This window comes from Oncorhynchus clarkii, chromosome 18 (genome assembly GCF_045791955.1).
Source record: "Oncorhynchus clarkii lewisi isolate Uvic-CL-2024 chromosome 18, UVic_Ocla_1.0, whole genome shotgun sequence".
Classification (NCBI taxonomy): domain Eukaryota; kingdom Metazoa; phylum Chordata; class Actinopteri; order Salmoniformes; family Salmonidae; genus Oncorhynchus; species Oncorhynchus clarkii.
Genome location: NC_092164.1, coordinates 63,643,145 through 63,787,323, shown reverse-complemented (window position 1 = coordinate 63,787,323; position 144,179 = coordinate 63,643,145). Strand labels below are relative to the sequence as shown.

Below are 144,179 nucleotides of genomic sequence, written 5' to 3'. Positions count from 1 at the left end.
AAGTTGTGTGAGGTGCATCACGTGTGCAAGGCTGAGATTTAAGTGGGAGGAGGAATCCTGACAGTTTGAAGCAAAGCACTTTGGGGCCAATCCCAACCCGAGTTAAAAGGGCATTGACGGAACGTAATTCCCTTTTTACGAACTTTTCTCTCTATGTGCATTCTGACCTTGAATTTAACCTCTACAGGATCGGTGCCCCCCACCACCCCCTCGCAGGACGGTTGAGCTAACATAGGCTAATGTGATTAGCATGAGGTTGTAAGTAACAATAACGTTTCCCAGGACATAGACATATCTGGTATTGGCAGAAAGCTTGAACTTGAAAATTATTAATAAACCAATTAGGCACATTTGGGCAGTCTTGATACAACATTTGAACATAAATGCAATGCGTCATTGGATCAGTCTAAAACTTTGCACATAGAGTGCTGTCATCTAGTGGCCAAAATTGAAATTGCGCCTAGATTGCTAAATCATATATTGGCCTTTCTCTTGCATTTCAAAGATGATGGAGAAAAAAATTAATGTTTTTTCTTTGTATTATCTCATACCAGATCTAATGTGTACTTAATTTTTTCAATAGAAATGACACCATCCTCCGCGCACTGTAATTTATACTGGATAAGAGCTATTGATAAAAGCTATTGATAGAGCTATTGATAAGAGCTATTGATAAGAGCTATTAATAAAAGCTATTGATAAGAGCTATTGTTAAGAGCTATTGATAAGAGCTATTGATAAGAGCTACTGATAAGAGCTATTGATAACAATTTTCTGAATGAATCAAACCACTGTTTTCTTAATTTGGTGCGTAAAGCCTCTCCAACCCTGTTTTTTAAATGATTCATAAATACTTTCCTAAACCTAAATAATTTACAAAATCATGTTATTTTTAAGTCTACCAATTGGTGCTGAAAAGTAGACAAATATGCATATATTTAGATGGCTATCTTTAACTGATCCCCAAAGTCTGAACCTGTGTCACGTTCTGACCTTTATTTCCTTTGTTGTGTATTTATTTAGTATGGTCAGGGTGTGAGTTGGGTGGGCAGTCTATGTTTGTTTTTCTATGATTTGGGTATTTCTATGTTTCGGCCTAGTATGGTTCTCAATCAGAGGCAGGTGTCATTAGTTGTCTCTGATTGAGAATCATACTTAGGTAGCCTGGGTTGCACTGTTTGTTTGTGGGTGATTGTCTATGTTAGTGGCTTGTGTCAGCACAGGTCTCATTTTGTAGCTTCACGGTCGAATTTGGTTTATTGTTTTTGTTACTCTTTTGTATAGTGTTCAGTCTTTCTTTATTAAAGATCTACCATGGACACTTACCACGCCGCATATTGGTCCTCTGATCCTTTTCGCCTCTCCTCTTCAGATGAAGAGGAGGACGACCGTGACAACCTGTTTAATCTATGTAGTCTAGTGAGTCTGTAGACAAAAATCTAATTTAACCTTTCTGATCTCCCCATCCCGGATCCGGGATCGTGAATACAGACTCAAGCTCATTACCATAACGCAACGTTAACTATTCATGAAAATCGCAAATGAAATGAAATAAATATGCTAGCTCTCAAGCTTAGCCTTTTGTTAACAACACTGTCATCTCAGATTTTCAAAATATGCTTCTCAACCATTGCAAAACAAGCATTTGTGTAACAGTATTGATGGCTAACGTAGCATTTAGCGTAGCATTTAGCATTAGCATTCAGCTGGCAACATTTACACAAAAAAACAGAAAAGCATTCAAATAAAATCATTTACCTTTGAAGAACTTCAGATGTTTTCAATGAGGAGACTCTCAGATAGCAAATGTTCAGTTTTTCCTGAAAGATTATTTGTTTAGGACAAATCGCTCCGTTTTCTGCGTCACGTTTAGCTATGAAAAAACCCCTGTATCCAGGATTGTGTAAATCTATCAGCAAGCTCATTAGCATAACACAACGTTAACTATTCATGAAAATTGCAAATGAAATGAAATAAATATGCCATCTCTCAAGCTTAGCCTTTTGTAAACAACACTGTCATCTCAGATTTTCAAAATATGCTTCTCAACCATAGGAAAACAATCATTTGTGTAAAAGTAGCTAGCTAGCGTAGCATTTAGCGTTAGCATTTAGCGTTAGCATTAGCGTTAGCATCCAGCACGCAACATTTCAACAAAAACATAAAAGCCTTCAAATAAAATAATTTACCTTTGAAGAACTTCAGATGTTTTCAATGAGGAGACTCTCAGTTAGATAGCAGATGCTTAGTTTTTCCAAAAAGATTCTTTGTGTATTAGAAATAGCTCCGTTTTGTACATCACATTTGTCTACCGAAAATTCAGTCCTCAAAACGCGAACTTTTTTCCAAATTAACTCCATAATATCGACTGAAAACATGGCAAACGTTGTTTAGAATCAATCCTCAAGGTGTTTTTCACATATCTCTTCGATGATATATCGTTCGTGGAAGCATGGTTTCCCCTCTCAATCAAATGGAAAAATAATTGCACATGGCTTTGCGCACCAGTTTCGACGCAGGACACCAGGCGGACACTTGGAAAATGTAGTCTCTTATGGTCAATCTTCCAATGATATGCCTACAAATACGTCACAATGCTGCCGACATCTTGGGGAAACGGCAGAAGGTCTAAGCTTATTCCTGTCGCATTCACAGCCATATAAGGAGACATTAGAAAACAGAGCTTCAGAAATTCTGCTCATTTCCTGTTTGACGTATCATCTTGGTTTCGCCTGTAGAATGAGTTCTGGGGCACTTACAGACAAAATCTTTGCATATTCTGAAACTTCAGAGTGTTTTCTTTCCAAAACTGTCAAGAATATGCATAGTCGAGCATCTTTTCGTGACAAAATATCGCGCTTAAAACGGGAACGTTTTTTATCCAAAAATGAAATAGCGCCCCTAGAGATGCAACTGGTTAAAGGTGCACCGTTTTTAAAGGAAGACTTAAGATAAATATACTGAAAACCCAATTGAATGAGAGCGTGCAAGGTAGCCACACCTGCAGAGCGTGTTATGCAACTGAATAAGGTACGTCTGAACACCAAATACTGAGAGAAGTGTGTAGGACAGGCGTGGGCAGGAGAGGCGTGGGTAGGACAGGCGTGCGTAGGACAGGTGTGGGTAGGACAGGCGTTGGTAGGACAGGCGTGGGTAGGACAGGTGAGCGGAGGACAGGCGTGGGTCGGACAGGCGTGGGTAGGACAAGCAAGCGGAGGACAGGCGTGGGTGGGACAGGCGTGTGTAGGACAGGCGTGCGTAGGACAGGCGTGGGTAGGTCAGGTGTGGGTAGGACAAGTGTGGATAGGACAGGTGTAGGTGGGACAGGTGTGGGTAGGACAAGGGTGGGTAGGACAGACGTGGGTAGGACAGGCGAGCAGAGGACAGGCGTGGGTGGGACAGGCAAGCGGAGGACAGGCGTGGGTGGGACAGGCGTGTGTAGGACAGGCATGGGTAGGACAGGTGTGGGTAGAACAAGCGTGGATAGGACAGGTGTAGGTAGGACAGGCGTGAGTAGGACAGGCGTGAGTAGGACAGGCGTGAGTAGGACAGGTGGGGGTAGGACAGGTAGGGGTAGGACAGGTGTGGGTAGGGCAGGCGTGAGTAGGACAGGTGTAGGTAGGACAAGCGTGGGTAGGTAAGCGTGGGTAGGACAGCTGTGGGTAGGCCAGGCGTGGGTAGGACAAGCGTGGGTAGGGTAAGCGTGGGTAGGAAAGGCGTGGGCAGGAGAGGCGTGGGTAGGACAGGCGTGGGTAGGACAGGCGTGGGTAGGCCAGGCGAGCGGAGGACAGGCGTGCATAGGTTAGGCGAGCGGAGGACAGGCGAGCGGAGGACAGGCGTGGGCAGGACAGGCGAGCGGAGGACAGGCGTGGGTAGGACAGGCGAGCGGAGGACAGGCATGGGTAGGAGAGGCGTGGGTAGGACAGGCGTGGGTAGGACAGGCGAGCTGAGGACAGGCGTGGGTAGGACAGGCGAGCGGAAGACAGGCGTGGGTAGGGCAGGCGTGGGTAGGACAGGTGAGCGGAGGACAGGCGTGGGTAGGCCAGGCGTGGGTAGGACAGGCGTGGGTAGGACAGGCGTGGGTAGGACAGGCGTGGGTAGGACAGATGTGGGTAGGACAGGCACGGGTAGGACAGGCGCACCATTTGCTAAGTCTGAATCGGCCCTTTTCATCACAGTAATCGCTGCTTTGCAAAAGAAGCAGAAAGCACCTGATTTGCTGAAAATGTCATCGAAGAGTTGTCCTTTTCTACACTCTAGGCTACGATAGGCTGGCATGTGGCATAACCTTCGCAGTTCTTCATGGCATAAAAACTACAGTAAGTGAGAAGCCATATAGCATGAACATAGTATTATTATTAAAGGAAGTATTACCCAATTAGCAAAGAAGTTTTGACATCTCAATAGACTGTGACAGGCTCTGTTGAACCCTGAGTGTATCACACGACACAGACCACACAGGTCAACGGCACGTATTATGTAGTGTTGTTGTAACTGACATATACCTTACATGTAACCCGACATAAGTTACCTAAAGAACAGACATTGCATTCAGTGTCTCTTCTCCTGTGCGGCTCTAGGCCTGCAGAAAGTGTATATTTACAGAGCTGTCCCCTGACTGTCAATCAGCCAGTGAAATATAACACAGAACGTAGAGAATTCAGTCCCAGGGACCACTAACACACTGGCCACCACCACTGCCCTTTTTGAGTTATACGGACCAAGAAGGATGAAAAGCTATTACCTACATAGTCCACTACTTTTGACCAGAGCCCATAGGCACCCGTAGGATGGGGAACGCAGCTGCACAGCTATTTTCAGGTCTTTCCAGAGATGTTGGATTGGGTTCAAGTCCAGGGTCTGGCTGGGCCACTCAAGGATACTCAGAGACTTCTCCCGAGGCCACTCCTGCGTTGTCTTGGCTGTGTGCTTTGGATTGTTGTCCTGTTGGAAGGTGAACCTTCGCCCCCTGAAAAACATCCCCACAGCATGATACTGACACCACCATGCTTCACTGTAGGGATGGTGCCAGGTTTCCTCCAGACGTGATGCTTGGCATTCAGGCCAAAGAGTTCAATCTTGGTTTCATCAGACCAGAGAATTGTTTAATTTTTTATTTATTTCACCTTTATTTAACAAGGTACGCTAGTTGAGAACAAGTTATAATTTGCAACTGCGACCTGGCCAAGATAAAGCATAGCATAAACTTGTTTCTCATGGTCTGAGAGTCTTTAGGTAACTTTTGGCAAACTCCAAGCATACTGTCATTTGTCCTTTACTGAGGAGTGGCTTCCCTCTGGCCACTCTACCATAAAGGCCGGATTGGTGGAGTGCTGCAGAGATGGTTGTCCTTCTGGAAGGTTCTCCCATCTCCACAGAGTAACTATGGAGCTCTGTCAGAGTGACCATGGGTCCTTGGTCACCTCCCTGTCTAAGGCCCTTCTAAAAATCTGTTGTTCTACCCCTCAACAAGGCAGTTAACCCACTGCTCCCTGGGTGCTGTGGATGTGGATTAAGGCAGTGGGTGGGTTAGATGCAGAAGACACATTTCAGTTGAATGCATTCAGTTGTACTACTGACTTCCAATCAATTGACTTTACCACAAGAGAGAGAAAGCACCGTTTGAGTATTCCTATATCTTGATCGAAATGGAGAGAAGAAAGCACGTCTGACTACCAGAAATGGAGAGAGGAAAGCACGTCTGACTACCAGAAATGGAGAGAGGAAAGCACGTCTGACTACCAGAAATGGAGAGAGGAAAGCACGTCTGACTACCAGAAATGGAGAGAGGAAGGCACGTCTGACTACCAGAAATTGAGAGAGGAAGGCACGTCTGACTACCAGAAATGGAGAGAGGAAGGCACGTCTGACTACCAGAAACGATGGAGTAAACTAAGCAACATGTAACTTTTGTCCCACTTTTCACACAAAAGATTCTGCCTTGCAGCTGTTTGACAAATGTACAGAGTTTGCATTTGTTTGACACAATGATGGAAGGTTGAGGATAACCTTATTATTCATATCACACGTTGGTATTCTTCCACACAATCCCTTTTTAGTCGACACCGCACTTTCTCATTATCTCAGGTCTACAAAAGTCTGACATGTGTCCCAAATGGCACAGTATTCCCTTTATAGTGGAAAGGGCGCTGGTCAAAAGTAGTGCACTATTTAGGGAGTAGGGTGCCATAGGGCCTCTGGTCTAAAGTAGTGCACTATATAGGGAATAGGGTGCCATAGGGCCTCTGGTCTAAAGTATTGCACTATATAGGGAATAGGGTGCCATTTGGGACGCACCCTGGGGCTCAAAGGACTTCTGTTCATTCCTGTTATTTATGGATCACATTATTCACTGGTGACTCGACGCAAGGTTGCATTTCAAATGGCACCCTATTCCCTATATAGTGCACTACTTTCGACCAAGGCCCTGTCAAAAGTAGTGCACTACATAGGGAATACGGTGGCATTTGGGATGCACACTTAGTCTTTAAAGACTGCATGTGGTTTGCATTTCCGGTGAAGAGGAGTTCATTTTAAAACAGGTTGGTGAAGATAGATCCCATTCCCACTGCTGCCGCTTCTCTATGTGTTCCTCCACGAGGTAAAAGGTCACCGATCTGAGATCAGTGGTTGTAAAGGATTATTCAGGAATCTAATTTGATTACAAACCACTTTGATCCATATCTACACAATATCTACAGCATATCTACAACATATCTACAACATATCTAAAGCATATCTACAACATATCTACAACATATCTACAACATATCTACAACATATCTACAACATATCTACAGCATATCTACAACATATCTACAACATATCTACAGCATATCTACAACATATCTACAGCATATCTACAACATATCTACAACATATCTACAGCATATCTACAACATATCTACAGCATATCTACAACATATCTACAACATATCTACAGCATATCTACAACATATCTACAACATATCTACAACATATCTACAGCATATCTACAACATATCTACAACATATCTACAGCATATCTACAACATATCTACAACATATCTACAACATATCTGCAACATTTCTACAACATATCTACAACATATCTACAACATATCTACAGCATATCTACAACATATCTACAACATATCTACAGCATATCTACAACATATCTACAACATATCTACAACATATCTACAGCATATCTACAACATATCTACAGCATATCTACAACATATCTACAACATATCTACAACATATTTAAACATATCTACAGCATATCTACAACATATCTACAACATTTCTACAACATATCTACAACATATCTACAACATATATACAGCATATCTACAACATATCTACAACATATCCACAACATATCTACAACATATCTACAACATATCTACAACATATCTACAACATATCTACAACATATCTACAACATATCTACAACATTTCTACAACATATCTACAACATATCTACAGCATATCTACAGCATATCTACAACATATCTACAACATATCTACAGCATATCTACAGCATATCTACAGCATATCTACAACATATCTACAACATATCTAAAGCATATCTACAACATATCTACAACATATCTACAGCATATCTACAACATATCTACAACATATCTAAAGCATATCTACAGCATATCTACAGCATATCTACAACATATCTACAACATATCTACAACATATCTAAAGCATATCTACAACATATCTACAACATATCTACAGCATATCTACAACATATCTACAACATATCTAAAGCATATCTACAACATATCTACAACATATCTAAAGCATATCTACAGCATATCTACAACCTATCTACAGCATATCTACAACATATCTACAGCTGCTGTTTAGATCACTCCATCCGTTAAAATTAGGATTTGTCAGCATTCTAAGGCTCTCCGTTGTGACATCATCACTTCCAACTGTCATTGTTGAGCTGAAACCGTTAAACTTCTGATGCAAATAATTCCACTTTGTTGTGTGCAAACAAATTGCCCTTCGGGGACAATGAAGATCTATCAATATGAATGAATTGAATTGAAGTGAGTTGAAATATAATGTTTGTGAGTGTGTAACAGACAGATAGGTAAAGTCATTTTAAATAAGTGTGACAATTTATTTCCCTAAGTTTTGCCAAAACTATCTTGGCGACAAAATTATTTCACAGAAATGACATACAACATATTATCATATCATGGGCCAATATGACTATAAATGAATGCAATAAATAAGACATAGGGACAGAACAATGTGCATTAAATATATAGTGATGAATTATTATACAATGTGTATAAATATATAATAATGAATTATTATACAATGTGTAATATATAGTGATTCATTATTATACAGTGTGTACTAAATATATAGTGATTCATTATTATACAATGTGTATTAAATATATAGTGATGAATTATTATACAATGTGTATAAATATATAATAATGAATTATTATACAATGTGTACTAAATATATAGTGATTCATTATTATACAATGTGTATTAAATATATAGTGATTCATTATTATACAATGTGTATAGAGAAATCTCAGACAAACAGAGACAGAAAACAATATTAGCAGAAAACTCCCAAGTTCTAATGAATCATTTGGAAAGGTTAGGTCTGTCAAAGGTGAGAAACCTCAGTCAAACTATGACAACACCTGGAATCAATCTGTTGAGTTACTTATGCCGGGCCATAGAGTCAATTCAATAAGTCTATGAGATTGTGATCTTCTTTGAATCCAACATGTTCTTGAAAAGAGCAGACACAAGAGCTTTGGACAGGCTAGCAGCAACAGGTGCTTCAGACGCCGTTGTGTGAAGTAGCCCGGTGTCTCAAACCCAGTGACAGTCAAAGGAATGTAGAGATTCAAGTTTCAGTCATTCAAGTCATCAGATATGATCTGAAGTTCTGTTTGACAGTACATGGGAGGACCATCAAGTGTCCATCCTTGTCTTTAGGATGTGGTGTCAGTAACGTTGACACCTGTTCCTCTGATTTCTCCTGCTTGTATCTCCGAACGTCTGCATCTCACTGATGAAGAGGGACACGTTCAGTGGAGATACTGGACGCGGCACCCACCAGCACAGTCATTCATCCCCTTTCATGACGCACACCATTGAGCCAACATGGGGGTCCAGTGGCAGGCTTCCTGTGGAGAATCCAATGCATCTCCAGGGACCACAGCATATGAGTCCCCAATGGCAGGTGGATAGAAAGAGATGGATGGATCTCTACCCTCTGTGAGTGTGACAGAGTATGTGGACATCTCCCACAAGGTGCGCCTGTGTATCCTCATCTCTCTCCTCATCTCTCTTCTCATCTCTCTTCTCTTGGCTTGTGTCGTTGTTTCACCGTCCACTTCTCCAGCAGCAGGCAAGCTTTCACTGTGGTCCTTAGAGCTGAGGGGCGAACTGCTTTGTGGTCTCTGTGTTTCACCCTGGAGAAAAAGAGGAGAGACCTGTTTACACACCAATGATCAGACTCAAACAACTTTATTTATCCTCTCAGGGGCTAATATTAATTATGACAGTGTAATTCAGGTAATGTTGATTGTGGTTTGCATTGACGTCAATCAGTTGTCAACATCCTAACTAACTAAAACCACAAGGTTGGCCTAACCTGTCATGGTGCAGTCAAACAGACATGCTCAGCAATTTACCTTATGTGTTTCCATGTTATTAATGTGTCTAACAGAGCAGACTGACAGAGGTTATGTTTCTAACAGAGCAGACTGACAGGGGTTATGTTTCTAACAGAGCAGACTGACAGGGGTTATGTTTCTAACAGAGCAGACTGACAGGGGTTATGTTTCAAAAATAGCAGACTGACAGAGGTTATGTGTCTAACAGAGCAGACTGACAGGGGTTATGTTTCTAACAGAGCAGACTGACAGGGGTTATGTTTCTAACATAGCAGACTGACAGGGGTTATGTTTCTAACAGAGCAGACTGACAGGGGTTATGTTTCTAACAGAGCAGACTGACAGGGGTTATGTTTCTAACAGTGCATACTGACAGGGGTTATGTTTCTAACAGAGCAGACTGACAGGGGTTATGTTTCTAACAGAGCAGACTGACAGGGGTTATGTTTCTAACAGAGCAGACTGACAGGGGTTATGTTTCTAACATAGCAGACTGACAGGGGTTATGTTTCTAACAGAGCAGACTGACAGGGGTTATGTTTCTAACAGAGCAGACTGACAGGGGCTATGTTTCTAACAGAGCAGACTGACAGGGGTTATGTTTCTATCAGAGCAGACTGACAGGGGTTATGTTTCTAACGTAGCAGACTGACAGGGGTTATGTGTCTAACAGAGCAGACTGACAGGGGTTATGTTTCTAACATAGCAGACTGACAGGGGTTATGTGTCTAACAGAGCAGACTGACAGGGGTTATGTTTCTAACAGAGCAGACTGACAGGGGTTATGTTTATAACAGAGCAGACTGACAGGGGTTATGTGTATAACAGAGCAGACTGACAGGGGTTATGTTTCTAACATAGCAGACTGACAGGGGTTATGTTTCTAAAAGAGCAGACTGGCAGGGGTTATCTTTCTAACAAAGCAGACTGACAGGGGTTATGTTTCTAACAGAGCAGACTGACAGGGGTTATGTGTCTAACAGAGCAGACTGACAGGGGTTATGTTTCTAACAGAGCAGACTGACAGGGGTTATGTTTCTAACATAGCAGACTGACAGGGGTTATGTTTCTAACAGAGCAGACTGACAGGGGCTATGTTTCTAACAGAGCAGACTGACAGGGGTTATGTTTCTATCAGAGCAGACTGACAGGGGTTATGTTTCTAACGTAGCAGACTGACAGGGGTTATGTGTCTAACAGAGCAGACTGACAGGGGTTATGTTTCTAACATAGCAGACTGACAGGGGTTATGTGTCTAACAGAGCAGACTGACAGGGGTTATGTTTCTAACAGAGCAGACTGACAGGGGTTATGTTTATAACAGAGCAGACTGACAGGGGTTATGTGTCTAACAGAGCAGACTGACAGGGGTTATGTTTCTAACATAGCAGACTGACAGGGGTTATGTTTCTAAAAGAGCAGACTGACAGGGGTTAGGTTTATAAGAGCAGACTGACAGTGGTTATGTTTCTAACAGAGCAGACTGACAGGGGTTAGGTTTATAAGAGCAGACTGACAGGGGTTATGTTTCTAACAGAGCAGACTGACAGGGGGTATGTTTCTAACAGAGCAGACTGACAGGGGTTATGTTTCTAACAGAGCAGACTGACAGGAGTTATGTTTCTAACAGAGCAGACTGACAGTGGTTATGTTTCTAACAGAGCAGACTGACAGGGGTTATGTTTCTAACAGAGCAGACTGACAGGGGTTATGTTTCTAACAGAGCAGACTGACAGGGGTTATGTTTCTAACAGAGCAGACTGACAGGGGTTATGTTTCTAACAGAGCAGACTGACAGTGGTTATGTTTCTAACAGAGCAGACTGACAGGGGTTATGTTTCTAACAGAGCAGACTGACAGTGGTTATGTTTCTAACAGAGCAGACTGACAGGGGTTATGTTTCTAACAGAGCAGACTGACAGGGGTTATGTTTCTAACAGAGCAGACTGACAGGGGTTATGTTTCTAACAGAGCAGACTGACAGGGGTTAGGTTTATAAGAGCAGACTGAGAGGGGTTATATGTGAAAGGAGATGTGACAGAGCAGTCTCTGAGAGCGGTTTATAGTGAAAGGAGATGTGACAGAGCAGTCTCTGAGAGCGGTTATACGTGAAAGGAGATGTGACAGAGCAGTCTCTGAGAGCGGATATACGTGAAAGGAGATGTGACAGAGCAGTCTCTGAGAGTGGTTAAACATGAAAGGAGATGTGACAGAGCAGTCTCTGAGAGAGTTAGGTTTCTAACAGAGCAGACTGACAGGGGTTAGGTTTATAAGAGCAGACTGACAGGGGTTATGTTTCTAACAGAGCAGACTGACAGGGGTTAGGTTTATAAGAGCAGACTGACAGTGGTTATGTTTCTAACAGAGCAGACTGACAGGGGTTAGGTTTATAAGAGCAGACTGACAGGGGTTATGTTTCTAACAGAGCAGACTGACAGGGGTTATGTTTCTAACAGAGCAGACTGACAGGGGTTATGTTTCTAACAGAGCAGACTGACAGGAGTTATGTTTCTAACAGAGCAGACTGACAGTGGTTATGTTTCTAACAGAGCAGACTGACAGGGGTTATGTTTCTAACAGAGCAGACTGACAGGGGTTATGTTTCTAACAGAGCAGACTGACAGGGGTTATGTTTCTAACAGAGCAGACTGACAGGGGTTATGTTTCTAACAGAGCAGACTGACAGTGGTTATGTTTCTAACAGAGCAGACTGACAGGGGTTATGTTTCTAACAGAGCAGACTGACAGTGGTTATGTTTCTAACAGAGCAGACTGACAGGGGTTATGTTTCTAACAGAGCAGACTGACAGGGGTTATGTTTCTAACAGAGCAGACTGACAGGGGTTATGTTTCTAACAGAGCAGACTGACAGGGGTTAGGTTTATAAGAGCAGACTGAGAGGGGTTATATGTGAAAGGAGATGTGACAGAGCAGTCTCTGAGAGCGGTTTATAGTGAAAGGAGATGTGACAGAGCAGTCTCTGAGAGCGGATATACGTGAAAGGAGATGTGACAGAGCAGTCTCTGAGAGTGGTTAAACATGAAAGGAGATGTGACAGAGCAGTCTCTGAGAGAGTTAGGTTTCTAAACACAATGATATCTGGGGCTGATACATGTCTTGGTAGTCTGAGTCTGGGTGTGTAAATTCCATATCACATCTCCCACATAAAGAAAAGATACTAAGGAGATGTTTGTTTCTTTGTTTATTTTCAGTCTAAGCAGAGTGGTTTCTCTTACCTTTGAATCCTAGACGTTTTGGCTGCCAGCTTGAGTTTGCACTGCCGCCTCCCAGCATACTCAGCAAGGGTGGGACGGATCACGGTGTCTGGCACGCGACGGATCACGGTGTCTGGCACGGGACGGATCACGGTGTCTGGCACGGGACGGATCACGGTGTCTGGCACGGGAGGGATCACGGTGTCTGGCACGCGACGGATCACGGTGTCTGGCACGGGACGGATCACGGTGTCTGGCACGGGACGGATCACGGTGTCTGACGCAGGACGGATCACTGCTGCTGTCCCGTATCTAAAGAAAGAAAGAGCGAACGTGTACAATACATGAGCATTGAGCCGACTTTCCATGAATCCTTATGGTTTCGCAACATTTAAGGGAGAAAATAACACGAAGACGTGTAAACGTGTTCACACAGGTTACGGTGATTTGCGTTGTTGGCAGCAGCTCAAATGAGAATCGAACTGAATAGATCACCAAGATAAATAGAGACGTATATTTGAAATAATGCTACCAAACACAAAATGTGATGTATTTATCGTAATGTGTACAGGCTACAATGTTCCAACATCCATGTTGCAGTAATGGAATGGAACAAGCGTAATTACCCCCAAATAGCAGGCTAATGCCATTATGCAAATAGGTTCTGACAAGTTAGAACTAAATAAAGTGGTGTGTTAATATTTTGCAACGTGTTATACCTGAGGTGATTTTCCAGCTGACAGAATCTTATACACGTGCCGTCATCTTCGCTGACGCACTGACATCGAGGGTCCTGTTGGGAGACCTCGGGATCCTTGATTGCGCGCTTCTTTCTAGATGCGTTGCCCAGTCCGTAGGAAACCACGCGCCTAAATACATGAACGAAATCATTAGCCAACTGTAACCAACCCAGCCAGTTACATTACATGGAATTAATAGAATAGAACCGATAGAATCGGTTGGAAAAGTGACGTACTCAGGCGTGTTGACCCATATGATGTCCAGATGACAGAAGTAAACGCACTCCTTGTCTAGGAACGTTGCGCAGGAGCATCGCTTGTTCCTGATGTGGCGCACTGGCACCGGGGGGGCTGGGGTGGCTACCGCTGTTTCTTTTCCCATAGGGGCAGATGTAACTGTGAAGGAGAAATTACCATGGCATGTTAATTATAACCAATATTGAATCTTTGACAGAAATTATCATATGTATCTAATGTTATGACGGGATACTTGGAATGTCAATGGCTTGCTGCAGTAACCTAGCCACCTGTTTGCACAGTCAAATGCCTAAAACGCAGTGCTTATAAGTTTAACAACCTAATCCTTTTCTTCATAATGTTCACACATATAATATTATAACAATATCACAACAATGAATAATCAAATAGGTTACTTATATGACTTCACATGGGATTAGAGTATTTAGGAGTATTATTTATTGTTATATTATTATATTGTTCATGATCTACTATTATCTTATTATACTTGCACTGATTTGACCGTTTATGTTGAAAGAAATACTGAAACACACATGTATAGCCTATTCAAGAGATAGGCTAACAAAACATGGGTCTCTTTGCAAGATCTTACCTGTTTGTACAATTCCAGAGTACACAATTGACAACACGGAGAAAAATATTCTTAAATCCATCTTGATATTTCTTCAGTCCAGAAAGAATAACCTTTTCACAAAATTGAATATTCCTTGGTCGAGGAAAAAGTTCCAAAAAAGCGACACAGTGGCAACTGCGTAAGTTTGGATACAAGTAACCTCTTTACGAAGGAGCGCAAAAGCATACCACTGGCACTGTTCTGTCAGTGGATCCACGTCTGCCTTCTGTACTTTATATACTAAGCACTCACCTCCCCCCCCCCCCTCTCCCCTTCAGTCGCGTGTAAACAAGTTGGTCCTTTGGCTTATTCGTAGACAATGCTGTTTGTTAATATTCACCGACAAGCAACGTGCAAACCAAGATAAGAACTTAGAAATTCCTCGATTCCGAGGGAGGGATGGAGACACCGGTTGGCGGGCGGCGGCGCAAGCCAAGTTCTGAATAGGGAACTGAAGAGGTAAATGCGCTGCTGGGACACTAGATGGAGATAAAGTATCGATAGATGAGCTTGACATCGACAGTCCTCGAGAGATCATCTACAATTATTTTAAATGTTAACCACAGACGTTAAGTTCTGCGTGACTTGACTATAATTAGTATATATATCATTCAATATACATATAATAGATATATTTATTTGTGATTAACCGAATAATTCGAACTAAAGTTTATCTTGAAGACATCCAACATCAAGGGAATATATGTCATTGCAACAAGAGCCAACTCGATGCAATTTATTTGAATTAGTCCTATGGTAGACTATTACGCAGGCATTGCGGACTACACTGGTGGTTATGGCACTCCAAATGTTACCTATGATAGATGCTTTAGCCAGAATGGCGCAGAGTGCATTTTCCCTCTGCCAAACTAAAGATGGTACCCTGTGTCTATAGAGACAGACAAGTTATCGTTACCCATTGTGTATTTATTCCTTGTGTTATTATGTTTATATTATGTATGTTTTATTCTCTCTGCATACAGAGAACAGTAAGCATTTCACTGTTGGTCTACACCAGTGGTGTAAAGTACTTAAACATACATTAAAACACTACTTAAGTAGTTTATTGGGTGGGTATCTGTACTTTACTATTTATATTTTTGACAACTTTTAGTTTCACTACACTACATTACATACACACTACATACTTTTTACTCCATACATTTTCCTTGACACCCAAAAGTTAAATTTTGAATGCTTAGCAGGACAGGAAAATGGTCTAATTCACACACTTGTCAAGAGAACATCCCTGGTCATCCCTACTGCCTCTGGTCTGGTGGACTCACTAAACAGAGAACATCCCTGGTCATCCCTACTGCCTCTGGTCTGGTGGACTCACTAAACAGAGAACATCCCTGGTCATCACTACTGCCTCTGGTCTGGTGGACTCACTAAACAGAGAACATCCCTGGTCATCACTACTGAATCTGGTCTGGTGGATTCACTAAACAGAGAACATCCCTGGTCATCCCTACTGCCTCTGGTCTGGTGGACTCACTAAACAGAGAACATTCCTGGTCATCACTATTGCCTCTGGTCTGGTGGACTCACTAAACAGAGAACATCCCTGGCCATCACTACTGCTTCTGGTCTGGTGGACTCACTAAACAGAGAACATCACTGGTCATCCCTACTGCCTCTGATCTGGAGGACTCACTAAACAGAGAACATCCCTGGTCATCACTACTGCTTCTGGTCTGGTGGATTCACTAAACAGAGAACATCCCTGGCTAACCCCCTGCCTCTGATCTGGAGGACTCACTAAACAGAGAACATCCCTGTTCATCCCTACTGCCTCTGATCTGGAGGACTCACTAAACAGAGAACATCCCTGGTCATCACTACTAGCCTCTGGTCTGGTGGACTCACTAAACAGAGAACATCCCTGGTCATCCCTACTAGCCTCTGGTCTGGTGGACTCACTAAACAGAGAACATCCCTGGCCATCCCTACTAGCCTCTGGTCTGGTGGACTCACTAAACAGAGAACATCCCTGGCCATCCCTACTAGCCTCTGGTCTGGTTGACTCACTAAACAGAGAACATCCCTGGTCATCCCTACTAGCCTCTGGTCTGGTGGACTCACTAAACAGAGAACATCCCTGGTCATCCCTACTAGCCTCTGGTCTGGTGGACTCACTAAACAGAGAACATCCCTGGCCATCCCTACTAGCCTCTGGTCTGGTGGACTCACTAAACAGAGAACATCCCTGGCCATCCCTACTAGCCTCTGGTCTGGTGGACTCACTAAACAGAGAACATCCCTGGTCATCCCTACTAGCCTCTGGTCTGGTGGACTCACTAAACAGAGAACATCCCTGGCCATCCCTACTAGCCTCTGGTCTGGTGGACTCACTAAACAGAGAACATCCCTGGCCATCCCTACTAGCCTCTGGTCTGGTGGACTCACTAAACAGAGAACATCCCTGGCCATCCCTACTAGCCTCTGGTCTGGTGGACTCACTAAACAGAGAACATCCCTGGTCATCCCTACTAGCCTCTGGTCTGGTGGACTCACTAAACAGAGAACATCCCTGGCCATCCCTACTAGCCTCTGGTCTGGTGGACTCACTAAACAGAGAACATCCCTGGCCATCCCTACTAGCCTCTGGTCTGGTGGACTCACTAAACAGAGAACATCCCTTTATTCATCATTTAAAAAAAAAAAGAACTTTTATTTTACTAGGCAAGTCATTTAAGAACAAAGTCTTATTTACAATGACTGCCTACCCCGGGCCAATCGTGCACAGCCCTATGGGACTCCCAATCACAGCCGAATGTGATGCAGCCTGGATTTGAACCAGGGACTTCGAACCAGGGACTACAGTGACGCCTTTTACACTGAGACCTTAGACCTCTGCGTCACTCGGGAGGTATACTGTCATAAAGGTTAGCATATTTGCAATGAACCAAACTGTTTTTGCAAGTTATTTTGAGGGTGACATTGAAGGGATAGTTCACCTAAATTACAAAATGATGAGTTGTTGGTTTGAAGACACAAGCCGAAAAGATGAAAAATCTGTCGATGTGTCCTTGAGAAAGGCATTTAACCCTAATCTGTAAACCATCTGTTGTCCAGGTAGGACAGCAACCCACTCTTTGGTTTTGTTTACCCACTCAACCCACTCTCTGGCTACTGTTTAAAATGTTAACTTTTTAACATTTGTGGCACAAATCCAATGCAAGTCAATTAGCATTTCCATGCTTCATGTCCACATCATCTATAAGTAACATCATTGAATACATTCTTCGATACTTTAGGATGAGTTGGACATGCTAATATGCTAATATACAGTGCATTCAGAAAATATTCAGACCCCTTGACATTTTCCACATTTTCCAGCCTTATTCTAAAATTGATTAAATTGTTTTCCCCCCTCATCAATCTACATACAATATACCATAATGACAAAGCAAAAACTGTTTTTATTTTTATTTTAGCAAATTTATAAAAAATGTAAACTGAAATATCACATTTACATAAGTATTCAGACCCTTTACTCAGTACTTTGTCGTAGCCCCCTTGACAGTGATTACAGCATCGAGTCTTCTTGAGTATGACACTACAAGCTTGGCACACCTGTATTTGGGGAGTTTCTCACATTCTTCTATGCAGATCCTCTCAAGCTCTGTCAGGTTGGATGGGGAGCGTCGCTGCACAGCTATTTTCAGGTATCTCCAGAGATGTTCGATCGAGTTCAAGACCGGGCTCTGGCTGGGCCACTCAAGGACATTCAGAGACTTGTCCTGAAGCCACTCCTGCGTTGTCTTGGCTGTGTGCTTACTGTTGTTGTCCTGATGGAAGGTGAACCTTCACCCCAGTCTGAGGTCCTGAGCGCTCTGGAGCATGTTTTCATCAAGAATCTCTCTGTACTTTGCTCCGTTCATCTTTCCCTCGATCCTGACTAGTCTCCCAATCCCTGTCACTGAAAAACATCCCCACAGCATGATGCTGCCACCACCATGCTTCACCATAGGGATGGTGCCAGGCTTCCTCCAGAAGAGAAGCTTGTAGAAACATCTTAAGGATGATCGATGGAAACAGGATGCACCTGAGCTCAATTTCGAGTCTCATAGCAAAGTTTATTTTTTATTTTTAATACATTTTCAAAAATTTCTAAAAACCTGTTTTCCCTTTCTCATTATTGGGTATTGTGTGTAGATTGATGAGGGGAAAAACATATTTAATACATATTAGAATAAGGCTGTAATGTAACAAAATGTGGAAAAAGTCAAGGGGTCTGAATACTTTCCAAATGCACTGTAGGTACCATTGACTTGCATTGGATTTGTGCCACAAATGTTAAAACGTTAGACTACAAATAGTGCTCTTGTAGGGGAGACCAGGGTAACACGTGTAACACGATTATATATATTTTTTGTCAATTTCTCAGAGATTGTTTGAGCTTCTACATTCAAAATGTGATAAGAACAACTTCTATTCTGTCTGCTATAACTGGGTATCGGTATTATCTCTTTACATCCAACAGACAAGGTGTGACTTTGTCTCAAATGTTACAATTTAAACCACCTCCTGGGTCAGTTGTAACAGGGCTTGGGGTGAAACATCACCCCACCTCCTGGGTCAGTTGTAACAGGGCTTGGGGTGAAACATCACCCCACCTCCTGGGTCAGTTGTAACAGGGCTTGGGGTGAAATGTTATTCCACCTCCTGGGTCAGTTGGAACAGGGCTTAGGGTGAAATGTTATTCCACCTCCTGGGTCAGTTGGAACAGGACTTGGGGTGAAATGTTATTCCACCTCCTGGGTCAGTTGTAACAGGACTTGGGGTGAAATGTTATTCCACCTCCTGGGTCAGTTGGAACAGGGCTTAGGGTGAAACATCACCCACCTCCTGGGTCAGTTGTAACAGGACTTGGGGTGAAATGTTATTCCACCTCCTGGGTCAGTTGGAACAGGGCTTAGGGTGAAATGTTATTCCACCTCCTGGGTCAGTTGGAACAGGGCTTGGGGTGTAATGTTATCCCACCTCCTGGGTCAGTTGTAACAGGGCTTGGGGTGTAATGTTATCCCACCTCCTGGGTCAGTTGTAACAGGGCTTGGGGTGTAATGTTATCCCAACTCCTGGGTCAGTTATAACAGGGCTTGGGGTGAAACTTACCCCACCTCCTGGGTCAGTTGTAACAGGGCTTGGGGTGTAATGTTACCCCACCTCCTGGGTCAGTTGTAACAGGGCTTGGGGTGTAATGTTACCCCACCTCCTGGGTCAGTTGTAACAGGGCTTGGGGTGTGATGTTACCCCACCTCCTGGGTCAGTTGTAACAGGGCTTGGGGTGTAATGTTGCCCCACCTCCTGGGTCAGTTGTAACAGGGCTTGGGGTGTAATGTTATCCCACCTCCTGGGTCAGTTGTAACAGGGCTTGGGGTGTAATGTTATCCCACCTCCTGGGTCAGTTGTAAGAGGGCTTGGGGTGAAACATCACCCCACCTCCTGGGTCAGTTGTAACAGGGCTTGGGGTGTAATGTTATCCCACCTCCTGGGTCAGTTGTAACAGGGCTTAGGGTGAAATGTTATTCCACCTCTTGGGTCAGTTGGAACAGGGCTTGGGGTGTAATGTTATCCCACCTCTTGGGTCAGTTGTAACAGGGCTTAGGGTGAAATGTTATCACACCTCCTGGGTCAGTTGTAACAGGGCTTGGGGTGTAATGTTATCCCAACTCATGGGTCAGTTATAACAGGGCTTGGGGTGAAACTTACCCCACCTCTTGGGTCAGTTGTAACAGGGCTTAGGGTGAAATGTTATCACACCTCCTGGGTCAGTTGTAACAGGTCTTGGGGTGTAATGTTATCCCAACTCATGGGTCAGTTATAACAGGGCTTGGGGGGAAACTTACCCCACCTCCTGGGTCAGTTGTAACAGGGCTTGGGGAGTAATGTTACCCCACCTCCTGGGTCAGTTGTAGGGCTTGGGGTGGCATGTAACCGTTTGAAAGAATGTTTCAATCATGACATGCAACTAGATATTGAAAGTCTTTATTGAGAACATTTTGTTCAGAAATAGTCATAAGTTTTGTGAATCTAATTACAAAGAAGGTGATGACATCACAAAAACATTACTTTCTTACCTCAAAATCTGATTTTTTGTCAATCAAACCTGCAGAGTCGATCACAGGGTTTTGTTTCTTCACATGAGGGTTGAGGACTAAACTGAGCATGTGCACAACGAGACATAATTTGAGGTTGTTCCTGATTGGCAGATATCGAGAGTGTTACAACTATCCCGTGTTATATCCATCCCCGGTCTTCCCTAGTCTATTTGGCCGGAGATCGAGATGCACATTGGCTTAATGATGGAGTCTCCCATGTGGTGGGAACTGGGGGGTACAAAGTGCTACAACCTCAAGTAAAACATCCTGAAACAGCTCTGACAGGCCTAATCAAGTGCTTGGTTTTACATTTTCCATTGGCCAGGAAACAGATGGGTTAAATTCCAAATGGCACCCTATTCCCTTTACGGTGCACTACGTTTGACCAGGGCCAATAGATGTACTATAAAGGGAATAGGATACCGTTTGGGACACGACGCCTTGTGCTCCTGGCTGCAGGACAACAGCCTGTGATGGAGGGACCAGAGCCTGTTCCCTATTCATCAGAGCCTTATGAAGCAGCGTCATAGCCGACAACCCTATAGTCATCACCTCAAAGAGCCTTGGCTGGAGCTAGCATAACACCACAAAGCATAACATCACAAAGCATAACACCACAAAGCATAACACCACAAAGCATAACACCACAAAGCATAACACCACAAAGCATAACACCACAAAGCATAACACCACAAAGCATAACACCACAAAGCTGCTTTGGTGTTGCACACCCCCCCACCCCTTTCTCTCTCATGTACTCTTCTCTGTCTGTCTCTCTTCTCTGTCTGTCTTTCTGTCCATCTGTCCCTTTCTGTCTGTCTCTCTTTCTGTCTCCTGCTGTCTCTCTCTCCCGCTCTGTCTGTCTCTCTGTCTCTCTATCTCTCTGTCTGTCTCTCTCACTCCCGCTCTGTCTGTCTGTCTCTCTCTCTCTGCCTCCGTCTGTCTGTCTCTGATTTGCTGGGTATTTTAGCTATAGCAACATCCTCTCACCTGCTGCACTATGCCCAGGACATCAGCATTGAGGGCGGTCATCCTCTAGGCGTCTCTGTTGCCTCACCCCAGGATCCTCTAGTCCCGAGACCCCAACAAAACTGAGTAACAGACAGAGCCAGGCTCCCTCTCTCTGGCCATGACAGGCTGATGATTCACTTCTGCATCCCAAATGACGCCCTATTCTCAATATAGTGCGCTACTGTTGACCAGAGCCCCAAAATAGTGCACTATGCAGGGAATAGGGTGCCATTTGGGATGCAACCAATCTACTGGGGTAATGAGGAGTTTTACTGTAATCCCATTGAGATGAGCACAAAGTTCCTTCCCTCTCTGGTCTGGTTTTGTATTTGTATTTATTATGGATCCCCATTAGCTGCTGCCAAGGCAGCGACTACTCTTCCTGGGGTCCGGGAAAATTAAGGCAGTTTATACAATTTTAAAAACATTACAATACATTCATTACAGAATTCACAACACACTAAGAGTGTGCCCTCAGGCCCATACTCCACTACCACGTATCTACAACGCAAAATCCATGTATACATGTGTATGTGTATGTTATCATGTGTGTGTATGAATGTGTCTGTGTTTGTGTTACTTCACAGTCCATGCTGTTCCATAAGGTGTATTTTTACCTACGTTTTAAAATCTGATTTCTACTGCTTGCATCAGTTATCTGATGTGGAATAGAGTTCCATGTAGTCATGGCTCTATGTAGTACTGTGCACCTCCCATAGTCTGTTCTGGACTTGGGGACTGTGAAGAGACGTCTGGTGGCATGTCTTGTGGGTATGCATGGGTGTCCGAGCAGTGTGCTAGTAATTTAAACAGACAGCTTGGTACCTTCAACTTGTCAACACCTCTTACAAAAACAAGTAATGAGGAAGTCAATCGCTCTTCCACTTTGAGCCATGAGAGATTGACATGCATGTCATTAATGTTATCTCACTGTGCCCTGTTCTGAGCCAACTACAATTTTCCCAAGTCCCTCTTTGTGGCACCTGACCACACTACTGAACAGTAGTCCAAGTGCGACAAAACCAGGGCCTTGTTGATAGTGTTGTTAAGAAGGCAGAGCAGCGCTTTATTATGGACAGACTTCTCCCCATCTTAGCTACTGTTGTTTCAATATGTTTTGACCATGACAGTTTACAACCCAGGGTTACTCCAAGCAGCTTAGTTACCTCAACTTGCTCAATTTCCACATTATTCATTACGAGATGTAGTTGAGGTTTAGGGTTTAGTGAATGATTTGTCCCAAATACAATGCTTTTAGTTTTGGAAATATTTAGGACTCATTTATTCCTTGCCACCCATTCTGAAACTAACTGAAGCTCTTTGTTGAGTGTTTCAGTCATTTCAGTCGCAGTAGTAGCTGACGTGTATAGTGTTGAGTCATCCGCATACATAGACATACTGGCCTTACTCAAAACCAGTGGCATGTCGTTAGTAAAGATTGAAAAAAGTAAGGGGCCTAAACAGCTGCCCTGGGGAATTCCTGCTTCTACCTGGATTATGTTTGAGAGGCTTCCATTGAAGAGACAACTTCTGTGTTCTGTTAGACAAGTAACTTTATCCACATTATAGCAGGGGGTGTAAAGCCATTACACATACGTTTTTCCAGCAGCACACTATGATCGATAATGTCAAAAGCTGCACTGAAGTCTAACAAGACAGCCCCCACAATCATTTTATCCTCTATTTCTCTCAGCCAATCATCAGTCATTTGTGTAAGTGCCGTGCTTGTTGAGTGTCCTTCCCTATATGCGTGCTGAAAGTCTGTGGTCAATTTGCTTTCTATGAAATAGCATTGCATCTGGTCAAGCACAGAGGTTTGATGCCCCCCCTCTCTGGTCTGGTTTAAGAGATCTGATGTCCCCCTCCGTCTCTGGTCTGGTTTAAGAGATCTGATGTCCCCCTCCCTCTCTGGTCTGGTTTAAGAGATCTGATGTCCCCCTCCCTGTCTGGTCCGTTCGACAGATGTTTGATTATGTCTGTTGGGTCAATGCCCACCGACATCCTCTCGTTCCTGATGAAAATGACTATTTTCCGTGAAATAAGAAAGCGCTGTTGAGAGCAAGTGCAACTATTAGGCTGACTGGAAGATGATGTAATACAGAACATTGTGTAACAGTGGATTTGAACACGTTAACATTGAACTGTTGAGTCTTTTATGTAACCTTTATTTAACTAGACAAGTCAGTTAAGAACAAATTCTTATTTACAATGGCGGCCTACGCCGGCCAAACCCAGACAACGCTGGGCTAATTGTGCACCGCCCCCTATGGGACTCGGCCGGTTTTGATATAGCCTGGAATTGAACCAGGGTCTGTAGTGACGCCTCTAACAGTGAGATGCAGTGCCTTAGACTGACGTGCCACTCAGGAGCCCAGGCTGTTACAGTACGATTGAGAGTTGAATTACACGTTGATTTTAACATCTTTATAAATGTCGACAATTTGTTTTCTTTCAGTGAAATACTTCAGAGAATGTAATGTACTGTATTTAAAGTCCTGTTCTCAGTGTGGTGTAGATTGAAGTCATGTAGATGGAAGGACTACAGGTCAATGCATAGTAAAAGAAAAATGCATTGAACTACTGTTTAATCATCTAAACATAATTAGATATTTTTCCCCAATTCAATTGTATTTTAATTTCGTTGTATTAAATTGTGGAAACATGATATTTGCATCGGAGACAAAAAAAAACCTGAATAAAAATGTATGTTTGTAAACAAAGTTTTACTGATACAGTTGATAATAATAGTGATACTGCAATGAAAAGCTACCATATTACACATACCTATGGACATGAACCATCATGGGCACTACATGGAATATACTGTAATAAATAGTTGAACACAACATCTGTACACAGAAACAATGCCCCAAATCCATAGAAATGTCCAAGTATAACACATTCATTTTTTTTTCTCATAAATTTACAATTGACATTAAAACTTTCCAAAATAAAACCGGTAAGGTACATTTTCTTCTATTTAGTTCCATTTCATTGAAATAAAACACAAGCAACTACTGAATTTGTAAGGTATTATTTACAGGTTCCTAAAACAAGCAACTACGAAAAAGGCACAATTGTCTATACAACATGTACAACAACAAAAAAATTGTCTGGAGCTGACAAAGATGTTAAAAGATCATTAACATAAGCATCTATTGATTGCACATAACAATATGAATGTCAGAAACTGTGCTTTGAATGGTGATTTGCAGAGAAACAAACCTACCCTGAAGTGTTTTCAGTCTTAGAAAGTGACAACCATTACAAAATAAGAACATTGATAAGTAGCCTGGGTAACCAGATTTAACGTTGCGATCACCATTGTAAACTCAGCATTCAGGCTGGTTTTAACTAGGCTATTCGGTTGGGGGTTTCAGGTGGCGATGACCAGTCTGTCCTCATCATCGCTGGATGCTGAGTCATCATTGTAGTTTTCCGTTTCCTGCTGTCGTGAGAGCATCGACTGCCTCCGAGGCGTGACAGGCTCACTGGCTCCCTCTGCTGGAGGATTATTATCCCCCTCCAGGCCCCTGTCAGGAGCTGGGGCTGGAGCTGGGGCTGGAGCGGAGCCTGGAGCTGGAGCTAGAGCTGTAGCTGTAGCTGGAGCTAGAGCTGGAGCTGGGGATGGAGCTGAGGCTGGGGCGGGCTGTTCTAGCGATGTTGTTACCCTCTCTTTCTTTTCTGAAGTCTGTGTGTCATCGGAGCCTCTGGAACCTCCGGAACCCCCGGAACCCCCCGGTCCTGATCTGCTGGATCTGCTGCATGATGATGCCAATTCCTGGGCGAGACTTCCCCTCAGGGTGGCGGGGGGAGGGGAAGCAGCAGACAGACAGCTGACTGAGGGTTCGGTTTCAGTCTGAAAGGAGGGCTGTGGGGTCCGTGGGGCTGCTGGGGCATCGGGGCTGCCCTGCCTCTCAAAGGGTCCGGCGAGGGGACTGAGGCCGGAGAGGGGGCTGAGGGAGGGGATGAGGGTGGGAACGGCGATTTTGAGGATCTGCAGGCCAGGGATGTGGGTGTGGTGGTGGGGGACTGTCCTGCTCTGGGAGGTGGAGGTGTGAGCCAGGACCTGCAGGCCCAAGGTGGCATTGAGCGACAGGCCATGTTGGGATAGCATCTGGGTGGAGGTCAGGCCTTCTGAGCTGGTCAGGGTCAGAGTCTCCAGACCCATGAACTGCAGCGTGTGGTGGGAGGCCCTGAGGGCCGGTAGACCAGCCACCTGCCCCAGCCCAGTCACCTGCCCCAGCCCAGTCACCTGCCCCAGCCCAGTCACCTGTCCCAGGCCAGTCACCTGCCCCAGCCCAGCCACCTGCCCCAGCCCAGTCACCTGCCCCAGCCCAGCCACCTGCCCCAGCCCAGTCACCTGCCCCAGCCCAGTCACCTGCCCCAGCCCAGCCACCTGCCCCAGCCCAGTCACCTTCCCCAGCCCAGCCACCTGCCCCAGCCCAGCCACCTGCCCCAGCCCAGTCACCTTCCCCAGCCCAGCCACCTGCCCAAGGGGGAAGCAGGGCATGATACTACTGATTGGCTCCTGGACCACCAGAGGCTGGTTGACGGGAGATGAGGGACTCACCATACCATCGGGCTCAGGGGAGTTAGAGGTGTTGGGGAATGGGAGGGGGCTGGTGTTCCGGTGGATGACGCTCAAGGCGGGGATGGTGAGCTGGACAGGGCCAGCCTGGATGGGCACGAAGGTGGAATAGGCTGCCAGGCTAGCGGGAACCAGCTGGATGCCCCTCACGGGGACCATGCTGTAGGGGGAGTGTGAGGGCTGCTGGGAGTGCAGAGGCAAGTGGCTGAAGAGGTGGGTGTTGGTCCCCTGTGTGGCCCCTGGTCCTTGGGTCGGGCGCTGGGAAGGAAAGTGCAAGGGGCTGTAGGAGGATGTCTGGAGGCTATAGGAGGAGGTCTGAGTGCTGACATCTGTCCCGACAGGGACACCTGGGTCACTCACTGACAGGGCCAAAGTGCCATCCTGGGAAAGAAGAAAATAAAAACGAGTAATTATGACCTTTACCTACTGCATGACTGATCTGGAAACAGGACCAACACTGAACATACTCCTCATGCCTTTTCACAGGAACAACTCATTGAAAAGACATGAGAAGACGATACATCACATGACCAAAAGTAAGTGGACACCTACTTGTCAAACATCTCATTCCAAAATCAAAAGCATTAATATGGAGTTGGTCCCCCCCTTTGCTGCTATAACAGTCTCCCCTTTTCAGGGAAGGCTTTCCAGTAGATGTTGGAACATTGCTGTGGGGATTTGCTTCTATTCAGCCACAAGAGCATTCGTGAGATTGGGCACTGATGTTGAGCGATTAGGACAGGCTCACATTCATCCCAAAGGTGTTAGATGGGGTTGAGGTCAAGGCTCTGTGCTGAGCAGTCAAGTTCTTCCATACTGATCACAACAAATCATTTCTGTATGGACCTCGCTTTGTGCATGGTGGGGATTGTAATGCTGAAACATTACAATGTTTCCGCCTTGGGTTGTGCCGTGGCGGAGATCTTTGTGGGCTATACTCTGCCTTGTCTCAGGATGGTAAGTTGGTGGTTGAGGATATCCCTCTAGTGGTGTGGGGGCTGTGCTTTGGCAAAGGGGGTGGGGTTATATCCTTCCTGTTTGGCCCTGTCCGGGGGTATCATCGGATGGGGCCACAGTGTCTCCTGACCTCTCCTGTCTCAGCCTCTAGTATTTATGCTGCAGTAGTTTATGTGTCGGGGGGCTAGGGTCAGTTTGTTATATCTGGAGTACTTCTCCTGTCTTATCCGGTGTCCTGTGTGAATTTAAGTATCCTCTCTTGAATTCTCTCTTTCTTTCTCTCTCTTGGAGGACCTGAGCCCTTGGACCATGCCTCAGGACTACCTGGCATGATGACTCCTTGCTGTCCCCAGTCCACCTGGCCATGCTGCTGCTCCAGTTTCAACTGTTCTGCCAGCGGCTATGGAATCCTGACCAGTTCACCGGACGTGCTACCTGTCCCAGACCTATTATTTGACCATGCTGGTCATTTATGAACATTTGAACATCTTGGCCATGTTCTGTTATAATCTCCACCCGGCACAGCCAGAAGAGGACTGGCCACCCCACATAGCCTGGTTCCTCTCTAGGTTTCTTCCTAGGTTTTGGCCTTTCTAGGGAGTTTTTCCTAGCCACCGTGCTTCTACACCTGCATTGCTTGCTGTTTGGGGTTTTAGGCTGGGTTTCTGTACAGCACTTTGAGATATCAGCTGATGTACGAAGGGCTATATAAATACATTTGATTTGAAACAGGAAAGGGCCTTCCCCAAACTGTTGCCACAAAGTTGGAATCACAGAATCGTCAAAAATGTTATTTTATGCAGTAGCGTTAAGATTTCCCTTCACTGGAACTAAGGGGCCTAGCCCAACCATGAAAAACAGACCCAAACCATTATTCCCCCTCCACCAAACTTTACAGTTGGCACTATATATTCGGGCAGACGTTCTCCTGGCATCCGCCAAACCCAGATTCGTCTGTAGGACTGCCAGATGGTGAAGCGTGATTCATCACTCCAGAGAACGCGTCTCCACTGCTCTGGACTCCAATGGCAGCAAGCTTTACACCAGTCCAGCCAACACTTGGCATTGTGCATGGTGATCTTAGGCTTGTGTGTGGAGGCTCGGCCATGGAAACCAGTTTCATGAAGCTCCTGACGAATATTTCTTGTGCTGTTGCTTCCAGAGCCAGTTTGGAACTCAGTAGTGAGTGTTGCAACCGAGGACAGAAAACTTTTACGCGCTGTGTGCTTCAGCACTTGGCGGTCCTGTTCTGTGAGCTTGTGTGGCCTTCCACTTTTTGGCTGAACCGTTGTTGCTCCTAGATGTTTCCACTTCACAATAACAGCACTTACAGTTGACCGGGGCAGCTCTAGCAGGGAAGACATTTGACAAACTGTCTTGTTGGAAAGGTGGCGTCCTATGACGGTGCCACGTTATAAGTAACTGGGCTCTTCACTAAGGCCATTCTACTGGCATTGTTTGTCTATGGAGATTGCATGGCGGTGTGCTCAATTTTATACAACTGTCTGCAACGAGTGTGGCTGAAATAGCCAAATAATTGAATTTCAAGGGGTGTCCACATACTTTTGTATATATAGTGTATGTGACTAGAAACGAGCCTTTCATCGAAAGCTGATAATCAGAAATACATTCACCTTTTCATTCAGAACAGATTTGCTGAAGTGCCTCGCATAAGGGATTCATAGCAAGGGTATGGAAGGGTATGGATATGAAAGGGTATGAAAGTGCAGAGTGATTGGGATGGAGGGAGGGATGGAGAGAGAGAGGATGGGGGGAGGAGGAGCACATGGTGGGGCTCACCTGGCCGAGCTTGGAGCAGCTCTTGCCCTGTGCGGGGGGACAAGGGGGCACGTCAAAGTCAGGGTAATCGATGGACATCTGCCTGCACGGCGAGACAGGGCTCATCATGGGCACCGACTCTGTGCCAGATGTGTGGGGGGGCGGGGAGTAGGGCAAGGGAATGGAGCAGCCTCCGGAGATGGACATATGACTGCACGGCGAGACAGGGCTCATCATGGGCACCGACTCTGTGCCAGATGTGTGGGGGGGCGGGGAGTAGGGCAAGGGGCTGGAGCAGCCTCCGGAGATTGACATCTGTTTGACCAGGGAGACGGGGCTCAGCATGGGCACGGATTCTGTATCTGAGGCATCGTGGGTGTGGCAGTCGGAGTAAGGGGGCTGGGGGAGTGACAGGGCAGCTGGGTGGTGGTGGATGGACAACTGGGCCAGAAGGGAGCTGGGAGGGAGCTCAGCTTGGAGGGAGGAGGGGATGTGCTGGGGGCTGGCTGAGACCGAGGGGTTGGTGGACAGGCCCGACTCAGCCTGGCTGTCATCCTCCTCTTCCTCATTATCATCTTCGTTGTCATCATCAGCACCTTCGGAGTCCTCTCCGTCTGAATCTGGGCGGTCTGTACTGCCCACCTGGCTACGGTCTCCTGGGGAAGAGAGATAGAGGGCTCTTAGTTACCAAGACAGAGAGATAGAGGGCTCTTAGTTACCAAGACATGGGCTAGAGGGCTCTTAGTTACCAAGACAGAGAGATAGAGGGCTATTAGTTACCAAGACAGCGGTATATACAGTGGGGCAAAAAAGTATTTAGTCAGCCACCAATTGTGCAAGTTCTCCTACTTAAAAAGATGAGAGAGGCCTGTAATTTTCATCATAGGTACACTTCAACTATGACAGACAAAATGAGAAAAAAAGATCCAGAATATCACATTGTAGGATTTTTAATGAATTTATTTGCAAATTATGGTGGAGAATAAGTATTTGGTCACCTACAAACAAGCAAGATTTCTGGCTCTCACAGACCTGTAACTTCTTCTTTAAGAGGCTCCTCTGTCCTCCACTCGTTACCTGTATTAATGGCACCTATTTGAACTTGTTATCAGTATAAAAGACACCTGTCCACAACCTCAAACAGTCACACTACAAAATGGCCAAGACCAAAGAGCTGTCAAAGGACACCAGAAACAAAATTGTAGACCTGCACCAGGCTGGGAAGACTGAATCTGCAATAGGTAAGCAGCTTGGTTTGAAGAAATCAACTGTGGGAGCAATTATTAGGAAATGGAAGACATACAAGACCACTGATAATCTCCCTCGATCTGGGGCTCCACGCAAGATCTCAACCCGTGGGGTCAAAATGATCACAAGAACGGTGAGCAAAAATCCCAGAACCACACGGGGGACCTAGTGAATGACCTGCAGAGAGCTGGGACCAAAGTAACAAAGCCTACCATCAGTAACACACTACGCCGCTAGGGACTCAAATCCTGCAGTGCCAGTACATGTCCAGGCCCGTCTGAAGTTTGCTAGAGAGCATTTGGATGATCCAGAAGAAGATTGGGAGAATGTCATATGGTCAGATGAAACCAAAATATAACTTTTTGGTAAAAACTCAACTCGTCGTGTTTGGAGGACAAAGAATGCTGAGTTGCATCCAAAGAACACCATACCTAACTGTGAAGCATGGGGGTGAGGCTGTTTTTCTGCAAAGGGACCAGGACGACTGATCCGTGTAAAGGAAAGAATGAATGGGGCCATGTATCGTGAGATTTTGAGTGAAAACCTCCTTCCATCAACAAGGGCCTTGAAGATGCCGTAACTCCGTGATGTCGTCATGGAGGAGTGGAAGAGGACTTCAGAGGCAACCTGTGAAGCTCTGGTGAACTCCATGCCCAATAAGGTTAAGGCAGTGCTGGAAAATGATGGTGGCCACACAAAACATTGACACTTTGGGTCCAATTTTGACATTTTCCCCTAGGGGTGTACTCACTTTTGTTGCCAGCGGTTTAGACATTAATGTCTGTGTGTTGAGTTATTTTGAGGGGACAGCAAATTTACACTGTTATACAAGCTGTACACTCCCTACTTTACATTGTAGCAAAGTGTCATTTATTCAGTGTTGTCACATGAAAAGATATACTTAAATATATACAAAAATGTGAGGGGTGTACTCACTTTTGAGATATACTGTATATACAGTTGTGGCCAAAAGTTTTGAGAATGACACAAATATTAATTTTCACAAAGTCTGCTGCCTCAGTTTGTATGACGGCAATTTGCATATTCTTCAGAATGTTATGAAGCGTGATCAGATGAATTGCAATTAATTGCAAAGTCCCTCTATGCCATGCAAATGAACTGAATCCCCCAAAAACATTTACACTGCATTTCAGCCCTGCCACAAAAGGACCAGCTGACATCATGTCAGTGATTCTCTCGTTAACACAGGTGTGAGTGAGGACAAGGCTGGAGATCACTCTGTCATGCTGATTGAGTTTGAATAACAGACAGGAAGAGCTTCAAAAGGAGGGTGGTGTTTGGAATCATTGTTCTTCCTCTGTCAACCATGGTTACCTGCAAGGAAACACGTGCCATCATCATTGCTTTGCACAAAAAGGGCTTCACAGGCAAGGATATTGCTGCCAGTAAGATTGCACCTAAATCAACCATTTATCGGATCATCAAGAAGTTCAAGGAGAGCGGCTCAATTGTTGTGAAGAAGGCTTCAGGGCACCCAAGAATGTCCAGCAAGCGCCAGGACCGTCTCCTAAAGTTGATTCAGCTGTGGGATCGGGGCACCACCAGTACAGAGCTTGCTCAGGAATGGCAGCAGGCAGGTGTGAGTGCATCTGCACGCACAGTGAGGCAAAGACTTTTGGAGGATGGCATGATGTCAAGAAGGGCAGCAAAGAAGCCATATGATATTCTGCAAAAGGTACAGGAATTGGACTGCTGAGGACTGGGGTAAAGTCATTTTCTCTGATGAATCCCCTTTCCGATTGTTTGGGGCATCCGGAAAAATGCTTGTCCGGAGAAGACAAGCTCTACCATCAATCCTGTGTCAGGCCAACAGTAAAGCATCCTGAGACAATTCATGTGTGGGGTTGCTTCTCAGCCAAGGGAGTGGGCTCACTCACAATTTTGCCTAAGAACACAGCCATGAATAAAGAATGGTACCAACACATCCTCCGAGAGCGACTTCTACCAACCATCCAGGAACAGTTTGGTGACGAACAATGCCTTTTCCCGCATGATGGAGCACCTTACCATAAGGCAAAAGTGATAACTAAGTGGCTCGGGGAACAAAACATAGATATTTTGGGTCCATGGCCAGGAAACTCCCCAGACCTTAATCGCATTGAAAACTTGTGTTCAGTCCTCAACAGGCGGGTAGACAAACAGAAACCCACAAATTCTGACAAACTCCAAGCATTGATTATGCAAGAATGGGCTGCCATCAGTCAGGATGTGGCCCAGAAGTTAATTGACAGCATGCCAGGGCAGATTGCAGAGGTTATGGAAAAGAAGGGTCAACACTACAAATATTGATTCTTAATTGTAATTGTCAATAAAAGCCTTTGACACTTATGAAATGCTTGTAATTATACTTCAGTATTCCATAGTAACATCTGACAAAAATATCTAAAGACACTGAAGCAGCCAACTTTGTGGAAATTAATATTTGTGTCATTCTCAAAACTTTTGGCCATGACTAGCCAACATTGATCTGAGACAGCGGTGTCAATATGTTCAGATATTAACCAACATTCACGTGGAGGCTTTGAAAATCAGATATCTGGTACAGACTATATCCATCCCCACAGTAATAAAGTCTGCCAAGGAATAGCATTAAGACTGGGTACATAATGAGTCTGTCCAAAATGGCACCCTATGTCCTATATAGTGCACTATGTAAGAAATAGGTTTCCATTTGGGATGCACATTAGCGTTGAAGGACTGGTGATTCACATTCACACCCTTACAGGTCACCACAGGCAGAAGGCTAAAAACAAATATCCTCTCAGTACCGGCCCGGGACCATAGAAAGCTTTTCAGCCTCACTGTCTCTCTCTCTCGTTCTCTCTCTCTCTCGTTCTCTCTATTGACGTCTTCCTGTCTCACGCTCTTCTCTCCTCCTTTCTACCTCGCTCCCTCTCTCTTCCTTTCTCTCTCCCGCTCTCCATTTGTGTAAAATTAGACACAGCAATTACCCCTCCCTAAATGCTGCCTGTGCATGCCGCCCACATGCCTCCCAGTAAAGAGGAGAACAAGCTGGATTTAGAATGTCTAACTAGGACCCTAGCAGTGACATCACAACGCAGACCGTGACAGTCGGCATTTCATAGTGGTGCATAGTCATTATCAGGACAACTATCAAAAGGAATGTGGAAGGGTGATTCTGTTACTAGAGGCATAGGAGAGAGAGAAGTGCTGGATTCGCCCTGATGATGATACATTGGGCTTCTGTCCGAGCGCGAATGTGTCTGTGTGAGGCGTTATCCAGTTACACACACTGTAGGAGTCTGAAACCCACAGCGTCTCTTGATTGAAATCAAAATGACAGGGAAGACATGGAGTGTAAACAGCCACCTCTTAAACAAAAGCGGTTTCATAAACCTTCCTAATCAAATTCACATTTTGTGTTATAAACAAAGGCTTTAACCGGAGTTAGCTAATCCCAGTTTAGCTAGGGGATCGGTGCGGATTAAGAGATCTGACACTGAAAGTGAAAAAAAATCTAAAATATTACTAGAAATCTGTAATAACCTTTTGACCTAAGAGGAATGTGTTTATTCCTGTTTGCTTTATGCTCTCAATGAGAGCGCTGATGAATGGGCTTCATAACAGTCACCCCAGCACATACGTCAGTACACCTGTGTGTTTTACAGACCCTGTGGTGAATTCCCATTATAAACAGGCAGAACAACTATGTACGTCTTCGCAGAACATATGCCCCTACGTCAGTATGCCTGTGTGTTTTACAGATCCTGTGGTGAATTCCCATTATAAACAGGCAGAACAACTATGTATGTCTTCCCAGAACATATGGCCCTACGTCAGTATGTTTTACAGACCCTGTGGTGAATTCCCATTATAAACAGGCAGAACAACTATGTATGTCTTCCCAGAACATATGGCCCTACGTCTGTGTGTATTACAGACCGTGTGGTGAATTCCCATTATAAACAGGCAGAACAACTATGTATGTCTTCCCAGAACATATGCCCCTATGTCAGTATGCCTGTGTATTTTACAGTACAGTGGGTGGATGCTGATATGTGAAGTACCAGAGTCTTCTGTATCCTGGTCCTCCACACCCATCTCCATACACTTCTTACTGTGTGCCTTGGACTTCATATGCTTGGTCAGATTCCCTGTGGGAAGAGATTCAGGTTTATTAAAAACATCAAAATAAAATAAAAATACAATTGTATTTGTCACATGGGCCGAATACAACTGGGGTAGACTTTAGCAGTGAAATGCTTGATTACTAGCAGAGTAAAATATATAATATTTTATTTGTAACATCAATGCCATAGCAACAATATAAAATGAGATGTTCTTTACAAGTTGAGGAGCACTCTGAAATGAAAACACAAAATCACATTACTTACCGATAAGGGGTTTATTTTAAAAACATTTTGGAAGGTTTGTTGAGGTGGGAGGGGCTTACACAGCACAGGAGGAGCTTACGTAAGACTGAGAACACTTTGTGTCCCAAATGGCACTCTATTCCCTTTAAAGTGCACTATTTTTGACTAGGGCCCATAGGACTCTGGTTAAAAGTAGTGCAATTTGTAGGGACTAGAGTGCCATATGAGACAAAGGCACGGTCTCTGGGCAGACAGCATGTAAATGGGTGAGTAAAGGGAACGTGGGATGTTGTGCTGACACTGAGTTATGTTACTGTTCTGCAGTGTTGCGTGTGTAGACGGAACGGTGAATCGTACCGTCTTTTATTAAGAGACGGAAAGAGACAAAGTCTTCAAAGCGACCTAGGTTTATAACAGGAAAAAGATTAGAGCGAAACTCGGCGGAAATTAAAAAGCGCCTTGAAATGTAGGAATTGAGTAATTAAAGTGGAATATATGCCCTCATTCTAAATGAACTATCCTATAGTGCAGTGCGTACATTGGGCTCACAATGCGTGTTTCCTTGTCCAACAAAATATCAACAGTGTTTTCAGTGCATACAGCCTGCTGCTGCCATCAGTTACTGGTAGACGATCAAACAAAAAGTATCTGTAGAGTTAAATGTTCACACTTTTTATTTTATTTTTTTAAACATTTTTTTTTACCTCTATTTAACTAGGCAAGCCAGTTAAAAACAAATTCTTATTTTCAATGACGGCATAGGAACAGTGATGCCTTGTTCAGGGGGAGAACGACAGATTGTTTTTAATTTATTTATTTTCTCCCCAATTTTGTGGTATCCAATAGGTTAGTAGTTACTGTCTTGTCTCATCGCTACAACTCCCGCAAGGACTCGGGAGAGGCGACGGTCGAGAGTCATGCTAGGCTACCTGCTGGTTACTGGCCCAATGCTCTAACCACTAGTCTACCTGCTGGTTACTGGCCCAATGCTCTAACCACTAGACTACCTGCTGGTTACTAGTCCAACGCTCTAACCACTAGGCTACCTGCTGGTTACTAGTCCAACGATCTAACCACTAGGCTACCTGCTGGTTACTAGTCCAACGCTCGAACCACTAGGCTACCTGCTGGTTACTAGTCCAACGCTCGAACCACTAGGCTACCTGCTGGATACTAGTTCAACACTCGAACCACTAGGCTACCTGCTGGTTACTAGTCCAACACTCAAACCACTAGGCTACCTGCTGGTTACTAGTCCAACACTCGAACCACTAGGCTACCTGCTGGTTACTAGTCCAACGCTCGAACCACTAGGCTACCTGCTGGTTACTAGTCCAACGCTCGAACCACTAGGCTACCTGCTGGTTACTAGTCCAACGCTCGAACCACTAGGCTACCTGCTGGTTACTAGTCCAACGCTCGAACCACTAGGCTACCTGCTGGTTACTAGTCCAACGCTCGAACCACTAGGCTACCTGCTGGTTACTAGTCCAACGCTCGAACCACTAGGCTACCAGCTGGTTACTAGTCCAACGCTCTAACCACTAGGCTACCTGCTGGTTACTAGTCCAACGCTCAAACTACTAGGCTACCTGCTAGTTACTAGTCCAACGCTCGAACCACTAGGCTACCTGCTGGTTACTAGTCCAACGCTCGAACCACTAGGCTACCTGCTGATTACTAGTCCAACGCTCGAACCACTAGGATACCTGCTGGTTACTAGTCCAACGCTCTAACCACTAGGCTACCTGCTGGTTACTAGTCCAACGCTCGAACCACTAGGCTACCTGCTGATTACTAGTCCAACACTTGAACCACTAGGCTACCTGCTGGTTACTAGTCCAACGCTCGAACCACTAGGCTACCTGCTGGTTACTAGTCCAACGCTCGAACCACTAGGCTACCTGCTGGTTACTAGTCCAACGCTCTAACCACTAGGCTACCTGCTGGTTACTAGTCCAACACTCGAACCACTAGGCTACCTGCTGGTTACTAGTCCAACACTCTAACCACTAGGCTACCTGCTGGTTACTAGTCCAACACTCTAACCACTAGGCTACCTGCTGGTTACTAGTCCAACGCTCTAACCACTAGGCTACCTGCTGGTTACTAGTCCAAAGCTCTAACCACTAGGCTACCAGCTGGTTACTAGTCCAACGATCTAACCACTAGGCTACCTGCTGGTTACTAGTCCAACGCTCTAACCACTAGGCTACCTGCTGGTTACTAGTCCAAAGCTCTAACCACTAGGCTACCAGCTGGTTACTAGTCCAACGATCTAACCACTAGGCTACCTGCTGGTTACTAGTCCAACGATCTAACCTCTAGGCTACCTGCTGGTTACTAGTCCAACACTCTAACCACTAGGCTACCTGCTGGTTACTAGTCCAACGCTCGAACCACTAGGCTACCTGCTGGTTACTAGTCCAACACTCTAACCACTAGGCTACCTGCTGGTTACTAGTCCAACGCTCTAACCACTAGGCTACCTGCTGGTTACTAGTCCAACACTCGAACCACTAGGCTACCTGCTGGTTACTAGTCCAACGATCTAACCACTAGGCTACCTGCTGGTTACTAGTCCAACGATCTAACCACTAGGCTACCTGCTGGTTACTAGTCCAACACTCGAACCACTAGGCTACCTGCTGGTTACTAGTCCAACGATCTAACCACTAGGCTACCTGCTGGTTACTAGTTCAACGCTCTAACCACTAGGCTACCTGCTGGTTACTAGTCCAACGCTCGAACCACTAGGCTACCTGCTAGTTACTAGTCCAACGCTCTAACCACTAGGCTACCTGCTGATTACTAGTCCAACGCTCTAACCACTAGGCTACCTGCTGGTTACTAGTCCAACGATCTAACCACTAGGCTACCTGCTGGTTACTAGTCCAACGCTCTAACCACTAGGCTACCTGCTGGTTACTAGTCCAACGCTCGAACCACTAGGCTACCTGCTAGTTACTAGTCCAACGCTCTAACCACTAGGCTACCTGCTGATTACTAGTCCAACGCTCTAACCACTAGGCTACCTGCTGGTTACTAGTCCAACGATCTAACCACTAGGCTACCTGCTGGTTACTAGTTCAACGCTCTAACCACTAGGCTACCTGCTGGTTACTAGTCCAACGCTCGAAACCACTAGGCTACCTGCTGGTTACTAGTCCAACACTCGAACCACTAGGCTACCTGCCGCCCACTTTACATTAACATATACAGTATATTATACCTTACATTTATAAAGGCTTATAAGTAGTTTATAATAATTTATTTTTAGATATTACTGATTTATAAATCTGTAATAGACAGCTTTAAGACATTAGTTATTGTAAACCAAACGGTGTAAAGTAAGGCGGCACGGTCCGGTACGGCGTCCCGGCAAAATTAATAGTAGTGGGTAAGCCGTCCTGATAGGCTCACGTTCTATCACAATTACAACATGCCAAAAAAAAAACGATACGTTATTACACTATTAACAGTACTGCATGTCAGACACATGAACAACTAGCTAATTGACTGGAAACCGTGTGGAATACGCTTCAAACTGCTTTGTGGTTTGAGGACAACACTTGGATTTTGTCACGGTGGAGATGATTGGCCGAGACCCGAGGTGCGCGTGGACAACAGTGGATGCATCAATTCATGCTACAGGTTTAGGCCTAATGACAATCGCAGAATATCATCACAATGTCTCTTTCCATTCATCAAATTGCGAGTGCACAGTGCCTTGTTGGGATTTGGATGCTGAAATTATTTTGTGAGTGGACGAATGAGCACGGGTAGCCTACAGGAGCGCTTTTGTCAAACAATCAGATGAAAACATCATGACTGGTTGTGTTTCTGCCACATTGAAAGGCAAAGGCAGCGGGTCTGTAAGGCCAGGGGAAGCTTTCCCTAAAGTAAATAGAATTAAATTGCCAAAAGCATATAGCCTAATTAGCTTACTCCTGTCTATGAAGAAAGAAATAAAACATTCAAAACAGGCTACTACCTCAGAAAGCATGATTTGGCCACAGAGGACCATTAGCTTCTTAAAAAAAGAAAAGTGGATCATTTTAAATCACATAGCCCAGTCAGAAGGGCCCGCAATTTGGGCAGAGCGCGCTGCAAAAGCAGACAGATGCAGCCAGGCGTATTGCAATATTTAAAAATACAAATCACGAAAAAACAGTTTGGAAAGCAAATGGCTATTGCTGTAAAGAGATGACAATGAAAAGCCTCCAATCTGTCTTTTAGTTATCAAAATTATCTAACTTAATTGAGCAAACAGTAGCCTGTCTTATTGGTGCCAGTGGAGAACATCGGCCATATCCTCGGTGAGTGTGCATAGTCACTGTCTTTATCAATGGATCAGTGCCACTTTTGTTCGTTTTTGGACAATCATTTCCTCCTCCAGTTGAGATGGACATCATATTGTATTTGTGTCTCGTCTTTCCGTAGGCCGATTATATGGATTAGACAAAATAATTTTTATTGATCTGTTTGTTTGTCAGTGTCAGCATAGTAGGCTACCCTGTAATTTTTGTAGTATAAAAATAAATGTGTGGGCACACTTGGGTGTCCTGTACCGGTAATAAATTGCATCTACTTTCTTTCACCATTGCATTAATGTATAATATAAACTGGGTGGTTAAAAATCGGAATGCTGATTGGCTGACAGCCGTGGTATATCAGACCGTATACCACCAGTATGAGAAAACATTTATTTGTACTGCTCTAATTACATTGGTAACCAGTTTATAATAGCAATAAGGCACCTCTGGGGTTTGCGTTGTGTCTAAGAACAGCCCTTAGTCATGATATATTGGCCACATACCACACCCCCTTGGGCCTTATTGCTTAAATACACCTTACATTTATAAAGGTGGGTTCATAATGAAGTTACAGTCAGATATAACCTATATAAATACAGTGGGGCAAAAAAGTATTTAGTCAGCCACCAATTGTGCAAGTTCTCCCACTTAAAAAGAGGAGAGAGGCCTGTAATTTTCATCATAGGTACACTTCAACTATGACAGACAAAATGAGAAAAAAAGATCCAGAAAATCACATTGTAGGATTTTTGATGAATTTATTTGCCAATTATGGTGGGAAATAAGTATTTGGTCACTTACAAACAAGCAAGATTTCTGGCTCTCACAGACCTGTAACTTCTTCTTTAAGAGGCTCCTCTGTCCTCCACTCGTTACCTGTATTAATAGCACCTGTTTGAACTTGTTATCAGTATAAAAGACACCTGTCCACAACCTCAAACAGTCACACTCCAAACTGCACTATGGCCAAAACCAAAGAGCTGTCAAAGGACACCTGAAACAAAATTGTAGACCTGCACCAGGCTGGGAAGACTGAATCTGCAATAGGTAAGCAGCTTGGTTTGAAGAAATCAACTGTGGGAGCAATTATTAGGAAATGGAAGACATACAAGACCACTGATAATCTCCCTCGATCTGGGGCTCCACGCAAGATCTCAACCCGTGGGGTCAAAATGATCACAAGAACGGTGAGCAAAAATCCCAGAACCACACGGGGGACCTAGTGAATGACCTGCAGAGAGCTGGGACCAAAGTAACAAAGCCTACCATCAGTAACACACTACGCCGCTAGGGACTCAAATCCTGCAGTGCCAGACGTGTCCCCCTGCTTAAGCCAGTACATGTCCAGGCCCGTCTGAAGTTTGCTAGAGAGCATTTGGATGATCCAGAAGAAGATTGGGAGAATGTCATATGGTCAGATGAAACCAAAATATAACTTTTTGGTAAAAACTCAACTTGTCGTGTTTGGAGGACAAAGAATGCTGAGTTGCATCCAAAGAACACCATACCTACTGTGAAGCATGGGGGTGGAAACATCATGCTTTGGGTCTGTTTTTCTGCAAAGGGACCAGGACGACTGATCCGAGTAAAGGAAAGAATGAATGGGGCCATGTATCGTGAGATTTTGAGTGAAAACCTCCTTCCATCAGCAAGGGCATTGAAGATGAAACGTGGCTGGGTCTTTCATGACAATGATCCCAAACACACCGCCCGGGCAATGAAGGAGTGGCTTCGTAAGAAGCATTTCAAGGTTCTGGAGTGGCCTAGCCAGTCTCCAGATCTCAACCCCATAGAAAATCTTTAGAGGGAGTTGAAAGTCTGTGGTGCCCACAACAGCCCCAAAACATCACTGCTCTAGAGGAGATCTGCATGGAGGAATGGGCCAAAATACCAGCAACAGTGTGTGAAAACCTTGTGAAGACTTACAGAAAACGTTTGACCTCTGTCATTGCCAACAAAGGGTATATAACAAAGTATTGAGATAAACTTTTGTTATTGACCAAATACTTATTTTCCACCATAATTTGCAAATAAATTCACAAAAAATCCTACAATGTGATTTTCTGGATCTTTTTTTCTCATTTTGTCTGTCATAGTTGAAGTGTACCTATGATGACAATTACAGGCCTCGCTCATCTTTTTAAGTGGGAGAACTTGCACAATTGGTGGCTGACTAAATACTTTTTTTGCCCCACTGTATACACAGAAGTACTACTAGTGGATTTGGCTAGGCCCCTTAGTTCCAGTGAAGGGAAATCTTAACACTACAGCATACAATGACATTATAGACAATTCTGTGCTTCCAACTTTGTGGTACCAGTTTGGGGAAGGCCCTTTCCTGTTTCAGCATGACAATGCCCCCGTTCACAAAGCGAGGTCCATACAGAAATAGTTGGTTGAGATCTTTGCGGAAGAACTTGACTGGCTTGCACAGAGACCTGACCTCAACCCCATCGAACACCTTTGGGATGAATTAGAACGCCGACTGCAAGCCAGGCCTAATCGCCCAACATCAGTACCTGACTTCACGAATGCTCTTGTGTCTGAATGGAAGCCAGTCCCCCGGCAGCAATGTTCCAACATCAAGTGGAAAGCCTTTCCCAGAAGAGTGGAGGCTGTTATAGCAGCAAAGAAGGGACCGACTCCATATTAATACCCATGATTTTAGAATGAGATGTCCACATACCTTTGGTCACGTAGTGTAACAGCTATTGATTAATTTATTATAAGCCAGAACACGCTACTGCTGCCGTCAGCACTGACCTTTAGTCTTGAAGGAGAAGTTGCAGTGGGTGCAGTGATAGGGCCGTACGTCAGAGTGGGTGCGGATGTGTTTACGGAGCATGCTGGGCTTCTTGCAGCGGATCCCACACTCCTCACAGATGTATTTACCTCGACCCCGCCCACGCACGTACACATACTCTTCGTTAGATTTGAATCTGCACGGTTGACAGAAGAGGTGAGAAATAATCAGTGTATTAACCAAACAACTAAAATCCTTAAATTATTTAATCAAATAAATGTGAAATATTTTGAATATGCCTGGGATTACATACCCTCCATCAAATATCTTGACTCTCCGTGGCTCTAGTTTGGATGCGGAAGAATCCTTGTCTGATTCACTGCTCACCTGAGTCTCAGGTTTCACTTTGCTGTTATTCTCAGTTGTTAGAGACTTCTGATGCTTTAGGACCTAGGGAGTAAGTTGATTTGAGAAAATAGCTAAGATAATGTGATAATGATAAATGATGGATAAAATTGATTGGATTAAGAATTAGAACATTGAACACTGATAATACAAATATAAATAAATGTGCAAAATGTCTGTAACCTTCGGCATGACGTCTTTCAGCTTGCTTGAATAGGCCAAGATGTCTGATTTCATACTTGTCGTTATGGCCTCTGTGTAGTGTATTTTCTTTGAGTTCTGCTTGGAGTTGAAGAGAGACATCACCACCTTGGTGGGCAGACCCAGTGGGTGGGGGTTGTTGGGGCTCACTGCCCAGGTGGAGTAGGCCGAGATCTTCTGGTCCATCTGGGGAACATGCAGAGGCTTCCTCTTCATCAGGTAACACCAGGTGAAGGTGGTGGTAGTTTTCAGGCTGGGGAAAGACAGGCGGTGGCTGTCTCGTGTGTTGACCACAGATACAGATGAGGCCAGTTTCACCTGTCCATGGAAAGTCGAGGATCTAATGGGAGACTTGGCAGGGGGCAATTTCTGTTCCTCGCTCTTGTCTTGAGGCTTCAGGCAGGCGTTCGCTGGCACGGAGGAGACGTGACTTCCTAGAGAGGTGGTTAATGCAAAGCTTGGCTGTAATTGAGCAACTACAGTAGATGGTTCATCCTGTCCGGCGCTTTCTGGTGTCATAGTCTCGCGGTTATTAGGAGTCTGGGCATTCTTTTCATCCTCTGGTTTCTCGTGTTGCAGTGGAGGAGCCACAGTTTCGATGGGACTGTCTGCTGATTCAGTGGCGCACACCTGCCGGACTAGCATTAGCTTCCGTTGCCTAGTCACCTCTGCCATGTTGGAGTTCAGGTAGTTGACGGACCTGCCGTCAGTGAGGCAGGCCGCACCATGTTCATCCTTTGCTCGCTTCTGATGTTTTTCCATGGCGATGTCCAAGCTATTGGCAGGGGAGAGCATTCTCTTGCTTGAGGCAATGGGCTCCTGTTGTGGACAGAGGGTCACAGCTGCCATTTTCTGGGTGCAGTGTAAGGAGCCCAGGGAGGGAGCTATTCGAGTTTCACCAAAATGGTTCTGGGTATTGGAAACTAAACTGTGTTTTACTTGAAGGCCAGCAGATGCTGGAGGCCTGTCCTTGTTCATATCTGGTACAGTCTTTGTGTCCGTATCTACAACATGAAGGTTGTAGAGGCTGCCTTTACTGGCCACAGAGGGGGAAGGGTGCATCAGCTCATGGGTTATCAGGATCTGTGGCAATTGGGGAGCACTTGGCTGGTTTTGAGAAGGTCGGATGTTTTGTAGGCCTAAAGGCAATACTATCGGCTGTGTCTTATTCCCTACAATCTGATGACACGGTTGTGCCACACAGACATTGTGGAGAACATCTGAAGACTTTGACACACTTTGCATCCGCTTGGCAATGGGTGTTGTTAAGACGGGCATGGTTGTCTGAGTGCCCTGTGTGGAAGAGTATGTTTTGCTTGATCTCAGAGCAGGACACCGCAGTTGGTACTTGGGTACAAAGCTTTTCTTGTCTTGACAGTCAGCAGACTTGCTCTGAGCATCTTCTTGGCTGATCATGACATTAACTGCAGATTGCTGGCGATTTTGGCATGTCTGAACCCTCGATGTTAGGTGCCAAGGGTGTGGAAGACCATGAACTTGAGGCAGTTGACTTTGGCTGCCCAGGTTAATGCTTTGCACCATTTCTTCATTGTGCTGCAGGAGAGTTTCTCCAGAATGCAAAATAAAAGGTTGGGCAATGGGAGGATTGTTGGCAGTCTGTTGCATCTGTTGAGGCCTCTGCTGAGATATAGAGATTACAGTGGGGAGCCTCTGGACAGCGATGGCATGATTCCCGACATGTTGCTGACTCTCCGGCCCAATCTTTAAAGACATCTGGCGAACCAGTGGCCCCCTTCGCCTTTCAATGAGAGGTACATGCGGAGACGAGGAGGTTTGAGCACTCTTTCGCAGTTCCATTGGTGACATTGACCTGTTGGGTGGCAGAGACCTGCTGGGAGACCCACTGCCACAGTCGAAGGACTTGCTGCGATAGTCACAAGATATCTCCACTGAGGGTTGAGTGCAACTGATCTGTTCTGAGGCAGCACGTCTCATCATGCCAGGGACCCCTAGGGTGTTGAAGGCTATTGGTAGCCCTTGAAGCTCACAGATTTTGTTGGCACATTCTCCTCTGGAGGGGCTCTCGGACCTGAATGGCTCGTCCCAGTCGAAGGAGGCTGATACGCTGGAACATCTTGACAGGCTACTGTCCCTGCTGAGGCTTCGAGACAGTGAGGACTCGAAGCTGGATTCTCCAGAGGAGTGCTCCATCTGAGCCAGACGGATTCTCTTCTTCTTGGGTGGAAGCTTCTCTGTGGGTAGCTTGGACAGGCTCTCGCTCCTCTGGGGCCAGTTGAATGTATCTGCAGCCTTCTCCCCTTGCTCAGTGCTATGACCGTCATGCTCCCGATCAGGTTCCTCTGTGACCAGGATTTCAGGAATGTTGTTTTGGCGAACCAGGCGAGACTGCTGGACAGCAGCGCAGCTCTCAGCCACTGCTGCTAATGTGCGGTCAACACGGTTTTCCATCACTCCCTGGTTGGCACATTTAGGTATGGACATCTTTTCATGATAGCTCTCTAATGAAAGATTGGCTGTAGCATCTGCCTTTGTTTTTCCTGTGCTATGGCCATCTTTGTCCAGGAAATCAACTGGAGAGGCTCTGTCAATAGATTCAGAGATCTCAAATGAATTGGGCCTGCTTAGAGAGTTGGTATGTCTGATAACTGATGTACCGCTGCCTTGCCTCTGTAGGTCACCTCTTTCTTTACCAGAGGTGTTAACCTGGGTTTCTCTGATCGGTGACAGTCTTGATTCTGTTGCATCTGTGACTCCTGCTATTAGCTGTATTTGAGGTATTTGCGGTGGGTTGCTTTTAGGCAGTAGATCAACCATGATAGATTGCTGAGAAAATGTCCGACCTGAACTGGCTGTTGATAGTTGGCAAGAATCAAAACTAACAGAGCATGGGGGATTGGTGTCAGTTGGTGATTGGTCATCATCGTCACCAACACTCTTCATTTTCCTTCTTTTTCTAATTGATTGCTGTTGGTCCATTATGCCAGAAATACCTGTTGTTCTGGGGACTAATGGCTGCTGCATGCCACGCTGAAAAACATCCAGCTCAGTCTCTCTGACAGACATCAGCTTGTTTTTCGGACCATGAAGTTCTGAACAATAGAATTTCTTGTGATTTTCAAAGTTTTCTAGTTTACGGTACCGGTTACGACAGGTCTCACACTCATACATTGTGCCTTTGCTCTGCTGAGGCTTTCGGTTTGGGTCTTGTGCATGCTCAAAAGACCTGCTCCTTTGCATTGTCACAGTGGAAACGCTAGAACCATGGTAACCTTCATCCATGGAACGGACTGAGGTAAGGACCTCACTTGTGGAGAAATGTTCCACTGCTACTTGCCGTACAAGGGTACGAGAATGTATTGCTGGATTTGGGTTAGAGGGAGCAGATGAAAACACATCATCGTTTAAGGAACTCATTTTTTCATCAAAAGACTGGCAGATCCGTAGTATGTGGGGTTGTTGGGTAACGTTTGGTGGGAGACCCGAGTGCCCTGGAGTTGTGGGCATAGAATTACTTCTTGTTATTGGTAAACAGTCCATCGGTGGATACTGATTAGGAACAGACAATAGCAATACTGGCTTAGAGTTTTCTGTAGGGGTGAATGGGGACTTGGGTATGTCTGAGCTGGAACTTGACCTTCTCGCCATTGGTTTAAGGTCAAACTGAAAAGAGTCTTTAAATATATAAGATTTGGGGGAGTCTATGCTACCTCTCCTGGAAAGAGAAGTCCTTCTTGGTTTGACACTGTCCAGCTGTTTGTCATCAACCACTGCCTCATTGTCTGATATTAACTTTGAGATCCGCTCTTCAAGAGAGAGTGCTTTTGTTACTAATGGTGGACGCATTTGTCCTTGCACAACATGTGGCTTCTCCACGGAAGCCACATTCATAACAGTGGCAACCACTGCAGGGAGATTAGGAAGTGCATTTTTGGTGACATCCATGTCTGTTGGTGGGGTTAGCTTTACAAAGGGACTCGGGGGACTCATGGCCTGGTCTGCGCTTTCAGAACGTGAGAAATACCCAGAGTCTGTGCTGCCTAAACTGCGGGGACTAAGCAGACACTTGCCCTGCTGCTGCTGAGAAAAGTCTGTGGCCTGCTGCCTTTGAAGCTGACCATGTCCGCCTCCTGGTGGGGACCTACACTGTTGATCCTCATCCTCACTTCTTGCATCCTTCAGGGGGATTGTGCAATCCACCTCTTTCACGGACGACAGGGCGGTGATGCTGGATCTTAGATGTGCCGTTTGGAAGTCCCTTTGCCTTTGGGCAGTAGCCTGCTCAGGGGTACAGTCTGCGACTCTTGGACTGTCCGCCCGCTGAGGCGAGACATTAACAGGATAGACGACTACTTTCGGGAGGCCAGCTGTCCCTTTGGACTCGTAGCTCCTCTGACTCGTCGTTGGTTTAAGCGTTTCGAAAACAGCCGATAGGTCCCCTGCATCCCCATGGTTGCCTTGTGTTGTGCCTGCACTCTGCAAACTGCTCTCAGAGAACGCTGCAACACTGCCTTGTGACGAGTCAGGGTCCAGGTCCGCTGTGCTACTTTCCTCGTCACTGTCCCCGCTTTCCTCTACATCTGAATGTGTTCCGGGTGCTTTGTCAGACTCCACGGAGAGGGACCCACTTCCAGAGTCGGAACGTGCCACAAGCCCCAGTTTTATTGCGTGAGCATGGGATTTCTTATGCTTGTACAGATTGCTCTTGGTCTTGAATGAGAAGCCACATGTAACACATGGGTAGGGACGTTCTCCTGTGTGGGACCTGATGTGCTTGAGGAGCACACTAGGCTTTGCACATGCCCGACTGCAGTATTCACACACATACTTCCCCTGCTTCTTAGGCTTCTGGTGCTTTGGGGAGATGCTACACATCTGTTCAAGACCAAAGTTTACAACTGTGGCCATATGGACTGGGTTATAACCAGGTGTAACAGGGACTTGAATGGTACTGGGGACACTGGCAGATAGGGACTGGCATGTGTGGACCACCGGTGGCTGGCTCTTGGGTAAGGAATTGGAGCCAGATGGAATAGGTGTATGAGTACGGGCAGCGGAGGGCCCAGTACTGAAGCTCATTTGTAGAACAGGCTTTTCCCGGTTGCTGAAATACTGTGTAGCATGCTGTGAATTCTGCAAGGCAGTAGCCTGGGTAGAGGCCTGCATGGTGGTGTAGCTCTCTTGTTTATTTACAAAGTAAGTTTGCATATGGCCAGGCTGAGTTTGGAGTCCAAAATGTACAGCTGGCATAGCATTCAATTCACTAATAAACTGGGCAGAAAGGGTTTGACTTGGTTTTCCAACAGATGTGACTGGAACACGTGTATTTCTTTCTGCCAAGGAGCTGAAATCTGATTCCATAGCCTTGAGCAAGACCTCAAGTGGAGCGCTGGTGTGGTAAGTAGCGTCACCTTCACATCCAGTTTCGCCACTCTTACGGTCCTTGAGCTGCTCAGATTCCCCAACACCAGAGGCAGACCCCTCTTTACCACTGACCGGATCAAGAGACTGTGGCTTTGAGGAAGACACTTCCCTCTGCTTCAGCCTATCACTGTCAATGGATGATGTCACTCCCTCAGAGGATTCAGCCACAGGCCGAAGGTACTCCGTATCTCTGTTCCGGCTTGGTGAGCTGGCAGGGTTTCGAGAGGGGCTGTCGGGATTGGAGCAGGAGTTCACAGCCTCCTTGGACGAGGTACCTTGGAGTGTTGCCACAGAGGTCTTGGACTGCAAGGGCTTCTTCACAGGAGATTTGGGTATTTTCTTCAGCTGGTTCTCTGTCACAACCTTTTTCCTCTTCAGTCCCTTTATGTTATCTGCACTTGTTCGACCACACTCATTGATCCCTGTGAAGGAAAACAAAAAAAGAAATTAACATTCATATTGAAATAATATTAAAACCTAAATCAATTAAAACCTAATAAATATTAAAATAAAGTTGATAGTTTCTGCAAAAATAAAAATATTCCCATATGCCATGAGGATCTTCATTGAGAATAGACATGATTCCCTGCTATGAGATTCACCAACCAGATAAAAATCTGGTTTTGGTCTGTGTTAGAAGAAATGACCCTGCCAACTGTGCTACCAAGCATCAGTTTCTTGATCAATTGGAAGTGAAGTTCATTACGTCCTCAATGTATGGAATTCCTCTCACATTTTTCTGACAGTCTCATCCAAATAATGTTGTGTTGCAGGCATATTCCTAATTTATTTTTTATCCTGCTCAAAAATATTCAGAACATGATAATCCATTTTTTAATTTTATTTTACCTTTATTTAACCAGGCAAGTCAGTTAAGAACAAATTCTTATTTTCAATGACGGCCTAGGAACAGTGGGTTAACTGCCTTTTCAGGGGCAGAACGACAGATTTGTACCTTGTCATCTCGGGGGTTTGAACTTGCAACCTTCCGGTTACTAGTCCAACGCTCTAACCACTAGGCTATTTCACAAAATAAAACGAATCATCATCACCACCATCACCACAGCAATGTTTACATAACCAGTTGCATTAAGTATCCGTCTTTCTACCAGAAAGATAAATGTCTGTACTCTACCTGTGTATCAGTGTTTTTAAGGCTTGCAGCAAATCACTGTCTGTGTCGGTCGGTCGTTCAGTAAAACCTCTTGTCCTCAACACCAACTCTAGCCAAGCTTTACCCGCTCGCTGCCTTTCGTTTCGAACAGCTCCACAGATGAGGCTTTGTGTTTTGGGCTCTGGAAGTTCTCCTATGTGTCTGTAGCCACTGAGACCCACACATCAATACAGTATGTTTAAAACCCACCCTTTCCTCCCACCCTCTGCCTTTCTTTCTCGCTCTCTCCTTCCCCTCTTCGTCTTTCCCACTCCTTTTTCAAAACATCCCTTACCATTTTCCCCTTTCATTATGATGCGGTGGTTTAGTTGAGGATAGATGAATAAAAGCATACTGATCTCCAATATTTACCTTTAATGCAATGGTAATGTAAACACATTTACATATGCATACATGGCCACGTACTGTTATAATCTCTACCCGGCAGAGCCAGAGCCTGGTTCCTCTCTAGGTTTCTTCCTGTTATAGTACACAGTCAGTAATGAAGTCAATCCCTCATTGCACAGGCCTCCCGGGTGGCGCAGTGGTTAAGGGCGCTGTACTGCAGCGCCAGCTGTGCCATCAGAGTCCCTGGGTTCGCGCCCAGGCTCTGTCGTAACCGGCCGCGACCGGGAGGTCCGTGGGGCGACGCACAATTGGCCTAGCGTCGCCCGGGTTAGGGAGGGCTTGGTCGGTAGGGGTGTCCTTTTCTCATCGCGCACCAGCGACTCCTGTGGCGGCTAACCAAGGTGGCCAGGTGCACGGTGTTTCCTCCGGCGCATTGGTGCGGCTGGCTTCCGGGTTGGATGTACCAAGCAGCGGCTTGGTTGGTTGTGTATCGGAGGACGCATGACTTTCAACCTTCGTCTCTCCCGAGCCCGTAAGGGAGTTGTAGCGATGAGACAAGATAGTAGCTACTACAACAATTGGATACTACGAAATTGGGGAGAAAAAAGGGGTAAAAAATAAATAAAAATAATCCCTCATTGCACTTAGAGAATCAATGTTACCAGCGCTAATTAATGTTACCAGCGCTAATCAATGTTACCAGCGCTAATTAATGTTACCAGCACTAATTAATGTTACCAGCGCTAATTAATGTTACCAGCGCTAATTAGTAGCATGTCACATGAATACATAAAATCCAATACAGTCAGGGAAACAACAGGTGTATTTCATTACTACGTTACCACATAACTCAAATTGCAGTTCTTCTCCCGTGGGTGTCCTGTCAGTCTGTTACCCAACAAAATAAAGAATCTACTGTTCAAACCGGACACACCCATTGAGGGCTGTCCCAGAACCTCTAAACCTGGCCTTGTGGTCACCCTGTCATGATTTCATGGCTTTAAGAAAGGTATTTCCCCATTACCCACAAATGACGTCAAGATTCCTATTAGTCCTTGACATCCTGATATACACTGCTCAAACTTTTTTCTTTACATAGTTGAATGTGCTGACAACAAAATCACACAAAAATGATCAATGGAAATCAAATGTATCAACCCATGGAGGTCTGGATTTGGAGTGACACTCAAAATTAAAGTGGAAAACCACACTACAGGCTGATCCAACTTTGATGTAATGTCCTTAAAACAAGTCAAAATGAGGCTCAGTGGTGTGTGTGGCCTCCACCTGCCTGTATGACCTTCCTACAATGCCTGGGCATGCTCCTGATGAGGTGGCGGATGGTCTCCTGAGGGATCTAATCCCAGACCTGGACTAAAGCATCCGCCAACTCCTGGACAGTCTGTTGGTGGATGGAGCGAGCCATAATGTCCCAGATGTGCTCAATTGGATTCAGGTCTGGGGAACGGGCGGGCCAGTCCATAGCACCAATGCCTTCCTCTTGCAGGAACTGCTGACACACTCCAGCCACATGAGGTCTAGCATTGTCTTGCATTAGGAAGAACCCAGGGCCAACCGCACCAGCATATGGTCTCACAAGGGGTCTGAGGATCTCATCTCGGTACCTAATGACAGTCAGGCTACCTCTGGCGAGCACATGGAGGGCTGTGCGGGCCCCCAAAGAAATGCCACCCCACACCATGACTGACCCACCGCCAAACCGGTCATGCTGGAGGATGTTGCAGGCAGCAGAACGTTCTCCACGGCGTCTCCAGACTCTGTCACGTCTGTCACGTGCTCAGTGTGAACCTGCTTTCATCTGTGAAGAGCACAGGGCGCCAGTGGCGAATTTTCCAATCTTGGTGTTCTCTGGCAAATGCCAAACGTCCTACACGGTGTTGGGCTGTAAGCACAACCCCCACCTGTGGACGTCGGGCCCTCATACCACCCTCATGGAGTCTGTTTCTGACCGTTTGAGCAGACACATGCACATTTGTGGCCTGCTGGAGGTCATTTTGCAGGGCTCTGGGAGTGCTCCTCTTGCTCCTCCTTGCACAAAGGCGGAGGTAGCGGTCCTGCTGCTGGGTTGTTGCCCTCCTACGGCCTCCTCCACGTCTCCTGATGTACTGGCCTGTCTCCTGGTAGCGCCTCCATGCTCTGGACACTACGCTGACAGACACAGAAAACCTTCTTGCCACAGCTCGCATTGATGTGCCATCCTGGATGAGCTGCACTACCTGAGCCACTTGTGTGGGTTGTAGACTCCGTCTCATGCTACCACTAGAGTGAAAGCACCGCTAGCATTCAAAAGTGACCAAAACATCAACCAGGAAGCATAGGAACTAAGAAGTGATCTGTGGTCACCACCTGCAGAACCACTCCTTTATTGGGGGTGTCTTGCTAATTGCCTATAATTTCCACCTGTTGTCTATTCCATTTGCACAACAGCATGTGAAATTTATTGTCAATCAGTGTTGCTTCCTAAGTGGACAGTCTGATTTCACAGAAGTGTGATTGACTTGGAGTTACATTGTGTTGTTTAAGTGTTCCCTTTATTTTTTTGAGCAGTGTATATTGTATATATATACCAAGTTACATTTGGTTTTATAAATTAATGAGCTTATAAATCACTTTTCTGCACTTGTGATAAATGTGCTTTAGCTCATATGAACTATACTGGAATGTTATATGGGAATACTATAATAGTCGTATATATTATTATATTAATATCTCATCATATATAATAACAGAATGGCTGTGAGTTAGAATGCAAGGGGGGAAATGACTGAAAGTCAAGAAAGAACCGTGGCCATTCAGAAATTAAGAAAAGGTTGTGTCATAGCGTCCAGGTATAGCAACACCTATTGATAGAGTAAAGTTGCTTTTAACAGTGCCTTTCCAGGTGGGGATTAACCTGTGATTGACAGGCCAGGTGACATCATCAGCTGGTGTATTTGCAGAGGTGATTTAGGTATTCTATATATTGTTAGATCCGAATCCTCTCCCTTCAACACATAACCCCAACCGACCTCATTCAAAAGAGAGAAACAGTCAGAGCAAGCTTATACAGTCTATAAATAAAGATGGGCGTTTCTGAGATTCATGTGAGATGAGGTAAGGAGTGGTTCATCCTAGTTCTCAGGGTATCGTTGAATCAGGTAAGCTCAGGGCTGGGTTCAGAGCTATAACCCTGTCCACCATCACATCATGTTCTTTACAAGAACTGTTACATCACAGTACACTTCATTAGCAGGTCAGAAAATAGCTCTCTCACAAGGGGCCATTTCCAGCACTGAAGAAGCAGTGCCTTCTGATCTATGGTAAAACCTGGAAGACTAGGCTTTCCTACAAGTGTATCCCATACAGCAACCTGTTCCCTATAGTGTTCACTACTTTTTGACCAGATCCCTATAGGCCCTGGTTGAAAGTGGTGCACTAAAAAAAGGGAATAGGGTGCCATGTGGGATACATTCTGTGTAGGGGGATCAGGGGGATTTAATGGGATAGAGGAAATACCGGAAACCCTCCAAGTCTAGTAATCTCCTTGGCATACTCACACTGAGCTTCCAAGCTAAGGAACACAGTCTTACATACTTCAAGGCAGGCAGGAGAACATATTTAGACTATGGCAATGTCCCAAACAGCACACTATAACCTAAATAGCGCACTACTTTTGACCAGAGTCCCATTGGTCCTGGTGGTCAAAAATAGTGCACACTTCATAGGGAATAGGGTGCCATTGGGGATGCAATCCTATATCCACTAGTTCAAAGAAACTGGACCATAGGACCATCTGACCAGTACATCTCTCTCTGTTTGTCTACCGTTGGCATAATCCACTCAAGTAAACATGCCTTTGCATTAGTCCGCCTCATGATTACTGTGATTGACCAATTAAAACGTTTGTTGCATTCATAATGCAGAAAACAAGAAACCGCTGAGTTGACTGACGTAGGGTACAGTGGGGAAGTATTCAGACCCCTTGACTTTTTTCACATTTTGTTACGTTACAGCTTTATTCTAAAATGGATTAAATACATTTTTTTTCTCCAAATCAATCTACACACAATGACAAAGCGACAAGATTTTTGTAATTTTTGTATAAAAAAACATTTAAAAAACAGCAATACCTTATTTACATAATTATTCAGACCCTTTGCTATGAGACTCAAAATTGAGCTCAGGTGCATCCTGTTTCCATTGATCATCCTTGAGATGTTTCTACAACTTGATTGGAATCCACCTGGGGTAAATTCAATTGATTGAACATAATTTGAAAATTCACACACCTGTCTATATAAGATCCCACAGTTGACAGTGCATATCAAAGCAAAAACCAAGCCAATGAGGTCGAAGGAATTGTCCGTAGAGCTCCGAGACAGGATTATGTCGAGGCACAGATCTGGGGAAGGGTACCAAAAAAATGTCTGTAGCATTGAAGGTCCCCAAGAACACAGTGGCCTCCATCATTCTTAAATAGAAGAAGTTTGGAACAACCAAGACACTTCCTAGAGCTGGCCACCCGGCCAAACAGAGGGAGGTGACCAAGAACCTGATGGTAAATCTGACAGAGCTCCATAGTTCCTCTGTGGCGATAGGAGAATCTTCCAGAAGGACAACCATCTCTGCAACACTCCACCAATCAGGCCTTTACAGTAGAGTGGCCAGACGGAAGCCATTCTTCAGTAAAAGGCACATGACAGCCCGCTTGGAGTTTGCCAAAAGGCACCTAAAGGACCCTCAAACCATGAGGAACTAGATTCTATGGCCTGAATGCCAAGCTTCACGTCTGGAGGAAACCTGGCACCATCCCTATGGTGAAGCATGGTGGTGGCAGCATCATTCTGTGGGGATGTTTTTCAGCGGCAGCAACTGGGAGACTAGTCAGGATCGAGGGAAAGGTGAATGGAGCGAAGTACAGAGAGATCCTTGATGAAAACCTGCTCCAGGGCTCTCAAGACCTCAGATTGGAGTGAAGGTTCACTTTCCAACAGGACAACGACCCTAAGCACACAGCCAAGACAACACAGGAGTGACTTCAGGACAAGTCTCTGAATGTCCTTGGGTGGTCCAGCCAGAGCCCGGACTTGAACCCGATCGAACATCTCTGGAGATACCTGGAAAGAGCTGTGCAGCGACGCTCCCCATCCAACCTGACAGAGGTTGAGAGGATCTGCAGAGAAGAATGGGAGAAACTCCCCAAATACAGGTGTGCCAAGCTTGTAGCGTCATACTCAAGAAGACTTGAGTATGAGGAAACTTTAAAAATAAATCAATTTTAGAATAAGGGTGTAATGTAACAAAATGTGGAAAAGGGAAGGGGTCTGAATACTTTCCGAATGCCCTGTATGTCTGGTACATTGATGTGCTGCGTGTCATTATAGGCTACTGTATATCACATGTATTTAGGCTACTGTATATCACATGTATTTAGGCTACTGTATATCACATGTATTTAGGCTACTGTATATCACATGTATTTAGGCTACTGTATATCACATGTATTTAGGCTACTGTATTTCACATGTATTTAGGCTACTGTATATCACATGTATTTAGGCTACTGTATATCACATGTATTTAGGCTACTGTATTTCACATGTATTTAGGCTACTGTATTTCACATGTATTTAGGCTACTGTATATCACATGTATTTAGGCTACTGTATATCACATGTAGTTAGGCTACTGTATATCACATGTAGTTAGGCTACTGTATATCACATGTAGTTAGGCTACTGTATATCACATGTAGTTAGGCTACTGTATATCACATGTATTTAGGCTACTGTATATCACATGTATTTAGGCTACTGTATATCACATGTAGTGAGGCTACTGTATATCACATGTATTTAGGCTACTGTATATCACATGTATTTAGGCTACTGTATATCACATGTAGTTAGGCTACTGTATATCACATGTATTTAGGCTACTGTATTTCACATGTAGTTAGGCTACTGTATATCACATGTATTTAGGCTACTGTATATCACATGTATTTAGGCTACTGTATATCACATGTATTTAGGCTACTGTATATCACATGTATGTAGGCTACTGTATATCACATGTATTTAGGCTACTGTATATCACATGTATTTAGGCTACTGTATATCACATGTATTTAGGCTACTGTATATCACATGTAGTGAGGCTACTGTATATCACATGTATTTAGGCTACTGTATATCACATGTATTTAGGCTACTGTATATCACATGTAGTTGGGCTACTGTATATCACATGTATTTAGGCTACTGTATATCACATGTAGTTAGGCTACTGTATATCACATGTATTTAGGCTACTGTATATCACATGTAGTTAGGCTGGACTTAGGCTCCCTCAAGGTATAGTTAACATGAGAGGACAAAAGGTCTCCTGACTAAACCAAGCCTTTTACTAACACTGACGACAGCTGAAATGCCACGCTATTCCCTGTGTAGTGCACTCCTTGTGACCAGGACCAATAGGATAGCGACTGCTTTAGGAAACGCAGACGGAAAACATCCAGGCCGGGTTTTTCCATTATGTATGAAATGACTGGACTCCGCTGACACACCACAACAAAGAACAAACACTTTGTCCAATTAAGAGGTAAGATAGACACTTCCGGGGTTTTCCCCACAGAACACCGGCAATTGCAGTAGTACGTAAAAATGGCACTCTTCATAAAAGACTGAGTTACTGTGAGTACAAGAGGAAAATAAATCCCTCTCACATACACTTAGTCTGTTCAAAGTGAAATCATTCCATTAATAACCTTTGAACGCTACTCATTGATAAACATTTAAAAATATATATATATAACTTTATCTCCACAATTTCTTGATATTCAAATTGGTAGTTACAGTCTTGTCCCATCGCTGCAACTCCCGTACGGACTCAGGAGAGGCGAAGGTCGAGAGTCGTGCGTCCTCCGAAACACGACCTCGCCAAGCCACACTGCTTCTTGACACACTGCTCACTTAACCCTGGAAGCCAGCCGCACCAATGTGTCGGAGGAAACGCCGCACACCTGGCGACCGTGTCAGCGTGCAATGCGCCCGGCCCGCCACAGGAGTCGTTAGAGGGTGGGTCGCTAAGAAATATTACCTTTCTGTGCACTGGCTTTGGGATCTTTCAGTTCTTTCTGTGCTTCTTCGATTTTATCTGCAACACACACAAAAAAAGGAGAAGCGTTGGTTTCCAGCACAGAGAAACAAATCATAGGAACACAAGGCAAATTACCCAGAGAGGCAATGTAGAAAGTAGCTATCGATACTGACAATGCTTCCCACACTGGCGTTGTTTGTATTCTCCTAAAGAACCAGACATTCTTCCATGGGAAAATGGAGAACAACGGAGAAACCCATCATTATGAGGCACAGCACTTAGGGCTAAGACACACATAGGATACATCCCAAATGGCACCCTATTCCCTACATAGTGCATCACTTTTCACCTATAGGCCCTGGTCAAAAATAGTGCACTACAGGGGGAATAGGGTGGTATTTACTACACATACAGTGTTGAGAGAAAATGCTTCATCAATTCCACAGCAGATGAATGATAAGTGGTAGAGGGCAAACAAATTAATGTGGTGTGCTAATTTAACTCAAATTATTGTTAAGATGGGCCTCGAAGGTGATCCACAGGTAACTGCCCCCCCCCCCCCCCCCCCCCCCACCCCAAAAAATGAAACACCCTACATAAAGTGTCCTAAAAGGGCGTTGGGCCAACACGGGTCACCAGAACAGCTTCAATGAGCCTTGGCATAGATTCTACAAGTGTCTGGAATGTGGGAGGGATATGACACCATTCTTCCACTTTGTTGATGGAAAACACTGTCTCAGGCGCTGTTCCAGAATCTCCCACGTGTTCAGTTGGTCTAGCTATTAGTAGACTATAGTCTAATAGACCTACGACTACATTGTACAGCTATTAGTAGACTATAGTCTAATAGACCTACGACTACATTGCACAGCTATTAGTAGACTATAGTCTAATAGACCTACGACTACATTGTATAGCTATTAGTAGGGTACAGCCTAATGGCCATTTGATTGATTGTTCAGCAGTCTTATTGCTTGGGGGTAGAAGCTGTTAAGGAGCCTTTTGGTCCTAGACTTGGCCCTCCGGTACCACTTGCCGTGAGGTAGCAGAGAGAACAGTCTATGACTTGGGTGACTGGAGTCTGACAATTTTTTGGGGGCCTTCCTCTGACACCCCCTAGAATATAAGTCCTGGATGCCAGGAAGCTCGGCCCCAGTGATGCAATTGGCTGTGCGCACTACCCTCTGTAGCGCCTCGCGGTCAGATGCCGAGCAGTTGCCATACCAGGCAGTGATGCAACCGGTGGTTTCAGAAGCGTAGTGGGTGGGCAAAAAACAAACAACACAGGCTGCATTGCCCCCTCCCCTAATCTGATGGTGGGGGGGGGGGGTCTAGTCTCCCTTATGGCTCTGATCAGGTGCTAGCACACACACACACACACACACAAGAACAGCGACACACACACACACAAACAGGTACCAGAACAGCGACACACACACACAAACAGGTACCAGAACAGCGACACACACACACACAAACAGGTACCAGAACAGCGACACACACACACACACACACACAGGTACCAGAACAGCGACACACACACACAAACAGGTACCAGAACAGCGACACACACACAGGTACCAGAACAGCGACACACAAACAGGTACCAGAACAGCAGTGTATTTCCTGTCCCTTCCCTTAGTAACACATGAACAACAACACCCATTCCTCTTCCTTCACATTTAAAAAACAAACAGCCAAACCAGCCCTGAAGGACCTGGGATGGTAACTACAGGCCATAGAGGGGTGAAGGAAAATGTTGTATGGTTGAAAAAGTGGTGTTACTGTGAAGAAGCTGGGGAGGTCAGTACATTATGTCATCCTCTGAGTATTACTCCAGCCACACCCTTGTGTGTCTCTCTGTGCGCGTATCTCTGTGTGTGTCTCTCTGTGCGCGTCTCTCTGTGTGTGTCTCTCTGTGTGTGTCTCTCTGTGTGTGTCTCTCTGTGTGTGTCTCTCTCTCTATGTGTGTGTCTCTGTGTGTGTGTGTCTCTCTCTGTATCTCCCTCTCTGTGTGTGTGTGTCTCTGTGTCTCTCCCTGTGTGTGTCTCTCTGTGTGTGTCTCTCTCTCTCTCTGTGTGTGTCTCTCTGTGTGCGTCTCTCTGTGCGCGTCTCTCCCTCTCTCTCTGTGCGTGTCTCTCTGTGCGTGTCTCTCTGTGCGTGTCTCTCTGTGTGCGTCTCTCCCTGTGTCTCTCCCTCTCTCTCTGTGTGTCTCTCTGTGCGTGTCTCTCCCTCTCTCTCTGTGCGTGTCTCTCTGTGCGTGTCTCTCTGTGCGCGTCTCTCCCTGTGTGTCTCTCCCTCTCTCTCTCTCTGTGTCTCTCCCTCTCTCTCTGTGTGTCTCTCCCTCTCTCTCTGTGTGTCTCTCCCTCTACCTCCCTCTCTGGCACACGCTGTAGATGATATAATACAACCCCACCCCCCCACCCCAGCGCTGTCTGCCTGCCTGACGGAAGGAACACAAAGAATCTCCCTGCAGAAAACACAGAAAACCCACACATTACACAACAACCCGCACATTACACAACAACCCGCACATTACACAACAACCCACACATTACACAACAACCCACACATTACACAACAACCTACACATTACACAACAACCCACACATTACACAACAACCCACACATTCCACAACAACCCACACATTCCATAACAACCCACACATTACACAACAACCCGCACATTACACAACAACCCACACATTACACAACAACCCACACATTACACAACAACCTACACATTACACAACAACCCACACATTACACAACAACCCACACATTCCACAACAACCCACACATTCCATAACAACCAACACATTCCATAACAACCCACACATTCCATAACAACCCACACATTCCATAACAACCCACACATTCCATAACAACCCACACATTCCATAACAACCCACACATTCCATAACAACCCACACATTCCATAACAACCCACACATTCCATAACAACCCACACATTCCATAACAACCCACACATTCCATAACAACCCACACATTCCATAACAACCCACACATTCCATAACAACCCACCAACAGGACCCCCATCTCCTCCTGCTGATAAACAAGCATTAAGTCAAAGCTGGTCCGCCCAGTACAGAGCACCACAGCCTCTGGATCACGGACAGGCAGGGAGGGAGGCCCTGTAGCATCCCAAATGGTACCCTATGCCCTACATAGTACAATAGTTTTCACCAGAGCACATGACCAGTCCTATAGGCCCCTGGTCAAAAGTAGTGCACTATATAGGGAATAGGGTGCTTTAGCCGCTGTTGTTTTTACTGTGTGTTGTTATTAAAAGGCACCGGGTTTTCAGAAGAGCCTTTTACCATGTGATGTGTGACATGTCAGGTTGACTAAGGCTTTCACGAGGGAGGGGGTGACTAAGGCTTTCACGAGGGAGGGGTGACTAAGGGTTTCACGAGGGAGGGGGTGACTAAGGGTTTCACGAGGGAGGGGGTGACTAAGGGTTTCACGAGGGAGGGGTGACTAAGGGTTTCACGAGGGAGGGGGTGACTAAGGGTTTCACGAGGGAGGGGTGACTAAGGCTTTCACGAGGGAGGGGTGACTAAGGGTTTCACGAGGGAGGGGTGACTAAGGGTTTCACGAGGGAGGGGGTGACTAAGGGTTTCACGAGGGAGGGGGTGACTAAGGGTTTCACGAGGGAGGGGTGACTAAGGGTTTCACGAGGGAGGGGTGACTAAGGGTTTCACGAGGGAGGGGGTGACTAAGGGTTTCACGAGGGAGGGGTGACTAAGGCTTTCACGAGGGAGGGGGTGACTAAGGCTTTCACGAGGGAGGGGTGACTAAGGGTTTCACGAGGGAGGGGGTGACTAAGGGTTTCACGAGGGAGGGGTGACTAAGGCTTTCACGAGGGAGGGGTGACTAAGGCTTTCACGAGGGAGGGGTGACTAAGGGTTTCACGAGGGAGGGGTGACTAAGGGTTTCACGAGGGAGGGGGTGACTAAGGGTTTCACGAGGGAGGGGTGACTAAGGGTTTCACGAGGGAGGGGTGACTAAGGGTTTCACGAGGGAGGGGGTGACTAAGGGTTTCACGAGGGAGGGGTGACTAAGGCTTTCACGAGGGAGGGGTGACTAAGGGTTTCACGAGGGAGGGGTGACTAAGGGTTTCACGAGGGAGGGGGTGACTAAGGGTTTCACGAGGGAGGGGTGACTAAGGGTTTCACGAGGGAGGGGTGACTAAGGCTTTCACGAGGGAGGGGTGACTAAGGGTTTATTTGTTATTGTCAGTCGATTCCCCCCGGGGAGAAAATACAAGTGAATAAAACCTACCAAATAAAACACTGAATGCCAAACTGTCAATGAACACAGTAATCTGAACCATGTGATCCGGCCCCAATGGCACCCTATTCCCCATAGGGCTCTTGTCAAAAGTAGTGCACTATAGGGTGCCATTTGGTCCTGGACTAAAGAAGTGCACTATAGAGGGTATGGGGTTGGTTTTGGTCTAAAGTAGTGTACTATATAGGGTATAAGGTGCCATTTGGTCCTGGACCAAAGTAGTGCACTATATAGGGTATGGGGTGCCATTTGGTCTTGGTCTTAAGTAGTGCACTATATACAGTGCCATTTGGTCCTGGTCTAAAGTAGTGCACTATATAGGGTATGGGGTGCCATTTGGTCTTGGTCTAAAGTAGTGTACTATATAGGGTATAGGGTGCCATTTGGTCTTGGTATAAAGTAGTGCACGGATGGATGGCTGAAGAGGCGTGGGATGGATGGATGGCTGTAGAGGCGTGGGATGGATGGCTGAAGAGGCGTGGGATGGATGGATGGCTGAAGAGGCGTGGGATGGATGGATGGCTGAAGAGGCGTGGGATGGATGGATGGCTGTAGAGGCGTGGGATGGATGGCTGAAGAGGCGTGGGATGGATGGCTGAAGAGGCGTGGGATGGATGGATGGCTGAAGAGGCGTGGGATGGATGGATGGCTGTAGAGGCGTGGGATGGATGGCTGTAGAGGCGTGGGATGGATGGCTGAAGAGGCGTGGGATGGATGGATGGCTGAAGAGGCGTGGGATGGATGGATGGCTGTAGAGGCGTGGGATGGATGGATGGCTGTAGAGGCGTGGGATGGATGGATGGCTGAAGAGGCGTGGGATGGATGGATGGCTGTAGAGGCGTGGGATGGATGGATGGCTGTAGAGGCGTGGGATGGATGGATGGCTGTAGAGGCGTGGGATGGATGGATGGATGGGTGTAGAGGTGTGGGATGGATGGATGTAGAGGCGTGGGATGGATGGATGGCTGTAGAGGTGTGTGATGGATGGATGGCTGTAGAGGTGTGGGATGGATGGCTGTAGAGGCCTGGGATGGATGGATGGCTGTAGAGGCGTGGGATGGATGACTGTAGAGGTGTGGGATGGATGACTGTAGAGGCGTGGGATGGATGGATGGCTGAAGAGGCGTGGGTGGATGGATGGCTGTAGAGGTGTGGGATGGATGGCTGTAGAGGCGTGGGATGGATGGCTGTAGAGGCATTGGATGGATGGATGGCTGTAGAGGCGTGGGATGGGTGGATGGCTGTAGAGGCGTGGGATGGATGGATGGCTGTAGAGGCGTGGGATGGATGGCTGTAGAGGTGTGGGATGGATGGCTGTAGAGGCGTGGGATGGATGGCTGTAGAGGCGTGGGATGGATGGCTGTAGAGGCGTGGGATGGATGGCTGGCTGTAGAGGCGTGGGATGGATGGATGGCTGTAGAGGCGTGGGATGGATGGATGGCTGTAGAGGCGTGGGATGGATGGATGGCTGTAGAGGCGTGGGATGGATGGATGGCTGTAGAGGCGTGGGATGGATGGATGGCTGTAGAGGCGTGGGATGGATGGATGTAGAGGCGTAGGATGGGTGGATGGCTGTAGAGGCGTGGGATGGATGACTGTAGAGGCGTGGGATGGATGGCTGTAGAGGCGTGGGATGGATGGCTGTAGAGGCGTGGGATGGATGGATGTAGAGGCGTGGGATGGGTGGATGGCTGTAGAGGCATGGGATGGATGACTGTAAAGGCGTGGGATGGATGGATGTAGAGGCGTGGGATGGGTGGATGGCTGTAGAGGTGTGGGATGGATGGATGGCTGTAGAGGCGTGGGATGGGTGGCTGTAGATTCAGGCAACGTGATTATATCTGTGGATCAGATCGGTGGTGGGAGGGGCTGTAGAGGCGTGGGATGGATGGCTGTAGAGGCGTGGGATGGATGGCTGTAGAGGCGTGGGATGGATGGCTGTAGATTCAGGCAACGTGATTATATCTGTGGATCAGATCGGTGGTGGGAGGGGCTGGGTGTGGGTTGTCTTGCAGAGCCGTAGGCCTAGGACGAGTCTCATCGTTGGCGTTACCATGACAACCAGGAAGCCTGCTCCTCATTGCAGACTGCATAGTCTCCCTGTCCTCTCGCCTCAGGGTGTGGTGGAATGTGGTTAAGCTGGTTTCTATAGATGAAAAATGGCGTCATAAGCGCCACATGCGAAACGTGCACGTGACTGTGCTACTATGAACGCCTGCATGTTAGTGAGTTCATGGAACACAGCCTCAACACGGAGGAGCCGTGAAGCTAGGAAACCCTTTCAGGTCCCCATTTAGCCACCTGACACCAATGAATTTAAAGAGACTCCTTTGCCGGACACCGGATTCCTTGTCCAATCACGTTGTCCAAACACGTTGTCCAATCACGTTGTCCAATCACGTTGTCCAATCACGTTGTAAACGAGGACAGCGGTGTCGCTTCGCCTAATTAAAATAGGTCTGGTTCAATTTCCTCCATAAAACAGGGTTACTATCAGTCAGCATGACAACTGACTTCATTCCATTATAATCAGAGGAGTGAACCCACACCCACACCCACTCCTGGGGGCCGTGAACCAGAACTAACATCCGGACTGCTGTTCCACTCAACTGACTCCACAGAGCGACGGCCAGCGTGTCATCAACGCTGGCCAAGGACACCTGGGCCGTGTGGGGGCAAGAAGCACGTTTCATTAGATTCCGTGTGAAAACAAACTTCACACACACAGTCACACACACACTTCATGTCAGTGGTGGAAATATGGGGGGGGGGGGGGGCTGTCGTTTCGGCTCAGACTATGATAAGGTTATAATTCATACATTCCCTAATCACGTTAATTCATTAGAAATACTTTGGCACGAGATTGCCTTCCTTGTCTTCTGCACACTTCACATAAGCTAAGCTCTACGTCGATGCAGTCATTAGCAGAGGCAAATCGTTTGGAGAAGTCTGTCACTCAACTCACACTGCAGGGCTGTCCCCCAAAATGGCACCCTATTCCCTATATAGTTGCACTACTCTTGACCTGGACCCGTAGGGAATAGGGTGCCATTTTGGACAAATTGTCATTCATACTAGTCCAGGAAGTTCAGCACGGGCTGTGAGTTTGTCACTAATATTACCTTCAAAAACCAACTACCATGCTGCTCTATAACCGACTACCATGCTGTTCTATAACCAACTACCATGCTGTTCCGTAACCGACTACCATGCTGTTCCGTAACCGACTACCATGCTGTTCTATAACCAACTACCATGCTGTTCTGTAACCGACTACCATGCTGTTCTATAACCGACTACCATGCTGTTCTATAACCGACTACCATGCTGTTCTATAACCAACTACCATGCTGTTCTATAACCAACTACCATGCTGTTCTATAACCAACTACCATGCTGTTCTATAACCGACTACCATGCTGTTCTATAACCGACTACCATGCTGTTCTGTAACCGACTACCATGCTGTTCTATAACCGACTACCATGCTGTTCTGTAACCGACTACCATGCTGTTCTATAACCAACTACCATGCTGTTCTGTAACCAACTACCATGCTGTTCTATAACCGACTACCATGCTGTTCTGTAACCGACTACCATGCTGTTCTGTAACCGACTACCATGCTGTTCTATAACCGACTACCATGCTGTTCTGTAACCAACTACCATGCTGTTCTATAACCAACTACCATGCTGTTCTATAACCAACTACCATGCTGTTCTATAACCAACTACCATGCTGTTCTATAACCGACTACCATGCTGTTCTATAACCGACTACCATGCTGTTCTGTAACCGACTACCATGCTGTTCTATAACCGACTACCATGCTGTTCTATAACCGACTACCATGCTGTTCTATAACCAACTACCATGCTGTTCTGTAACCAACTACCATGCTGTTCTATAACCGACTACCATGCTGTTCTGTAACCGACTACCATGCTGTTCTATAACCAACTACCATGCTGTTCTATAACCGACTACCATGCTGTTCTGTAACCGACTACCATGCTGTTCTATAACCAACTACCATGCTGTTCTGTAACCAACTACCATGCTGTTCTATAACCGACTACCATGCTGTTCTGTAACCGACTACCATGCTGTTCTGTAACCGACTACCATGCTGTTCTATAACCGACTACCATGCTGTTCTGTAACCGACTACCATGCTGTTCTATAACCAACTACCATGCTGTTCTATAACCGACTACCATGCTGTTCTATAACCGACTACCATGCTGTTCTGTAACCGACTACCATGCTGTTCTATAACCAACTACCATGCTGTTCTGTAACCAACTACCATGCTGTTCTATAACCGACTACCATGCTGTTCTGTAACCGACTACCATGCTGTTCTATAACCGACTACCATGCTGTTCTGTAACCGACTACCATGCTGTTCTATAACCAACTACCATGCTGTTCTGTAACCAACTACCATGCTGTTCTATAACCAACTACCATGCTGTTCTATAACCGACTACCATGCTGTTCTATAACCGACTACCATGCTGTTCTATAACCAACTACCATGCTGTTCTATAACCAACTACCATGCTGTTCTATAACCAACTACCATGCTGTTCTATAACCAACTACCATGCTGTTCTATAACCAACTACCATGCTGTTCTATAACCAACTACCATGCTGTTCTATAACCGACTACCATGCTGTTCTATAACCGACTACCATGCTGTTCTATAACCGACTACCATGCTGTTCTATAACCAACTACCATGCTGTTCTGTAACCAACTACCATGCTGTTCTGTAACCAACTACCATGCTGTTCTATAACCAACTACCATGCTGCTCTGTAACCGATTACCATGCTGCTCTGTAACCGACTACCATGCTGTTCTGTAACCGACTACCATGCTGTTCTGTAACCAACTACCATGCTGTTCTGTAACCAACTACCATGCTGTTCTGTAACCAACTACCATGCTGTTCTGTAACCAACTACCATGCTGTTCTGTAACCAACTACCATGCTGTTCTGTAACCAACTACCATGCTGTTCTGTAACCAACTACCATGCTGTTCTGTAACCAACTACCATGCTGTTCTATAACCGACTACCATGCTGTTCTGTAACCGACTACCATGCTGTTCTATAACCAACTACCATGCTGTTCTGTAACCAACTACCATGCTGTTCTATAACCGACTACCATGCTGTTCTGTAACCGACTACCATGCTGCTCTGTAACCGACTACCATGCTGTTCTATAACCAACTACCATGCTGTTCTGTAACCAACTACCATGCTGTTCTGTAACCAACTACCATGCTGTTCTATAACCAACTACCATGCTGTTCTATAACCAACTACCATGCTGTTCTGTAACCGACTACCATGCTGCTCTGTAACCGACTACCATGCTATTCTATAACCGACTACCATGCTGTTCTGTAACCGACTACCATGCTGTTCTGTAACAGCACTACCATGCTGTTCTATAACCAACTACCATGCTGTTCTATAACCGACTACCATGCTGTTCTGTAACCGACTACCATGCTGTTCTGTAACCGACTACCATGCTGTTCTGTAACCGACTACCATGCTGTTCTATAACCGACTACCATGCTGTTCTGTAACCGACTACCATGCTGTTCTATAACCAACTACCATGCTGTTCTATAACCGACTACCATGCTGTTCTATAACCGACTACCATGCTGTTCTGTAACCGACTACCATGCTGTTCTATAACCGACTACCATGCTGTTCTGTAACCGACTACCATGCTGTTCTATAACCAACTACCATGCTGTTCTGTAACCAACTACCATGCTGTTCTATAACCGACTACCATGCTGTTCTGTAACTGACTACCATGCTGTTCTATAACCGACTACCATGCTGTTCTGTAACCGACTACCATGCTGTTCTGTAACCGACTACCATGCTGTTCTATAACCAACTACCATGCTGTTCTGTAACCAACTACCATGCTGTTCTATAACCAACTACCATGCTGTTCTATAACCGACTACCATGCTGTTCTATAACCGACTACCATGCTGTTCTATAACCAACTACCATGCTGTTCTATAACCAACTACCATGCTGTTCTATAACCAACTACCATGCTGTTCTATAACCAACTACCATGCTGTTCTATAACCAACTACCATGCTGTTCTATAACCAACTACCATGCTGTTCTATAACCAACTACCATGCTGTTCTATAACCGACTACCATGCTGTTCTATAACCAACTACCATGCTGTTCTATAACCGACTACCATGCTGTTCTATAACCAACTACCATGCTGTTCTATAACCGACTACCATGCTGTTCTATAACCAACTACCATGCTGTTCTGTAACCAACTACCATGCTGTTCTGTAACCAACTACCATGCTGTTCTGTAACCAACTACCACGCTGCTCTGTAACCGACTACCACGCTGCTCTGTAACCAACTACCATGCTGTTCTGTAACCGACTACCATGCTGTTCTGTAACCAACTACCATGCTGTTCTGTAACCAACTACCATGCTGTTCTGTAACCAACTACCATGCTGTTCTGTAACCGACTACCATGCTGTTCTGTAACCAACTACCATGCTGTTCTGTAACCAACTACCATGCTGTTCTGTAACCAACTACCATGCTGTTCTATAACCGACTACCATGCTGTTCTGTAACCGACTACCATGCTGTTCTATAACCAACTACCATGCTGTTCTGTAACCAACTACCATGCTGTTCTATAACCGACTACCATGCTGTTCTGTAACCGACTACCATGCTGCTCTGTAACCGACTACCATGCTGTTCTATAACCAACTACCATGCTGTTCTGTAACCAACTACCATGCTGTTCTGTAACCAACTACCATGCTGTTCTATAACCAACTACCATGCTGTTCTATAACCAACTACCATGCTGTTCTGTAACCGACTACCATGCTGCTCTGTAACCGACTACCATGCTATTCTATAACCGACTACCATGCTGTTCTGTAACCGACTACCATGCTGTTCTGTAACAGCACTACCATGCTGTTCTATAACCAACTACCATGCTGTTCTATAACCAACTACCATGCTGTTCTGTAACCGACTACCATGCTGCTCTGTAACCGACTACCATGCTGTTCTATAACCAACTACGATGCTGTTCTGTAACCGACTACCATGCTGCTCTGTAACCGACTACCATGCTGTTCTATAACCAACTACGATGCTGTTCTGTAACCGACTACCATGCTGTTCTATAACCAACTACCATGCTGTTCTGTAACCGACTACCATGCTGTTCTATAACCAACTACCATGCTGTTCTGTAACCGACTACCATGCTGTTCTGTAACCAACTACCATGCTGTTCTATAACCAACTACCATGCTGTTCTATAACCGACTACCATGCTGTTCTATAACCGACTACCATGCTGTTCTGTAACCGACTACCATGCTGTTCTGTAACCGACTACCATGCTGTTCCGTAACCGACTACCATGCTGCTCTGTAACCGACTACCATGCTGTTCTGTAACCGACTACCATGCTGTTCCGTAACCGACTACCATGCTGTTCCGTAACCGACTACCATGCTGTTCTGTAACCAACTACCATGCTGTTCCGTAACCGACTACCATGCTGTTCCGTAACCGACTACCATGCTGTTCTGTAACCAACTACCATGCTGTTCTGTAACCGACTACCATGCTGTTCTGTAACCGACTACCATGCTGTTCTGTAACCGACTACCATGCTGTTCTGTAATCGACTACCATGCTGTTCTGTAACCGACTACCATGCTGTTCTGTAACCGACTACCATGCTGCTCTGTAACCGACTACCATGCTATTCTATAACCGACTACCATGCTGTTCTGTAACCGACTACCATGCTGTTCTGTAACAGCACTACCATGCTGTTCTATAACCAACTACCATGCTGTTCTATAACCGACTACCATGCTGTTCTGTAACCGACTACCATGCTGTTCTGTAACCGACTACCATGCTGCTCTGTAACCGACTACCATGCTGTTCTATAACCAACTACCATGCTGTTCTGTAACCAACTACCATGCTGTTCTATAACCAACTACCATGCTGTTCTATAACCAACTACCATGCTGTTCTGTAACCGACTACCATGCTGCTCTGTAACCGACTACCATGCTATTCTATAACCGACTACCATGCTGTTCTGTAACCGACTACCATGCTGTTCTGTAACAGCACTACCATGCTGTTCTATAACCAACTACCATGCTGTTCTATAACCGACTACCATGCTGTTCTGTAACCGACTACCATGCTGTTCTGTAACCGACTACCATGCTGTTCTGTAACCGACTACCATGCTGTTCTATAACCGACTACCATGCTGTTCTGTAACCGACTACCATGCTGTTCTATAACCAACTACCATGCTGTTCTATAACCGACTACCATGCTGTTCTATAACCGACTACCATGCTGTTCTGTAACCGACTACCATGCTGTTCTATAACCGACTACCATGCTGTTCTGTAACCGACTACCATGCTGTTCTATAACCAACTACCATGCTGTTCTGTAACCAACTACCATGCTGTTCTATAACCGACTACCATGCTGTTCTGTAACCGACTACCATGCTGTTCTATAACCGACTACCATGCTGTTCTGTAACCGACTACCATGCTGTTCTATAACCAACTACCATGCTGTTCTGTAACCAACTACCATGCTGTTCTATAACCAACTACCATGCTGTTCTATAACCGACTACCATGCTGTTCTATAACCGACTACCATGCTGTTCTATAACCAACTACCATGCTGTTCTATAACCAACTACCATGCTGTTCTATAACCAACTACCATGCTGTTCTATAACCAACTACCATGCTGTTCTATAACCAACTACCATGCTGTTCTATAACCAACTACCATGCTGTTCTATAACCAACTACCATGCTGTTCTATAACCAACTACCATGCTGTTCTATAACCGACTACCATGCTGTTCTATAACCAACTACCATGCTGTTCTATAACCGACTACCATGCTGTTCTATAACCAACTACCATGCTGTTCTATAACCGACTACCATGCTGTTCTATAACCAACTACCATGCTGTTCTGTAACCAACTACCATGCTGTTCTGTAACCAACTACCACGCTGTTCTATAACCAACTACCACGCTGCTCTGTAACCGACTACCACGCTGCTCTGTAACCAACTACCATGCTGTTCTGTAACCGACTACCATGCTGTTCTGTAACCAACTACCATGCTGTTCTGTAACCAACTACCATGCTGTTCTGTAACCAACTACCATGCTGTTCTGTAACCGACTACCATGCTGTTCTGTAACCAACTACCATGCTGTTCTGTAACCAACTACCATGCTGTTCTGTAACCAACTACCATGCTGTTCTATAACCGACTACCATGCTGTTCTGTAACCGACTACCATGCTGTTCTATAACCAACTACCATGCTGTTCTGTAACCAACTACCATGCTGTTCTATAACCGACTACCATGCTGTTCTGTAACCGACTACCATGCTGCTCTGTAACCGACTACCATGCTGTTCTATAACCAACTACCATGCTGTTCTGTAACCAACTACCATGCTGTTCTGTAACCAACTACCATGCTGTTCTATAACCAACTACCATGCTGTTCTATAACCAACTACCATGCTGTTCTATAACCAACTACCATGCTGTTCTGTAACCGACTACCATGCTGCTCTGTAACCGACTACCATGCTATTCTTTAACCGACTACCATGCTGTTCTGTAACCGACTACCATGCTGTTCTGTAACAGCACTACCATGCTGTTCTATAACCAACTACCATGCTGTTCTATAACCAACTACCATGCTGTTCTGTAACCGACTACCATGCTGCTCTGTAACCGACTACCATGCTGTTCTATAACCAACTACGATGCTGTTCTGTAACCGACTACCATGCTGCTCTGTAACCGACTACCATGCTGTTCTATAACCAACTACGATGCTGTTCTGTAACCGACTACCATGCTGTTCTATAACCAACTACCATGCTGTTCTGTAACCGACTACCATGCTGTTCTATAACCAACTACCATGCTGTTCTGTAACCGACTACCATGCTGTTCTGTAACCAACTACCATGCTGTTCTATAACCAACTACCATGCTGTTCTATAACCGACTACCATGCTGTTCTATAACCGACTACCATGCTGTTCTGTAACCGACTACCATGCTGTTCTGTAACCGACTACCATGCTGTTCCGTAACCGACTACCATGCTGCTCTGTAACCGACTACCATGCTGTTCTGTAACCGACTACCATGCTGTTCCGTAACCGACTACCATGCTGTTCCGTAACCGACTACCATGCTGTTCTGTAACCAACTACCATGCTGTTCCGTAACCGACTACCATGCTGTTCCGTAACCGACTACCATGCTGTTCTGTAACCAACTACCATGCTGTTCCGTAACCGACTACCATGCTGTTCCGTAACCGACTACCATGCTGTTCTGTAACCAACTACCATGCTGTTCTGTAACCGACTACCATGCTGTTCTGTAACCGACTACCATGCTGTTCTGTAATCGACTACCATGCTGTTCTGTAACCGACTACCATGCTGTTCTGTAACAGCACTACCATGCTGTTCTGTAACCGACTACCATGCTGTTCTGTAACCGACTACCATGCTGTTCTGTAACTGACTACCATGCTGTTCTGTAACCGACTACCATGCTGTTCTGTAACCAACTACCATGCTGTTCTGTAACCGACTACCATGCTGTTCTGTAACCGACTACCATGCTGTTCTGTAACCGACTACCATGCTGTTCTGTAACAGCACTACCATGCTGTTCCGTAACCGACTACCATGCTGTTCTGTAACCAACTACCATGCTGTTCTGTAACCGACTACCATGCTGTTCTGTAACCGACTACCATGCTGTTCTGTAATCGACTACCATGCTGTTCTGTAACCGACTACCATGCTATTCTATAACCGACTACCATGCTGTTCTGTAACCGACTACCATGCTGTTCTGTAACAGCACTACCATGCTGTTCCGTAACCGACTACCATGCTGTTCTGTAACCAACTACCATGCTATTCTATAACCAACTACCATGCCGTGCGGTGGCTGAGCAGAGGTACATTTTTAGGAAGATTCAGTGAGTTGTTGCCTGAAATCAAGGAGTTTCTAAAGGTCTCCAAACATGCAGAATATGCACCGCTAGAGGACACACAGTGGCTCCTGGATTTAACTCCTCTCACTGACCTAACTTACATGCTTAATTAACTGTAAATCGACATGATCAGCTCTGTGAACACTTTTAAATGCAATCTACAACCGCTCATGAGAAAGCTGCAACGTAAGGACCTGCACTTCTTTCAACACATGCATTCAGAACATGAACGTCAGGGAAAGGACACAGCACAGCTGGACAGTGCACGTTACATGGAGCAAGTCCAGAGCATCCTATCGGAGTTTGACAGTCGTTTCACTGACTTTGCATCACTTGAGCCTATTGCCACGTATATATAATTTCCGTTAGGCGCAGACATAAATGTGGAAGTCATTGCCTCCAAAATGGGATCCCTTTTTCAGTTGGATACAATTATAGCAGAAACTGAAATGTTCGCCCTTCAAAATGACTTTCAGCTGAAATCCAGAACAACCACTGTGATGAAGGAAGAAACAACCACTGTGATGAAGGAAGAAACAACCACTGTGATGAAGGAAGAAACAACCACTGTGATGAAGGAAGAAACAACCACTGTGATGAAGGAAGAAACAACCACTGTGATGAAGGAAGAAACAACCACTGTGATGAAGGAAGAAACAACCACTGTGATGAAGGAAGAAACAACCACTGTGATGAAGGAAGAAACAACCACTGTGATGAAGGAAGAAACAACCACTGTGATGAAGGAAGAAACAACCACTGTGATGAAGGAAGAGTTCTGGGAGCTACTGCTAGAGGAGAAGTATCCAAACATAAGAAAATGGGCTCTCAACTTATCAGCCATTTTTTGGATCTACCTTCCTCTGAGTCTCACATAAAGACAATAAAGGCCAGGTACAGATCTAGTATGACTGATGACCACCCTGTGGCCTGCATGAGACTTACAACAAGCTGCTACAGCCCTGACTAGGAAAAACGACTTGCCTCCCAATGCTAAAAGTCACACTAATAAAAAGGTAGGAAATTAAATTAGTTGCACTTATTTGTGAACAACATGTTATTGATCCACATTATACTTGGGTATCAAATAGGTGTCATAGTAGCAGGTCCATAGCTGCTACCTGGTAGATCTCATCAGGCTGGCAAATGAAGAAGTAGATCTTCATGTCAAAGAAGTTTGGGCACACCTGGTCTAGGAGCAACAACGGTTCAACAACGCAGTGGTAGGCTACACAAGCTCACAGAACTGGATCGCTGAGTGCTGGGGCGTGAAAAACTGGACTACCGAGTTCCAAACTGCCTATGGAAGAACATGAAATGGGTTTGGTCGAGCAGCCTAAGATTAGCCATGCACAATGCCAACCATAGGCTGGAGTGGTGTATAGCTTGCCGCCATTGGACTCTGGAGCAGTAGAAATGCTTTCTCTGGAGTGATAAATCCCCCTTCGCCATCTGGAAATCCGACGGACGAATCAGGGTTAACTGCCTGTTCCCCTGTTCAGGGGCAGAACGACAGCTCGGGGATTTGAACTTGCAACCTTTCGGTTACTAGTCCAACGCTCTAACCACTAGGCTACCCTGCCGCCCCACTTTGTGGCAATAGCTTGGGGAAGGCCCTTTCCCTATTTCAGCATGACAATGCCCCCGTGCACAAAGCGAGGTCTATACATAAATGTTTTGTAAAGATCATTGTGGAAGAACTTGACTGGCCTGCACAGAGCCCTGATCTCAACCCCACCGATTGTGAGCCAGGCCTAATCGCCCAACATCAGTGCCCAACCACACTAATGCTCTTGTGGCTGAAAGGAAGCAAGTCCCCGCAGCAATGTTCCAATATCTAGTGGAAAGCCTTCCAACTCCATATTAATGCCTATGATTTTGGAATGAGATGTTCAAAGAGCAGGTGTCCACATACTTTTGGTCATGTAGTGAAGACCTCCAAGGTCCCGGTCAGTAATTTGGTCTTGAGAAGTGAGCCAGATAGAACTCTAAGGTCCTGGTCAACTAACAACTGAAAGCAGCAGTAGTTACCTTGTGTGAAAACTGAAGGCAACAGGAACACTATTCCATTCCAGCCATGTCAGTTCTCTCATCCCTGGCCCTTAATCCACTTCTCTCTGAGTGACAGTGGACTGGTTGCTCCCAGTCCCCTCTATACTCATCAACCATATTGCTGTGGGCAGTGGGCAATTAACAGCAGTTAACCCTGACCAGCCCCTCTAGCCCTGGGGAGCCAGTCTCTCTGGCAGCAGTCCACACACACACACACACACAAACATAGAAATGTGTGCGCACACCTACACATGCACACAATGTTAATTGTCTGAACACACACAAAAGGACCAACAATGACCTCTGACACTTGTCGTGACCCTTTCTGGTTAAAGATCGTGGTATCCCTCTCGCTCTCTCTCCTACACCCAGGTTCTGTTATCTCAGGTCCTAAATTCCTGGAGGAGACTTTCTTCTCCTGGCCAGGCGGTATAGAGAGAGAGAGAGTTTTACAGTAGAACAATGGAACTTCTTCTACATCACAGAACTTGAGAACAGAACAATAGCCATGTTTTGGAGAATGTGTAAACGGTCGGTGGAGAAGCCAGCTACGACCCAGTCCATTTTGTTTCATGTTTGTGACCTTGTGAAAGACAATACAACCACATTACCATAACTCTGTTTATACAGGAGCCTCCATCATGAGGTTTGCATCTCATTATTGTATAAAATGAAGGAGTAAAGACGAAACCATTTGTGAAATGATGTAATGCTATGTTAAACCGTTAATGTGAGAGAATTGTATTCCCTTTAAAGTTTAACTAAGTCATTGGTCCGCCCCCATGAGCACAGACATTATCTGGCTCATGGGACAGCCATTTTCTACTGTTACAAATAAAACCCCCACCTGAAGAAATCCTCTTCAGACCACGCATACCTGATGGACACCAAGGGGACACAGGTTGAGTTCAGACCACGAAAAACCTCAGCATAAGCTAAGGTTGTAATGGTTGTTGAATTCCTAACCATACCACGTGGAGCATTGGCTACACAGCTGGAAATGGTTCAACTCTGAGACTATCGATTCCGACAGAATAAGAGCAAATCTTAGATACTAATTACTAGTCTGCAGCTAGAAATGATGTCAACCTGGGATGCGAAGACTGACAACCTCCGAAACATCTATTCTATGAAAACATTTCTGAATGGGACTCTGAAGCACCCATTCTAACTACGAAAGGGTTCAGGAAAGCAGAGAGAGACGCTCGGACAAACTCTCCAACAGAAAGACGGACGATTCCAACAGAGATCACGACGACACACTGAGCGTAAATATATATATTGATTGCAATTATTCCAGAATGAGTGAGCGTTCATGTGCAAAGGATTAGCATTTCAATTAACATAATTATCAACTATGTAGGGACTCCTTTTTGTCTTTCCCGCCCTTCTCAGTCCACACCCCCTTCTCAGTCCACACCCCCTTCTCAGTCCACACCCCCTTCTCAGTCCACACCCCCTTCTCAGTCCACACCCACTCCCCTTTGTCCACCAAGCCGTCATATCGGCTTAGCCCACTAGGGAACCTCCCCAATCATTTCCTTGTAACCATATCTACTGTTTGTTTATGCATTTCTGTGATTATTTAGTTAGTTAGTAAATTAATGATTAAGACAATTGGTGTATGGATGATTCATAGTAAAGGCTGGGTTCGTGCAGATAACCAACAATTTACGATGTTTGGAATGAGACTAGCGTGAGGTAAAGAATAATTAATTAGAAGACTAATTGATCAGATATTAAAATATCTGAAGAGTTATATTAGGAAAATTATAACTTTGTAATGTGCAGATTTTCCTTGGTGCCCCGACTTCCTAGTTAATTACATTTCCATGATTAGTTTAATCACGTAATAATGACAGAGAATTGATTTGATAAAATAACAGTCTTCAATTTAACCATGCCAAAGACACGACACACTCAACAATGCCACAACCCAAACACTGTATTTCCCCAGTGTGTGTGTGTGTGTGTACTATGTGTGTGTACTGTGTGCATGTGTACTGTGATTACTGTCAGTATGTGTGTACTGTGTGTGTAGGCTCTGTCAACTTCCTTCTGCCCAACTTCTTACTCAACAGGTGAAGTGGAGATTCAGGTTTTCTGGGAGACAGTTTTTTTTTTTAAATTCTCTCTCAGACCTGACAAACAACTCTGTCTGTGTTGTTTGTCTTACCAGCTGTGGTGTTACTACACTGAACAAAAATATAAAACACAACATCCAAAGTGTTGGTCCCGTGTCTCATGAGCTGAAATAAATTTGTGCTACAAATTTGTTTCTATCCCTGTTAGTGAGCATTTCTCCTTTGTCAAGATAATCCATCCACCTGACAGCTGTGGTATATCAAGAAGCTGATTAAACAGCATGATCATTACACAGCTGCACCTTGTGCTGGGGACAATAAAAGGCCACTTAAAATGTGCAGTTCTGTCACACAACACAATGCCACAGATGTCTCAAGTTTTGAAGGAGCGTGCAATTGGCATGCTGACTGCAGGAATGTCCATAGAGCTGTTGCCAGATAATTTAATGTTAATTTATCTACCATAAGCCGCCTCCAACATTGTTTTAGAGAATTTGGCAGTATGTCCAACTGGCCTCACAACTGCAGACCATGTGTAACCATGACAGCCTAGAACCTCCACATCCGGCTTCTTCACCTGCACGATCGTCTGAGACCAGCCACCCGAATAGCTGATGAAACTGAGGAGTACTTCTGTCTGTAATAACGCCCTTTTGTGGGGAATAACTTGTTCTGATTGGCTGGGCCTGGCTGCCCAGTGTGTGAGCCTGGCTCCCAAGTGGGTGGGACTATGCCCTCCCAGACCCACACATGGCTGTGCCCCTGCCCAGTCATGTGAAATCCACAGATTAGGGGCTAATTAATTTATTTCAATTGAATGATTTCCTTATATGAACTGTATCTCAGTAAATCGTTGTAATTGTTGCATGTTGCGTTTATATTTTTGTTCAGTATTTAACATTCTGGAAGCAATCCAAAGTGACAAAATGAAAAAAACTTGTATTCAAGAAACCTGCCTGGCCTCTATTACAATTCCCTTTCAGAGGCTATTCTCTCAGAGGCTATTCTCTCAGAGGCAATTCTCTCAGAGGCTATTCTCTCAGAGGCTATTCTCTCAGAGGCTATTCTCTCAGAGGCTATTCTCGCAGAGGCTATTCTCGCAGAGGCTATTCTCGCAGAGGCTATTCTCTCAGAGGCTATTCTCTCAGAGGCTATTCTATCGGCTGCATAGCAGTGTATGTGTCAAATACGGTTTACGATCAGAACCGCATCAATGGGACAAAGGACAATATTCAAATGCTCCTTTATGCATCTGAAATGAACTGCTCCACCAATACATTTATCAAGCATAAATACCAGTTAGCCTGTCATTTGAACAACTGAATGCACAACATTTTTTTTTTTTAAATGTCTTATTCTCTGAATATTGCTAAATATGAAAAGACAAGGAAGTAAAAAAATATTACACTATTAACTGTTTGATTGTTGCAAAAACAGCATTCCACAGTCAATACACAGACTGCTCAACACATCCTCTACATTCAGTTGACAGGTGTTAGGCCTACAGTACCTTTACACTTCCTGGTGTAATCACACCAGGCGTTTCCCCGGTTATCATCGCTACTTCTCAGCCATGCATTGGAGAAATCAAACACCCTAAATAGCTCAACAGCTTACAGATCAGAGTGAGTAAGGTAAAGTCAACTGAGCATACTGGTGTACTCTTCTGGTGTACACTTCTGGTGTACTGTTCTGGTGTTCCGGTGCACCGTTCTGGTGTTCCGGTGCACTGTTCTGGTGCACTGTTCTGGTGTACTGTTCTGGTGTACTGTTCTGGTGCACTGTTCTGGTGTACTGTTCTGGTGCACTGTTCTGGTGTTCTGGTGCACTGTTCTGGTGTTCCGGTGCACTGTTCCGGTGTACTGTTCTGGTGCACTGTTCTGGTGTACTGTTCTGGTGTACTGTTCTGGTGTTCTGGTGCACTGTTCTGGTGTTCTGGTGCACTGTTCTGGTGTACTGTTCTGGTGTACTGTTCTGGTGCACTGTTCTGGTGCACTGTTCTGGTGCACTGTTCCGGTGCACTGTTCCGGTGTTCCGGTGCACTGTTCTGGTGCACTGTTCTGGTGTACTGTTCTGGTGTACTGTTCTGGTGTTCTGGTGCACTGTTCTGGTGTTCTGGTGCACTGTTCTGGTGTTCTGGTGCACTGTTCTGGTGCACTGTTCTGGTGTTCTGTTATGGTGTTCTGTTATGGTGTTCTGTTATGGTGTTCTGTTATGGTGTACTGTTCTGGTGTACTGTTCTGGTGTTCTGGTGTACTGTTCTGGTGTTCTGGTGTACTGTTCTGGTGTTCTGGTGTACTGTTATGGTGTACTGTTATGGTGTTCTGTTCTGGTGTTCTGGTGTACTGTTCTGGTGTTCTGGTGTACTGTTCTGGTGTTCTGTTATGGTGTTATGTTATGGTGTTCTGTTCTGGTGTTCTGGTGTACTGTTCTGGTGTACTGTTCTGGTGTACTGTTCTGGTGTACTGTTATGGTGTTCTGTTCTGGTGTTCTGGTGTACTGTTCTGGTGTTCTGGTGTTCTGTTCTGGTGTTCTGGTGTACTGTTCTGGTGTACTATTCTGGTGTTCTGTTCTGGTGTACTGTTCTGGTGTACTGTTCTGGTGTACTGTTATGGTGTTCTGTTCTGGTGTACTGTTCTGGTGTTCTGGTGTTCTGGTGCACAGTTCTGGTGTTCTGGTGTTCTGTTCTGGTGTTCTTGTGCACTGTTCTGGTGTTCTGTTCTGGTGTTCTGGTGCACTGTTCTGGTGTTCTGTTGTTCTGTTCTGGTGTTCTGGTGTTCTGTTCTGGTGTTCTTGTGCACTGTTCTGGTTTCTGTTCTGGTGTACTGTTCTGGTGTACTGTTCTGGTGTACTGGTGCACTGTTCTGGTGTTCTGGTATACTGTTCTGGTGTACTGTTCTGGTGCACTGTTCTGGTGCACTGTTTTGGTGCACTGTTCTGGTGCACTGTTCTGGTGTACTGTTCTGGTGTACTGTTCTGGTGTACTGTTCTGGTGTTCTGGTGTTCTGGTGTACTGTTCTGGTGTTCTGTTCTGGTGCACTGCTCTGGTGTTCTGTTCTGGTGTACTGTTCTGGTGTTCTGTTCTGGTGTACTGTTCTGGTGCACTGTTCTGGTGTTTTGGTGTTCTGTTCTGGTGTTCTGGTGTTCTGGTGTTCTGGTGCACCGTTCTGGTGTTCTGGTGTACTGTTCTGGTGTTCTGGTGTTCTGTTCTGGTGTTCTGGTGTACTGTTCTGGTGTTCTGTTCTGGTGCACTGCTCTGGTGTTCTGGTGTTCTGTTCTGGTGTTCTGTTCTGGTGTACTGTTCTGGTGTTCTGTTCTGGTGTTCCGGTGTACTGTTCTAGTGCACTGTTCTGTAATATGTTGTCTGCCTCAGTGCTCGCTGTGTGTTGTGGGCATGCCTAGGGAGACTGGCACTGTACTGGTGTCTGGGTGCGGTGGGCATCCCTAGGGAGACTGGTGGCCAGCTCAGTAGCTTCTCTCTGGGCTTTACAGCAGCTGCTCTGGTTGTGTCCCTAATCCCTATATAATGCACTACTTTTGACCAGACCTCACGCTATTAACCGGTGCCTTCCTCATCGACAGGCAGGCCGACGGTAACGTTACATAATCACACCGAGCAGAACACCGCTGAGAGAGGGGAGCCGAGGAACGGATTCTCAATCTTTCCATCTCTCTCCCCCTCCACTCCTTCTCCCTTTTCTAGTCTCTTTTTTCCCCTCCAACTCTTTTTGGATCAGAGAATAACAAAACAAAGAGATCCACTGAACATTACGTTGATGTCGTCGTATCAGACCACTGTTACAGAGTATTTCTGCACCCAGATGGTAATGGCATATCAAAAATCCTGTATGCATGTTTTTACCCACCATTTTGTTATCCCCACCATTTTGTTATCCCCACCATTTTGTTATCCCCACCATTTTGTTATCCCCACCATTCTAATTGTGGCCAATAAAGGGATAGTAACTGCTCACCCTCTGAAGGAAATCTGGGACTGCGTTACTAATGGTAACCTATTCATTACATTGTACACTACTTTTGACCCGAGCACTATGGGCCCTGGTCAAACGTAGCGCACTATATAGGGAATAGGGTGGCATATTGGACACAGCCTAGCAGAGGGTATAAATGCTTCCTTGTCGAGGAGGATGGAGAGCCTCCACCACCAGAAGTGACACCATTATGTCATTAAAACACCATCATTAAGTTAAGCAGGGAGACCATGGCTAGTGGAGATCTGATGAGCTCATGATGTGTGGAAGAGTCAGTCAAGACCAGCTCCACCCACCCACACCTCTCATCTAAGGGACTTGGCTGTAACTGTTAACTGGAACAATCCAGCAGCTCATCCTGCCTGAGATCATCTTCTCGATGGCACCGCATCACTCTGCCGATTGGTTAAACACCACACAGCCATGTGCAGTAAGTAAGCCTTGCTTTAAGGAGTCAGTCATTCACTGAATGGACTGACTGAATTAGTAGTTAGCGTCGTTAGCCCCTGACTGACATCAAACATTCTGCCAATGTCATGGCCAGCAGACACACCGAGATGTTGTGACGACAGAACACCACCACCTCCAGGTTGTGACCACAGAACACCACCACCTCCAGGTTGTGACGACAGAACACCACCACCTCCAGGTTGTGATGACAGAACACCACCACCTCCAGGTTGAGATGACAGAACACCACCACCTCCAGGTTGTGATGACAGAACACCACCACCTCCAGGTTGTGACGACAGAACACCACCACCTCCAGGTTGTGACGACAGAACACCACCACCTCCAGGTTGTGACGACAGAACAAAACACCACCACCTCCAGGTTGTGACCACAGAACACCACCACCTCCAGGTTGAGACGACAGAACAGAACACCACCACCTCCAGGTTGTGACGACAGAACAGAACACCACCACCTCCAGGTTGAGACGACAGAACAGAACACCACCACCTCCAGGTTGTGACCACAGAACACCACCTCCAGGTTGTGACGACAGAACACCACCACCTCCAGGTTGTGATGACAGAACACCACCACCTCCAGGTTGTGACGACAGAACAGAACACCACCACCTCCAGGTTGTGATGACAGAACACCACCACCTCCAGGTTGTGACGACAGAACACCCCCACATCCAGGTTGTGACCACAGAACACCACCTGCAGGTTGTGACGACAGAACAGAACACCACCACCTCCAGGTTGAGATGACAGAACAGAACACCACCACCTCCAGGTTGTGACGACAGAACAGAACACCACCACCTCCAGGTTGAGACGACAGAACAGAACACCACCACCAGGTTGTGATGACAGAACACCACCACCTCCAGGTTGTGACGACAGAACAGAACACCACCACCTCCAGGTTGTGATGACAGAACAGAACACCACCACCTCCAGGTTGTGACGACAGAACAGAACACCACCACCTCCAGGTTGTGACGACAGAACAGAACACCACCACCTCCAGGTTGTGATGACAGAACACCACCACCTCCAGGTTGTGACGACAGAACAGAACACCACCACCTCCAGGTTGTGACGACAGAACACCACCACCTCCAGGTTGTGATGACAGAACACCACCACCTCCAGGTTGTGATGACAGAACAGAACACCACCACCTCCAGGTTGTGACGACAGAACAGAACACCACCACCTCCAGGTTGTGATGACAGAACAGAACACCACCACCTCCAGGTTGTGATGACAGAACAGAACACCACCACCTCCAGGTTGTGATGACAGAACACCACCACCTCCAGGTTGTGACGACAGAACAGAACACCACCACCTCCAGGTTGTGATGACAGAACACCACCACCTCCAGGTTGTGACGACAGAACAGAACACCACCACCTCCAGGTTGTGACGACAGAACACCACCACCTCCAGGTTGTGATGACAGAACACCACCACCTCCAGGTTGTGATGACAGAACAGAACACCACCACCTCCAGGTTGTGACGACAGAACAGAACACCACCACCTCCAGGTTGTGATGACAGAACAGAACACCACCACCTCCAGGTTGTGATGACAGAACACCACCACCTCCAGGTTGTGACGACAGAACAGAACACCACCACCTCCAGGTTGAGACGACAGAACAGAACACCACCACCTCCAGGTTGAGACGACAGAACAGAACACCACCACCTCCAGGTTGAGACGACAGAACACCACCACCTCCAGGTTGAGACGACAGAACAGAACACCACCACCTCCAGGTTGTGATGACAGAACACCGCCACCTCCAGGTTGTGACGACAGAACACCACCACCTCCAGGTTGTGACGACAGAACACCACCACCTCCAGGTTGTGACGACAGAACACCACCACCTCCAGGTTGTGACGACAGAACACCACCACCTCCAGGTTGTGATGACAGAACACCACCACCTCCAGGTTGTGACGACAGAACACCACCACCTCCAGGTTGTGACGACAGAACACCACCACCTCCAGGTTGTGACGACAGAACAGAACACCACCACCTCCAGGTTGTGATGACAGAACAGAACACCACCACCTCCAGGTTGTGATGACAGAACAGAACACCACCACCTCCAGGTTGTGATGACAGAACAGAACACCACCACCTCCAGGTTGTGATGACAGAACAGAACACCACCACCTCCAGGTTGTGACGACAGAACAGAACACCACCACCTCCAGGTTGTGATGACAGAACACCACCACCTCCAGGTTGTGACGACAGAACACCACCACCTCCAGGTTGTGACGACAGAACAGAACACCACCACCTCCAGGTTGTGATGACAGAACAGAACACCACCACCTCCAGGTTGTGACGACAGAACAGAACACCACCACCTCCAGGTTGTGATGACAGAACACCACCACCTCCAGGTTGTGACGACAGAACAGAACACCACCACCTCCAGGTTGTGACGACAGAACAGAACACCACCACCTCCAGGTTGAGACGACAGAACAGAACACCACCACCTCCAGGTTGAGACGACAGAACACCACCACCTCCAGGTTGAGACGACAGAACAGAACACCACCACCTCCAGGTTGTGATGACAGAACACCGCCACCTCCAGGTTGTGATGACAGAACACCACCACCTCCAGGTTGTGACGACAGAACACCACCACCTCCAGGTTGTGACGACAGAACACCACCACCTCCAGGTTGTGATGACTTAACACCACCACCTCCAGGTTGTGACGACAGAACACCACCACCTCCAGGTTGTGACGACAGAACACCACCACCTCCAGGTTGTGATGACTTAACACCACCACCTCCAGGTTGTGACGACAGAACACCACCACCTCCAGGTTGTGACGACAGAACACCACCACCTCCAGGTTGTGATGACAGAACAGAACACCACCACCTCCAGGTTGTGATGACAGAACAGAACACCACCACCTCCAGGTTGTGATGACAGAACAGAACACCACCATGTTGTAATGAACAACATATGCTTGCTATTTTGATTTATTACACTTATAAACACACAGGCCTCTAAGATGTTACACACCATCCATAACATACCACCCTGCTCTTATCAGAACGTACATGTCTGACATGTATTGGGGTGAACAATCATGGAGTGATTTAAAAACCAATAGAAGAATCTTTAAATGAATTATTAAACTCACAGGCAGACAGTGTAGAAACCTTAAAACTGGTGTGATGTGTTCTCTCCATCTGGTCTTAGTCAGTACCCGTGCTGCAGCATTCTGTATGTTTTACAGTACAGAGACCTTAAAACTGGTGTGATGTGTTCTCTCCATCTGGTCTTAGTCAGTACCCTGCAGCATTCTGTATGTTTTACAGTACAGAGACCTTAAAACTGGTGTGATGTGTTCTCTCCATCTGGTCTTAGTCAGTACCCGTGCTGCAGCATTCTGTATGTTTTACAGTACAGAGACCTTAAAACTGGTGTGATGTGTTCTCTCCATCTGGTCTTAGTCAGTACCCTGCAGCATTCTGTATGTTTTACAGTACAGAGACCTTAAAACTGGTGTGATGTGTTCTCTCCGTCTGGTCTTAGTCAGTACCCGTACTGCAGCATTCTGTATGTTTTACAGTACAGAGACCTTAAAACTGGTGTGATGTGTTCTCTCTGTCTGGTCTTAGTCAGTACCCTGCAGCATTCTGTATGTTTTACAGTACAGAGACCTTAAAACTGGTGTGATGTGTTCTCTCCGTCTGGTCTTAGTCAGTACCCTGCAGCATTCTGTATGTTTTGTAGATGACCAATGGCTTTCTTGGGTAGACCAGACAGGAGAGGAGGTAAACAAAGAGGGGATCAATGAGAACCAGAGATGCAGTAGGAGGAAACTGAAAAACTCAACCTCCACTGTACGAGTACATACTGTAATCCTGTTGCAATAGCACACAGCCATAAATCAAACACACACTCACACACTCAAAAAAACAACCTCAACACACACACAGTCTATGAAAGACACGCACAAAGACACTCACGCACATCACAATACCTTTGCAAATGGCAGAAAACTGTTCTGTGGTCGGAATCTGTTCTGAAGTCTCTGTGTGTCTTCTCTCCTCAGAGTCAGATAACACGTAGTTTACTGAGGAACACCTGACATTACCCTCTCAGTAAGTCAGCCAGACACTCTCCTCCTCGACCAATAACTGTCTGACATTCTTCCCTGCCCTCTCCTCAACTCATGAAACGCCACAGCGGAGTGGAACGCAGAGAGAGCGTCTGGCCAACTGGCTGTCTGTCTGTCTGTCAGTGAACTCTCACTCAAACCTCCACAGAGTGAGTTGAGATAAGAGTCGTAGCTTTCGGTTCTCACTTCTGACTGCCTCTCCTTCTGCTTGAGCACCAGCAAGAAGTCCCACTTCCCTTCTCTTTCTGTTGTTGCTTTCCTGCCCGCTCTCCCTCACTGTTCTTTTTAACTCCTGTTCTGAAATCAGGGAAAGCCCTGACTGCCACTGTGCCGACTTCTCCTACCAGAGCAACATTCGTTTTTTTTTTTCTCAAATCCAAAACAAAGCAGGATGCAGGGGCTAAAGAAGCTCTGGTGACTAATTCCTATTCATGTGTGGGGAGGGACACACACACACAGTCAACAGCAGATTAGCCACTAACCCACTTGTGATGAGCAGCAACCTCCCACGCCACCACAGCAGCTATAAATACACGTTGATCTGTCCTGTGAATTGATACAATCTGCTGCTGCACAACAAGCTCTCAGTTCACTAGCAAACGAGGACAATAAAAGTTCAAACATACACACACGGGGACTAATGGGTGCTGCTAACGCACGTGGACTAATGAGTGTTGCTAACGCACGAGGACTAATGAGTGTTGCTAACGCACGTGGACTAATGAGTGTTGCTAACGCTCAGGGACTAATGGGTGTTGCTAACGCACGTGGACTAATGAGTGTTGCTAACGCACAGGGACTAATGGGTGTTGCTAACGCACGGGGACTAATGGGTGCTGCTAACACACGGGGATTAATGAGTGTTGCTAACGCACAGGGACTAATGAGTGTTGCTAACGCACGGGGACTAATGAGTGCTGCTAACATACGGGGACTAATGAGTGTTGCTAACGCACAGGGACTAATGGGTGTTGCTAACACACAGGGACTAATGGGTGCTGCTAACACACGGGGACTAGTGGGTGTTGCTAACGCAAGGGGACTAATGGGTGTTGCTAACGCAAGGGGACTAATGGGTGTTGCTAACACACGGGGACTAATGGGTGTTGCTAACACACGGGGACTAATGGGTGCTGCTAACGCACGGGGACTAATGGGTGTTGCAAACGCACAGGGACTGAGTGCTGCTAACGCACACAGGGGTACTGAAATAGATACAGAACACGCTCATAAATACACTGAAAAAGAAATTGACACAGGGGAACTTGCGCATTGCACACACTGCTGGAAGTCTCAGTAGAGTGACTGCTGAACATTGTGTACTGCAGCCTGGCTGTTGATGGCTGTGCTGTGTGGTTCAGGTGACCTGCTGCTACCTGGGATCACCATGTTACTCTCTCTGCAGGCGGGTGTTGCAGCAGCCAACCCTCAGTCTGTCTGTGTGACTGGTTACAGACGGATCTCAGTAGTGAGTGTGTTGTTGGAGTCAGTCGCCGTTAGTCATGGCACGCACACACAAGTACGGACACACCAACACACATACTTATGTAAAAGCACACACACACACACACACACTATTTTTTACAAACCACACTTGAGGAGCACTGAGTCACAGCCCAGCAGTTCCTACGCAGAATTTGTAGTCACACACACACACACACAGTGTGAGCTCACACACACACACACACTTTTTCTCCCACCTCCCTCCAGAAAGAGAGGAGGAGAAGGACGTGGAGAAGGAGGAGAGATGGCTGGCGATAAGGGAGTGAAGTCAGTAAGTGAGAGTTACAGGCAGCTTAGAAATCCCCAGACAGTCAAAGTCTATCTATCCAGAGCAAGGTGAGCTGTGGTGAGCTCAGAAACCACCTTGCCTCACCCTTTCTTCCCATGGCAGCAGCGGCTAAACGAAGAGACGGCCCTCATGTTACGCAACAGGATGATGTCACTGCCAGCAGGCAGTCAACCACCCTCTACTCCCCACCCCTCATCCAACCCTCTCTCATCCAGCATCACCCCCCCCCCCCCCCCCATCCAACCCTCTCTCATCCAGCATCCCCCCCCCCCCCCCCTTTACTCATATGCCTCCTCTTTAGCCCGTCAGAGACGGCACCGGAGAAGATGGCTGACGTTTTACGTGCTTTTTGCGTTGTTTGTCATTTATTTATTTTTACTTCTTTTGTACATAATATTGCTGCTACTGTCTCTTATGACCAAAAATAACTTCTAGACATCAGAACAGTGATTACTCACCACCAACTGGCAGAAGCCTTTTTTCCCTTTAACGACCCCAATGTGAACGACATTCTGCTTTCCCGGGAACAGGCCCAAATCTCCGTCATTTGCGTGAAGAGACGATGGAGAAAAAGAGGACAGAGGTCGGGCTGCCTTTTGAGAATTCGTAGGCGATCGAATAAACCCTTCCGTTCTTCTAGCTAACGTGCAAATGGAAAAAAAAATTGGCGACCTACGAGGAAGATTAAACTACCAACGGGACATCAAAAACTGTAATATCTTATGCTTCACGAAGTCGTCGACGACATTATCAACATACAGCTGGCTGGTTATAAGCCGTATCGGCAGGATAGAACAGAGGTGTCTGGTAAGACAAGGGGTGGCGGACTATGCGTATATGTAAACAACAGCTGGTGCACGATATCTAAGGAAGTCTCAAGGTTTTGCTTGTAGACCACACTATCTACCGACAGGTTTTCATCTATATCTTTCTAGCTGTCTACATACCACCACAGACCGATGCTGGCACTAAGACCGCACTCAATGAGCTGTATTCCGCCATAAGCAAACAGGAAAACACTCATCCAGAGGCGGCGCTCCTAGTGGCCGGGGACTTTAATGCAGGGAAACTTAAATACGTTTTACTAAATTTCTATCAGCATGTTGAATGTGCAACCAGAGGGGGGAAAAAAAAAACCCTAGACCACCTTTACTCCATACACAGAGACACGTACAAAGCTCTCCCTTGCCCTCCATTTGGCAAATAATCCTATCCTGATTCCTGCTTACAAGCAAAAATTAAAGCAGGAAGCACCAAAGACTTAATAGGTCAATAAAAAAGTGGTCAGATGAAGCAGATGCTAAGCTACAGGACTGTTTTGCAAGCACATCATTGAGGAGTACACCACATCAGTCATTGGCTTCATCAATAACTGCATCGATGATGTCGTCCCCACAGTGACCGTACGTACATATCTCAACCAGAAGTCAAGGATTACAGGCAACATATGCACTGAGCTACAGCTGCTGCTTTCAAGGAGCGGAACTCTAACCCGGAAGCTTAAAAGAAATTCCGCTGTGCCCTTTGATGAACCATCAAACAGGCAAAGTGTCAACAACTAAGATCGAATCGTACTACACCGGCTCCGACGCTCGTCAGATGTGGCAGGGCTTGCAAACCATTACAGACCACAAAGGGAAGCACAGCTGAGAGCTGCCCAGTGTCACAAGCCTACCAGACGAGCTAAACTACTTCTATGCTCGCTTCGAGGCAAATAACACTGAAACATGCATGAGAGCACCAGCTGTTCCGGGCGTCTGTGAGACCACACTCTCCGTAGCCGATGTGAGTAAGACCTTTAAACAGGTCAACATTCACAATGCCGATGGGCCAGACGGATTACCAGGACGTGTTCTGACCAAATGGCAAGTGTCTTCACTGAACCTCTCCCTGTCCGTTGTCTGTAATACCAACATGTTTTAAGCATATCACCATTGAGGATCTGAGCACCCATGCCAAATATTTTCAGTCTCGTGAGCGGGAATAGGTTTTGTTGTGCCCTCATCACGACTGTCTTGGTGTGCTTGGACCATGTTAGTTTGTTGGTGATGTGGACTGGTCATGGCTGGTCATGGCTCACATCAACACCATTATCCCAGAAACCCTAGACCCACTCCAATTTGCATACCGCGCAAACTGATCCAAAGATGATGCAATCTCTATTGCACTCACACCGTCCTTTCCCACCTGGACACCTAAAAGGAACCCCTACGTGAGAATGGAATTCATTAACTACAGCTCAGCGTTCAACACCATAGTGCCCTCAAAGCTCATCAATAAGCTAAGGACCCTGGGACTAAACACCTCCCTCTGCAACTGGATCCTGGACATCCTGACGGGCCGCCCCCAGGTGGTAAGGGTAGGTAACGATACATCCGCCACGCTGATCCTCAACACGTGGTCCCCTCAGGGGTGCGTGCTCAGTCCCCTCCTGTACTTCCTGTTCACTCATGACTGCACGGCCAGGCACGACACCAACACCATCATTAGGTTTGCTGATTACACTGATCACCGACGAGACAGCTTATAGGGAGGAGGTCAGAAGCCTGGCCGTGTGGTGCGAGGACAACAACCTCTCCCCCGACATGATCAAGACAAAGGAGATGATTGTGGACTACAGGAAAAGGAGAACCTAGCACGGCCCCATTCTCATCGACGGGGCTACAGTGGAGCAGGTTGAGAGCTTTAAGTTCCTTGGTCTCCACAGCACCAACAAACTAACATGGTCCAAGCACACCAAGACAGTCGTGATGAGGGCACAACAAAACCCATTCCCGCTCACGAGACTGAAAAGATTTGGCATGGGTGCTCAGATCCTCAAAAGGTTCTACAGCTGCACCAACTGGTTGCATCACTGCCTGGTATGGCAACTGCTCGGCCTCCAACCGCAAGCCACTACAGAGGGTAGTGCATACAGCCTGGTACATCACTGGGGCCAAGCTTCCTGCCATCCAGGACCTCTATACCAGGCGGTGTCAAAGGAAGGCCATAAAAATTGTCAAAGACTCCAGCCACCCTAATCATAGACTGTTCTCTCTCTGCTACCACACGGCAAGCGGTACCGGAGTGCCAAGTCTAGGTCCAAGGGGCTTCTAAACAGCTTCTACACCCAAGCCATAAGACTCCTGAACATCTAATCAAATGGTTACCGAGGCTATTTGCATTGCCCCCCCCCTCTTCTACACAGCTGCTATTCTCTGTTATTATCTATGCATAGTCACTTTAATAACTCTACCTACATGTAAGTATTACCTCAATTATCATGACTAACCGGTGCCCCTGCATATTGACTCTGTACTGGTACCTCCTGTATATAGTCTCGCTATTGTTATTTTACTGCTGCTCTTTAACTACTTGTTACTTTTATTTTCTTATTCTTCTTTGTATTTTTTTAACTGCGTTGTTGGTTAGGTGCTTGTAAGTAAGCATTTCACTGTAAGTGAACACCTGTTGTATTCGGCACGTGACAAAAACAAATACAGTACAACACCTTTCTCTCTCTCTCCCTCCCCTCTCTCTCCCTCCCCCATCTCCCTCCCCCCCTCTCCTCTCTCTCCCTCCCCTCTCTCTTCCCTCTCCCTCTCTCTCTCCCTCCCCTCTCCCTCTCCCCTCTCCCTCTCTCTCCCTACCTTCTCTCTACCCCTCTCCTCTCTCTCCCTCTCCTCTCTCTCCCTACCCTCTCCTCTCTCTCCCTACCCTCTCCTCTCTCTCCCTACCCTCTCTCTCCCTACCCTCTCTCTACCTACCCTCTCTCTACCTACCCTCTCTCTACCTACCCTCTCTCTACCTACCCTCTCTCTACCTACCCTCTCTCTCCCTCTCCTCTCTCTCCAACATGTTTCACTCTTTTCTTTCAATGCTCCATTTCTCAATCCGTGTCCTGAACAGTTTCTCACCTTCTCTCTTAACAGGCTGATTCAGTCTCTCACTTGTTGCTGCTGGTGGTAGTGGAGGCATTTATTCAGAGACCTGCCTTTGGAGCCCTAAATCGCACCCTATTCCCTGGGACTATTAGGGTATAAGATGTCATTTGTGAGGCAGCCTGGAAAGAAACACTGGTGTCATGGCTGACTGGTATCTCTGTTAGAAAAATAAAAAGTTTCCACACTCTGGTCAACAAACCTAAGGGCCGCATCGCAAATAGCACCCTATTCCGTATATATGGGGCAGCAGGGTAGCCTATTGGTTAGAGCGTTGGACTAGTAACCGGAAGGTTGCAAGTTCAAACCCCCGAGCTGATAAGGTACAAATCTGTCGTTCTGCCCCTGAACAGGCAGTTAACCCACTGTTCCTAGGCCGTCATTGAAAATAAGAATTTGGTTAAATAAAGGTAAAAAAAAAAAAGATATATATAGAGCACTACTTTTGTCCAGGGCCCATAGAGGTATAGGGAGTGATTTGGGATGCAACCGATAGCTTGTCTTGATGCAGCAGCCTGATAGAGGCTTGATGCCACGGCTTGACCTGTCAGGAGGAGTGAAGCATGATTTTCCCATGGTAAACCTCCGCCTTCAGTCCAGACAATACATCAATGCCTCACACCTGACTGCCACCTGTCAGTACGGGCTGTGCTGCCTGCAGTCATTGGAGAACATTGACTGAGAGGTAAGGAACCCTCTGACCCATCAGGAGTGTGTGTGTGTGCGCGTTTCTAATGTTGGCCTGACTGATCCTGCTGACCCCACTTGTTCCTGATGACTCACACATCTGCAGTGGTGGCTTTCAACTTGTCAACATCGACCCACTCGCTGGAATCCACCAGGCTCAGACAACCAAGGACGAGGCCATCAGGATCAAACCACCAAGGACTAGGCCTTCTTGACAGGGTCTTTGTCTCTCCACGAAGAGACAGAGACCCTCTTAGACCATCACACCTAATTTCCTCATCCACCTCCTCTCACTTCCTACAAATCCATACACTACACACAAACAGACAGACAGACAGACACACGAACAAGACAATCATTCCCGGAACTGACTGGCCCTGTCTCACAGGGCACATGAACAGACAGCTAGACAGGTACAGTGATTTGTGTGAATGAATCCAAGAAGAGACAGAGACCCTCTTAGAACAGATAAACAGAAGTGACTGTTTGCTGACCTGTGGAGAGGTCACTGACTCCCTGGCTGTGACTGTTGTTCCTACTGACCCGCAGCAACACCAGCAGAAACCAAGTATCACCCTTACAGAAAACAAGTACCACCATTACAGAAACCAAGTACCACCCTTACAGAAACCAAGTACCACCCTTACAGAAACCAAGTACCACCCTTACAGAAACCAAGTACCACCCTTACAGAAACAAAGTACCACCCTTACAGAAACAAAGTACCACCCTTACAGAAACCAAGTACCACCCTTACAGAAACCAAGTACCACCCTTACAGAAACCAAGTACCACCCTTACAGAAACCAAGTACCACCCTTACAGAAACAAAGTACCACCCTTACAGAAACCAAGTACCACCCTTACAGAAACCAAGTACCACCCTTACAGAAACCAAGTACCACCCTTACAGAAACCAAGTACCACCCTTACAGAAACCAAGTACCACCCTTACAGAAACCAAGTACCACCCTTACAGAAACCAAGTACCACCCTTACAGAAACCAAGTACCACCCTTACAGAAACCAAGAACCACCTTTACAGAAAACAAGTACCACCCTTACAGAAACCAAGTACCACCGTTACAGAAACCAAGTACCACCCTTACAGAAACCAAGTACCACCCTTACAGAAACCAAGTACCACCCTTACAGAAACCAAGTACCACCCTTACAGAAACCAAGTACCACCCTTACAGAAACCAAGTACCACCCTTACAGAAACCAAGTACCACCCTTACAGAAACCAAGTACCACCCTTACAGAAACCAGTTGGGCATTACACAACAATGCAGCAGCCACTTAATAAAAAACAAACAATTCTCTCAATTCATCATGTCAGAGAGCTCGTCATGTTGTCCATCGCAGAGGGAGCGTCAATCAACTGGACCTGATAACATCCTTCTCTAAATCCTTACGAAACCAGCCAGGAATGACTTCAGTACATTACACAAGCAACATACCAGTACAATTCTCTATAGACAATCATGTTAGACTGCTTGGCGTGCTGATCATTTCAGACCCTTCTACAAAAAAGGGACCTTGGATAGTACATTACAACAACAAACATTGAAACGAAGCAGCTGTTAACAATAAAAGAAACCGGTGTAGAGCAATTCCCTCACAATAAATGTTAGATAGACTTTTGTGCCGCTTATTACACAGATGCCTCAACTTGATTCAATTGGACCTTGAAACCGATTGTCCAAAGAATGTCCTGCCTCTCAACACATCACTGAGTGGCTCTGTCCCAAATGACATCCCATTCCCTATATTAGGGGTGCTGAACTCTTACACTACGAGGTCCGGAGCCCAATGTTCACTCTAAATGTTTACGGGCACTGAGCAAATTTCAGGTCATACTTGAACGTTGTGAAATTTCTGTTGAACTTCCAGCACGCGTTTACCGTGAACACTGAGGCTGTGCCTGCTTTAAGTTAGTTTTAACAGTGTTCAAGTAGGCTACTGTTGCTATTTGATCATAATGAAGGCCTACCAGAGTGGCCTACCATCAAAAACAATGGAGAAATTGCATCCCATAACATTTTAACATGGAAATAGCTGTTCTATCATTCAGCCTAGAGTAGCAGCCAATGTGTGATGTTCAATGTAGGCCTACATTCCATGAGCCTGAAAAAAAGATGCAGGGCTTGACATTAACCTGTTCATCCACTTGTCCTTCAGACAAGGAGACGACTGGAAATGTTGTTGTGTTTGATGTAAGAAACCACATTATTATCTCCATACCACTATTACAGAGAATCAAATGATGTCACCCTCTGCCTATTGGCTACTTAGCTTAGCCTGTCTATTTAAGAAAAAAGAAAAAAAGGCTCTTTACCTGACTCGCTTTTTAAAGATGGCTAGAAATGCACACGTTGTGTGCTCTTGTGGGAAGTAAATCACTCCTCCATTGCTGATTAGGTCTAACTGGGTTAATAACTCACTGACTAGCAAAGAATAAGAACAAATGTGTTCAGGTGGCTACATGAAGCTTTCGCTACTCACGACCGCACATGCTGTAAACACAGTCCAGTTCAAAGTGAATGGCACAGATCCATATAAGGCAATGGTCTATTTGCATATAGGGATAGTTTAGCACTGATTGGTTATAGCGCACCGGTCTATGTATAGTATGGGCCTGAGTCATGCCTGTCAATGCAATAGAATCCTACTCTGATGTGTTCTGCCTACAACAAAATCTCTTGCATAGTTAGGTTTGTTTCGGTATGTTGCATTGAATATTGCGTTGATTCGATCACAATTCCCACAGTAAAGAGAAACGTTGATAGTGTTAACTAACGTGGAAAACTCTAGAAAAAGTTAAGTCTCATGCTTCTCTGCGCAAGCTGGTATTTCTTCTGCGCGGCAGTCCTGGGGGAGCTGTGCGCAGCTTAGATGGAACATTGCTACAGCCTCCTGGTTTTCTGTTCTACTTGATAATTTAAAAAATGGCACCCACTTGGTGTCCCAGGTCTAAACCAGTCCCTGATTAGAGGAGAACAAGAAAAAACGCAGTGGAACTGGCTTCCAGGTCAAGAGTTGAGTTTGAGGGCCTTATATTTAAGCAATAATGTATAAGGCCAATATACCATGGCTAAGGGCAGTTCTTATGCACAACGCATCGCAGAATGCCTGGTCACAGCCCTTAGCCGTGGTTTATTGGCCATATACCACAAACCCCAGAGGTGCCTTATTGCTATTATAAACTGGTTATCAACGTAATTAAAGCAGTACAAATAAATGTTGTGTCATACTCGTGGTATATGGGCCATTATACCATGGCTGTCAGCCAATCAGCATTCTTGGCTCGAATCACCCATATGTTATATATTCCCTTTTGGTGAGGTAGTGGTCAGTTGTAGTACACTATGCTGAGAATAGAGATCCATGTGGGACAAATCCTGGGTGGCTAAAAAAATCGAAGTCTGGGAGAGCCAATGAGGCGAGGCGATGGGATAATCACTAATGGACGCCAGGGTATTCTGGGTAAATTGACATTCCCTTAGTAGTCTTCAGGTAAAGATGTTCACGAAGCCCTTTGCTGCAGGGCGAGGCTACAGCTTCCCTTCGCCCGGGGACCTAATTGTTACTCCGTCTAACCAGACAATGTGCGACAGTAAACTGAAGATGTGTCTGCCTTTTCCTTAGGTAGTGCACTATTTTTAACCCTTGTGTGTGCATGTAAGACTGGAGTCAATTGTACTTGTATCATACAGTCTTACATATGCTAATGTCTGTTCAATGTAAGCACAGGCAACCATTGCTGCAGTGCATCCATCCAGAACACTGCACTTCAATGGTATGACCTCTGTATGGAACGGCTCTTTAAACGTGTCAGACTGTCTACTGTTCTGTATGTATTCAACATTAAATTATCGGCTCAGCTATTAGAGTCAGGCAGCTAACTGTGTCTCATTGATAGTAATGACCAACATGGCCAATGGGTCATTGGCATAGTCTATTTCACAAATGGCACAACATACCCTATATAGTGCACAACTTTTGACCAGGACCCATGTAGGGATTAAGGCAGACATTTTGGGAAGCAGCCATGGATAAAAAAAAATGTTTTTTTTAAAAACAGCCACACAATACATTGCTGGGTCAATGAATCAACGCTACAGTATTTGAGGATGAGGGGTACCCTTATTGGACTAGAGATGGTGAATGGACAAATCGAGGAAGAAAGTGGTGATTTAAACTCCAGCCGAGGAAATCATGGACTCAAATGAGCATGTCATCGTGGCCAGCGAGGAGACTAGCTGTTATTGTTCTTTTTCCAAGTAAGTCACTGTGGAGCAGAAACTGTGGGTAACACTGCATGGCTGTCCTCCCTGTCCGGTGGATCTAAGCTGACGTCCACAGCACACTCTGTACAGTTACAGTAGCATCCCTCCCAACCCCCCCCTCTTCTCTATTAAGCAATAAGCCCTTAGCCGTGGTATATTTATTCTACAGTACCATCCCTCCCAACCCCCCCCCTTCTCTACAGTTACAGTACCATCCCTCCCAACCCCCCCCCCCCATCTCTACAGTTACAGTACCATCCCTCCCAATCCCCCCCCCCCTTCTCTATAGTTACAGTACCATCCCTCCCAACCCCCCCCTCCCCTTCTCTATAGTTACAGTACCATCCCTCCCAACCCCCCCCCCCCCCCCTTCTCTATAGTTACAGTACCATCCCTCCCAACCCCCCCCCCCTTCTCTACAGTTACATTACCATCCCTCCCAACCCCCCCCCCCCCCCTCTTCTCTATTAAGCAATAAGCCCTTAGCCGTGGTATATTTAGTTACAGTACCATCCCTCCCAACCCCCCCCCCCCCCTTCTCTATAGTTACAGTACCATCCCTCCCAACCCCCCCCCCCTTCTCTATAGTTACAGTAGCATCCCTCCAAACCCCCCCCCCCCTTCTCTACAGTTACAGTACCATCCCTCCCAACCCCCCCCCCCCCCCCCCCCCTTCTCTATAGTTACAGTACCATCCCTCCCAATCCCCCCCCCCCCCCATCTCTACAGTTACAGTAGCATCCCTCCCAACCCCCCCCCCCCCCCCCCCCTTCTCTATAGTTACAGTACCATCCCTCCCAACCCCCCCCCCACCCCTTCTCTATAGTTACAGTACCATCCCTCCCAATCCCACCCCCCCCCCCATCTCTACAGTTACAGTAGCATCTCTCCCAACCCCCCCCCCCCCTTCTCTATTAAGCAATAAGCCCTTAGCCGTGGTATATTTATTCTACAGTACCATCCCTCCCAACCCCCCCCCCCCCCTTCTCTATAGTTACAGTACCATCCCTCCCAACCCCCCCCTCTTCTCTATTAAGCAATAAGCCCTTAGCCGTGGTATATTTATTCTACAGTACCATCCCTCCCAACCCCCCCCCCTTCTCTACAGTTACAGTACCATCCCTCCCAACCCCCCCCCCTCTCTACAGTTACAGTAGCATCCCTCCAAATCCCCCCCCCCCCCCCTTCTCTACAGTTACAGTACCATCCCTCCCAACCCCCCCCCCCCCCTTCTCTACAGTTACAGTAGCATCCCTCCAAATCCCCCCCCCCCCTTCTCTACAGTTACAGTACCATCCCTCCCAACCCCCCCCCCCCCCCCCCTTCTCTATAGTTACAGTACCATCCCTCCCAACCCCCCCCCCCCCCTTCTCTATAGTTACAGTACCATCCCTCCCTCCCAACCCCCCCCCCCCCCCCACCCTTCTCTACAGTTACAGGACCATCTCTCCCAACCCCCCCTTCTCTAGCTATAATCTCCCCACCGACCTGCACCGCTATTTTCTCTCCACTCACTCTGGCTTGCTGAATTCCCAGCATTCCCGCTCTCTCTCTACCTCTGCCATATCTCTCTCCCTCCCTCATTCTAGGAGGCTCCCGCAGTAGGACACAAGGAACGTCACCTGCACACTAAGACTCATCCTGCTCCGTTGCCTGGCAACCATTACATTAATGGTTTGCATAAGCAAAGCCCAGGCATTGCCAGCACACACACACACACACACACACACACACACACGAAACCACCCTTTTAAGGGTTTCCGGCAAATGTCAGTTTTACTCTCTTACTCTACTTTTTTATTTTAACTCCAGAGAATTAGCTATCCCACATCAATCACATTGTAAACAGAGAATTAGCTATCCCACATCAATCACATTGTAAACAGAGAATTAGCTATCCCACATCAATCACATTGTAAACAGAGAATTAGCTATCCCACATCAATCACATTGTAAACAGAGAATTAGCTATCCCACATCAATCACATTGTAAACAGAGAATTAGCTATCCCACATCACATTGTAAACAGAGAATTAGCTATCCCACATCACATTGTAAACAGAGAATTAGCTATCCTACATCACATTGTAAACAGAGAATTAGTTATGCCACATCACATTAGCTATCCCACATCACATTGTAAACAGAGAATTAGCTATCCCACATCACATTGTAAACAGAGAATTAGCTATCCCACATCACATTTTAAACAGAGAATTAGTTATGCCACATCACATTGTAAACAGAGAATTAGCTATCCCACATCAATCACATTGTAAACAGAGAATTAGCTATCCCACATCAATCACATTGTAAACAGAGAATTAGCTATCCCACATCACATTGTAAACAGAGAATTAGCTATCACACATCAATCACATTGTAAACAGAGAATTAGCTATCTCACATCACATTCTAAACAGAGAATTAGCTATCCCACATCACATTCTAAACAGAGAATTAGCTATCCCACATCACATTGTAAACAGAAAATTAGTTATGCCACATCACATTAGCTATCCCACATCACATTGTAAACAGAGAATTAGCTATCCCACATCACATTGTAAACAGAGAATTAGCTATCCCACATCACATTGTAAACAGAGAATTAGCTATCCCACATCACATTGTGAACAGAGCCCGGGAGAAAACAGATCGCAGTGCATTCACGTCACACAGAGGCAGTGTTTCTCTGTGAATTACACATTCTCTGAAGTCAATCAGATACACAGATCTCTCTCTCCTCCCTCGCTGTGCCATGATTCCTCAACAAGTCTCAAAACAACATGCACCATTTCATGACCGCAGTGGACCCCTCCCTCCGTTCCAGGTTTCTGTTGCTGACGAAGGACAAATGAAAGGCGGCTGGGAGTCTCCCACTCTGATTTTCCCCTCCTCAGTCCCGGTCGGTCGTACGCCAACGTGTCCCTTTCTAAGCCAAAATCAACGTTGCTCTACCAAGGTTCCAGGAAGTGATGTTGGAGCGCAGGGCTGCTGAACTCACCTGTGGAGAGTGTGTACATGTACGTGTGTGTGTGTGTGTGTGTGTGTGTGTGTGTGTGTGTGTGTGTGTGTACATGTACGTGTGTGTGTGTTCCAATGTCAAGTCTAATTTGGAGCTCTTCACTCTAAATATGGTCAACAATTTCAGGCTAAATGATTCAGTCCAGCGGCTTGATAAATGATGGAAACAGTCTCCATTACACTAGCCCATACAGACACAGAGGAAACACAAAGTACATAACAGTCAGGTTGTCAGACCTACTGGCATCAGGGGGCAGCCTAGTGATGTCAGACCGACTGGCATCAGAGGCAGCCTAGTGATGTCAGACCGACTGGCATCAGGAGGCAGCCTAGTGATGTCAGACCGACTGGCATCAGGAGGCAGCCTAGTGATGTCAGGCCGACTGGCATCAGGAGGCAGCCTAGTGATGTCAGACCTACTGGCATCAGGAGGCAGCCTAGTGATGTCAGACCTACTGGAATCAGGGGGAAGCCTAGTGATGTCAGACCGACTGGCATCAGGAGGCAGCCTAGTGATGGCAGACCTACTGGCATCAGGAGGCAGCCTAGTGATGTCAGACCTACGGGCATATCAGGGGGAAGCCTAGTGATGTCAGACCTACTGGCATCAGGAGGCAGCCTAGTGATGTCAGACCTACTGGAATCAGGGGGCAGCCTAGTGATACATACAGACACAGCCTAGTGATGTCAGGCCTACTGGCATCAGGGGGCAGCCTAGTGATGTCAGACCGACTGGCATCAGGAGGCAGCCTAGTGATGTCAGGCCTACTGGCATCAGGGGGCAGCCTAGTGATGTCAGACCGACTGGCATCAGGAGGCAGCCTAGTGATGTCAGGCCGACTGGCATCAGTAGGCAGCCTAGTGATGGCAGACCTACTGGCATCAGGAGGCAGCCTAGTGATGTCAGACCTACTGGAATCAGGGGGCAGCCTAGTGATGTCAGACCTACTGGAATCAGGGGGCAGCCTATTGATGTCAGACCTACTGGAATCAGGAAGCAGCCTAGTGTTCTAAATGTCAGAGTGGGTGGCTGAGTTCAGCTGAGAGACACATAGGGAGCTGTCTAATGAACACCAACTCAGCTTTGGCTCAGAACAGGATGCCTCCGTTCTGACAGGTAAATGCTGTTGGCCATCACTTAATGAAAACCATCTTTAGTTCCGTTATTAAAGGGTAAGGCATATTCTGAGAAGTACTGGAAGGATTTTCACTGGAGGCAGAGACACACAAACACAATGAACACAGACACGCACAGGGACTTTTCAGAGCAGGCAGGTAGGTGGTGTTAGCGTTGGCATTAGTCACCATGTGGTGTCTGATAAATCAGCAGTGGGTTTGAAAGACATTTAAAAAACTAAACCGTCTGAATAAAGCACATGGTCCTAGAGGAGGTAGCCTCAAACACACAGAGAGAGAAAGATGTTGAGACTGGTCTACTACTACTGCTTTTATTTATTATTATTCTCATTAATATTGTTGTTGTAGTTTAGAAGTAATCCCATTTCCACTATTACTATGAGTGATGCCTTTTTATACTTTTATACTTTGACAATGTAAGTCATTTAACATGTCAATAAAGTCTACTGAATAAAGTCGACTGGGGAGGGGGTGGGTGGGGGGGAGATTTGTTGATTTAAAAAAAGCTTTTGACTCAATTTGGCATGAGGGTCTGCTATGCAAATTGATGGAAAGTGAGCATGGGGGAAAAACATACGACATTATAAAATCCATGAACACAATGTGTGCGGTTAAAATTGGCAAAAAAACACAGGTCCTTTCCACAGGTCCTTTCCGTGGGGTGAGACAGAGATGCAGCTTAAGCCCCACCCTCTTGAACATATATATGAATTGGCGAGGGCACCAGAACAGTCTGCAGCACCCGGCCTCACCCTACTAGAATCCTCACCCTACTAGAACCCTACTAGAAGTCAAATGTCTACTGTTTTCTGATGATCTGGTGCTTCTGTCACCAACCAAGGAGGGCCTACAGCAGCACCTAGATACGCTGCACAGATTTTGTCAGACCTGGGCCCTGACAGACCTGGGCCCTGACAGACCTGGGCCCTGACAGACCTGGGCCCTGACAGACCTGGGCCCTGACACTAAGTCTCAGTCAGACAAAAATAACAGTGTTCCAAAAAAGGTCCAGTCGCCAGGACCACAAATACAAATTCCATCTAGACACCGTTGCCCTAGAGCACACAAAAAACTATACATACCACGGCCTTAACATCAGCACCACAGGTAACTTCCACAAAGCTGTGAACGAGCTGAGAGACAAGGCAAGAAGGGCCTTCTATGCCTTCAAAAGGAACATAAAATATGACATACTAATTAGGATCTGGGTAAAAATACTTGAATCAGTCATAGAACCCATTGTCCTTTATGGTTGTGAGGTCTGGGGCTCGCTCACCAATCAAGAACTCACAAAATGGTACAAACACCAAATTGAGACTCTGCATGCAGAATTGTGCAAAACTATCCTTTGTGTTCAACATAAAACACCAAATAATGCATGCAGAGCAGAATTAGGCCGATACCCGCTAATTATCAACATCCAGAAAAGAGCCGTTAAATTCTACAACCACCTAAAAAGAAGTGATTCCCAAACCTTCCATAACAAAGCCATCACCTACAGAGAGATGAACCTGGAGAAGAGTCCCCTAAGTAAACTGGTCCTGGGGCTCTGTTCACAAACACAAACAGACCTCATAGAGCCCCAAGACACCAACACAATTAGAACCAAACAAATCATGAGAAAACAAAAAGATAATTACTTGACACATTGGAAAGAATTAACAAAAAAACAGAGAAAATGAGAGAGGAGGAGACATGCTGCAGATGAGATAGCAGCAGACAGCCAGCCACCCCCCCCCCCCCCCCCCCCCCCCTCACTTCTCTTCGGTTACAGCGAGAGAGCAGAAAAACAGAGAGAAAGAACAACACAAGTGTTCCAATCCCGCAGCTTCAAAAATGAACTTGTACGAACTATGAAGTCAACTCAACTGCAGCTCGAGGGCCTTAGAGTCGACTAGTGGGTTGGGTTCCCATCCAAGTAGCTATCAACGAGTTCAAGCTTATTTAACAGAAAATTCACATCCAGAAAGATCTAATTACCTGAATGGACAGCTGCCATCGGAGATTGTTGGAAATTGGCCATCGGGTAAGTTATTCCTCAAGAACAGATGTTCACAGGTGCTAGGGAGGTCCTCTCCTCTGGGCTACTGTAGGTGATTTGTCAGTGAACTTCCACCTCTTAACAGGAAAACAACCCCATAGTGAAATTTAAAAAAAGCTGCTCTTGGAGAGTGGTGAGGCACCTCCCTGGTGGTTTGAATCTGAACCAAATCGAGGAAAAAAGGTATTCTAGGAGTAAGGTAGAGACACCCCCGCCCCCCCCCCCCCCCCCCCCCCGTTGGTTTGACTTCAAACCCGAACCAAAAGGAAAAGTGAGCTCAAGGCATTCTAATGTTGTTACGAGTTACTTCTAAGCTACTCATTGGGAAATCATAGGCCTACTTTTCCTGTGTTGAATATAAATCTAATCACATTGGCTACAGTCTCTGCGGAAAGGGAAAATCCAGGAAGCAGTAAAACACACTGCCGTCAGTAGAAGAGACGGGCTAGAACGTAACCCACATTACGGGATGACAAAGTACGCAATTTCAATTTCGTTCACACAAAATACGGCCATAAAAATTCTCCCCCCCCCCCCCACTTAGTTGTCCCCTCCCTGTATTCCCGCCCTCTCTCTATTCTCTCTCAAAGTGAAAGGCTTCTCCCGTTCTCAGAGGTTGCCACTAAGTTAAACAGATGTCCCTGAACCCGTCCCAGCCTGTCTGTTGTAGTTACTGTTGCTAAAACCACGGGTTCCTCCTGCCTCCGGGGGAGAATTTCCCTTTGTGTGAATATGTGCTGGTTTCACGCTCTCATTTGAAGGAGGTACTGTACAGAAGGACTGGTTTGGCTGCCTAAGCATGACACAACATGTATAGGAGTCACACTGTTAACTCTTTCCCTGCACCACATACTGAAGCATACTAAAAGCTCAATGTAGTCTACAGTAGACAGACAGTTGTTATCCCCATGGGCTGAATTCGGCCTAGTCTACACAACATACCATTTTATTGTATATTTAACATGTATTTATCTAGGAAGTCTCATTGAAGTCAGGATACCTATTTATTTATATTTTACAAGGGAGACCCCTGGCCAGTAATATAGGGCATGCTTGTTGGGCTATTACTTAGGCTAATTATGAATCTGGTGTCAAGCACACAGGGTCCAATCCAGCCTTGGGTAAAGTGCTTACTAAGCTGATCTAGTTGCTAATTGGGTGGGCGTCTCTTGGAGGATGATTTAAGTGTGCTGGGAGATGGGAACTCCCAGTGGCTACTAAGACCCTAACCCCAGCCTCCAATCGGCCCTGGGTAAAGTGCTTACTGAGGATGATCTAAGTATGGTACTGGGAGATCTAAATGTACTCCTCAGACCCTGAGCCTGTGGTGACCCTGAGCCTGTGGTGACCCTGAGCCTGTGGTGACCCTGAGCCGGGCTGGGGGTTCACTGAGGGTCAGGGCAGGGGAGGGCAGGACAGGTCAGGGCAAGAAAGTTACACCAGGCCTTCAGTAAGTGTTCACACCTCTTTACTTTTTTCACATTTTGTGTTACAGCCTGAATTTAAAATGGATTTAATTGAGATTTTGTGTCACACAATATCCCAGAATGTCAAAGTGCAATTTTGTTTGTAGAAAATTATAGAAATTCATAAAAAAAGTAAAGCTGAAATGTCTTATTCAACCCCTTTGTTATGGCAAGCCTAAATAAGTTCAAGAGTAAAAATGTGTTTAACAAATCGCATTATAAGTTGCATGGACAATAATAGTGGTTAACATGATTTTTTAATAACCAGCCCATCTCTGTACCCCACACATACAGTTGCCTGTAAGCCCACTCAATCAAGTAGTGCATTTCAAGCACAGATTCAACCACAAAGACAAGGGAGGTTTTTCAATGCCTCACAAAGAAGGGCACCTATTGGTAGATGTGTAAAAAAATAAAAATAAAAGCAGACGCTGAAAATCCCTTTGAGCATGGTGAAGTTATTAATTACACTTTGGATGGTGTATCAATACACCCAGTCACTACAAAGATACAGGAGTCCTTCCTAACTCAGTTGCAGGAGAGGAAGGAATCCACTCAGGGATTTCACCATGAGGACAATGGGGAGAAAACTGAGGATGGATCAACAACATTGCAGTTACTCCACAATACTATTTTCAAGCATGGTGGTGACTGCATCATGTTATGGGTATGCTTTCCATCGGCAAGGACTGGCGAGCTTTTTAGGATAAAAGAAAAGGAACACAGCTAAAAGCACAGGCAAAATCCTAGATGAAAACCTGGTTCAGTCTGCTTTCCAACAGATACTGGTAGAAAAATGTACCTTTCAGCGGGACAATAACCTAAAACACAAGGACAAATCTACACTGGAGTGACTTACCAAAATTACATTGAATGTTCCTGAGTGGCCTAGTTACAGTTTTGATTTAAAAATCGTCTTGAAAATCCACGGCAAGACTTGAAAATGGCTGTCTAGCAATGATCAACAATGAAGTTGACAGAGCTTGAAGACTTTTAAAAATAATAATTGGCAAATATTGTACAATCCAGGTGTGCAAAGCTCATACCCAAAAATACTCACAGCTGTAATCACCACCAAAAAGTGCTTCTACGAAGTATTGATTCAGGGGTGTGAATACTTATGCAAACTAGATTTTTCTGTATTTCATTTAATATATTTGCAGAAAATTCAACAAACATGTTCTCACTTTGTCATTGTGGGGTATTGTGTGTAGATGATTTAATCCATTTTGAATTCAGGCTGTAACACAACTAAATGTGGAATAATTTAAGAGGTGTGAATACTTCCTGAAAGCACTGTATCATGCTATCTCTAGGTTACCGTGTGAGTTAGATCAGGGAGGAGTGGCAACCTTTACTCTGACAATATCTAATCAGTCACCACTGGCCTTGACATTAACCTAGGCCTGTTAACTTGTTATGGCTGGGGGCAGTTTTGAGTAGCTTGGATGAATAAGGTGCCCAGAGTAAACTGTATGCTACTCAGGCCCAGTTGCGAATAAATGCATAGTATTAGTAGATTTGGATAGAAAACACTCTGAAGTTGACAAAACTCATACGGCGGGCAAAAACCTGAGAGAAAATCCAACCCGGAAGTGGGAAATCTGAGGTTTGTAGTTTTTCAACTCATTCCCTATCGAATACACAGTGTCTATGAGGTCATATTGCACTTCCTAAGACTTCCACTAGATGTCAACAGTTTTTAGAACCTTGTTTGATGCTTCTACTGTGAAGTGGGGGGGAATGAGAGGGGAATGAGTCAGAGGTCTGCCAGAGAGGCATGAGCGTTCATGTGATAGTTAGCTTGCGTTCCATTGCAATTCTACAGACAAAGGAATTCTGCTGTTGAAACATTGAAGATTTATGTGAAAAACATCCTAAAGATTGATTCTATACATCCTTTGACATGTTTCTACGGACTGTAATGGAACTTTTTGACTTTTCGTCTGCACCTAGTGATCGCGCGTCATGGATTTGGATTACTGGGCTAAACGCGCGAACAAAAAAAAGGTGATTGGACATTATTGATGGGACTTTATCGAACAAATCAAACATTTATTGTGGAACTGGGATTCCTGGGAGTGCTTTCTGATGAAGATCATCAAAGGTAAGTGAATATTTATAATGCTATTTCTGACTTCTGTTGACTACACAACATGGCGGATATCTGTTTGGATTGTTTTGGTCTCTGAGCGCTATACTCAGATTATTGCATGGTGTGCTTTTTCGGTAAAGCTTTTTTGAAATCTGCAGTTGCATTAATTAGAAGTGTATCTATAATTCCATGCATAATAGTTGTATCTTTTATCAATGTTTATTATGAGTATTTCTGTAAATTGATGTGGCTCTCTGCAAAATCACCGGATGTTTTGGAACTACTGAACATAACGCGCCAATGTATACTGAGATTTTTTTATATAAATATGAACTTTATCGAACAAAACATACATGTATTGTGTAACATGAAGTCCTATGAGTGTCATCTGATGAAGATCAAAGGTTAGTGATTAATTTCTCTATTTCTGCTTTTTGTGACTCCTCTCTTTGGCTGGAAAAATGGCTGTGTTTTTCTGTGACTAGGCACTCACCTAACATAATCGTTTGGTTTGCTTTTGTCGTAAAGCCTTTTTGAAATTGGACACTGTGGATTAACAAGAAGTGTATCTTTAAAATGGTGTAAAATACTTGTATGTTTGAGGAATTTTAATTATAGGATTTCTGTTGTTTTGAATTTGGTGCCCTGCACTTTCACTGGCTGTTGTCATATCAATCCCGTTAGCGGGATCTCAGCCCAAAGAGGTTTTTACGGTGACCGCATTACAGCCACACCGGCGGTCACAAGTCACAAGTCATGACCACAGTCAAATTCAACGTGATTGTTTAGTCAAGGTAACTAGGCTTCTCAAAGCTCTGATGCTGGTTGTCATAAGTTGCCTACCAAACTTGCTAACTGCCTGGTTCTCAGAACTCAATTGTCTCTCTAAATCACTCTGACATCAAAGCAAATGTAATTGAAAATCTAATCGAAGACTTAATGTGAGCCCATGAGCTCATGTTGGGCAACATTTCTATAGGCTATGCAATTGTGTGAGAAAACAGAGTGATGGCCTCTACTAAAAAGAGGAGGATCCCATCAACTTTCTATAGGCTAGGCCGACTATATTTATTTCTCAACTTTCCTAATATTAAGCACATTGCTTCAATTTACAACATGAGTATAGCCTACCTGGCTGGCATGAAAATGAACCACGGGAAAAGCGTCCTCCATACTTGAATAGATGACATGTATTTTTTTCCGCTGCCCCCGTTTCGAGACAGAATGGAATGGACTGTTACCGTGTACCTAAGTCAAAACCAATTTCACACATATTATTTAGTATACAGTGCCTTCGGGAAAGTATTCAGAACCCTTGACTTCTTCCACATTTTGTTACGTAACAGCCTTATTCTAAAATATATATATTTTTTTATCCTCAGCAATCTACATATCATTCCCCATAATGACAAAGCGAAAACAGGTTTTTAGAAAATGTTGCACATTTATTAAACATAAAAAACAGAACATTTACATAAGTATTCAGACCCTTTGCTCTGAGACTCGAAACTTAGATCAGGTGTATCCTGTTTCCATTGATCATCCTTGTGATGTTTCATTAGAGTCCATCTATGGAAAACTAAATTTACTGGACATGATTTGGAAAGTTGACAGTGCATGTCAGAGCAAAAACCAAGCCATGAGGTCGAAGGAATTGTCCGTGGAGCTCCGAGACAGGATTGTGTCGAGGCACAGATCTGGGGAAGGGTACAAAAACATTTATGCAGCATTGAAGGTCCCCAAGAACACATAATTCTTAATTGGAAGAAGATTGGAACCACCAACACACTTCCTAGAAATGGCCGCCCCTACAAACTGAGCAATCGGGGGAGAAGGGCCTTGGTCAGGGAGGTGACCAAGAACACAATGGTAACTGACAGAGCTCTAGAGTTCCTCTATGGAGATGGGAGAACCTTCCAGAAGGACAACCATCTCTGTAGCACTCCACCAATCAGGCATTTATGGTAGAGTGGCCAGACAGAAGCCACTCCTCAGTAAAAGGCACATGACAGCCTCCTTGAAGTTTGCCAAAAGTTACCTAAAGACTCTGGTCTGGTGAAACCAAGGTTGAACTCTTTGGCCTGAATGCCAAGCGTCACATCTGGAGGAAACCTGGCACCATCCATACAGTGAAGTACAGTGGTGTCAGCATCATGCTGTGGGGTGTTTTTTAGTAGCACGGACTGGGAGACTAGTCAGGATGGAGGGAAAGATGAACGGAGCAAAGTACAGAGAGATCCTTGATGAAAACCTGCTCCAGAGCGCTCAAGATCTCTGACTAGGGCGAAGGTTCACCTTCCAACAGGACAATGACCCAAAGCACACAGCCAAGGCAACGCAGGAGTGGCTTCGGGACAAGTCTCTGGATGTCCTTGAGTGGCCCAGCCAGAGCCCGGACTTGAACCTGATAGAACATATCTGGAGAGACCTGAAAATAGCAGTGCATCAACGCTCCCCATCCAACCTGACAGAGATTCAGAAGATCTGCAGTTAAATAAAGGTCAAATAAAAAATACCCAAGATGACTCTAGGCTGTAATCGCTGCCAAAGGTGTATCAACTAAGTACCGAGTAAAGGGTATGAATACTTATGAGAAATGTGACTTTTTCTGGTTTTTAAATTTTATTAAATTAGCTAAAATGTAAAAAAAATATATGTTTTTGCTATTTTCATTGTGGTATATTGTGTGTAGATTGATGAGGGGGGGCGGGGGGGGATAATGTAATCCATTTTAGAATAAGGCTGTTACGTAACAAAATGTGGAAACAGTCAAGGGGTCTGAATACTTTCCGACGGCCCTGCATGTAAAGACAAGATTAAATCAACAATAGTCTGATGGGGGACAATATTAGCCTATCACTTGAGAACGATATATTATCACTTGTGAATGATGTCCAGCTAGTGTGCAGTAAGGCAAGTTTTGGTGAGAGCATTTTTACCATAAAAATGAGCCTTTATATTAAAGCATTACATGCATAATCACATTTGCTGTCACTTTTGAAAATTGTGTTGTCCCACTAATTGATTGCATTTTGGAACATTCACGTTTATTGCATATTGCCGTGTGAGCATTGCTGCAATTATAATGTAAAAAAAATAACCTAATAGTCTATTGAGATTTTAAGCTAAACATTCTGATCTGTTGCCTCAGCCAAAAAGGTTTTTTGATGTGAGTGGTTGTACTAATTTGGAAATGTTTGGCATTATCGCCACACAAGGGGGACGTCACCGGGAAATTCGAGGCATTATCAAGTGCTTGTCATATGGTGAATGAGAGACTGATGAAGTGTGTTCAGCCGGAGTAAAAAAACTAAGAAGCCCTCATGCAACTTTTTGAAATCATCATCATTAGAATCACATCATGCATAGAGAATGTATTAAAAACCAAAACATATAGCCCAACGTTTGTATCACAAATAACTACAAATGAAGCATATAAGGGGACCCGTTTCTTTCTTAAACGCTCACCACAGAATAGCCGCATGTGCGCACTCCTTCAGAAATCGTTTGGGAGAAAATATATTTTCTATTTTATTCAGCTACGTTGTAATTGTATTCCTCATACTATAAAATAATGCCATGGAACTCTAAAACAAATCTCGTCTGCCAAATGAATTAGAGTAGCCCACAGCCATATGGCATAGCCAAATGAGGACCTAACATAACGACAACTCAGAGTAAACTATTCTGTTCTTCTGAAATACACTATTTTCTTAATATCATGTTTTTTTAAACCTGTCTAAAATAAATAATGGTTTTATTGTGATGGTGCAGACTATATTAAATTGATTTATTACACTTGTAGATGTTCCAAAAGGTCTGCATCAGTGGCTTGTAGGCTGTGTGTGGACGCCAGGAGATACTAAATGAGTTGATGTTCATTAAACGGTCAATTACCATGAGACCAGCAGTTATATACTTGACAATCACCGTCTGACAAAATGCTATGCCTGCCACAGCCCTACTCTGACCCACAACAACACCTAAACAGTAACCACTCGGTGAATGAAGTCAGTGATAGCAGATCTATGGGTTGATTATTAAAACAGGGCCTGGGTCTGTAGGGGAAAAGAGTGCTTTTGGGATACAGGTAGAGTGATGTTGGTATTGTCAGAAACCACCGTATAGGTGAAATATTCACCTGGGTAGTAGAGCTGCTATGCACTATATTGACCTTACCAGAATGCGTTCACATCCAGTTAATGCAACATATAGCGGTATCTAAACAAGGCAGATCAGTTTGGGAATTCGCATAGTGAGGGAGATTCAATGTATTGTTCCTTTAAAAAGGGTAGCCTAAACATTTTCCCCACCTTGTTAAATGTGCGGGCCGCTACATATAAATTGTTCCCCATTTTGCACAGTGTTTTCCTAGCTAAAGCAAGGGAGCAGACATCCTGAGCCTTCGTGAGAAGACACCTTTTATAAAAAGACAGGCACCCTTGGTGCTATAATAAAAACTTCAGCGGCCAACAAGCCTGGGCATTTTTTAGGGGCACTATAAAAGAGGGATATTGGGGTAGCTAGGGGTGAGCTATGGTGCTTCCGCAAGTTATTCACCCGATACAGACCAAACGGCATATAACCTGAACAGAATCTAAATATCATAAAGTTCGTAAAAGCACTGAAATACATCATACGAGAGAATAAATCATTCAAGGTCTTAGACGCTTGTTCTTGAGCATAATTACATTTTCAGAAAATATTTAGATTGTTTAATTACAATGGCTCAAAAGAAGCTATCCCTTTAGGCTGTTAAAGCTGCAATATGTCATTGTTTTGGTGGGGGACCCAAACAAAGTCGCAGATATGCGACTTAGAGATCTGTCATTCTCATTGAACGCAAGTCTAAGAAGCGGTAGAGCTATTCTATGTGCTCTATTTCTATGCTTCCCGCTCTAAAGATTCGTTATTGTGTCTTTTACTTTGGGTTTTGTACACCAGATTCAAACAGCTGAAAAAAACTATATTTTTTGGTTGTTGAAAATATATTTCACAGCAGTTTAGATGGTACAATGATTCTCTACACAATGACTGCTTACTTTGACACAAACTGAAATTAGGCAAACTATTCAAAACATTTGCAAACAGGAAATGGCGGAGCGATTTCTGCATATTGCACCTTTAAGGTCCTCAATGGTGACTGAATGTGTGATGGCCATTAAATGTGACTGTCAGTCAGTGATGGAAGAATGAGCGGCAGGCTAGCGAAAACTACTGTTATGACACGGGCTCCCGCCCAACCAGAGCTGCTTGGAAACCAACTGTTGGAGTTCCGGACTTAAAACCCGCAAACTGCGTCACGGCATTCCTGTCATGTTGACAGACACAAACAGAGAGAGAGAGCGAGAGAGAGAGAGAGAGCGAGAGAGAGAGAGAGAGAGAAAAGACACACACCAGAGTGTCACCCTGTTTTAACTTCACCTGCCAGTGCCAATCCAGATGGGTTTGAGTCAATATAACAATTCATCTTTTGTATCTCTTAACAGGACTTAATGTGACAACCTTATTCGAAGACACGAACACACACACACACACACACACACTAGGGTGGTTCCCTTATTGACATGATTGTCCGTAACCATGGTGCGAGTATTCATTACAGAGCTTCAAGCCAAAAAGAATAAGGAAGGAACTTTGGCCTTCGAAGGCCCCGGCTCAATTTTTGGGGGGCTATTTTCAAAATGTAATTATTTTTGCCAAAGCAACAGTTTTTTCCTGGAATTTGTTATTTTTCATATATTTATTTAACACACTGCATTAAATCAAATCAAATTGATTTGCACCAAATAAAACAGGTGAAATACAACCTTACAGTGAAATGCTACTTACAAGCCATTAACCAACAATGCAAGAAATATTAAATATTTACTAAATAAACTAAATTAAAATAACAAAAAGGAGGCCATATACAGGGGGTACCGGTACCGAGTCAATGTGGAGGTTATATACAGGGGGTACCGGTACCGAGTCAATGTGGAGGTTATATACAGGGAGTACCGGTACAGAGTCAATGTGGAGGTTATATACAGGGGGTACCGGTACCGGGTCAATGTGGAGGGGTAATTTGTACATGTATGTAGGGGTAAAGTGACTATACATAGATAACAAACAGCATGTAGCAGTAGTGTACATGTAGGTAGGGGTAAAGTGACTATACATAGATAACAAACAGAGAGTAGCAGTAGTGTACATGTATGTAGGGGTAAAGTGACTATACATAGATAACAAACAGCATGTAGCAGTAGTGTACATGTAGGTAGGGGTAAAGTGACTATACATAGATAACAAACAGAGAGTAGCAGTAGTGTACATGTAGGTAGGGGTAAAGTGACTATACATAGATAACAAACAGAGAGTAGCAGTAGTGTACATGTAGGTAGGGGTAAAGTGACTATACATAGATAACAAACAGCATGTAGCAGTAGTGTACATGTAGGTAGGGGTAAAGTGACTATACATAGATAACAAACAGCATGTAGCAGTAGTGTACATGTAGGTAGGGGTAAAGTGACTATACATAGATAACAAACAGCATGTAGCAGTAGTGTACATGTAGGTAGGGGTAAAGTGACTATACATAGATAACAAACAGCATGTAGCAGTAGTGTACATGTAGGTAGGGGTAAAGTGACTATACATAGATAACAAACAGCATGTAGCAGTAGTGTACATGTAGGTAGGGGTAAAGTGACTATACATAGATAACAAACAGAGAGTAGCAGTAGTGTACATGTAGGTAGGGGTAAAGTGACTATACATAGATAACAAACAGAGAGTAGCAGTAGTGTACATGTAGGTAGGGGTAAAGTGACTATACATAGATAACAAACAGAGAGTAGCAGTAGTGTACATGTAGGTAGGGGTAAAGTGACTATACATAGATAACAAACAGAGAGTAGCAGTAGTGTACATGTATGTAGGGGTAAAGTGACTATACATAGATAACAAACAGCATGTAGCAGTAGTGTACATGTATGTAGGGGTAAAGTGACTATACATAGATAACAAACAGAGAGTAGCAGTAGTGTACATGTAGGTAGGGGTAAAGTGACTATACATCGATAACAAACAGAGAGTAGCAGTAGTGTACATGTAGGTAGGGGTAAAGTGACTATACATAGATAACAAACAGCATGTAGCAGTAGTGTACATGTAGGTAGGGGTAAAGTGACTATACATAGATAACAAACAGCATGTAGCAGTAGTGTACATGTAGGTAGGGGTAAAGTGACTATACATAGATAACAAATAGAGAGTAGCAGTAGTGTACATGTAGGTAGGGGTAAAGTGACTATACATAGATAACAAACAGAGAGTAGCAGTAGTGTACATGTAGGTAGGGGTAAAGTGACTATACATAGATAACAAACAGAGAGTAGCAGTAGTGTACATGTAGGTAGGGGTAAAGTGACTATACATAGATAACAAACAGAGAGTAGCAGTAGTGTACATGTAGGTAGGGGTAAAGTGACTATACATAGATAAACAGCATGTAGCAGTAGTGTACATGTAGGTAGGGGTAAAGTGACTATACATAGATAACAAACAGAGAGTAGCAGTAGTGTACATGTATGTAGGGGTAAAGTGACTATACATAGATAACAAACAGAGAGTAGCAGTAGTGTACATGTAGGTAGGGGTAAAGTGACTATGTATAGATAACAAACAGCATGTAGCAGTAGTGTACATGTAGGTAGGGGTAAAGTGACTATACATAGATAACAAACAGCATGTAGCAGTAGTGTACATGTAGGTAGGGGTAAAGTGACTATACATAGATAACAAACAGAGAGTAGCAGTAGTGTACATGTAGGTAGGGGTAAAGTGACTATACATAGATAACAAACAGAGAGTAGCAGTAGTGTACATGTAGGTAGGGGTAAAGTGACTATACATAGATAACAAACAGAGAGTAGCAGTAGTGTACATGTAGGTAGGGGTAAAGTGACTATACATAGATAACAAACAGAGAGTAGCAGTAGTGTACATGTAGGTAGGGGTAAAGTGACTATACATAGATAACAAACAGAGAGTAGCAGTAGTGTACATGTAGGTAGGGGTAAAGTGACTATACATAGATAACAAACAGAGAGTAGCAGTAGTGTACATGTAGGTAGGGGTAAAGTGACTATACATAGATAACAAACAGAGAGTAGCAGTAGTGTACATGTAGGTAGGGGTAAAGTGACTATACATAGATAACAAACAGAGAGTAGCAGTAGTGTACATGTAGGTAGGGGTAAAGTGACTATACATAGATAACAAACAGAGAGTAGCAGTAGTGTACATGTAGGTAGGGGTAAAGTGACTATACATAGATAACAAACAGCATGTAGCAGTAGTGTACATGTAGGTAGGGGTAAAGTGACTATACATAGATAACAAACAGAGAGTAGCAGTAGTGTACATGTAGGTAGGGGTAAAGTGACTATACATAGATAACAAACAGCATGTAGCAGTAGTGTACATGTAGGTAGGGGTAAAGTGACTATACATAGATAAACAGCATGTAGCAGTAGTGTACATGTATGTAGGGGTAAAGTGACTATACATAGATAACAAACAGCATGTAGCAGTAGTGTACATGTAGGTAGGGGTAAAGTGACTATACATAGATAACAAATAGAGAGTAGCAGTAGTGTACATGTAGGTAGGGGTAAAGTGACTATACATAGATAACAAACGGCATGTAGCAGCAGTGTAAAAACTAAGCGGGGGGGGGGGGGGGGGGTGTCAATGTAAATAGTCTGTGTGGCCATTTAATTAATTGTTCAGCTGTCTTATGGCTCAGGGGTAGAAGCTGTTAATGAGCCTCTTGGACCTAGACTTGGTGATCCGGTACCACTTGCCATGAGGTAGCAGAGAGAACAGTCTATGATTTGGGTGACTGGAGTCTGACACTTTTTTGGGCCTTCCTCTGACACGCCTAATATAAAAGGTCCAGGGTGGCAGTAAGCTTGGCCCCAGCACCTTAAAGGTCGGAGGCTGAACAGTTGCCATAGCAGGCGGTGATGCAACTGGTCAGGATACTCTTGATGGTGCAGCTGTAGAAATCTTTGAGAAACTGGGGACCCATGACAAATCCTTCCGTCTTCGTAGGGGGAAAAGGTGTTGTTGTGCCCTCTTCACGACTGTCTTGGTGTGTTTGGACCATGTTAGTTTGTTGGTGATGTGGACACCAAGGAACTTGAAACTCTCGACCCGTTCGACAAAAGCCACGTCGATGTTAATGGGGGCCTGTGCGGCCCTCCTTTTCCATTAGACCAAGAAGAAAAAGAGGCTGTTGTAGATTGTGACAGGATACATACAGGAATGTTGTCTTGAGGTCTGACTGAGCATTAACATGTGATTGCCAGGGGCAGTTTGGAGAGGAGGGTGTGTGCAGTTCCCAAGAAGAGCATTAGGAGGATCTGAGGGGTATGACAGTCACTGCAGTAGAATGTGACTGAACATGTGATAACACTGAGGAGCAGCATTTCCTGTCTCACTAAATCAAGCCTCCGAACACAAAGAGAAGTGATGAAACAGGTCAAAGGTCATACGTCACAATACAAAAGCTACAAAACAAGCTACCGGGATTTATTTTTAAGATATCTAATACTCCCATTTCCTTGAGTTCCTTCTGAAACCATAGAAGTCACAACACACCACCACCACTACTACTACCACCACCACCACTACTACCACCACCACCACCACTACCACCACCACCACAACCACCACCACTACTACTACCACCACCACCACCACTACAACCACCACCACAACCACCACCACTACCACCACCACCACTACAACCACCACCACTACAACCACCACCACTACAACCACCACCACTACAACCACCACCACCACCACTACTACTACCACAACCACCACCACCACCACTACAACCACCACCACTACAACCACTACAACCACCACCACTACAACCACCACCACCACCACTACTACTACCACAACCACCACCACTACAACCACCACCACCACTACCACCACAACCACCACCACTACAACCACCACCACCACTACCACCACCACTACCACCACTACAACCACCACTACAACCACCACCACTACAACCACCACTACTACTACCACTACTACTACCACCACTACTACTACCACCACTACTACTACCACTACCACCACTACTACTACCACTACCACCACTACTACTACCACTACTGCTACGTGGTTCAGACTCGCTCTAAAATAGTAACTGGTCGAATGTAACTGGGGAAATGTACACTTTCACAGTCCTCCATTAGGTAATATGCTGTTATAAATCTAAATGATTAATGTTGTTTGGCCAAGTAAGCTCAAAGCAATAAGAATGCAGGGGGGGGGGGGGGGGTTGTTATATGAATGAGTAAACAGAGATTGGAAACCTTTTCTCGTTTTACTCATGTGGACTTTGCATGCAGCATGCATCACGCACACACAAACACACGTACGCAGATCTAATGCATAATCATCCAATAATTAGCATAGGAAAGCCATTGGCAGAGATTCGAGTTGCAAAGGGAAGGTATTATCACAAGACATCGAGTGGCCCTTTTGGGTTCTTCAGATTGTCACAGGTGTATGTTATCACCTCTGTCCCTCTGTGGCCGTATCACGTGTAAAATGTATAAAATTATTAAATAAGATGATTTAAAATAAAATAAAAATAGAATGACAAAGTTGTGAAACATTATCCTAAATAAACACTTACTGAATACCATAATATAAATACAAGGGTTTGAGCATGAACTATTCTTCACATATATACATCTTTTTTTTTTTTTACATTTTATTTATGTCAATATGTATTTGTTGTCAATGTTTTAGCGTCAAAATGGTGGCATTTGTGCAAAAAGTCAATGTTTGGAAGTTGCAAAATAATGACATTGTTTTAGATGCTTTTTTCATTAATTTCTCTTGAACCATATGGTCTATCTACTAGAAGCATATGGTCTATCTACTAGAAGCATATGGTCTATCTACTAGAAGCATATGGTCTATCTACTAGAAGCATATGGTCTATCTACTAGAAGCATATGGTCTATCTACTAGAAGCATATGGTCTATCTACTAGAAGCATATGGTCTATCTACTAGAAGCATATGGTCTATCTACTAGAACCATATGGTCTATCTACTAGAACCATATGGTCTATCTACTAGAAGCATATGGTCTATCTACTAGAAGCATATGGTCTATCTACTAGAACCATATGGTCTATCTACTAGAACCTCATGGACAATATGGACACCGATTATTTATTATTTAAGTATACTGTATATAATTTTTTTTTAAAATTAAGTTATTAAAGTATAAATTGCCAGGGTTAAAATAGATTGTCATAGATTATATGTTAATTACCTAAATTACTGATTGTTCTGGTAACTTTGGTAAATTACCGGTAGCTTTGCAACCCTAGTAGAAATCAAAAGCAATTAATGCAGCCGAAGAATAGCTCTGCTCTTGATTAACAGGCATGCTTCTGACTATCGCCCCGTAGCACTCACTTCCGTCATCATCAAGTGCTTTGAGAGACTAGTCAAGGACCATATCACCTCCACCCTACCTGACACCCTAGACCCACTTACATACCCTACATTACTCATCTCATATGTATATACTGTACTCGATACCATCTACTGCATCTTGCCTATGCCGTTCTGTACCATCACTCATTCATATATCTTTATGTACATATTCTTTATTCCTTTACACTTGTGTGTATAAGGTAGTAGTTGTGGAATTGTTAGGTTAGATTACTCATTGGTTATTACTGCATTGTTGGAACTAGAAGCACAAGCATTTCGCTACACTCGCATTAACATCTGCTAACCATGTGTATGTGACAAAACACATTTGATTTGATGAACATAAGCGCTTACACAGTGAACTACAACCATCACCTACATACAGACTCCAACCATAACTAACATACAGACTCCAACCATAACTAACATACAGACTCCAACCATCACCTACATACAGACTCCAACCATCACTAACATGCAGACTCCAACCATCACCTACATACAGACTCCAACCATAACTAACATACAGACTCCAACCATCACCTACATACAGACTCCAACCATCACCTACATACAGACTCCAACCATCACCTACATGCAGACTCCAACCATCACCTACATGCAGACTCCAACCATAACTAACATGCAGACTCCAACCATAACTAACATACAGACTCCAACCATAACTAACATACAGACTCCAACCATAACTAACATACAGACTCCAACCATCACCTACATACAGACTCCAACCATCACCTACATACAGACTCCAACCATAACTAACATACAGACTCCAACCATCACCTACATACAGACTCCAACCATCACCTACATACAGACTCCAACCATCACCTACATGCAGACTCCAACCATCACCTACATGCAGACTCCAACCATAACTAACATGCAGACTCCAACCATCACCTACATGCAGACTCCAACCATAACTAACATACAGACTCCAACCATAACTAACATACAGACTCCAACCATCACCTACATACAGACTCCAACCATCACCTACATACAGACTCCAACCATAACTAACATGCAGACTCCAACCATAACTAACATACAGACTCCAACCATCACCTACATACAGACTCCAACCATCACCTACATACAGACTCCAACCATCACCTACATACAGACTCCAACCATCACCTACATACAGACTCCAACCATAACTAACATACAGACTCCAACCATCACCTACATACAGACTCCAACCATCACCTACATACAGACTTCAACCATCACCTACATACAGACTCCAACCATAACTAACATACAGACTCCAACCATCACCTACATGCAGACTCCAACCATAACTAACATGCAGACTCCAACCATAACTAACATACAGACTCCAACCATAACTAACATGCAGACTCCAACCATCACCTACATACAGACTCCAACCATCACCTACATACAGACTCCAACCACAACTAACATGCAGACTCCAACCATAACTAACATACAGACTCCAACCATAACTAACATGCAGACTCCAACCATCACCTACATACAGACTCCAACCATCACCTACATACAGACTCCAACCACAACTAACATGCAGACTCCAACCATAACTAACATACAGACTCCAACCATAACTAACATGCAGACTCCAACCATCACCTACATACAGACTCCAACCATCACCTACATACAGACCCCAACCATCACCTACATACAGACTCCAACCATAACTAACATACAGACTCCAACCATCACCTACATACAGACTCCAGCCATAACTAACATACAGACTCCAGCCATAACTAACATACAGACTCCAACCATCACCTACATACAGACTCCAACCATCACTAACATGCAGACTCCAACCATCACTAACATGCAGACTCCAACCATCACTAACATGCAGACTCCAACCATAACTAACATACAGACTCCAACCATCACTAACATGCAGACTCCAACCATAACTAACATACAGACTCCAACCATAACTAACATGCAGACTCCAACCATAACTAACATACAGACTCCAACCATAACTAACATGCCGACTCCAACCATAACGAACATGCCGACTCCAACCATAACTAACATGCAGACTCCAACCATAACTAACATGCAGACTCCAACCATAACTAACATACAGACTCCAACCATAACTAACATACAGACTCAAATCAAATCAAATTTATTTATATAGCCCTTCGTACATCAGCTGATATCTCAAAGTGCTGTACAGAAACCCAGCCTAAAACCCCAAATAGCAAGCAATGCAGGTGTAGAAGCACGGTGGCTAGGAAAAACTCCCTAGAAAGGCCATATGTTTAGGCCAATGATATCGGCCTAAAGGGAGGTTCCTCCATAGAATTACACAATGTATTCTACTTCTGTGCTTCCCACAGCTCACACTGAAGGCAATAGGAAGCACTAATAGAAATTGTATGACAAAAGACTAACCAACAAAATGACACAGAAGGGAAGTGGACGACCATGCGTCAGCAGATCCTAAAGACATTTGGTCTGTGTGGACAGAAGTGTGTTGGGGGCTAGGGGACTGGGGTTAGGACAGGTGACTCAGTGATCCCTTCCTATTTCTGTCTATTGCTCACTTGCTTCTGAATATTGAAGTCTAAACTAAAGATGACCTGACACAGAGAGTAGAATGTAATAGGATAGAATAGAACATAATAAAATAGAACAGAATAGACTAGGTTAGAATAGAATAGGATAGAATAAAATAGAATAGGATAATAGAATAGGTTAGAATAGAATAGGATAGAATAAAATAGAATAGGATAATAGAATAGGTTAGAATCGGATAATAGGATAGAATAGGTTAGAATAGGATAGAATAGACTAGGATAATAGAATAGGTTAGAATCGGATAATAGAATAGGATAGAATGGGTTAGAATAGGATAGAATAGACTAGGATAATAGACTAGGTTAGAATAGGTTAGAATAGGATAAAAGAATAGAATAGATTAGAATAGGTTAAATTATAATAGGTTAGAATATATTATAATAGGTTAGAATTGATTAGAATAGGTTAAATTAGAATAGAATAGGTTAAGTTAGAATAGGTTAGAATAGGATAGATTAACCTATTCTAGTTTAACCTATTCTAATCTATCCTATTCTAACCTATTCTAATTTAACTTATTCTAGAATATATTAGATTAGAATAGGTTAAATTAGAATAGGTTAGAATAGGATAGGTTAGAATAGGTTAAATTAGAATAGGTTAGAATATAATAGATTAGAATAGGTTAAATTAGAATAGAATAAGGTTAAGTTAGAATAGGATAGATTAACCTATTCTAATTTAACCTATTCTAATCTATTCTAATTTAACCTATTCTAGAATATAATAGATTAGAATAGGTTAAATTAGAATAGGTTAGAATATAATAGATTAGGTTAAGTTAGAATAGGTTAGAATAGGATAGATTAGAATAGGTTAAGTTAGAATAGGTTAGAATAGGATAGATTAGAATAGGTTAAGTTAGAATAGGTTAAATTAGAATAGGTTAGAATAGGTTAAGTTAGAATAGGTTAGAATATAATAGATTAGAATAGGTTAAGTTAGAATAGGTTAGAATAGGATAGATTAGAATAGGTTAAATTAGAATAGGTTAGAATAGGATAGATTAGAATAGGTTAAGTTAGAAAAGGTTAGAATAGGTTAAGTTAGAATAGGTTAGAATAGGTTAAGTTAGAATAGGTTAGAATACAAGTCACATTCATAACACTCCATTTCAGTTTGGGGACTCACATTTTAGGTTCTTGGGGTTGTTCTGCTTTGTGCGCGGCATTTTCTTCTCCCCGGTTGGTTGGTCCACTCACTGACACATCTTCTGAAAGGTGGTAGATTCTCTAATGCAGGTAGACCAGCTGGGGGACGGCTGACTCCACATACACACAGTCAGGGACACCCTCTGAGTTCACAAACAACAGAGTGGTCAGCGTTATCTCAACATACAGCGAAGATCAATAAACACTAAACATTCCATGCAGTCTTCCATGTGTGTGTGTGTGTGCCAGGGTTTCCGTTAGTAAAATTTTGCACGGGACAGCGTGACTGCCTTCACAGTAAAACAAATTCAAAATATTACATTTGTATAATAAAATGTGCGAACGACCTGTCTTACAGGCTATTTGTAAGAACACTTTAATTAATAAATATCAAAATCACAGCAGTTTTTTTTACATTTAAATACAATCTAGACCTCTCTAATTTTATTTAGCCTAGACAGTGATATTTCAATTAAGCCAATTAAAATAACAAAAACGTGGCTGTCTACGAACACCAGAGCGTCTACGAACACCAGAGCGTCTACGAACACCAGAGCGTCTACGAACACCAGAGCGTCTACGAACACCAGAGCCGGCCTGCCCCACACCCCATTCCAGCTGCGATTCAGCACCACAGCAGTGGAAAGAGGCCACTCAAGGTGGCAACAAAATGAAGAAATTATGAAACTGATGTCGGACAATCAAATGCGAATAAGTAAATCAAATTCATTCATTAAAAAAAAAAGGGATAAAGAATATGTACATAAAGATATATGAATGAGTGATGGTACAGAACAGCATAGGCAAGGTGCAGTAGATGGTATCGAGTACAGTATATACATATGAGATGAGTAATGTAGGGTATGTAAACATTATATTACGTAGCGTTGTTTAAAGAGGACCTTGCATCTTTAACGTCAGTAAAAATAGAAACACACATTTCCAAGCAGCTTGAGGATTTATTAGCCTATGAAGTATATTTGCATTTGACGTTGTGGCACATCGACTGCTATTTCCATCAATGAATAAAAAGCATTATTTTCCAATGGATTTTTCTTTCTCCCGGACAATTTGATTTAGCTGCTTTTTTTTTTTTTTTTAAATGGCCAAAAGCTGGCATTTACCTGTCAACAGAAACCCTTGGGTGGGTGTGTGTAGTCTCCCGTCCTCTCACTTGGAAGAGAGAACACTGCTGTTGTTACGTCTGTCACTCTAACCGGTGTCACTTTATAAATTCGTATTTCAGTCCAAACATACACAGTGTAAATTCTTATTTCAGTCCAAACGTACACAGTGTAAATTCTTATTTCAGTCCAAACATACACAGTGTAAATTCTTATTTCAGTCCAAACGTACACAGTGTAAATTCTTATTTCAATCTTGGGTTTCATCAGACCAGAGAATTTTGTTTCCTCATGGTCTGAGACTCCTTTAGGTGCCTTTTGGCAAACGCCAAGTGGGCTGTCATGTGCCTTTTACTGAGGAGTGGCTTCCGTCTGGTCACTCTACCATAAAGGCCTTATTTGCTGGAATGCAGCAGAGAGGGTTGTCCTTCTGGAAGGTTCTTCCATCTCCACAGAGGAACTCTGGAGCTCTGTTAGAGTGACCATCGGGTTCTTGGTCACCTTCCTGACCAAGGCTCTTCTTCCCCAATTGCTCAGTTTTGCCGGGCAACCAGCTTTAGGAAGAGTCTTGGCGGTTCCGAACTTCTTAAATTTAAGAATGATGGAGGCCACTGTGTTCTTGGGGACCTTCAATGCTACATACATTTTTTGTTACCCTTCCCCAGATCTGTGCCTCGACACAATCCTGTCTTGGAGCTCTACGGACAATTCCTTCGATCTCACAACTTGGTTTTTGCTCTGATATGCACTGTCAACTGTGGGATCTTATATAGACAGGTGTGTGCCTTTCCAAATTATGCCAAATCAATTGAATTTACCACAGGTTGACTCCAATCAAGTCCTCGAAACATCAAGAATGATCAATGGAAACAGGATGCACCTGATGTCAATTTCGAGTCTCATAGCAAAGGGTCTGAATACTTATTTAAATAAGATATGTTTTTTTTTATAAATTAGCAAAAATGTCTAGAAACCTGTTTTCGCTTTGTCATTGTGGGATATTGTGTGAAGATTGATTAGGATTTTTTTTAAGGAAACTGTTTTTATATATTTTTTACAAATTTGTTTAGCTCACATAATATAATTATATAGTATGCATTAAAGGCAGGGGTGGGCGATTCCAGTCCTCGAGGTCCTGATTGGTGTCACAGTTTTGTCCCAGCCCCAGCTAACAAACCTGACTCCAATAATCACCCAGTCATGATCTTCAGTTTAGAATGCAATGTGATTAATCAGCTGTGTTTGTTAGGGATGGAGAAACAGAGTGACACCAATCAGACCCTCGAGGACTGGAGTTGTCCATCCCTGCATTAAGGTGTCTGTAATAAAATAAACGTGGCAAAAACAAATCTAGACATCAGTGAATGCATTTTAATAGCTTCCAGAATATTTTCTACAATGGTGTGGGAGTGCCAAGATGGAGGTGCGGTAGCTTCAATGCAGCACCCCCTGTCGGTCAGCTAGTGTATATACAAACAATTGATTCAAACATACATGTTTTAAATTCTTATTTTTGGCCAAATGTACACAGGCTAAATTCTTATTTCATTCCAAAATGTACACAGGCTAAATTTTTACTTCAGTTCAAACCTACTGAAAAAGGAAAGCTCCAGCTAGGTTTGATGGTATAATGTCCGTATGACAGGATGACACTCCTGCGACTGAAATGTGGTGAATTCTGGACAGACAAAAGAGATGTGAAGGCATCTATATCCATATAACTAACTATACGCCCTGGAGTAACTATCTCTAGTCTGATCTAAACCAAGAGGAGATTGTTTTTGGTAAATGCCTGATTGACAAGTCCATGTCAGATACGCATGCCTGTCCTTCGCTTTGACGAAACACGTTCCCGAATGATGAAAGGTGCCAACAATAAGGCCCTGTGTCTGGCGGGAAGTAAGCGCTCCAGGGTGCTACGGCGGTTAGCGGGCAGGGCTAATATCAGACTGATCATCTTGTCAAAGTTAACACTCCATAGATCATTGCGTCACAATCAGACCTTTGCAAACACTGAAAGGGCAATGTGATCTCGTGGTAGTTGTTGTTTTATTGTATTGCTGCCCTTTCTTTTTTTTTTTACAGAGGATGATCTGTTCTCTTTTTTTTATGCAAATCTGCGCTCTGCAAAAAAAAAAAAAAAAAAAAAAACACGGCAAAGCATAGCACTCCTACAAATAGCCCTCCAATACACTGCCCTGAATTATCTATTTTTTAAAAATTATGACTTTATTGAAAATGACAAAAACCTTTGAAATATAATGATCTGCATGGTGTTAGATAATTTCCTACAAGGCGTTACTAAAATAACCTATTGTAGTATTCATAACAAGCAACCTCGTCCAATCCCTTCCACTGAACATTATCTTTCAGCATCACGTCTATGTTACATAACAGTCAGTTACTACAAGTGTAGGATTTTTAACCATACACTGCTACATGTGCGCTGCCACAGCAATGACATCATTCTCGAAGTCAGTGCAATAAATCGGCAGTGTGGTACATAGCGTCTGAACCAGGTCACCGAAAGAACGACAATTGAAAGTCACACAATGTAACATGCAGCCCCATGCAGCCCTAGGCACCCACCTGCCTCGCAGAACGAAGGACAGGTCGAATGCTTGACGCTTCAGACGATGCTGCATGTTCAGGAGGAGACCGAGACGTGCGTGTGCGGCGCGCGTGTCAGCTGATAAATATTTGAGGAAACACCCCGAAACTGACAGCTTGACGAGGACGCCACAATGAGCTGCTGAGTAAATGTTGCAGTAGGCCAAAAACTGTCCGAATGAAATCCTCTCTCTTGGTCAGTAACGGCTGACTCATTCAACACACACCTAGGAGGATTCCTTCCCGTCACCTTGCAGCATTTTACAGCAACATTGTAGCGGCATGTAAAATAATAGACACGATGTCCTGCATTATGAAATAGGAATTTTGAATAGCCAAACCCCTGTCTGTGTCATAATCAGAACACTCTATCCAACCAATAACGGTGGCTTCAAGTGACAGCCACTTCAAGTGATCTAAACAGGTAAACACCCCTGTTTCCTTGTAGTCATTCATCAACGTGCTTTCACAATCCATGTTATATCACGTGTCAATTTTATTTTCAGAGAACGCAGTCTAAATCAAAAAACAATACGGGAACATCGTATTTTTATGTCAGTAGCAACAAATGAACCCGCTGTAACTGAGGGAGGAGTCAGGGGAACCCCCTCGCTCTCTGCAACAGTACAACGGCTGCACTTCCCTAATTCAACAAAATGCGACATTATTTTCAACACTTTGTTTGCCATGTGTTGCGTAACATATAAAACACTGGCTAGTGTATCAGATAAATTGCAATAGATAAGTCTTACCTATGGGCGCAAAATAGGCACATTCGGTACACGTTGCGTAGCAAGCAAGATAGTAACATTACACACGCCACATTCGAATGCTGCAGACGTCTACACCAAAACAACGATGTAAGCAACGACGGCTCTGAAAGTTTGACTTGTTTGGTCCTAAAATTTGACATTCCTTCTTGGCAAACAAAAAAAAAACACAGGCGTGAGCTAAACGAAACAAAACAGTGATGGCCTTGAGAAAAGAACTAGCCAAACCAGCTAGAACGTCCCCGACAAGCATTGGACACGAGCGCCCCGTGAAAACACTGCCAGAACACATCCCGATGCAGACCGAAGTGGCCAACAAATTAACGAAAAAATAAATAAATATAAACAAACTACATTCAAATATACTTACAAGTGCAGTCTTAATATTAATAATTGTCAGGGATTGCAGGTGTAACACACCTTAACTGTAAGGACAAATTGATTATTTTGTCTCTCTTCTCTCACTTTCTATTGCAGGAAACAGACAGGCCCACTGACGTCAACGGGGGTCCCGTCTCCGCCTCCCAACCACAGGATGTCATCTCCGGGAGGTGTGAGACGGTCGAACTACGACCGAATAAATTACTGAAAACAATATTACTAAGGCCTTACGTTCTACTTTATACATGCACATTCATTTAAAACCTATATCAACTATGTGTAGATCATATGTACAATTTAAAAATAGTGTTTATTTCAAGTATCGTTTGTCGCCCACCCCCCTAAAGATCTCCCCTTTGCACTGACGGTTTTCCCGGAGGTTCCTTTTTTTCAGGTCACGTTGCGCCACTACGACTGCCGACCGGGCTTTCCCATGCAGATCTCCCATAGCAATTACTAACCATATAAAAGCCTTATAGACTTTGGCCTTGCCTGAGGTATTGAGGGTGAGTTTGAAAATCGAAGATTAGACCAGCTGCTATAAAAAATGTAGGATACATAGTGTGCCATGCAATGATTACGGTCAGTTTTCCCCTATAATCATAGACATTTAGGGTATTATAAATCAAATGTATTTGAGATTGTTTACATTTTAATGATATAAAAAAAACTAAATTGAATAATACTAGCCTTCTATAATACATTGGATTAGATGTACCTAGCAAAATACCCCATACTCGATGCCACTGCTTTGCATTTATGCAAAGAAAGGCCTATGGAATAGCATGCTGCACACACACTATATATACAAAATTATGTGGACACCTTTTCAAATGAGAGGATTCGGCTATTTCAGCCACACCCGTTGCTGACTGGTGTATAAAATCGAGCACACAGCCATGCAATCTCAATAGACAAAATGTGGCAGTAGTATGATCTTACCGAAGAGCTCAGTGACTTTCAACGTGGCACCGTCATAGGATGCCACCTTTCCAACAAATCAGTTCATCAAATTTCTGCCCTGCTAGAGCTGCCCCGGTCAATTGTAAATGCTGTCATTTTAAAGTAGAAATATCTAGGAGCAACAACGGCTCATCCGCAAAGTGGTAGGCCACACAAGCTCACAGAATGGGACTGCCGAGTGCTGAAGCACGTATTGTGTAAAAAATTGTCTGTCCTCGCTTGCAAAACTCACTGCTGTGTTCCAAACTGCCTCTGCAAACAATAACTGTTCGTTGGGAGACAGTTTCATAAATATATGGGTATTTATTTTTTTAAACCTTTATTTAACCAGGCAAGTCAGTTAAGAACAAATTCTTATTTTCAATGACGGCCTAGGAACAGTGGGTTAACTGCCTGTTCAGGGGCAGAATGACACATTTGTACCTTGTCAGCTAATATCACCACTTTATTTTAAGAATGTGAAATGTCATAATAATAGTAGAGAGAAAGATTTCTTTTTTTTTAAATTTCTTTCATCACATTCCCATTGGGTCAGAAGTTTACATAGACTCAATTAGTATGTGGTAGCATTGCCTTTAAATTGTTTAACGTGGGTCAAACGTTTCAGGTAGACTTCCACAAGCTTCCCACAATATGTTGGGTGAATTTTGGTCCACTCCTGACAGAGCTGGTCTAACTGAGTCAGGTTTGTTGGCCTCCTTGCTCACACACACGTTTTCAGTTCTGCCCACAAATGTTCTATAGGGTTGAGGTCAGGGTTTTTTGATGGCCACTCCAATACCTTGACTTTGTTGTCCTTAAGCCATTTTGCCACAACTTTGGAATTATGCTTGGGGTCATTGTCCATTTGGAAGACCCATTTGCGACCAAGCTTTAACTTGAGATGTTGCTTCAATATATCCACATCATTTTAATTCCTCATGATGCCATCTATTTTGTGAAGTGCACCAGTCCCTCCTGCAGCAAAGCGCCCCCACAACATGATGCTGCCATCCCCGTGCTTCACGGTTGGGATGGTGTTCTTCGGCTTGCAAGCATCCCCCTTTTTGCTCCAAACATAACGATGGTCATTATGGCCAAACAGTTCTGTTTTTGTTTCATCAGATCAGAGGATATTTCTCCAAAAAATACGATCTTTGTCCCCATGTGCAGTTGCAAATTGACATCTGGCTTTTTTATGGCAGTTTTGGAGCAGTGGCTTCTGCCTTGCTGAGTGGCCTTTCAGGTTATGTCGATATAGGACTCGTTTTACTGTGGATATAGATAATGTTGTACCTGTTTCCTCCAGCATCTTCACAAGGTCCTTTGCTGTTGTTCTGGGATTGATTTGCACTTTTCACACCAAAGTACGTGGTATGACGACTGCGTGGTCCCATGGTGTTTATACTTGCATACTATTGTTTGTACAGATGAACGTTGTACCTTCAGGCATTTGGAAATTGCTCCCAATAATGAACCAGACTTGTTGGGGTCTAAAACATTTTTTTGGAGGTCTTGGCTGATTTCCTTTGATTTTCCCATGATGTCAAGCAAAGAGGCACTGAGTTTAAAGGTAGGCCTTTAATAAATACATCCACAGGTACACTTCCAATTGACTCAAATGATGTCCATTAGCTAAACAGCTTCTAAAGCCATGACATCATTTTCTGGAATTTTCCAAGCTGTTTAAAAGCACAGTCAACTTAGTGTATGTTAACTTCTGACCCACTGGAATTGTGATACAGTGAATTATAAGTGAGAACTATAGTTTGTTAACAAGACATTTGTGGAGTGGTTGAAAAACAAGTTTTAATGACTGCAACCTAAGTGTATGTAAACTTCCGACTTCAACTGTATAGAGAGAGAAGTAAAATATTAAGTAAATTATTCTCTCTGTCCTATTATTCTGACATTTCACATTCTTGAAATAAAGTGGTGATCCTAACTGACCTAAAACAGGGAATATGTACTAGGATTAAATGTCAAGAATTGTGAAAAACTGAGTTTAAATGTACTTGGCTAAGGGGTATGTAAACTTCCGACTTCAACTGTACATATTACACATTTTACAGACACAATCTATTTTACAATAGTTATATTTTGTTTGTTTTTAGTCCTTCCTCTATTTCTGATGTCCATCCAGTTTGATTTCTATTTGTAACTGTGCTATATCACAACATTTCTGAACCTATAAACATTTTACAAACCCCATATGTTTAACATTGGTTATCTTGTTATTAGTCCTACCCTTCAGCTCCATTCAACCCCTCCCATCTATCTCTCAACACCATCCATTTTGGATTTCTATTTTCCATATATTTTTAGACTGTGCTGTGATGCTTCACAAAAGTACTGAATCTTTCTATTCTCATAGCTTCTACAGATTGTAATGAATTGGGAGCTTAATGAATTGGGTTTCCATGGCAGAGCAGCCGCACACAAGCCTAAGATCAACATGCGCAATGCCAAATGTCGGCTGGAGTGGTGTATAGCTTGCCGCCATTGGACTCTGGTGCAGCGGACACAGGTTCTCTGGAGTGATGAGTCACGCTTCACCATCTGGCAGTCCGATGGAAAAATCTGGGTTTGGCGGATGCCAAGAGAACGCTACCTGCCACAATGCACAGTGCTAACTGTAAAGTTTGGTGAAGGAGGAATAATGGTCTGGGGCTGTTTTTCATGGTTCAGACACTGCCCTTAGTTCCAGTGAATGGAAGCCTTAACGCTACAGCATACAATAGCATTTTAGACGATTCTGTGTTTCCAACTTTGTGGCAACAGTTTGGGGAAGTCCCTTTCCTGTTTCAGCATGACAATGCCCCCGTTCACAAAGCGAGGTCCATACAGAAATGGTTTGTCTAGATTGGTGTGGAAGAACTTGACAGGCTTGGACAGAGCCCTGACCTCAACCCCATCGGACACCTTTGAGATTATTGGAACGCCGACTGCGAGCCAGGCTTAATCGCCCCAACATCAGTGCCCAACCTCACTAATGCTCTTCTGGCTGAATTGAAGCAAGTCCCTGCAGCAATGTTCCAAAATCTAGTAGAAAGCCCTCCCAGAAGAGTGGAGGCTGTTATAGTAGCGAAGGGGGTACCAACTCCATATTAATGCCCATGGTTGCGGAATGAGATGTTTGACGAGCAGGTGTCCACTTACTTTAGGCCATGTAGTGTATTGTGTCCTTTGGAAAGTCTGCCTTCTACTTCCTCATTCATTAGTCTGCCTTCAACTTCCTCATTCACCCTGAAGAATGCACAGTGATGCTGAAACATTGGTGATTTACCCCAAAAATTACTGTAAGTTTATATATAGAGTGTGTGACAGTCTTTATTTTTATAGCTTATATTGTATTCGCTGTTAGTCAGCACCTCTACATAAAAATAATTTTCTCTGGGTGTGCACCAGTTCATGTTTTTTTTGTATTTGCCCATTATTTTGTAAAAAAAACATGACTTACCAGCCTACATTTAAATATTTTTATCTTACAACAAAATGTGTTGGCTATTTATGTCCACATCAGGTCAAGTCAATTAAGCTACTATGAGAATTGTATCTATAAATGGGAGATTTATCTAATGGAGATATACTCTACTTCAACATAGTTGGAAAGTCTTGGTACTGTAATACATTGAGTCACAGTACCCCATTGTCGGGCTGATGCTAAGAGAAGACATGACTCCATCAGCAGATGCTGTTCTGTTTTTTTTTTTTTAAGTTATGCCTGTGTGCCTCAAATCATGACGGCTGCCACTGTGTGTTCCGCTATGACACATCACCTAATGAAAAAGGTCAAGGTATATTTTTATGCTAAGAGAAATAGCTCACTAACGAACAATGCGTGGAAGATGTGGCAGTTTTTATCTGTAAAAACAGATTGTCCACATAATTGCCGCACTTCAAATGACACACTGTTGCTTACAGGGGCGCACTTCATGGTCAAAAGTATTGCATTATGTAGGAAAGACGGTGTCATTTTGGACAAAGACTGGCCTGTACTGTATGTATATGAGGGATATTAAGGATGGTACGATGGCACCCCAGTGAATGTCTCATTTTTAAGGGCATGCTGCACAGGCCAAGCTATTTTGCCAGGATGAAATATTGTGATCAAGGTAGATTTTTTTTTTTTGTGGACTAGACCTAATTGGATCTTCACACATTGCAAAATGTATATATTGATACACAATGTGTTCACTGTGCGAATAGCTGTTCATATGTTTTGATTTGTGTCATTGTTACTTTTTTGGTCTTTTAGAAAACTATACAAGGCGGTTGAAATATATGAATGACTCCCATTGTTTAAAATTGCATTTTTATAACGGTGGCCAAATTGCGTAAAGGAAGAAGTAGGAAGACGCTTAGTACGCTTTCTGACGTCCTCGCTGTCACTTGTCACAGTGTGTGTTGTCAGTCATTACTTCCATTGAAAGGTGGTTCTGTCCTGTGAGAGAACCTCACCATCACATCTCAGACTACCTGTAGAGTGGCAACTCACCCATTATGACTCACATTGTTCCACTGCACCAACGTGCACCAACGTGCACCAACGTAGCCCGTTCTGACCAATATAAGTTTGGCAAAGATTGAACGTTTATGTTGGTCTCTTTCTTGACTGGATCTTATTTCAGTGTGAATATAGTCACATATGTGACTAACACTAAATGTGTTTCCATGACCTTGTCCATGACCTTCCATGCATAATAATGTCATTATTCTAATTATTAGGGTAGAAAAAATAGATTGACCTCGGTATCTAATATTAAAACGTGTAGGCTATTAGGAGCTCAGTAACACAGCCTACAGAAGATGGTAATTCAGCACAGATACGGTCTAAACTCCCACACGTCTGCCTCATTTTCTCTCTATAAGACTCATTTGCATTCAACACTCTCTTCCCACCCACAGAGCTAGATTGTAACGATTCTCGTTGGTGGAAGGAGAGGAGGACCAAAATTCAGCGTGGTAAGTGTTCGTCATATTTTAATTGAAAAACTGAACACTACACAAAATAACAACGAAGAGAAAACGAAACAGTTCCGCCAGGTGAACAGACACTAAACAGAAATGAAACACCCACAACCAAAAAGGGGGAAACAGGCTACCTAAGTATGATTCTCAATCAGAGACAACGAACTACACCTGCCCCTGATTGAGAACCACACGCGTAGAAATATAACAACATAGAAAAAATAACATAGACTACCCACCCCAACTCACACCCTGACCAACCTAACACAAAGACATAAAAAAGGAACTAAGGTCAGAACGTGACATAGATGTTTGATTATTGCGGAGAAAGAGAGCATGAGGGTGTGATATGAAATCATTTATACCACTGCTTTTCTTCCACACTGTCTGTTAATGTGTTGGTTGTTGATGTGTTAATGTGTTGGTTGTTGATGTGTTAATGTGTTGGTTGTTGATGTGTTAATGTGTTGGTTGTTGATGTGTTAATGTGTTGGTTGTTGATGTGTTAATGTGTTGGTTGTTGATGTGTTAATGTGTTGGTTGTTGATGTGTTAATGTGTTGGTTGTTGATGTGTTAATGTGTTGGTTGTTGATGTGTTGGTTGTTGATGTGTTAATGTGTTGGTTGTTGATGTGTTAATGTGTTGGTTGTTGATGTGTTAATGTGTTGGTTGTTAATGTGTTGGTTGTTGATGTGTTAATGTGTTGGTTGTTGATGTGTTAATGTGTTGGTTGTTGATGTGTTGATGTGTTGGTTGTTGATGTGTTAATGTGTTGGTTGTTGATGTGTTGGTTGTTGATGTGTTAATGTGTTGGTTGTTGATGTGTTTGGTTGTGTTAATGTGTTGGTTGTTGATGTGTTAATGTGTTGGTTGTTGATGTGTTAATGTGTTGGTTGTTGATGTGTTAATGTGTTGGTTGTTGATGTGTTAATGTGTTGGTTGTTGATGTGTTGGTTGTTGATGTGTTAATGTGTTGGTTGTTGATGTGTTAATGTGTTGGTTGTTGATGTGTTGGTTGTTGATGTGTTAATGTGTTGGTTGTTGATGTGTTAATGTGTTGGTTGTTGATGTGTTAATGTGTTGGTTGTTAATGTGTTGGTTGTTAATGTGTTAATGTGTTGGTTGTTGATGTGTTAATGTGTTGGTTGTTGATGTGTTAATGTGTTGGTTGTTGATGTGTTAATGTGTTGGTTGTTGATGTGTTAATGTGTTGGTTGTTGATGTGTTGGTTGTTAATGTGTTGGTTGTTGATGTGTTGGTTGTTGATGTGTTGGTTGTTAATGTGTTGGTTGTTAATGTGTTGGTTGTTAATGTGTTGGTTGTTGATGTGTTGGTTGTTGATGTGTTGGTTGTTGATGTGTTAATGTGTTGGTTGTTAATGTGTTGGTTGTTGATGTGTTGGTTGTTAATGTGTTGGTTGTTGATGTGTTGGTTGTTGATGTGTTGGTTGTTGATGTGTTAATGTGTTGGTTGTTAATGTGTTGGTTGTTAATGTGTTGGTTGTTGATGTGTTAATGTGTTGGTTGTTGATGTGTTGGTTGTTGATGTGTTGGTTGTTGATGTGTTGGTTGTTGATGTGTTGGTTGTTGATGTGTTAATGTGTTGGTTGTTGATGTGTTGGTTGTTAATGTGTTGGTTGTTGATGTGTTAATGTGTTGGTTGTTAATGTGTTAATGTGTTGGTTGTTGATGTGTTGGTTGTTGATGTGTTAATGTGTTGGTTGTTGATGTGTTGATGTGTTGGTTGTTAATGTGTTGGTTGTTGATGTGTTGATGTGTTGGTTGTTGATGTGTTAATGTGTTGGTTGTTGATGTGTTAATGTGTTGGTTGTTGATGTGTTAATGTGTTGGTTGTTGATGTGTTGATGTGTTGGTTGTTGATGTGTTAATGTGTTGGTTGTTGATGTGTTAATGTGTTGGTTGTTGATGTGTTAATGTGTTGATGTGTTGGTTGTTGATGTGTTAATGTGTTGGTTGTTGATGTGTTAATGTGTTGGTTGTTGATGTGTTAATGTTTTGGTTGTTGAATGTTTTGGTTGTTGATGTGTTAATGTGTTGGTTGTTGATGTGTTAATGTGTTGGTTGTTGATGTGTTAATGTGTTGGTTGTTGATGTGTTGGTTGTTGATGTGTTAATGTGTTGGTTGTTGATGTGTTAATGTGTTGGTTGTTGATGTGTTAATGTGTTGGTTGTTGATGTGTTGGTTGTTGATGTGTTAATGTGTTGGTTGTTGATGTGTTAATGTGTTGGTTGTTGATGTGTTAATGTGTTGGTTGTTGATGTGTTGGTTGTTGATGTGTTAATGTGTTGGTTGTTGATGTGTTAATGTGTTGGTTGTTGATGTGTTGGTTGTTGATGTGTTAATGTGTTGGTTGTTGATGTGTTAATGTGTTGGTTGTTGATGTGTTAATGTGTTGGTTGTTGATGTGTTAATGTGTTGGTTGTTGATGTGTTAATGTGTTGGTTGTTGATGTGTTGGTTGTTGATGTGTTGGTTGTTGATGTGTTAATGTGTTGGTTGTTGATGTGTTAATGTGTTGGTTGTTGATGTGTTAATGTGTTGGTTGTTGATGTGTCAATGTGTTGGTTGTTGATGTGTCAATGTGTTGGTTGTTGATGTGTTAATGTGTTGGTTGTTGATGTGTCAATGTGTTGGTTGTTGAAGACCTGCCTCTTGCCAGTCTGGATATACAGATCTAGAAGTGTGGATTTGACAGTAGATATTGGAAGAGATGATCTGTTTTCAGAAGTCTCCAGGAGCATTGGGTTGTCATAACGACCAATTCGGCAGAACTTGCGGGTCCTTTTGGTTTAGCCAAGTCGCAGAGAAGCAATCTGCATAACCCAACAAAACCCCCATCCTCTTGTAGATAGACCAGAGTGGCAACTTACAGGCTGGAGTCAAGCACTGGATGGCACCCTATTCCCTATATAGTGCACTACTTTAGACCAGAGCCCTATGGAACCCTATTCCCTATATAGTGCACTACTTTAGACCAGAGCCCTATTCCCTATATAGTGCACTACTTTAGACCAGAGCCCTATGGAACCCTATTCCCTATATAGTGCACTACTTTTGACCTGTAGCTGGACGCTGATCAAAAAGAAGTGCACTGTATAGAGAACAGGATGCCTCTTGGGACACAGCCACAGTCTGATTTGGAAAGTTTGAGAGTCATCCCTCCTATCAGCCACAAGGCTGACCCCTAACCTGCCTCAAGACGAGAAGCCCCAGCATTCCAAGGCGTGGCTAATGACACCTCAAATTTTCACAATGTTCCAATAAAAAGCCAAATGTGGATCTTGTTACAGAGGGGGACTTCTTCAGCTGCCTCCACAGCAGTCGTAGCGAAGGGTTATTAATAAACTGAAGTGGTTTTGGTATAAAAAAGCACAGCTGCCCTCCAGAACTGTCCTGCAGAACAATGGCCTCTTATGTGACTGGACTGAGAAGAACACGGGCTCTTGTGGTTTGGGCCTACTACCCCTTAGCCTTTGCTTGCTTCCCAAATAGCACCCTATTCCCTATGTAGTGCACTAATTTTGACCAGAGCCCTGTGCACTAGGTAGGGAATAGGGTGCCTTTGTGAAGCATCCTATGTTTAAGAGTTTTTATTTATTTGATTTAAAAAATATATATTTCATTCTGGTAGGTTTCAGGTAGATATTAATTGAATAGATACGAACAAGCCCTCAAACAAACTAAACTTTCACAGAGGAAGACATGCCTATAGGCTGCTCATCTCCCTTTTAGCACGTGTTCTTCATAAGGTACGTATGTCGTTATGTCGTAATTAAAGTATATAGGTCGAAGTGCTTTCATTCATTTCAACCATCCATTTTCCAGTGCAATAGATCTCAAAACGATTGGCCTCACTTGAGCACCGTACCAGAGTGTCGGGGTGACAGCCCAGCACATAACTGGGGGTGAGCTCCCAGCCATCCAGGACATACATGCCAGGCGGTGTCTTAGAAAGGCCTGAAAAATTGCCAAAAACTCCAGCCACCCGAGACGTGGACTGTTCCTACCTGGCAGGTGGTACCGGTGCATCAATGCTCAGACCAACAGACTCCTAAACAGTTTCTATCCCTTGGCCATAAGACTGCTTAATGGCTAACAACTACTGCTCCCTGTCACAGTTACACTGCTGCTATAATGATTATTGATTAGATGTACTACAACCATTACGCTGCTGTTCATTGATTATTGATTATCATTACCATTAGTATCTATCTTTTTATCCTGTTACTGGTCATTATTACTCCTGTTTACATGTATATATTACCATTAGTATCTATTGATCCTGTTACTGGTCACTATTACTCCTGTTTACATGTACATATTACCATTAGTATCTATTGATCCTGTTACTGGTCACTATTACTCCTGTTTACATCTATATATTACCATTACTATCTATTTATCCTGCTACTGGTCACTATTACTTCTGTTTACATGTACAGTACTAGTCAAAAGTTTGGACACACCTACTCATTCAAGGGTTTTTCTTTATTTGTACTATTTTCTACGTTGTAGAATGATAGTGAAGACATCAACACTATGAAATAACACATATGGAATGACGTAGTAACCAAAAAAGTGTTGACAGCTTTGCGCACTCTTGGAATACTTTTCCAACAGTCTTGAAGGAGTTCCCACATATGCTGAGCACTTGTTGGCTGCTTTTCCTTCACTCTCCGGTCCAACTTATCCCAAACCATTTCAATTGGGTTGACGTCGGGTGATTGTGGAGGCCAGGTCATCTGATGCAGCACTCCATCCCTTTCCTTGGTCAAATAGCCATTACACAGCCTGGAGGTGTGTTTTGGGTCATTGTCCTGGTGAAAAACAAATTATAGTCCCACTAAGCGCAAACCAGCGTATTGCTGCAGAATGCTGTGGTAGCCATGCTGGTTAAGTGTGACTTGAAAAATAAATCACTGACAGTGTCACCAGCAAAGCACCCCCACACATCACACCCCCTCCTCCATGCTTCACGGTGGGAACCACACATGCAGAGATCATCCGTTCACCTACTCCGCGTCTCACAAAGACATGGTGGTTGGAACCAAAAATCTAAAATTTGGATTCATCAGACCAAAGGACAGATTTCCACCAGTCTAATGTCTATTGCTCATGTTTCTTGGCCAATGTAAGTTTCTTCTTATTATTGGTGTCCTTCAGTAGTGTTTGCTTTGCAGCAATTAAACCATGAAGGCTTTATTCACACAGTCTTCTCTGAACAATTGATGTTGAGATGAATCTGTTACTTGAACTCTGTGAAACATTTATTTGGGCTGTATTCTGAGGTGCAGTTTAGTATAATGAACTTATCCTCTGCAGCAGAGGTAACACCCCAATTTGTGGTCTCCAATTGGTAGTTACAGTCTTGTCTCCACGCTGCAACTCACGTACGGACTTGGGAGAGGCGAATATCGGGAGCCGTGCGTCCTCTGAAACACGACCCAACCAAGCTGCACTGCTTCTTGACACAATGCCCATTTAACCCAGAAGCCAGCCACACCAATGTGTCGGAGGAAACACTGTACACCTGGCGACCTGGTTAGCGTGCACTGCGCCCGGCCCGCCACAGGAGTCGCTAGTACGCGATGAGACAAGGATATCCCTGCCGGCCAAACCCTCTCTAACCCGGACAACGCTGGGCCAATTGTGCGTCGCCCCATGGACCTCCCGTTCGCGGCCGGCTGCGACAGAGCCTGGGCTCGAACCCAGATTCTCTGGTGGCACAGTATTATCCCTGCACATTGTACATATCTATCTCAATACTCCATTATCCATGTACATTGTACATATCTACCTCAATACTCTATCATCCCTGCACATTGTACATATCTATCTCAATACTCCATTATCCCTGCACATTGTACATATCTACCTCAATACTCCATTATCCCTGCACATTGTACATATCTATCTCAATACTCCATTATCAATGTACATTGTACATATCTACCTCAATACTCTATCATCCCTGCACATTGTACATATCTACCTCAATACTCCCTTATCCCTGCACATTGTACATTAGGCACTGACCCTGTTTTAGCTTCCTCTCTGATTTCTCCTGTGTTTTTTTGTTATTAGTTAATACTAGTTTGAATTGAACACTGCACTGTTGGGTAGGGCTGTCACTTTACTTGTGCATGTGACAAAAAAAAGCAAACACTTGAAACATAAATTCACAATAAAAGTCATTGTCTTCCAGTGATAAGAGCAACCATAAACACACGACATGGCAACAGTTTTCTATTTAAATGCCGGTATATCTGAAACCACAGAACAAACAGCTGTTAGGATCCCTATCAAACCATTCAGCATGTTCAATCAGGGCTGCAAACTTGCCGTGCGTAGCTGCTCCTATTGTTGTAAATTACGACGCCATGAACGTCCTCTACTTTGTTGTATAACTTGTTTATGGCGAATTGTCTTTTTATCGTGTCCCTCCTGCACTGCTGCAGGGTTGGTTTGAGGGAACGACTGTACACTCCACGCCAGAGTAGAAGTGTGTATAGATTTAAGCTAACGTGATCGAGCTGTCTATTTCCATCTATTCTCCACAGCAGGCATTGAAGGGATGGAAAGAGAACACACTGCTGCTGGGGGCACTTTGTTTACACGGAGTCATAGGATGTTACATAACTGAGGCTGTTGCCCAGGCAACACTGACTCTGAGTTTACCTGGTCATGCAAGAGAGAGGGCATAATTTGGCCACATGACTGACTGACTGACTTAATGCTTATCCAATAGATATATAGGCCCGTAATGAGATGGCTAGCTGTCTCTCTCTCTGGTGCCCTGAGATGTTATTCCTTAGAGAGACTTAATGGATACCAGGGGTTGAGATACCTCTAGTGTGATGGTTGAGATACCTCTAGTGTGATGTTTGAGATACCTCTAGTGTGATGGTTGAGATACCTCTAGTGTGATGGTTGAGATACCTCTAGTGTGATGGTTGAGATACCTCTAGTGTGATGGTTGAGATACCTCTAGTGTGATGGTTGAGATACCTCTAGTGTGATGGTTGAGATACCGCTAGTGTGATGGTTGAGATACTTCAAGTGTGATGGTTGAGATACCTCTAGTGTGATGGTTGAGATACCTCTAGTGTGATGGTTGAGATACTTCAAGTGTGATGGTTGAGATACCTCTAGTGTGATGGTTGAGATACCTCTAGTGTGATGGTTGAGTTACCTCTAGTGTGATGTTTGAGATACCTCTAGTGTGATGGTTGAGATACCTCTAGTGTGATGTTTGAGATACCTCTAGTGTGATGGTTGAGATACCTCTAGTGTGATGGTTGAGTTACCTCTAGTGTGATGGTTGAGATACCTCTAGTGTGATGGTTGAGATACCTCTAGTGTGATGGTTGAGATACCTCTAGTATGATGGTTGAGATACCTCTAGTGTGATGGTTGAGTTACCTCTAGTGTGATGGTTGAGATACCTCTAGTGTGATGGTTGAGATACCTCTAGTGTGATGGTTGAGATACCTCTAGTGTGATGGTTGAGATACCTCTAGTGTGATGGTTGAGATACCTCTAGTGTGATGGTTGAGATACCTCTAGTGTGATGTTTGAGATACCTCTAGTGTGATGATTGAGATACCTCTAGTGTGATGGTTGAGTTACCTCTAGTGTGATGGTTGAGATACCTCTAGTGTGATGGTTGAGATACCTCTAGTATGATGGTTGAGATACCTCTAGTGTGATGTTTGAGATACCTCTAGTGTGATGGTTGACTCTGGTGCCATACTGATAAACACATTCAACAACCACATGAAAGGGTATCTGAGGGAGGTGATTGTAATGCATGTTAAAGGGTGGACTGGCCATTTATCTACCAACCAGTGACGATAAGGGAATCATCTATTCAAATGTTTGTTTTCCATCAAAAAAGGGAAGTTCATGCGTCTGTGTGGTAACAATATTACAGTATATTCAAATCATTTTTGAATGGCATTTTATCACATGAAACTGCAGAAGCATTGGTTCTCATTGGTTCTCATTGGTTCTCATTGGTTCTCATTGGTTCTCATTGGTTCTCATTGGTTCTCATTGGTTCTCATTGGTTCTCATTGGTTCTCATTGGTTCTCATTGGTTCTCATTGGTTCTCATTGGTTCTCTTGACATGTTATTTTTTTCCGTCAAAAGTACCAAATGTGGAACATTGTAGCATCATAAAAACAACCTCTGGGTAGCCTAACCTTTGAGGGAAATGTGAGGCATTGTCACGCCCTGGTCTTAGTATTTTGTGTTTTCTTTATTATTTTGGTCAGGCCAGGGTGTGACATGGGTTTATTATGTGGTGTGTTTTGTCTTGGGGTTTTAGTACGTATTGGGATTGTGGCTTAGTGGGGTTTTCTAGGTAAGTCTATGGCTGCCTGGATTGGTTCTCAATCAGAGGCAGGTGTTTATCGTTGTCTCTGATTGGGAACCATATTTAGGCAGCCATATTCTTTGAGTGTTTCGTGGGTGATTGTTCCTGTCTCTGTGTTTGTTGTCACCAGATAGGCTGTATAGGTTTTCACTGTACGTTTATTGTTTTTGTATTGTTCGTGTTTCGTCTTTATTAAAGATGTATCGACTCAACCACGCTGCATTTTGGTCCGACTCTCCTTCGCCCGAAGAAAACCGTAACAGGCATCTTGTCTTGTTCAAGTCACATACAAACACGTGATATCACTGGTAACAACGTGAGTCAATTCTCATTACTCTGTGTGTGTGTAATCCCCACTAGAAGATGGACTCGAGGTCACAGGCACTCTGGCTCTCCTGAGCCGTACAATAACAGCACCAGCCTTCCCCACAGAAGAAGCTGTCTCTTTGTATTCCAGGGATCATCACTGAGTGCTTTCTCAAAGCTGTTCGCCATTTATATAGTCTACTTTGTGACTTTAGTCCTAACCATCTGGCTCTCTCTTAATATAAGTAGCCGCCTCCCTGTTTTCAATCGCCAGGGCTGGGCTTTCTTTGCCTGCTCTGCCTGTCTAGCATTCAATGAAATTAGAAATTGTGTGCCTTTTTTTTCCTATTGAAATGTTTGCCAATCTGTGCCTCTTAAAGAGAGCAGTCAACTATTCACTTATTGATTGCTGTGCTCTCTCCAGTGTCCTGGATAGATTCGAGTTTCAACATTGCTGCTCTTCGAACATCCATAAAAGCAACTTGGCAGGATGCAAATCCTGTAGTCTGTTAGACATCTTATTATCTGGGCTGTGTTTGAGCAGGGATGTCAGTTTCAGTCACACAGAGAGAACTGTTACGATGTGTTCTGGATTCGCCATACTGGATGCTATGTGTTCCAAATCAGGTTGGTGTGTGTGTGCATGCATGTGTGTGTGTCTATGGTTATGCAAACCCACCAAAAAAGCTAATCCAAGGGCTTTTTGTTCAGAAGAAACCAATGATTGGGCTTTAAGGGGTGTGCCGACAAGCACAAATCAAAATAACTACTCCATCGACAGACACTGAGCCACAAAGATACAGAGATTCTTATCAACAGAATGGGGCGGGGGGGGGTTAAGATTTACCAGCTGGTGGAACAGCTAGATGAAGTACAGTGTCCTCATGTGATCTATCATAGAGCTGTAGGTTCCACTGCCAATGCAATGAATACATGATGACACGTCTGAGAGGACCTGCCTACTTTGTTTCTGACCTCAAAACATGCCCGGAATCCTTATGTAGCCTAATAAAGTGCTCAGACTCCTTATGTAGCCTAATAATGTGTTTGGAATCCTTATGTAGCCTAATAAAGTGTTTGGAATCCTTATGTAGCCTCATAAAGTGTTTGGAATCCTTATGTAGCCCAATAAACTGCTCAGAATCCTTATGTAGCTTAATAAAGGGCTCAGGGAAGTACCCTACCTCTTTTGGACAATGTTTTGGTGCCGCGGTCATAGTGCCAGTGGATTACTACAGTCATTTCCCTGCAATGGTCCAACTGAAGACCAGCCAGCTGATGTTATGGCAATGTTGTGACAACAATTCAGCAACATTCCACAAGGGGAACCTCACCCAGGGGAGAAGAGAGGAGAGAGAAGGAACCTCACCCAGGGGGGAAGAGAGGGAACCTCGCCCAGGGGTGAAGAGAGGGAACCTCGCCCAGGGGGGAAGAGAGGGAACCTCACCCAGGGAGGCAGAGAGGAGAGAGAAGGAACCTCGCCCGGGGGGGAAGAAGGAACCTCGCCCAGGGGGGAAGAGAGGGAACCTCGCCTAAGGGGGAAGAGAGGGAACCTCACCCAGGGGGGAAGAGAGGAGAGAGAAGGAACCTCGCCTGGGGGGGAAGAAGGAACCTCGCCCAGGGGGGAAGAAGGAACCTCACCCAGGGGGGAGAGAGGGAACCTCACCCTGGGGGGAAGAAGGAACCTCGCCCAGGGGGGAAGAAGGAACCTCACCAAGGGGGGAGAGAGGGAACCTCACCAAGGGGGGAGAGAGGGAACCTCACCCAGGGGGGAGAGAGGGAACCTCACCCAGGGGGAAGAAGGAACCTCACCCAGGGGGGAGAGAGGGAAGACTGGAATCCTGGATGCTTGCTGTGTTTTTGGTACATAACGTTTCCAGCAACATTACTTTGGGGGAAAAGCTGTTTCGGTTGTTGTTAAGGCAAGTCCCTGAGGAATGTTGTAGTTGAAGAAGGCTAGAAGGCCTACCCAGATAGACACCATGAGACAAGTTAATACAGCAGTCTGAGGAGGAGAGCTGAAGAAAGCAAAAGCCTCTTGTTTTTCCATCGTTTTTATTTACACTCAGGAAAATATGTTTATTTAGGAAAGTGTTTGTATGATTAATGCCTAAGGAAATGAATTTGCATGTGTTCTATCTGTGCTTAGAGTTTAAAATAGCTAACCCAAACTAAGCTAGCAGTGTTATTAACAGTCTTATTGAAAACTTCAGTGTAAGTTTTAAGGAAGTTATAAATTATTATTTTTTAAATTACCTATAATTTCCGGGTTCAGAACATTAATAAAATCTCCCAGGAAAACGTTCAGGGAACTATAGTCAAACGTTCTCAGAACCTCCCTGCAACCTAAAAATGAACGTTCCATGAACAAGTGAAATGTTCAGCTAATTACCAGTCAGGAAACTTATGCCTTCATTCCCAGAACCAATGGGAAACCAAAAACGTACGTTCCTAGCTTCCAAGGAACCAAATGTGCTAGCTGGGTATTGTGGTGGAAAAAACATCTCTGGAAAAAAACACAAGGAAAATCCATGTTATCAAAAAACACTCCTTTTTTTTGACCCATCACTGGAAGGAAAAGCCTTTATCCAGAGTATTAACCACCCGCCCTCGCCTGATACAGGTCCCCTGGTGGATCATACATCAGCTGATTTACAGCACTTAATTATTATCCTCATGCAGTCTGTTGCTTCACTAGCTGGTCTTCTGTTGCTGGGCTCCTGGGGAGCAGCACATGCCTTGACTGCGTCCCAAATGGTACTCTACATATTCCCCATAAAAGTACACTACTTTTGATTGTGGCCCATAGGGAATCTCATAGGGCTCTGGTCAAAAGTGTACACTATATAAGGAATAGGATGCCATTTGGGACTTGGTCTACTGTACCTGGTCTGCCTGCAGAGAGGAAAAGACATGGGTGTCAATGTGTTTCATTCTGACACCTCCGCTGGTCTAGATGCCACTCACTCAACTCTATTGATCACTGATTGAGCACTCTCTTTCTCTCTCCTCTCTAACACTCCTCTCTCTCCTCTCTCACTCTCTATCTCTCCTCTCTATCTCTCTTGATATCACTCCTCTCTCTCTCTCCTCTCTCACTCTCTATCACTCCCCTCTCTCTCTCTCTCTCTCCTCTCCCTCTATCACTCCTCTCTCTCTTCTCTCTCTTCTCTTGATATCACTCCTCTCTCTCTCTCCCCCCCTCTCTCTCCTCTCTATCTCTCCTCTCTATCACTCCTCTCTATCACTCCCCTCTCTCTTCTCTCTCTCTCTCCTCTCCCTCTCTCTCTCTCTCTCCTCTCTCTCTCCTCTCTATCACTCCCCTCTATCACTCCTCTCTCCTCTCTCTCTCTCTCTCTCTCTCTCCCTCTCTCCTCTCTGTCTCTCTCACTCACTCCTCTCTCCTCTCTCTCACTCACTCCTCTCTCCTCTCTCTCTCTCTCTCTCTCACTCTCTCTCTCACTCACTCCTCTCTCCTCTCTCTCTCTCTCTCTCACTCACTCCTCTCTCCTCTCTCTCTCTCTCTATCACTCCCCTCTCTCTCTCTCTTCTCTTCTCTTCTCTTGTAATAGCACCCACCAGGGCTCCGTGATTGGCTACCTGAGCTGGAAAGAGTGGGAGGGTGATGCCCTTTGTTGTTCCACTCACTGCGCTTGCGTCGTACTGCTTTACGAGGTTTGCCTCAAGTTCTTGAAGCAGGTTTCAAGTGCTTGGGTTTGTCATCATGAATCATTCCAATATAAACAACTAATCATAGCAACCAGGTTCTTTATTTTTTTAATTTCTATAGGTGAAGGACACCATATTTCTAGCCCTGGGGTAATCAACACTAGTTTGTCATCAAGTAAGGAAAAGAGAGGTCAGGAAAGTTGGTTTCAGAGGTGGAGGTGGAGGTGGGGGGGGGGGGGGGGGGGAAATGTCTTCCTCCATTCAGTTCCTAGTCCTTTACCATCAGGTGACTGTCACCTGATTGTGATAAGGAAGTGAAACCAATGTATTGTCTCATATGGAAAGTCCACCTGAAAGTGAAACCATTAGGTGTGAGAATGTGCTTGGGTCGAAGGGCACTTTTTCAATATAATCCATTCACATAGACTATTTATGTATTAACTATTTATGTATTAACTATTTATGTATTAACTATTTATGTATTAACCCATTGAATTTAATATAATTCTCTAATTTCCTTTATTGCAATTTCTACAAATTGTAATGAAACTCATCCTTCTCCCACATGATATGAATAGCTGGATATGCATTTTTTGTAAAAACAAGAAATATTGGGATAGTGGCAACTTGTTTAGAGGCTTTTCATGAATAAACACACATACTACATGTGCTCTATCATTGTGGAAATATTATATAATCTAGTTATCCCTCGACCAGCCAACACACGTCTAGAAATATTATGTAAACTAG

At 44.5% G+C, this 144,179-nt stretch overlaps 2 protein-coding genes across 2 annotated transcripts; both read right to left on the bottom strand.

Moving 5' to 3' along the window:
- Window positions 1–8,110: 8,110 nt before the first annotated feature.
- LOC139373838 (uncharacterized) lies at window positions 8,111–14,696 on the bottom strand. The gene is made up of 5 exons (XM_071114911.1): window positions 14,467–14,696; window positions 13,853–14,012; window positions 13,596–13,745; window positions 12,898–13,188; window positions 8,111–9,457 (listed from the first exon to the last, which is right to left on the bottom strand). The coding sequence occupies exons 1-5, from the start codon at window positions 14,525–14,527 to the stop codon at window positions 9,337–9,339; spliced, it is 783 nt and encodes a 260-aa protein (XP_070971012.1). The 5' UTR covers window positions 14,528–14,696; the 3' UTR covers window positions 8,111–9,336.
- Window positions 14,697–24,309: 9,613 nt separating this feature from the next.
- Window positions 24,310–101,965, bottom strand: LOC139373837 (zinc finger protein 40-like). Its single transcript, XM_071114910.1, has 9 exons — window positions 101,314–101,965; window positions 56,206–56,262; window positions 42,183–48,025; window positions 41,908–42,044; window positions 41,615–41,790; window positions 34,230–34,316; window positions 28,954–29,588; window positions 26,077–26,577; window positions 24,310–25,968 (listed from the first exon to the last, which is right to left on the bottom strand). Exons 1-9 carry the CDS (start codon window positions 101,354–101,356, stop codon window positions 24,982–24,984), a joined length of 8,466 nt encoding a protein of 2,821 aa, XP_070971011.1. The 5' UTR covers window positions 101,357–101,965; the 3' UTR covers window positions 24,310–24,981.
- Window positions 101,966–144,179: the final 42,214 nt, after the last annotated feature.

Bases quoted from the DNA above. Each gene is read 5' to 3' on its own strand.
- LOC139373837 (XM_071114910.1), bottom strand. From the start codon at position 101,356: ATGGCCAATTTCCAACAATCTCCGATGGCAGCTGTCCATTCAG. The intron at 48,026-56,205 runs GTAATATTTCTT...TTTCCTTCACAG, and splicing joins CAAAGCCAGTGCACAGAAAG to GGATCAATGAGTGTGGTCGA. The intron at 42,045-42,182 runs GTTACAGACATT...CTTACTCCCTAG, and splicing joins TGAAAGACGTCATGCCGAAG to GTCCTAAAGCATCAGAAGTC.
- LOC139373838 (XM_071114911.1), bottom strand. From the start codon at position 14,527: ATGGATTTAAGAATATTTTTCTCCGTGTTGTCAATTGTGTACTCTGGA. The intron at 14,013-14,466 runs GTAAGATCTTGC...TCTCCTTCACAG, and splicing joins CTCTGGAATTGTACAAACAG to TTACATCTGCCCCTATGGGA. The intron at 13,189-13,595 runs GTATAACACGTT...TTCTTTCTTTAG, and splicing joins CAGCTGGAAAATCACCTCAG to ATACGGGACAGCAGCAGTGA.